Source organism: Hibiscus syriacus, unplaced genomic scaffold (assembly GCF_006381635.1).
Source record: "Hibiscus syriacus cultivar Baekdansim isolate YM2019G1 unplaced genomic scaffold, ASM638163v2 tig00116973_pilon, whole genome shotgun sequence".
Taxonomy (NCBI): domain Eukaryota; kingdom Viridiplantae; phylum Streptophyta; class Magnoliopsida; order Malvales; family Malvaceae; genus Hibiscus; species Hibiscus syriacus.
Genome location: NW_024063497.1, coordinates 270300 through 397361, shown reverse-complemented (window position 1 = coordinate 397361; position 127062 = coordinate 270300). Strand labels below are relative to the sequence as shown.

Sequence of the window (127062 nt, the reverse complement as noted above, 5' to 3'; positions counted from 1 at the left end):
CAGAGAAAGATGAAAACAGACATGTAAAACTTCATATTGCACTATAATATAACTTGTTTTGAATCTTTCAGAGATCGTCCCCTCTCCAGTGAACAATAAGATTTGAGGAAAAAAAGGGAAAATGAATATAAGAGCGAGGTGTCTCACAGGTTAACATATTGGATTTAATCTCCAAATAAAATTAAGTTAATTATGGAGTTGGTCATCAGAATATTAGATTAATATTTTTAAGATACTTACAAATTGGTCACCAAAATTGATTTAAGAAGATTGGGTTAAACATAAATGAATGAACATAAACGAACATAATCGAACGAACATAAACGAACATAACCAAACGAACATAACCGAACATTCACGAACCTAAATGAACGAACGAAACCTATGTTCATGTTTGTTCATTTAATTAAACGAACAAAAAATCTTGTTCATGTTCGTTCATTTAATAAATAAACGCACATAAACGAACTTCCCGTCACACGATTCATGAACGGTTCGTTGAACGTTTAGTTCATTTACAGGCCTATTATTACAAGATATAAAATCCCAATAATTTCCATTTTATAGTCCTTTTTCTCTGCATCTCTCATTGTCCATCTCTTCGAGCCCGCTCTCCGTCGGTTTTTGGGGGTTAAGGTCAGTGTTCTTCTAATTATCTTCCTTTAATAGTAGTTTCATGTTGCTTTGCTGTGAATTCTGATCTGGGTTTTTGATGTGAATGCTGATCCGCTGCTTCTTTCTTATTTTCTTCCCTATGTTTCCTACATTGTCAGTTCCACAAGCTATGTGCGATTTATGAATTTGATGTGAAATTCTGATCTGGGTTTGCGGAACTCGTTATTAGATTTGAATGTGGATTTTTTTCCTAGGAAAATGAATGTGGAGACAGAAATAGGGAAAAGGAGTAATCTCACTTTGATCTGGCAATGCATTCACTTTACCCTTTCAAATTTTGGATTTTAAGCTATTTAGAGTGTAAATTGCTGGGTTAAGATCACCTATTATTTTTCGATTACTTTTAGATGCAGTTTTAATCACTATTGGAAAGAATGATTTTCACCTATAATGAGCAAGTCTTATATATGTGAATGATGATAAAATAGGAAGAAAAAAAAACTCATTTCATCTCTTAAAAGGGTTAAAAATCGTCGGCCAGAATAAGTGATAAAATCAATGGAAGGCCATGTAGAAATTTCTTGTTCAACTTGATACTCCATTTGCTTTGCCGGCTCTTATCCTTATTGGTTTTGATTTGTCTTTTATTTTGATTCATTTTTAACATTTGATTAATACAATGAATTCCGTTTTTAGCAGGTAAAATATGACTGATTCAAAGCCAGTGCAACCGTTGATTCCACCATCGTCTCGGAAGCTACCTGATTTTAAGAAATCGGTTAAGCTAAAATATGTGAAGCTTGGATACCATTACCTGATCACTCATGGAATGTATCTCTTCCTTTCTCCTCTTGTAGTTGTAATCGCCGTGCAGCTCTCGACATTTTCTCTCCGGGATCTTTATGATCTTTGGGAGCATCTTCAATACAATCTCATTTCTGTCATCATCTGCTCGGCTCTACTTGTTTTCTTGTCAACCCTTTACTTTCTAACTCGACCTCGTCCTGTTTACCTTGTCAACTTTGCTTGTTTCAAACCGGATGAATCTCGGAAATGCTCCAAAAAGATCTTCATGGACCGATCTCAATCGGCCGGTACATTCACGGAGGAAAACCTTCAGTTTCAGCGTAAGATCCTTGAAAGATCCGGGCTTGGGGAGTTGACATATCTTCCGGAGGCTGTCCTCAACATTCCACCTAACCCGTCAATGAATGAAGCTAGAAAGGAAGCAGAGACTGTTATGTTTGGTGCTATTGATGAGCTTTTGGCTAAGACCTGTGTAAAACCCAAAGACATTGGAATTTTGATTGTGAACTGCAGCTTGTTTAATCCAACACCATCATTGTCGGCCATGGTTATCAACCATTACAAGCTTCGAGGGAATATTCAAAGCTACAATTTGGGAGGAATGGGCTGTAGTGCAGGTTTGATCTCAATAGATCTTGCGAAGAATCTTCTTCAAGTACATCCGAACTCCTATGCACTGGTTATCAGCATGGAGAACATCACCTTGAACTGGTACTTTGGAAATGATCGCTCGAAGCTTGTTTCCAACTGCTTATTCAGAATGGGAGGGGCAGCAATACTGCTCTCTAACAAACACTCTGACAGAAGAAGATCCAAATACCAATTGGTTCACACTGTTCGTACCCACAAGGGCGCGGATGATAAATGCTTTGGCTGTGTTACCCAAGAAGAAGACTCTATAGGAAAGATTGGTGTTACATTGTCAAAAGATCTCATGGCAGTTGCTGGTGATGCGCTAAAGACCAACATCACCACATTGGGCCCTCTGGTTCTTCCAATGTCTGAGCAGCTGCTTTTCTTTGGTACGTTGGTCGGGAAGAAGCTTTTCAAAATGAAGATTAAGCCATACATACCGGATTTCAAGCTAGCTTTCGAGCATTTCTGCATTCATGCTGGAGGAAGAGCTGTTTTTGGATGAACTGGAGAAAAATTTGCAGTTATCCGAATGGCACATGGAACCATCGAGAATGACTCTTTACCGGTTTGGCAACACCTCAAGCAGTTCTCTTTGGTATGAATTGGCGTATACAGAAGCTAAGGGTAGGATTAAGAAAGGGGACAGAACATGGCAAATAGCATTCGGTTCGGGATTCAAATGTAACAGTGCAGTGTGGAAAGCTTTGAGGACTGTAAATCCAGCAAAGGAGAAAAACCCATGGATGGATGGATGAGATACATGATTTCCCTGTTGATGTTCCAAGGGTGTCTACCATCTAATTTCCAGATTGTCTTGATGCTGTTGTGGGATTATTCATGGTGTAACAAAATTAGAAGATGCTTAGGATATCTTTCAAGACTTCATCATTGATCTAGAGATTGAATTGGAATGAGAAATAACTCAATTTTGTTTGAACTTTAATTCGAATGTAATCACAATTAAGAGACGACATTCTCAATATCTTTTGTTATCTTCGGGTTCTATGCACAGAATGTCGCCAATTTAGTTAGTTCTGAATCGGCATATATGCGCCTTTACTCATCTCTCATGTGCTTGATAATCAGTCTAGAAAGTAGAAATTGATCATTGGACTCATATGAGCAGAGCAAGCAACTGCGAGCATAGATTGCAGAACAAAGGATTCAATCTAAAAAACATGATATGACATCTACATCAATAACCTTAAAACTAGTCCAATATTTTAACTACACAAAAGCAACCGGTTCAGTCTATCTGTAAAACAAAGCCAATATATCGAGTCCAAAAACAAACACAGTCTCAGACCTAAGCTTCAACATTAGCTAAACGAATTAAACACGTTTTTTCAGTTTCAAGATCACAGCAAGTAAATGCAGCTCACATATTGGCTTGGCAAATCTCTGCAAGCAATAAAACATTATAGTCTATTCCTTGGACGACTTGTTGATCAGTGATTTGTGGATATGAGGGATCACACCACCACCGGCAATGGTTCCCTTAATCAGGGTATCAAGTTCCTCATCACCACGGATCGCAAGCTGCAAGTGTCTGGGGGTAATACGTTTCACCTTAAGATCCTTGCTCGCGTTTCCGGCCAACTCCAACACCTCTGCAGTCAAATATTCCAGGATGGCAGCAGAATAAACCGCAGCCGTGGCTCCTACTCTCCCGTGTGCCGTAGTCCTTTGCTTTAGTAGACGATGGATACGACCCACCGGGAACTGCAGGTTTATACATTATACAAAAATTTCAACAAAAGGAGAATAATATAACATCCCCTAGTTACATCACCATACCGATGCTGTGTGCATCCCAGAGTAATGAAATCACAACAGATACACCTGTTACTATATAGCCTTTTAGAGCCTGTTCCATTTTAAACTACTGTAAATTGTTCTTGCCAAACGTGCAAAAGACACATTAATTAACTCCAGGCATGTTGAATATCAGAGAGAGGAGTAATTAAAGACCCAGTAATCAACTCAAATCCCGGCACTAATATACGCCACCCCCTTCAACACAAAAGCTTTAGGAGCTAAAATTGTATCCATGAACAAAAAAGGTAAAAAGAAAAACCCAAAACAAATAAGGTTATGGAAAAAGGAAAACAAACACCTGGAGACCAGCTCGAGAAGAACGAGAGATGGGTTTTTTCTTGTCTTTGTCCTTGCTGGAAGCAAGGGTTTTGCCGGTGGTCAAACCTTTGGCGCCTTTACCAGACATCTTTCCCGCCAAAAACAGAAGTAACCCAAGATAATTAGAGGGAAGAAAACAGAGAGAATTTGTTTGCGGGGAGACGGACACAATGGAAAGCTAAAGGTTAATGTTCGCGGTCACAGGTTCAGGGCTGGGATAACAGAAAGCAATTTATATATTCCAATAAAGATGAACTCGCAAGTCGCAAGGAAGGTGCACACCTTTACTCAAGTAACCCTGTTGTTTCGCAAAAATTATAATATTGACTCATCCTATTTTAGGGATAGAGCAATGTTTAGGGTTTAATTTGACATTTTCTTTATTTCAACTATTTTTGTAGTGATAAAGTAGTGTTTGGGGTCTATGTTTATGAAATTTAATTATTTTTTGTTTAATATTATTTGTATAAATTATTGATATCAGATTTATTAGTAGTTTAATTCAAATTAAATATTACATAAACCTATTATAAAGCTGTTTTTTTATTTGGTTTAGGGCCATAGAAGGGCCACTCCCTCGTTGGTACCTTGTTCTTACATATGTTGGATGAAAATAAGTTATGCCGTGGTTGTAACTTGGACTGAAAATATTGCTCTACGATGAATTCATTTCTTGATAATGCATTACTGCTTACGAGTCTTACTGTTTAGCGACTTTCTCTTGCATGCTCTGGCATTTAGTGATTCTTTCCATAAATGAAATTTGAATAACTGATTGTGCTGTTGCCTTCATACAAACCAATAGGAGATTCTGGTCATTTTAAACTTCGTTTACAGATAATTTTCAGTGAGTTTTTGTTCAGGTTCTTTTGTTGTTAAGATCAAATTTTTATTGGTATTCTAAAGAATCGGCAGGGAATACTAGCAATCATATATAATGGCGGTGTTCTGCTGCCTATAGTTTTACCTGAATTTGACACTGAATGCATTGGAATACAAAACTATAGTTCATCCAAATTCCTTAATTTTATCAGTGTCAGCCGATAAGAGATCGGATCTGCTACAAATTGGTAAGGATGAAGGGTCAATGCTCAAAACCCAAGTAGCAAAGTGTAATAAATTATCAAAGTTTCAAGGCAAGGCAACTACCAAGAAGATACTCATCAGTTCTCTTAAAAGTGTAGAAAGGTTATAAACACATACAAGGGTAAATATGCATTTTGCTTCAAGCTTCAATCTAAACTTAACTTTAACATATAGTTTACTATTTTTTTCTTGTCTAGGGATGGGTATGATGCCAGAATTCAACGAGTTCGGACTTGGTTTATAAGGTCGTTTTTGTTATAAAAAAATTTTGAGTTAGAATTTAAGGTAAAAAATATCTGATTTGATTAAAAAAATATAATTATCTCTTATATATTTAAGGATAATTACAATAATATATTTTTTTAGTTTTTTCAATTATATCTCTATTTTACTTAAAAAAAAATAAAATTATATATACATATATGTCAAGTTGGATATAATTTTTTATTTTAAAAACAGATGAATTTTTTTCTAAACTCGAAGGTTAAATGGAGGAATATAATATTTTTTTACAAATTCTAAATCTAATTACTAAAATAATATAAAAACAAAGATAAGCAACTTAACAGATCGAAAATACTGATTAAGAAACTACCACTCCTTCTACTTGTATCGTATTTCCTCTTCGTTTCCCAGTTTTTCCAGCTCTCCCATGGCGATGTCGGCACTGCTGCCCACTACAGCACTCCATATTTACGTCAGTTCCGAACCCTGAACTTCAAATTTCTCAATGTTCTCTGTTCTTGATTTTGTTTGCTGATTAATGGGTTGTTGTTTGTTTATGTCTTGCGGTTGCAGCGACAACGTGCTTCGGCGACGATCGAACGGAGTTCCCATCGAGCAATTTGTTCGCAGCAGCCGGAGACGGGATATGGGACAATGAAGCATCATGCGGGAGACAATACCGGGCTCGATGCATAAGTGCTTCGCAGCCTGGGATTTGTGTTACCGACCAAACGATCCAGGTCAAGATTGTCGATTATGCTCTAACGGCACTCTCTCCATCTTCAGCTCAATCCACACCATTGTACTTTCCAGGACGGCTTTCGGTGGAATCACCAACAACGCTGTCGACTCCATCAACATTGAATTCCAACAGTCATTTCATCTTCTTCACTAACAAATAATTTACTTAATGTCTTTATATTTCTCAACTCCTAATACTGAATGTTCTTTTGTTTTTGCTTCTGCAATCTCCATGCAGGGTTTGATATGGAAGGGAAAGGAAGATCAAAGATGCACATAGTTTATCTGCTAATCTGTGAAGTCAACGCTGTTTATGCTCTTGGAGTGTTTATACCAACAAAAAAAAGATTGATTATTTGATGATGAGATTCTTTTCATTGGTACATATTCAATGTTTCGTATGCATTTTTTTAATAAAGAAAGGGGGGTTTGTTATCTTATAGTTTTGCTCTTTCGCGTCTGCTTCTGGCCATTTGGAAGCTTCTGCGTTTCAACACGACACTTTTGGCCTACGCTTTTACCTAAAGAGCTTCACGTTGACGTGAACCGATGCTCATCAGATCGGAAGATTTTGGTCTTACAATCTTTGGTGGTGATGAAATGACCATCCAACTCAGTTGGTAGAGCACAAGGTTTTTAACCTTAAGGTCGTGAGATCAAGTCTCATGGAGTATATTTCATAATTCGGAGGTCTCTTACAGAAATTGCTCTCAATCTGGTATTAGGGATAATCTACTATCTTACCTCCCCTTATCCCATACATATGGAAAAAAGGGACAGCTGAAAAATCTTTGGTGGTGATTGATCGCCTACTTAATCGTCACTCTGTGTGTATGATAAGAATCCAATGCCACATCCTTCTTTAAGTTTTTTAATGACTTTCACCATTGCTTTTTTATATATAAGTACAAAAATCATGTGAGAGCAAGTTATCTGTCCTTTTTATTTATTCTTATTTTTACAGAGTCAGAAAACTTGAATAATAAAAATATAATTTTTTAAAAAAATTACAAAATTCATTTTATCATACACAGCGAAAGTCTATTACAGTTTAACAATTCTGAATGTGTATACGTTACCTGCGCATCGATCACATGAGCAATCCTGCAATAAAGCAATTACAGTTTAACAAAAACGTAGCTCACCTTATCTTATTTCTCTTCAAAATTGAACTTAATTCCCTAAATGAATTATAACTGCATGATACAATTATCATTCCTCAGTAAAGGGAATGAGAAGAATACAATATTCAACTTGTTCTAAGCCATAAAAGAAGAATAATTATTGAAGGGTTAAAAATAAGTTCCTTGAGCCAAACTCTCGGCATGTTCACTTGCTCTCAGCATCATATAGATCCGACCTGAAAATGTATTAAGGAAGATAAAGCAGAAAAGGAAAAAAAGAAAAAGAAAAAAAAGCAGAGAACTAGGAGTACAACGAAAAGACGATATCTAAATAAGTGTTTCTAGTGACTAGGACAAACATAAATAGAGAGAACCATCACTACCACAACAACATAGTTTCCAAATTCCAGATTATTAAGTAGAGAAGAACACAAAATCGGGATATACATAAAACATGTTACCACCCACCTACCGATAAACTTTCCATCTCTAGGTGCATGTAAGTATGCAATTTTAACACGAGGCAGAGCGAAGAGGTTGTAGATGAGCAAAATGTGCAGCATACAACTAGCAATATGCAAAATGAGGCCGAGACTAACGTCAGAAACATAGCTCCAGAAAAGTTCAGACAAAATACGCTAGACAACTGTGAGAGTCATTTATCTTTCTTGGATAAACAAACCAATACTATTATCAATGCATGTCTCCTTGATACACAGACCTCACATATTCATATGTAAATGCATTTTACTATGCTTGTTGTTGTTTAAGTGCAAAGGAAAAGAAACATTCCCTCGAAACAAAATTTCATGAAGTATGAGAAGAAAGCGTAATACGACCAAACTTTTTCTTTTTCTTGGAGGACTAAGGTGTTGCAGAAAATGCCTGATATAAATAAGTAGGAACATCCGACCACAATACTAAACGGGAATGTAAAGGCAATGGTTTTGCAAACGTGATCATTATAAAGTTTGCACCTTAAAGTGATATGAAATAGGTTGTACCATGACTTTTAAAAACAAGCTACAAAATTGCATTGCTTTGCAAGGAAGGAAAATTAGTGAAGGCAAATTATTATAGAGTACGAATTTAGTTGACAGCATAAACATAAGGGTATGAATCTTCCCATTTAAAACTCATCCTCTTACATGCACATCTAACCCCTATAGACTCGACCACAAACATGACTCCCTAATATAACCAAAAGCAATCAATTGAAAAGGTCGGATCCAACAAAATATATAGAATCAATGCCTAGAATTAGAGTTCACAGAAACCATTTTCCAGCTACAGTATTTCATAAAATAATGGCACCACATGGTTTTAATTCTTTCCCTTATTTTCCCTCACCAAACATGTCATTCAAATGCATAAAGAATCCAAATAAAACACATCCTTGCTTACATGTACACAATCAAATGAATCAAGCTCTCAAGGCAACACCTGCATCATGCATTGTGCAGACACGTGTGGTAAAAAACAAATGAATGTCTAATTGGAAAATAATTTGCATGTGGAAACCATTGAAAGATATGTCGAAGCCTACCTTTTAAAGTTGGATGATACATGTACCTAGAATTGGGCCAAACGTCCAGATGAAACATTTAGCAATGCATTAACGTTCACGAATGCTACTGTGTTATATGACTTGCATCAATTACATTCAGCCAATACACATGCCATCATAGAACTCAATACTTAGTTAACAATCAAAACCTGATAGACATTAAGTAGACTGTATGTTATATTCGGATCAGATAAAAAGGGAAAAAGAATCCCCAATTTAAATAAAGACAATGAGCACATAAAAGAATATGCAGTAGCACACTGCTCAATCATTTAAGCATGAATGATTCAGATGGAAAAGGAGAACAGAAAATCAACAATCAGGTATAGTAATTAAAACAAGATTGATAGAATAAGGATGCACTAGATAAGAACCATGGACAAAAGCCCCAGCCAACACAATAGTAAACAGCCTGTCTCTTAAAACCGGGTACTTCCTCAAAGAAAGTCGAACTGAAAAAAGGCAAAAAGAATTAAGAACCCATATAAGAATTGTAACAACCCGAATATTTACAAAATAGTATTTAATTGAAATTGGAGGTTAATTGTGAAAATTGGCGAAAATTTGGGGACTAAATTGAAAGATTTTAAAATTTGGAGCTTGTTTTAGAGTTAAAGAAAATTCAGGGACTAAGCCCTGAATTTATCCAAAAAAAAGTTAGATAAGTTTGGGGTTATATGTTATATATATGTGTGGTTTCTGTTTCAAAAACAGAAAATCACACTCTCAAATTCCCTTCCCCCTACGCCGGTTTCCGACTTAGATCCCGACGTTGTCCGAATTCCGATCGTCGTTTTGAAACCACCGTTGTGTTCATCATCGAGCGAGGAACAAACCCTTCAAATTAATTGAAGCGAAACGCTGCCAAACGTCAGGAATTTCCAGTCAAAGTCTCGACGTTTTATTTAGCTCGATCGCCGGGAAAATCTCAAATTCATCACCGATCGTTGCTCCGTTTACGACACCTCCTGCACCATCGTGTTCCTTGTGTCGTTGCGAGTCCGCCGGTGTCAATCTTGTTCGCCGTCGACGGTGGCGCGTGAGGAGGTGGAGTAGTCAAAGATTCGACCGAGTTGAAATCGAGCTCTCCGCCGTTCAAAAATTTGAACCGATCTTTGTAAGTATCTCGAAATCGCTCAAAATAATTTTTAGAAATTTTTCCGTAATTTTTAGACCCCCGGAGGAGGCCTCACGCGCCACACGCGCCGCCGCAGGGAGAGTGAGTGGCTGAAAACTGGTTTGACCGGTTTTGAAACGGTTTTGACCGATTTGACCGGTCCAAACCGGTCTGACCGGTCTGAACCTGTCCGACCTGACCCGCCCGACCCGACCCGACCGTTGACTGTTGACTGTGACCGTTGACCTCCTTTGACCAAAACTTAAAATGACTTTGACCGACCATTAAACGACAGTTAATCTTTTCCGAGTATACCTATTCTGATAGTTTTCGACGTCTCGAATCCGTTTCCGAAGTCTGCTTCGTCAAATTCGAACTCGAAGGCCTCCAAATCGACGGTCAAAGTGGTTGACTTTGATTTTGACCAATAATTTAAATTTTCGAAAAGTCATACTTTATGTTTTTCGACGTCCTGATTCCGATTCCGCAATCCGTTTGGCCAAATTCAAACCCGAAATCCTCCAAATTGATAGTCAAACCCTGAAAATACTTTATATACTTAAGAATTTTAGCTTTGAACAATTAAGTAAGATTTGGGGCTGATAAATTATTATTATTTGAAGGTATAAGAGACTTTTCGGATCGTTCGACAGCTCGACCCAACTCTTCTAGATCAGTTAAACCACGTTTGAAAACTGTAGCAGAGCGTGGTGAAACCAGCAATCAGTAAATCTACTATTTGAACCTATTATCGAGGTATGTTCCCTAATTATTACTGAACTGTTTTATTGGTTTTAATATGAGGTACACTGAGTTCTTTGGTTATTGTTTTATTGATGCACCAATTTAATGTGATGATTTATGGAATTTGTGTCACGGTGCAATTGAACTTTTGGATTGAATTACAATAGTATAGCTCTGATCAAGCTAATAAACAGAATGGGCCTAATGTGACTCTTGGGGCCCCAAGATACATTAGGTTGGCTTCCCTTGCTGTGTGCTTAGGGTAAGCTATATGGACTTGGACTTACGGGCTTAAGGATACAAGCTATAAAGCTTATCCTTAGGTTGTCTTTCTTTTTGCTGTGTGCTTAGAGTAAGTTATATGGAAAAATAGTTTTGGAAATTACTGATGGTGTACAAGAAAAGAGTTTAAACTATGATTTTCAAAAGTTAAACTCTTTTATAAATTTATGAGATTTACTGGACTATGACTTGTTTAATGTACCTATTGTGATTTTAAGGTAATATTGGGACACACTGAGCCTAGCTCACCTTTCGAAAATGTTTTTCCCCCTTTCAGATACTGTTGGTTAGATACATCGGTTCGAGCACTTGGAGGATCAACATATCTCTTGAAGTATATCTGATTGTAATGTTTTATCTTGCTAGTTGACTTTATTTTGGTGACATGGACCTTATTTTAAAGTATTGTATTTTATGATGATGACACTTTTGCTATTACTGTTTGGTTTATCATGATTTTGATTTTGAATACCTGTTTTAAATTAATTTATTACTTATTGGTATTATATTTACAAGTTGGGTTTTGATAGTATAATTTATTGCATGATATTTATAATGTGATTTTACATTGATTGAATAACGGTTTCAGAAAATGTCTTTAAAAATTATGTATGTGATCCACTAGACTTAGTCGAAACGCATAGGCCGGGTCTAGGGGTTATATTTATTGGTATCAGAGCTTTTGATTTTTAACCCTCGGACTGTGTATGAGTCCACATTGAAAACACGGTTTTGAAATATTTTACAAAACAAGTTACAAAGGCCATGTCACAAAGTTATTAAGATTTTAACTGTGTTCGAGACTCCAAGTGCTTATCTAACCCTAAGTTTTATCTTCAGTAGTAAACTTGAGATCCATCAAAAATGAGTGCTAGACGTAGTCGTCGAACTATCCGTGGACGAGTGGCTAGATTTACAGATCCGGTCGATGAGATACGAGTAGATCCCCCACCTCCGATAGGTGATCCTGCTCCTACAACCCCCAACGAATCTGCCTCCTGCCGCTGGTATTGGCATGACTACACCGATCATAGGAGCAACCGATATTGAGTCAGAGTCTACCGGAGTTGCTTTGGATGAGAATTTTGGTAGACAATTTCTGCAGTTGATACAGGGAGCAGTCAGAGCTACTGGTGTTGTATCAGAGGTTCCTATTTCGCAGACTTTGATTGCCAATGGAGTTAGAACTTTTGGGGGACAGATTGGTGGAGCTCCTACTGAAGCTGAGGATTGGCTCCATGATACAGAGAGACGCATGGATCAGTTGGGTTTAGACTCAACTAAGAGATATCAGGGTGCTGTGGCAATGTTAGATGGCAATGCCTACACTTGGTGGGAGTCAGTGACCAGTAGTGTTCCTACCGATCGTTTGACCTGGAATTTCTTTAAGGATCGCTTTCGGAGTCGTTTTCTGGGAGAGCGCTACTTAGCTCAGAGACGTCATCAGTTTCATGACCTGGTTCAGGGAGACATGACTGTTTTTGAGTATGAGATCGAGTTCTTGAAGTTATTGAAGTATGGATTCAGTATGGTACCTACTGAGAGAGATCGATGTCGTAAATTTGCCCTTGGACTCAGATACGAGTTGCGTAGGCAAGTTGTAACCCATCAGGATGAGATATTTGATGTGCTGGTGGGCAGAGCCAAAGATGCTGAAGAGGTGGAGGTTTTAGCTTCTGGTAGAGAGCGTGTTGAACAGGAACGATCTAAGAAATTTTCAGGCCCGATGGAGTCATCAGCACAGTCCGGGAAAAGGACTCGTACTTCAATCCCTCAGAGAAGCAATACACGTTTCAGGCCTGCAGCATCCTCACCGTTAGTTGGCAGTCGAGGCGGTTCCTCGTCGTATTATCATGGGTTCCTCTGTGAGTTTTGTTGTAAACAACACACAGGAGAATGTCGTAAGAAAATGGGTCTTTGCTATCAATGTGGATCTAGTGGTCATTTTCGGAGAGATTGTCCTCAGCTAGCTTCGTTTAAGCAAACCGCTACCCAGACTCCTGTGCGTTCTCAGACTACAGTATAGACCCCAATTAGAGATCGTAGTCAAGGAAAGACTCGAGGATCAGCATCCAGGACAGACAGCAGAGCCCAACCTCAGCAAAATAGAGGGTCAATAGTTTCTGAGGCTAGACAACCAGCTTTGATTTATGCCACTAGACGTCGGGATGACAGAGATGAGCCTGAGGTTATTGCAGGTACATTTACTATTTATTCTATCTCATACTTTGCATTACTGGACAATGGCTCCACTCACTCCTATGTATCGAGCTCGGTATCTCGAAACCTTCAGATTCCGATCGAGAACACTGAAAATAATGTTACGGTTACGAGTCCAGTAGGACAGGCGATATTAGTGAATAAAGTATTTCGGCGTTGTCCTCTGGAGGTTAAGGGAGAAATTTTTCTCGCTGATCTTATGGAGCTTCCTTTAGAGGAGTTTGATCTAATTCTTGGGATGGATTGGTTGACTAAACACAAGGTAAATCTGGATTGCGAGTACAAGAGAGCTACTCTGAAAACTTCTGATGGTCGGACTGTTGTGTTAATTGGTGAACGTCGCGGCTATCTCTCCAATATAGTTTCAGCGATGGAAATTGATCGTATGATCTGGAAGGGATATGAGACTTTCATTGCTTGTATTTTGAACACCAAAGGTGCATTGTTCACGATCGAGGAGATTCGTACAGTTAGCGAGTTTCCTGATGTTTTTCCGGATGAGTTGCCTGGGTTACCTCCTGATAGAGAGGTAGAGTTCGAGATTGAGACTTATCCGGGATCTGCACCTATTTCTATGGCACCTTATCGCATGGCTCCAAAAGAACTTAAGGAGTTGAAGGTCCAATTACAAGAATTATTTGTTCGAGGATTTATTCGGTATAGTACTTCACCATGGGGAGCTCCAGTTCTGTTCGTGAAAAATAAGGATAGGTCGCTAAGATTATGTATTGACTATCGGAAGTTGAACCAGATGACGGTCAAGAATAAATATCCACTACCTAGGATTGATGACTTATTTGATCAGTTGCGAGGAGTTACTGTATTCTCTAAGATTGATCTTCGTTCGGGGTATTATCAATTGAAAGTTAAAGGATCTGATGTTGCAAAGACGGGCATTCGCACTAGATATGGTCATTATGAATTCGTAGTGATGCTTTTTGGTTTGACGAATGCTCCTGCAGCTTTTATGGATTTGATGAATCGGGTGTTCCGACCATATTTGGATCAATTTGTGGTGGTCTTTATTGATGATATTCTGATCTATTCTCGTACTGAGACAGAGCATGATGAGCATTTGAAGATCGTTCTGCGGACTTTGAGAGAGCATCGTATATATGCCAAACTAAGCAAGTGTGAGTTTTGGCTTCAAGAAGTGTCGTTTCTGGGGCATATTATTTCTGCGCGAGGTATTCAGGTCGATCCAAGCAAGATTGAAGCTATTGTGAATTGGAAACGACCCAAGAATATTTCTGAGATTCGCAGTTTATTGGGCTTGGCTGGTTATTATCGACGTTTTGTTGAGGGCTTTTTGATCATTGCTTCTCCTTTGACAAAGTTGTTAAGGAAGAATGTGTCGTTTGACTGGGGTGAGGCACAACAGGAGAGCTTTGAGAAATTAAAGGTGGTATTGACTCAAGCACCAGTATTGATTCAACCAGAGTTCGGGGAGGATTTTACAGTGTATAGTGATGTGTCACACTCAGGACTCGACTGTGTTCTAATGCAGGAAAGTAAGGTGGTGGCTTATGCATCCCGTCAGCTGCGACCGCATGAGTGTAATTATCCTACTCATGATTTGGAGTTAACAGCAGTGATTTTTGCCTTGAAGATTTGGAGACACTATCTTTATGGAGAGAAGTGTTACATTTTCATGGATCATAAGAGTTTAAAGTATCTACTGACCCAGAAGAAGCTTAATTTGAGACAGCGACGCTGGCTAGAGCTTCTAAAGGATTATGATTGTGTGATTGATTATCACCCTGGTAAAGCTAATATTGTAGCGGATGCTTTGAGTCGAAAGGCGGTAACAGAGTTGAGATCTTTAATGGCCAGGATGAATTTATATGACGATGGCACTCTGTTAGCAGAATTACAAGTTAAGCCGACCTTGGTTGATGAGATCAAAGCTAAGCAGCCCATTGATAGCTCCTTGCTTTCCATCTTTGAGCAAGTAGAGCAAGGGACAAGCTCAGATTACGCCCTTGATCAGGATGAAGTTTTATGCTTCAAAGGTCGGTATTGTGTGCCTGATGATGCTAAGTTGAGGCAGACTATCCTTACTGAGGCTCATAATAGTCCATATGCTATGCACCCCGGTGGAGATAAGATGTATCGGAATTTGAGAGAGAGGTATCATTGGGTCGGCATGAAGAAGGACATCTCGAATTTTGTGGCGAGGTGTTTGACTTGTCAGCAAGTTAAGGTAGAACATCAACATCCATCAGGTTTGTTACAACCTATCAAGATTCCTGAATGGAAATGGGAGCGTATTACTATGGATTTTGTTACTGGTTTACCTATGACTCCTTCGAAAAAGGACTCAATTTGGGTGATTGTTGACAGACTTACAAAGTCAGCTCACTTCATTCCTGTACGGGTAAATTATACGTTAGACAAGTTGGCGAGGTTGTATATTTCAGAGATTGTCAGATTGCATGGTGTTCCGTTATCTATCATTTCAGATCGAGATCTGAGATTTACTTCGAGATTTTGGAAGGCGCTACATACGGCTTTGAGTACGAGATTGGATTATAGTACCTCCTTCCACCCATAAATTGATGGTCAATCTGAGAGAGTAATTCAGATTCTGGAGGATATATTACGGGGTTGTGTAATTGATTTTCATGGTAGTTGGGAGAACTTTTTGCCTTTGGCTGAATTCGCTTATAATAACAGTTACCAGACCAACATTCGTATGGCACCCTATGAAGCACTCTATGGGCGTAGGTGTCGCACCCCGATTTTTTGGACTGAGTTGTGTGATAGGAATACTTTGGGACCTGAGTTAGTGCGAGAGACGGAAGACACAGTCAGATTAATCCGTGACCGTCTGAAAGAGGCATTTGATAGGCAGAAATCTTATGCAGATCAAAGGAGGAAGGATATACAGTTTGACGTTGAAGATCAGGTTTTTCTCAAGGTATCTCCATGGAAGAAAGTATTGAGATTTGGACGTAAGGGTAAAATGAGTCCGCGATTTATTGGGTCGTATCGTATTCTGAAGAAAGTTGGACATGTTGCTTATCAGCTTGAGTTGCCTTCCCATCTTAGTCGTATTCATGATGTTTTTCATGTGTCTATGTTAAGGCGATACCGTTCAGATCCAGATCACATCATTCAAGTTGATGAGGTAGAGTTGAGACCTGATTTGTCATATGAGGAGGAGCCCATCCATATCTTAGAAAGAGATGAGCAAGTTCTTCGGAATATGCGTATTCCAATGGTCAAAGTTCAATAGAGTAACCGAGGCCCCTCAGAAGCTACTTGGGAGACATTGGAGTCAATGGAGGCTCAATTTCCTTAACTATTCTTATAAGGTAAATTTCGAGGACGAAATTTCTAGTATAGGGGGAGAATTGTAACAACTCGAATATTTACAAAATAGTATTTAATTGAAATTGGAGGTTAATTGTGAAAATTGGCAAAAATTTGGGGACTAAATTGGAAGATTTTAAAACTTGGAGCTTGTTTTAGAGTTAAAGAAAATTCAGGAACTAAGCCCTGAATTTACCCAAAAAAAGTTAGGTAAGTTTGGGGTTATATATTATATACGTGTGGTTTCTGTTTCAAAAACAGAAAACCACACTCCCAAATTCCCTTCCCCCTACGCCGGTTTTCGACTTAGATCCCGACGCCGTCCGAATTCCGATCGTCGTTTTGAAACCACCGTTGTGTTCATCATCGAGCGAGGAACAAATCATTCAAATTAATTGAAGCGAAACGCTGCCAAACGTCGGGAATTTCCATTCAAAGTCTCGATGTTTTATTTAGCTCGATCACCGGGAAAATCTCAAATTCATCACCGATCGTTGCTCCGTTTACGACACCTCCTGCACCATCGTGTTCCTTGTGTCATTGCGATTCCGCCGATGTCAACCTTGTTCGCCGTCGACGGCGGCGCGTGAGGAGGTGGAGCAGTCAAATATTCACCCGAGTTGAAATCAAGCTTTCCGCCGTTCAAAAATTTGAACCGATCTTTGTAAGTATCTCGAAATCGCTCAAAATAATTTTTAGAAATTTTTCCGTAATTTTTAGACCCCCGGAGGAGGCCTCACGCGCCACACGCGCCGCCGTAGGGAGAGTGAGTGGCTGAAAACCGGTTTGACCGGTCCGAACCGGTCTGACCCGACCCGACCCGTCCTGACCGTTGACCGTGACCGTTGACCTCCTTTGACCAAAACTTAAAATGGCTTTGACCGACCATTAAACGACCGTTAATCTTTTCCGAGTATACCTATTCTGATAGTTTTCGACGTCTCTAATCCGTTTCCGAAGTCCGTTTCATCAAATTCGAACTCGAAGGCCTCCAAATCGACGGTCAAAGTGGTTGACTTTGACCAATAATTTAAATTTTCGAAAAGTCATACTTTATGTTTTTCGACGTCTTGATTCCGATTCCGCAATCCGTTTGGCCAAATTCAAACCCGAAATCCTCCAAATTGATAGTCAAACCCTGAAAATACTTATATACTTAAAAATTTTAGCTTTGAACAATTAAGTAATATTTGGGGCTGATAAATTATTATTATTTGAAGGTATAAGAGACTTTCCGGATCGTTCGACAGCTCGACCCAATTCTTCTAGATCAGTTAAACCACGTTCAAAAACTGTAGCAGAGCGTGATGAAACCAACAATCAGTAAATCTACTATTTGAACCTATTATCGAGGTGTGTTCCCTAATTATTACTGAACTGTTTTATTGGTTTTAATATGAGGTACACTGAGTTCTTTGGTTACTGTTTTATTGATGCACCAATTTAATGTGATGATTTATGGAATTTGTGTTACGGTGCAATTGAACTTTTGGATTGAATTACAATAGTATAGCTTTGATCAAGCTAATAAACAGAATGGGCCTAATGTGACTCTTGGGGCCCCAAGATACATTAGGTTGGCTTCCCTTGCTGTGTGCTTAGGGTAAGCTATATGGACTTGGACTTACGAGCTTAAGGATACAAGCTATAAAGCTTATCCTTAGGTTGTCTTTCTTTTTGCTGTGTGCTTAGAGTAAGCTATATGGAAAAATAGTTTTGGAAATTACTGATGGTGTACAAGAAAAGAGTTTAAACTATGAATTTCAAAAGTTAAACTCTTTTATGAATTTATGAGATTTACTGGACTATGATTTGTTTAATGTACCTATTGTGATTTTAAGGTAATATTGGGACACATTGAGCCTAGCTCACCTTTCGAAAATGTTTTCCCCCTTTCAAATACTGTTGGTTAGATACATCGGTTCGAGCACTTGGAGGATCAACATATCTCTTGAAGTATATCTGATTGTAATGTTTTATCTTGCTAGTTGACTTTATTTTGGTGACATGGACCTTATTTTAAAGTATTGTATTTTATGATGATGACACTTTTGCTATTACTGTTTGGTTTATCATGATTTTGATTTTGAATACCTGTTTTAAATTAATTTTTTACTTATTGGTATTATATTTACAAGTTGGGTTTTGATAGTATAATTTATTTCATGATATTTATAATGTGATTTTACATTGATTGAATAACGGTTTCAGAAAATGTTTTTAAGAATTATGTATGTGATCCACTAGACTTAATCGAAACGCATAGGCCAACTCTAGGGGTTACAAGAATAACATCTGAAAAACGAAACCCAGATATCAAAATCACCCAAAAAGGGAAAAATGATAGAGATTCTTCGACTTACTTAAAGGGAGAACAGGGACATAGACTAAAGGGACTAGGAACTTGAAAGGGGGTCCTTTGTTTTGCCTCCTAAAAACAACTTTCCTGCGAATACGTAGAAAAAGTTTATTGCTAGAATTAAAAAGCAGAAACAGAAAATTGACGACATATAGCCGAAAAAGATGTGGAAAAAAATGGAGAATTGTTTTAAAAGACTTACGGATTAGAGTGGTCGGAAGGGGTGGCCATGGAGGGGTTTGAATAAAATGATTATTTAGAGAGGGATTTGGGATGAGATACGTTCAGCGGGAAGTGAAGATGGCGGGTTTAGCCTTTGATCTGGATCAAATTATTGAGCACCATATATAATATAAATTATCGTCTGTCCTTTTCTTCTTTGGTATCGCCCACCTTTTAAGAGGATGGTTTAGGGATAATAATATAATTGTAAGAAACGTTTAATTTTATCATTTTACTTAAATTAAATTTTGTTATATTGACGAATGTAAAATTAAATATAATTTATGTGTTTATAATAATATAACTTAAATTTTCAAATATGAAGAAAAAATATTTTTAAAAGGTATACCACGTCGATGGTGATTTTCAGAAAACACATATAGTATGATTTATTTCGATTTATGTGTCACTTAAAAGAATTAAAATGGTATATTAGATTATTAAATTAAAAAAAAGGAAAAATGTAAGTGAAATTCGTTTGAAATAAAAAAGAATGTTTTGTATGTGTCAAAAATATGTGTTAACACGAATATAATTAAATAATAATAACAAATTTAAACACTTGAAAAATCAATATCTAATTAATATGGTATTTGATAATACAAATATCACATTAGTAAGATATTAGTTTTTTCCCCACTTTTTTACAGATTTTTTTCCTTTTTGTGATAGAATTTTTTCATTGTTTAAATGTATTTTTTAATTAATTACTGATGTTCGATCTATTAACTGGGTACTGCAAAGGCAAAGATAACCTTTCCAACCCAATTTGCTTCATTCTTACAATGCTAGAGTTCGAACCCTTACATTACTTAAGGAATTTATTGACTCATCCTGTTATACCAACTGGTTGTTAAAATATATTTTTTAAGCATTCATTCATAAAATTATTAAAAATAATATTTATACACATATGTATTATTGCTTGATTTGTTTCGTGTTTGTGTTAACATATGTTTTTATCATGTATGGTGTAAGTTTTTTTGAATTCATTTGTTTTTTATTGTTATATATTATTCGAAACTAAATAAATGTACGCTTTATCGGTTTTGTCTTGCAATAATTGTATTATAGAAGCGAAAAACGTTTCAATCAATCGCATCTTTTAAAAGATTTAAGTGTGGTATGAGTGTACGAATTAATTTATTTAAGTGGTTAAATAAATCATTGATATTTTTAGAGATTATAAGTTCGAACACCAACAATTGCAAAAAATGATTAGACGTTCAATATCAAATGATTAAGAGTATTTAGAACATGTACTACTTTACTAATCATCATCTTTAGCTTATTAAAAAAATATCATATGATTAAAATAAATTTAATCAATCAGGTTTTTTCAGAATTTTAAAAAATAATGCTAATTTGATTAATAAGTAAAGATAAGTATAATTTTGATATTTAATCTTATATAATATATATTTGAATATTTTGATACAATGCTTATTTACCTAGATTCTTCTCCACCTATAAATCCATGATATGAACGCTTAAGCATGATCGATCTTACATTCTCCTATATATTCTACAATAACAATATTAGTAGAATTAAACTTAATGGATAAAACGGTATATTTGAATAAAATAACCTTAGAATTAAACATGGGCTCGTAATGGCATTTTTTTTAAATGCCCAAAATAACATTTACTAAATTACCGTCTACTCCCTCAAACTTTTTTAAAAAGAGACAGCAGCGCGGCATAAAAGAAGTGGACCCCAAGGGATGAAAGATCGGACGGCGACGAGGATTTAGATGATGGGAGATAATGGTGGAGATTAACCTAATCCAACGGCACAGAGAGTTGCGTCAATTTAAAGGCTGGGCCTAAGACTAAAGAGCTTTAAGACTCCCAAAAGCCCCCACTGTTATAAAACTCTTAGCTATCGCCGTCTCCCAATTCATTCGCACTCCGATCCCTCTGCTTTCGCCAAACAAACGCAGGATTTGCAGATTCCTTTCTCTTCCCTTAGTTGCTTAGCAATCGATGGTGAAGCCCTAGATCTCTCTCTCATTCTTTTTATTTTTATCTTTTTGTTGTTCCGATATCTTAACTACAATACAGTGTTTTAGTTTCGAGATAGATCTTGATTTCTTTCGTTATTGATTCGTGGTGCAGGCTTTGGCTAACCAGCAAACTGTTGATTATCCGAGCTTCAAGCTCGTCATCGTTGGCGATGGAGGAACTGGTAATTTCAGTGTCCTTTTTTCGTAGATTCGACTTACTAGAATTTTTTTTCCTACGCAATTAAATGGTTGGAAGTTCGAACTGTCGATGCTAGTAGCTACAGATTTTGAATGAAAAATATATGTTACGTGGATATATAGTGTGATTATACTTTTTCATTTTCAAGGCTTTTGATCGGTATACATTTTAACACTAATAAAATTGTTTACTCTTGAATATATTGATTTTTTCTCAAGCTTTTTGATTTAATTATAAAAGCTTTGTCAAGAGGCATCTAACTTCGTGTGATGGGTGCAGGAAAGACAACCTTTGTCAAGAGGCATCTAACTGGAGAGTTTGAGAAGAAATACGAGCGTAGGTGTTTTAACGAACTTCAGGTTTTTTGGATGTTGGTCTTGTTTGATGTTTGAGCTGTTTGAACAAATTGAGCGGCTTGGTACTGATCTTTATTCGAATGTTTTTATCATTTTGAATGTACAGCAACCATCGGGGTGGAGGTTCACCCATTGGACTTCTTCACTAACTGTGGGAAAATCCGTTTTTACTGCTGGGATACTGCTGGACAAGAGAAGTTCGGTGGTCTCAGAGATGGATACTAGTAAGTGATGTTAATGCTTGCATCCGATTCTGTTAATTGTTGAATTATCATATTAACTTGAAGGTGTGCTTTTTTTAGATGGGGTTTTGGATTGCACTTTTAATTCTCTGTACCATTGGCTTAGATCACAACTTTCATTGCATTGTTGAGTATTTTGTAATTTTTCTTATTATGTGTTCCAGCATCCATGGTCAATGTGCCATTATTATGTTTGACGTTACTGCCCGGTTGACATACAAGAATGTTCCTACATGGCATCGTGATCTTTGCAGGTGTGTTGAGATTCCTCTCCTGTTTATGGTTCATGTGTAGCAGTTTTATGTATTAATGTTGTTTTTGCTAATGCAGGGTGTGTGAGAATATTCCAATTGTTCTCTGTGGAAACAAGGTTGATGTAAAGAACAGGCAGGTCAAGGCAAAGCAAGTCACCTTCCACAGGAAGAAGAACCTGCAGTATTATGAAATTTCTGCCAAGAGCAACTACAATTTTGAGAAGCCCTTCTTGTACCTTGCCAGAAAGCTTGCCGGGTAATAAAGCATTGCTTTGTTACCTAATGTTCAATGCCAATGTCAATGTCGGTTAATATTATGTTGTTTTAATGATTTCAGTGATCCTAATCTTCACTTTGTGGAGTCTCCTGCTCTTGCTCCTCCTGAAGTTCACATTGACTTGGCTGCCCAGCAACAGTATGATAATCTTTGGGAGTCTTGATCATTGTTTTATTATTTGTGTTACTTGGATTATGAGCACATTTATTAACATGTTTTGTTTTTGATTCTAGGCATGAAGCTGAGCTTGCAGCGGCAGCTAGTCAGCCTCTTCCGGATGACGACGACGACGCATTTGAATAGAGGAGATTTCAGTGCCAGAGAGAGCTTTCAACATGTTCTGCCTGCTTTTTCATTATCACCCCATTTGGATTTGTGTTATCATCAAAAAAAATTCAGAGCTTGAGCAGAAATGGGTATGGGTGTTGTCAGCTCGTTGAGGAGAGGAGATTAGTAGTTTTAGAAATTTTTGGATATAATTGTTGTTATTGTGGATCTTTGATCGTTGTTTGTTTCTGACTTTTCTGTTTATTGTTGGTGTTGTGGATTTTGCCGTTGGTAAAATCCTTATGCGAAAGTTCTATATGTTTTGAATATGAAATTCTTGATAAGAATATTACAATTCTCATTTGCTCTGATTTTCTTTGGACGATAAATTGATGAGCGTTGGACCGATCTTATTTGCTCTATTCCTATGTGAGATTGGAATAATAAAAGATTGTGTGGTCGAGCCCTGTGGTGTTGTTCATTTAAACTCATTGTGTAACTGTGTTTGTATTTTTGGCTGATTAGGAATCTCATCTGGCATGTCGAAAGCAGGTTATGGTTTATAAACCATGATGATGATATAACACCTCAAAAATATTTCAATCTAATTTTCCCGAATCCTATGATTTTTACTCATTCTTAATTTTGTGAAAATCATAATAAGCTTAGTAAGATATACATGATCCGAGATTAGGAACTCGTATATATAAATTCTTCAAGTTAGATGAACGATGTGATGAGATACAAATACAGCTTTGAGAAGTCAAAAGCATCGTCCGACACACGAACTCTGCCACCCAACATTACCTTATGTCATCGTCCCTACGGGTGTGGCATGACTCATAAGGCATGCACGTCAGTCTAATCAATGACAGCCGCTCTCTTTTATCCCTTGCTTTCGCCATCATGTTTCCACATTGTGGGTGGGCTCCATTACAACATATTCTCAGTCCCTATACGCTATATATTTGAAATTTAGTCACTATGCGTCAGTTTATTTACGGTTTTATGCAAACGGCTAACAAAGTAGATAGGTTTCTTCTTTAATGTCCTTTGTGCTCTCTTCCTCATATGCATGCAATGTATATATGTAGAACAATTTTGTAATATTTGATGAAATTTTAATTATTTACTGTTAGTATGTTGTTATAATTGTTAATGATAATAATGAAATATATTTGTTAATTTCAATAACCCTAAACCTAAACATTCTTCAAAGGGAGGCATGCATATTCATGGAAAGCCGTGTAACATTAAGGTTTTACCCATGCATGGTGCAAAGATCAAGCTGCCCTTGCCATTTTCTAATAGTAGGGACGAAAATAAAAGGTAAACTACAATAAATTATGTTTAAACGATCGTTTTGATCCCTAAACTTTTAAAATTTATAAAATTATCATTATATTGTTTCAAAAACAATAACTTTGATGTTGTAATAATTGTTTTGGTTCATTGAATAACTATAACTATAAATAATTAATTCATATTTTTCTTATCGAAGAAGATAATTCATTTATTCTCATATCTTCACTAAAAAAAGCTAATTAATTATTAAGATGATGCTATTATGCTTAACGAGTACGGATGAGTAGTGTTAATGATGATCACCATTAAATTAATTTATAAAATGTTAAATTATAAAGTACTAAACGTATAATTATAAATTAGTTAAAATATAAATGTAATTTAATTTAATTAAAATATAATATAATATTTATGAAACATTCGTTTTTAGGGTAAACTATACCATTAGCCACCTAACTATTTACCCCTTTTACTTTAACCACTGATTTTTCAATTTTGTCAATCGAGTCACCTAACTATTTAAATCTCACCAATCAAGCCATCTGCCGTTAAATATTAACGGAGAAGATGACATGGTAGTTAATAAAATTTGTATAATTACACATTTAGTCATCATTACTTACAAATTATATTAATTTGTTCCTAACTTTTATTTAATTCAATAAATTTAATCCTCAATACGATGGTGAAATATGCCACTGTGTGATTGGATTTTTTTTAATATTTTTAATAAAATTTCTATCGAATCAAATGGTATCACGTGTCACCAATTGAATGAATGAAAAATAAATTAAATCAATAACTGCAGTTAGTGGGGTTTAAACTTGGGACTCAAGCCGAAAACTATGTGCCCTAACTACTAAGCTAGACCACTAAATTAGTTTAGTATACATAACATAATCTATATAATTTATAATATATTTAATGGTAACAAATGATCTTATAAGGACCCAAACATGAAATAATTGAATAGTATGAATATATATATATAAACATATATTATAATTGATTAATAAATGATTGTGTTCTATTTATATTTTAAATCACATTTAATGCAAAAATTAAAATAAAAGTAAATTTAATATCCAAGTGTCATTTTACATATTTTAAATTAATAAATTATCCTCATTATTCTAATTTTATTGAACTAAAATGTATCACATCTTATATTTTAAAATATTATAACATCGATCGGATTCTAATCTTATTTAACAACTCTATATTAAAATAGACCAATTCAATAAAATTAAGTTTAAAATTCTCTTCAAATATATAATGAATAAATAATAAAATATAAAATTCTTACTCTAACCGGGATATAAACAAATCAATGCATAAGTTAAAATGTTTACTACGATATGCCCTCAACTATTAGAAAAATTCTAAGTCAACGAAGCTCTTCGTTATATTTCAATTATAATATATTAAAATTATTTTTATTTTATTTTTTCATTAAAATGATTTAAAATATAAATAAAATACATTCACATATTAATTAGTTATAATATTTGTGTGTGTATATATATATATCATATTATCGTATTATTCAATTATTTCATGTTGGTGTTCTTATTAGGTCATATTTCCTTTTTTTTATTGCCATTAACTATATATATATTATGTCGTGATAAGTTTGTCATTTGAATGGTGTAGCCTATTGGTTGGGACATTTGCTTTTCTCCTCATGTCTTGGGTTCAAACCCCACCAGTAGCGGTTATTGATTTAATTTATTTTCTATTCATTCAATTGGTAAAACGTGACATCATTTGATAGTTAGGTGACTCGATTAACAAAATTGAAAAAATGGTTGTTAAAGTAAAAGGATAAATAGTTAGATAGTCAATGATATAGTTTACCATAAAAACTATTTTTTATAAATATTTTATTTTAATTAAATTACATTTAGATTTTTAACTAATTTATAATTATATGTTTAGTACTTTATAATTTAACATTTTATAAATTAATTTAATAATACTCATTGTTAACTGTATTCATCTACGATGGCTTCCTCGCCCATGTAGGGTGCTGGAAAAAAAAATTCCCCATATAGAGCTCTAACCAAATTATTTCTTGAACTGGGGTGTTTGCTACAGTGACCTCATTGGTCGCCAAGTCCTCCATAGGTCGCTAAGTGATTCATAGGTCACCGTGTGCTCCTGGAGACCTATGGAGGTCGTCGTGTGCTCCTGGAGACCTATGGTGGTCACTGCAACAATCACCCTACTTAAACAAATAATTGTTTGACTGCACTATGTGAATTTTTTTTTTTCCATTCCATTATTCAACTACTATTGCCCATCTACGCTCAACGAGCGTTAGAATTTTTCTCATTATTAGTATGATAAACATTCAAAGCCCCATTCTGCCAACTAAAAGTAACCTAATAACCCGCAACGAATATGTTCTTCTCAATCATATCATAGACTCCATCCCCCATGCGCAAGTAGCCATTCCCAGCTCTCTCCAGTTTCACCGCGAAGACACGCTCGGTTTTCACGTCAAAAGCTACGATTTGAGTATAATCTCCGACTGTAGCGAGACTTGCTATATGTCTGGGTGACATGTATGGCTTAATGAATGCATCGACGTCGCACTTATTCAGATGTAGTTGTGATGTAGTTGTCCTCGACGGACATCACTCCCCGAAACTATTTTCTGGAAATTTGGCTCCACGTTGTTACTGCCTCCGCTTGACGATGCTCGAGGCATGATTGTGTTGTGCTTGTGTTCTACATGTTTTATGTGTAGGGTTTTATAGGGTAGGAAAAGTGATGACTGAATCTACTTTGGCAGATTCAATCAATGTTTCTTTCCTTTTTTTTTATGTTTGCTTGTATCATAAAATCTTTGATTTTTTTTCTTTTAGATTGATAACGTAAGTTTCAAGAGTTTCCATATTCTTTTTGCATGTATTCAAAACCCTAAAATTGCATTGATTATTCACAATCTTTCAAGATTTCTTACTTTCGCGTTTGCAATATTCTACTTTTCAAAACTTTTTTTTTCTTTTTAATAGGATGCAAATAATATACAATTCAAAAAAAATAGTGATATTTAATAATGTCTAAATTAGATTGCAAAGCATAATAATAAAATTTACCCCTTACCGTTTCACAGAATAATTACTTTAAGTCTATTTTTTAAATACTTTAACCTTCAACAATTTATTTTTTAATCAAAATAATTTTTTATATGAAAATCATTGGTTGCCTAAGGATCAACATTTATCGGTGATATCATATTGTCACGTGTTTAATTATTGATATAATATATGTCACACCATCGCTTTTGATGATGTAACATATACCACATCATCACTTAATGCAACATAACGTATGTCATGTCATCAATTAAATACATATGAAAATATTATACCAACAACAAACGTTGATTATTAGTTAAAAATTATTTTCATTAGAAAGAGAGCCATTTTAACCAAAACTAAAACGTTGAGGATTAAATTGTTTTAAACAAGTGATACACAATATGACTATTAAGACAAATGTTAGGACGGTTTTTACATTATACCTAAAATAAAAACGGCGAAATCTCCTATATATAAGAAACTAAATATTTATGAAACGAAGAGAGAGAGCTGAGCAAATGGCCTCCAGCCTCCAACATACCGACAAGAGCTTTTGGTGGTACAAGGGTAAGATGATTTTTCTATCGAATTTTAAGAATAAATTTTAGTATTATGTTAAATTAAATCGGGTTAAAGTAAAACAGAATGTGGAAAACCTTGATTATTATATCAATGAAAAAAAAAACTATTCCACAACTATATATTTGAATATCATTTGATATATTTAAATGATCCTACACCTTAAAATATATAACCCTAAATCTTAAATAAAATATGGTAACTTTGTTTTGATCTGAACCCTTATAACTAAAATGGTATTTTTAACGTTCAACTCTTGAATTTATCACTTTCTTTCATATATAAATTAATTTTATCACATATTAAAACTTGATTTATCATATATCCAAAATAATAATAATGAACACCTTGCTTATAGTTTAATCCCAAATGTCCGAAAATGCTTGGTTCATATCTCAGTTTTAATTATTATTATTTTAAGTTTTTTTTTCCTTAATATATGTCAGCGATTTACTTTAATTCAATTAGTATTGTCAAGATCAAATATGTTAACGCTTAATATATTTTGATTTATGTATAGGGATGAATCTGAATATTATAGACATTGCTGCCAAGTTTGCTGTAGGCACATCAACTACTCAGTTCCATCGCATGCATGTTGTGGATAAGCTTGTCAATGCCTCAGGCTTCACTATAAGCATCAATGCAGCTTTATATATATATATATATATATCTCAGTTTTGTGAGTGAACTAAAGCAGCTTTCAGGTGTACCTGTTCCAAAAATACAATTCGCGGCACATAAGAACAACTGTATCAATAAGAATGGTGTCGGAATAGGATCCAACAGAGCCAGTTAATGTAAAGACAAAGCTTGAACAAGCAAGATATGTGGATAGTGCAAGTGAACGGGCCGTGACACAATAACACACCCGAGAAGTATGACATATTAACAACTTATTACTTCCTAATTTTGTACTTCTGAAAACTAATAGGGTAGCTGTTGCCATGAATGCAAAAAATGTATATCACTACATATAGCATCTAAAACATAATATTACAATAGAAGAAAAATGCAAGCACAAGATTGTAAAGACTTCAATAGGTTAGCGTAGTGACCCAAGCAAATAACCTGGAAAAAAGGGGAGAAAGAAACTGAATGAAAGAATAAAATCTAGTGTAAAAGGAAGATGAAAAAGAGACAACAGGACAGCACGACAGAGATGAAACCATCCTCGAGAAGGGGGCCAGAAATTCGGAGGGAAGACAACATAAAACTCTGCACTCATCAGTGCCATTTCAACATCCAAAAATAGAAAGTAGTTTGGCTGGATAATTGGATTTATACCGTCTAGGATTAGTTCCCACATTTTCTTCTAGAATTGAGCTCCTTCAAAACATACGCATACAATCCAAGCAAGTCCAACAAAAATAGACTGGATGATTTCCATTTTAAAGTACCAGTCACGCAGCTAAGATCGTCTAAACAACTACCACGTGTTCTTGCTGTAGGTATGCTAGACGGCCTCCGAGTAACTAAAATAGAAAAATAAGTGATCTCTACATTTCTCACAACAAAGTGTACAAGTAGCAGATTGCACCAATGATCCAAGATTGCTAACCAGGCTATCAAAGAAAATTTCGGCACACGCATACAGAACAGATCAACTTATTCCAAGGCAACTTTAGTCATTTGTTCCTCCATCAGTTTCAAGTATCAGCAGATACAAAAGTTCCCAGAGCTTTGCCAGTTAACTCCAGCTGCAGCAGTTTGTAGCAATCTCCCTCAATTTCAAGATTCTGTTTAAACTGTAACTGCATATCTAGGAGTCTTAATTGGTCAATATCCAAGCAAATTTAACGAATATGCTAAAATCCAAGCAACCAAAATGGATCCAGAAGTAGAAAAAAGAGCCCATATATGTTTCAAAAACAAGCAATGTTCCAGACTAATACTCTTTCTTCATGCTAAGGATACCAGAAGATACCATCTCATATTGCACTTTTTGCAGATCTCTCTTATTTCTTTCCATATAAAAGCAGAATGCATTTGATTCAGCTTGTGGATAATCCTCCCTGGCAAGATGAATAATGAACAGAAATTTCGAATACTAAATACCCTACACATTGTATTGATTGTAATTAGTTTCATTAGGGTAAGACGACATCATTACTAAAACAAGCATGACTTGTATGATGAGAAACACCCTGTAGACAATTTTCACGGTAAAAGGAATAATTCAGCAGCGATGCATATCTCTAAGGAAGCAACAGCCAACGGGAAATGCTATCATGTCACATTCAATTTTCCTTGTGCATGTAACTGAACAGGCAAATCCGGCGCAGTGGCTCACAGAAAAGATCTAGTGCCAATTGTATGTATTTCAAGTAATGAATGGTTTGTTAAAAGTCAAAGATGGGGGGCAGCGTTGGGGCGTTAAAAATCAACAAAGGGATTTTTTATTAAAAATGTAATAGGATTAATTATATTTTAGTCCATGCATACTTTATGATATTTACAAGATTAGTCCCTAAACTTCAATTATAAATACTCTTACCCATTTAGCTTCAAAATCATCACAAATCATTTCTTTTTTCCACTACTAAATAGTTTAGAGAGCTTTCTTGTGAGTTGTGAGTGTTTTGTAAACACCTGTAAATTTTCTCTCTTTAGTAAAAGATTTGCAGCAGTCCGGAGACGTAGGAAAAATTGGTTGAACTCCGTTATCAATTTCGGGTATTATTTTTTCGCTTTTATTTCGCATTCTCACTAATCTGATTATAGGGAAATTACTTGTTTATTTTCCAACAACTGGCATCAGAACTTTTGGTGGTAAATTTTGTCGGTTTTTCTGCAAGGTTACTATTCATTACTATTCACTTGAATAGTGAATTTCGTGAATAGTAAAATTTTGTCGGTGATATGAATTTGTCGACGGAGGTGTTCTAATACACGGTGGTTCGCAGAAATTGTCAGAAACGATCCAAACAAGGCCAGATTCGAGTGGGAGCGATGACTGTAGATGAAGGGAATGTGAAAATTTAGAAGTTCGATGGTGCGGATTTTGGCTTTTGGAAGATGCAAATTGAAGATTTTCTGTACCAGAAAAATCTATATCAACCTCTCTCAGGAAAGCAACCAGAGGGCATGAAAAATGAAGAGTGGCTCTTCTCGACAGACAAGCCCTCGGAGTTATCCGACTGACGTTGTCCCGAAATGTTACTTTCAACATAGCAAAGGAAAAGACCAAGGCGGGTCTTATGGCGGCTCTCTCCAGTATGTATGAGAAGCCATCAGCCTCAAACAAAGTTCACTTGATGAGACGATTATTTAATTTGCGGATGACGGAAGGGGCATCAGTGGCTCAACACCTGAATGAACTCAACACAATCACAACCCAGTTGAGTTCCGTGGAAATTGAATTTGATGATGAAGTTCGAGCTTTAATTATCTTATCATCTCTACCAGACAGTTGAAATGCTACTGTTACAACAGTCAGCAGCTCTTTGGGAAACAACAAATTAAAATTCGACGATATTCGGGATCTGGTATTGAGTGAAGAAATTTGACAGAGAGAATCGGGTGAAGCATCAAGCTCCTCAGCCTCACACACGGAGTCCAGAGGGAAAACTTCAGAAAGAAATTCAAATCGTGGCAGATCGAAATCCAGAACGGGAAAATCAAGAACGGGAAAGAAAGATTTTACATGTTATAATTGTGGCAAGAATGGTCACTTTAAAAGAGATTGATGAGCACTGAAGAAAGATGCTGGCGCACAAGTGATGTCGTGATTCTAAGCTTCAACAGTCCGATTAAATCATGGATCTTGGATTCATGGGCATCTTTCCACTCCACCCCATGCCAAGAAATCATGGAGAACTATGTTAGTGGTGATTTTGGGAAGATTCATCTAGCAGATGATGAAACCTTGAATATCGTCGAAAAATGAGACATCCGATTAAAGTTGTCAAACCAGACCATCTGGAAGCTGAAAGGAGTAAGGCATATTCCTGGCCTCAAAATAAATTTGATTTCTGTAGGACAGCTTGATGGAGAAGGATATAGTACAACATTTTCAGGCTGTGAATGGAAGATTATCAAAGGAGCACTCGTCATTGCTCGTGGTAAGAAGACTGGTACTCTCTATGTAACCTCAAATTTAGAGAATATCATTGCAGTAGCAGATGCTGATGGAAAATCAAACCTATGGCACCAAAGGCTTGGCCATATGAGCGAGAAAGGGATGAAGACACTTTTGTCAAAAAGGGAAGTTATCGGATTTAAAGAGTGTAAATGTCGGACTATGTGAAGATTGCATCTTTGGCAAACAAAAGAAAGTCAGTTTTGCAAAGATTGGCAAGACACTCAAGCCAGAAAAGTTAGAGTTGGTTCATATTGATGTATGAGGACCATCTCCAGTTCCATTTCATGCAGGCTCAATATATTATGTCACCTTCATCGATGATTCTACAAGGAAGGTGTGGGTTTATTTTCTGAAGAAGAAATCAGAAGTTTTTGATACCTTCAGAAAAATGGAAGGTCATGGTGGAAAATGAGACTAGTTTGAAAGTCAAGCGATTGAGGTCTGACAATAGAGGAAAGTACAGAAATAGTTGATTCAAAGATTTCTGCGCAAACAATGAGATCAAGATGGAGACAACCGTTCCGATGACACCGCAACATAATGGCGTAGCAGAGTGCATAAACAGAACTCTGAATGAACGTGCCAGAAGCATGAGGATACATGTCGGCTTGCCCAAATTACTATGGGCTGAAGTTATCAACACTGCAGCTTACCTGATCAACCGTGGGCCCTCAGTTCCCTTGGATGACAGAATACCAGAGGAAGTTTGGAGTAGAAAAGAAATAAACCTTTCACACTTAAGAGTGTTTGGGTTGTATTTCTTATGTACACATAAATTATGCTTAAAGAAGTAAACTTGATGTCAAATCCAACAAATGTGTCTTTATTGGTTATGGTGGTGATGAGTTCGGTTATTGGTTTTGGGACTACAAAAATCGAAAGATCATCAGAAGCAGAGATGTCATTTTCAATGAGAATGTGATGTACAAAGACATTTCAACCATAGAATCAAGTAGCTCCAATACCGAAGCTGAAATAAAGGAATTTGCTGAGTTCGATGAGATTTCTGGAAATGATGTTCAGATAAATCCTGAAGCAGTTCAAGAAGAACCAGGCACACCAGAACTGAGACGCTCATCCAGAATGTCTAAACCAACTCAGCGTTATTCACCTTCTTTGCACTACTTGTTGTTGACTGACAATGGTGAACCAGAGTGCTATGATGAAGCGATGCAGGTGGAGGATTTAGTCAAGTGGGAGTCTTCCATGAAAGATGAGATGGACTCGCTTATGTCAAATCAGACGTGGAAATTAGCTGAATTACCACTAGACAATAAAGCACTACATAACAAATGGATTTACATAATCAAAGAAGAGCACGATGAGAGCAAACACTACAAAACAAGATTGGTTGTCAAAGGTTTTCAACAAAAAGAATGTATTTACTATAATGAAATTCTCTCCCCCAATCGTGAAATTGTCTACAATCAGACTGGTGTTGAAAATTATAGCTGCAGAGAATCTACATCTTGAGCAGTTAGATGTAAAGACAGCTTTCTTTTATGGTGATTTGGAAGAAGAAATCTATATGAGGCAACCAGAAGGTTTTATAGAGGCAGACAAGAAAAACCTGGTATGCAGGTTGAAGAAGAGCTTGTATGGTTTAAAACAAGCTCCTAGATAGTGGTACAAGAAGTTCGATAGCTTCATGGGTAGCAATAGTTTTACCAGATGCCAAGCAGATCATTGTTGCTACATCAAGAAGTTCGACAACAGTTTCGTTATTTTATTGTTGTATGTTGATGGCATGCTCGTTGCAGGCTCAGACATGCAAGAGATTATAAACTTGAAGCAAAAATTGTCGAAGCAGTTTGCTATGAAGGATTTGAGCGCTGCAAAGCAGATTATTGGGATAAGGATTAAGAGAGACACAAAGTCGGGGACTTTGATGTTATCACAGGCTGAGTACATCAACAAAGTACTCTTCAGGTTCAACATGCAAGATGTTAAACCAGTAAGTACACCTTTAGGTGTTCATTTTAGACTCTCTAAAGAACAGTCACCAAAGACGGAGGAAAAACGTGCACACATGGTGAATGTGTCGAAGGTGCCGTATATCTCACCAATTAGAAGTCTGATGTATGTCATGGTTTGTACTAGACCAGCTATTGTTCATGCAGTGGGAGTTGTTAGCAGGTACATGAATAATCCGGATAAGGTACATTGGGAAGCAGTCAAATGGATCCTCAGATATTTGTGGGGTACCACAAACAAAACACTTTGTTTCAAAGGTAGAGATACGATACTGACAGACTATGTAGATGCTGACTTAGCCGAAAATGTTTATATCAGAAGAAGCACTACATGGTATGTCTATACTCTAGGAGGTACTACAGTGAGTTGGGTTTCTCATCTACAGAAGATAGTTACTCTCTCCACAACTGAAGCAGAATATATCACTGTTACGGAAGCCAGCAAGGAGATGGTTTGGCTCCAAAGTTTCTTGGAAGATTTAGGCAAGAAACAAGAAAACAATGTCTTGTATTGCGATAGTCAAAGTGCTATTCATCTAGCGAAGAATCCGTCTTTTCATTCCAGGACGAAGCACATACAATTGCGATATCATTTTATCCGGTCTCTTCTGGAATATGGGATTTTGAAACTTGAAAAGATTAGTGGAGCTCAAAATCCGGCAGATATGTTAACAAAGACGGTGACTACAGATAAATTGAAGTTGTGTTCAACTTCAGTTGGCATGCTAGAGTAACAAGACCAGAAATGGTGCTGCATTGATCGAGGTGTGAAGACAGATTAAAATTAGTTTTCAGGTGGGAAATTGGTAAAGATCTCAGCATGATTACTTTTCACTACAGCAAACAAAGTTAAACATGCATGGCCCAGCAGAATATCACACATAAGCTTATATAAAGGTATAAATGAAAAACTTTTGGAGAATTTCAGATATCAGGTCATCCCATGACAGCCACAAGATTCTGGTCTTACACCCTTCAGGAACACAGATATCTAGGGCTCACATGAGATTTGAAAAAGATTAATCAAACAAGTGACAGACTAATGAAAATTAGTGCCTCAAAATAACTTCCCCATCAAGAACTGCCCCACTGTTGAAAAGCAAGAGAAAGGCGCCAAACCCAGAAATCATCTTCAGAGTTCAGGCATTTGGAAGGAAGGTGTCTAAGCTTCCCTCTTCAGCCCTGGAAAATACAGGAGGAAGCATCAATATTTTCCTCAATCTGAGAATGATTATGCTTTAAACAGAGTATTATACCCTGAGAAAATTCAAAACAAATTGAAAGCTTGACACACATTTCCTTAATATTAATCAAATATCAAGAAAAACACAAAAACAAACACTTGATCAGAGACAACCAGTGGGATTTTATTATACAGTAACCCTTTTTTAATAAACAAGAATCAAAATGTCAACAGAAGATTAGTCATACATCAATAGTGCATCTAAGAGAAGCAAGAAATATACAGAAGAGAACAATCAGAAAAATGCATTCTTGATATCTGCTCAATTGTTGGAAAATTCCTGATATGCTATTTCTCAAAGATTTGTTTTGCTAAAATAAATGTACAAATGAGGGAGGCAAGAAGAGATGGAAGAACTGATACACAATGCTTAGCTCACAAACATTTAATGCTCTGCAGTTTCTGTTGTTACATTCATTTCAAAATATATCACTATATGCTGTATACTTAACGAGGAAAAGTGAGAGCATATTTCATCAAGCTTCATACAATTGAGGGAGCCACCAGTGTAATTATTTGTCGAAGTCTATTTCTAAAGGAAAACCACAGGTACTCCTTGTTATCTTATAGGAATGGTACTATCAGCGGAAATTAAGTTTCTTATCTCCATCAAATGTTCATCATTAGATATATGAAGTGAAAGACGAAGATTTGTCACCAAACTTTCTTGTTCCCAACTTAAAGGCCCTGATGCATGCAAGGCCTCCAAAGTGCAACGATAGGCATGTAACTCTATCTTATGGATCTTGGCAGCCAGTTCTTCTTTCACCGGAAGGAGACAATCTCCTTCCTTATCTCCCCTTGGACAAAAAGATTCAGCATCACTACATTCACCATCAACAACTTCAATAGGACCTGCGGAAACACAATGAGGTAACCTATAGAAATCGTTACTACTCACACTACAACTACCAACAGAGCATGTAACACTATCAGCGTCATTCGTTTCTAAATGCTCAGCAAAATAACATCCAACAGAACCATTTGGTTTTCCCGTGTCTCCATGCACGTCAGACAACCCAGTTCTGTCATTATGAGAAGCATGTACATTATTCTCACCCAACATATCTCTTGGGAAAGCAGCAGCATCTACCTGTTCAAGAATGGATGGATTTGCAACCACCAGTCGGTACAATCTTTCATTTCTCTCAACTGCTCTCAACTTCTGTCCAGCAGTGGCATGAGCTTCAACCTGAGAGTAGCATCCTCTCTTTAGAGATTTTGAGGAAGCCATAACAGAATTTTGGTAATTAACCTTTGTATTAACAGGGCCACATTCATCTTTCACATGCCTGTTTGTCCTTCTAACAGTATTTTGAAACCGGGAGCTAGACTTTTGGTTGTATCTGAGAATGGAATTTTCACCATGTTTCACATCTTCACAACTGCCAGAACCCTGCATGTAGACATAAAAAATATAAATGAATATCTTGGCTTGTGGAACAATAACCTCAACTTTATAGAAAATATAGATAGTACTTAGATCAAGAAGGGTTACTGTCCGAACGAAGCAATGCCATTTAGATTAAACAAATGAGAATATTCAAGCTAACCTCAACTTACAAAAAATGTGAAATGCGGATGGAAATGAACTTAAGATGGACACGAGTATAAAAATTAACCTTGAATAACATATATCCGACTGGAAAAAGTTAATGCTGAAAATAGCTTTGAAAACTTAAAATTTTCAAATGCACGAGGAACATACATTAAGATAGTAAGTACCTTTCCAATCACAACCCATTCATTGTCTTGCCATGATTGTCTCACACGGACGTCAAATTTACTGACCTTAAACTCCAGAGATGATCCAAGCAACCTAACCAAAATGCATTTTTTTTCCAAAATCGCTAAAAACGTTGCCATCTTCCAAGAAAAGTTGTCAAAAACCTCAACAACATCACCAGGAACCCAATTATCTGAAACTGCTGGTGCAGGAGGACAAGGTCTAATGGCTTTCCTAGATACCATCTCCACAATTGCCTTGTTAGTGGCATCGGAAGAGCCTTCATATCTAACTTTGTAGTTGTGGCCATTGCCACTGATTATTTCAGCACAATGCCAGGATCCTGATGGCACCTCTTTTCTGCTCAAGACTTCTACTCTGGACCCTTTCTTGAATCTCATGATCCCTATTAAACTGCAAAAGACGTTGACAAATGAGATGATAAATTCGTAAAACAAATTAAACACTAAATATAGCATACGAATACAGTCAGAATATCCAAGCATCCTCTAGAAAAAAATTATAACAAAGGAACAGTTGAGGGGAAATAAGATCAAAACTTTGAATTAGGATTACAGGAATTAAACTAAAAATAAGATTTAATCATAAAAAGTAACAAATAGAGCATTTTAATCGAAAATAACAATGAAATGATCTAATGCAACCGTTATTCATTCTTGTAAATTAGTTTAAAGTAAATAAACAAAACAAAACAGTCAGGTCCGTTTGGTACGCAAGAAAATGCAAGAAAAAAGAATAAATCAGAAGTTTCAGGAGAACTTTAAAGTGATCTACGAAGTTCAAACTCTTTCTACCTTAAAAAACAAAACTTAAAACAATAAAAAAAAAATAACAAACACACATTTAATCGTCTTTCTCCCTTTCTGTCTATGTATCCACCATTTCTCAGTAGCCAAACAGAAGAAAAAATTAACAACAAATACATAAAAAAAAAAAAAAGACAAGAGAGTCGTAAAGCAACAAAAATTAAACTTGTCCATAATCTAAATAATCAGAACTATACAATAAAAAAAATAAAACAAATACTTAAAATCATCAATTTGATGAAGAGCTTAGCTAACCTTTGATGGAGGATTGAAGGGAGAAGTTCTGATTTTTGTTTCTCGGTGCTTTAAGAAATTAATTTGTTGTTATGAATTTTTGATTTTCTGATTGGGGAGAAATTAGTATATAAGGCGTTTAAAGATTATGTTTTTATTATGTTTTTAATAGAAGGGAGAAGAGGAAAGAATAATGGAAAATTGAGTATAATAAACAAGGAATATTATGGTAAGCTTTCTATGCCAAGTTGCTAACTGCCTAAGAATAGCTTCTTGTGGTTGCGATTATCTGTTTTAATCTTTTTCTGCCCCCTCTCTCTCCTCTCTTTTATTTTCTCATTGGTTTTTTTAAATAATCACATTATTTTACCAAAATCATAAAAAAATTATAAATTAATAACTGTTTAAGATAATTATAAGCACATATCAACATGAGAAAATCAATCTGAAGATTAATTAATAATAAATAAATCTAAAATTTTAAATGAGATAAGTATGACCCAAAAAATTTGAAAAAACATAAATATTAAATAAATTTATAATTTATATATTTTATATTTAGAACCGGTGAATCAGCTTTCATTGAAGTAGTTAATTTTTTATAGAATATTTTTAATTTAATTATATTGTTTGTGTGGGAGCTTTTTGTTTTATTTTATTTTATTTTATTTTATAAAGTCTATTCCTTCAAGAAAGTTTAGATGTTTAGGTATGGAGTAAACCAACCAATTGCGTGAATTGCACTATTGAAATTAGTTAATCATTATATAATATATATGTGTGTAATTTAAAATTAGGTGGAAAATTAGTCTAGATTTTATTTTAATTTAAATCATATTATAACTTGATTTTATTGTGATATATTCCAGTTATTAGTTTGATTTTAATTTATAATAATTAATTACTCAAATTTATATTGTTGTATTTGCAATTGTTATAATTGTATTTGTATTTGCACTTATATTTGTAAATCTATTAATAATTAATAATCAAATAAACGATTAGGAGTTATTCTATTGAATAAAGAAAAATAATAAAAGGAATATAAAAGATAATATACAAAATGAAAGCAGATTAAATCACATTAATCGTTCATTCACCTTAAATTATTAAAATACACAAATTAACCGCTAAATGATGATTTAAGACCTAATAAATAGTTAAAAACTAATTAATCAACTTGTAAAATAATGATAAAATAGGTTAACACCATTATTGACTATGAAGATAAACATCATCAAAGCTACTGTGAAAATACATATAATAATGACGATACATTAATAAATTGACTTTAACTAGAACTCAATCGCGACATATGCTTAGTAATTACGAATATATGTCAATAAAATAGAACCGATCCAATGGATTAAGACAAAAGTATGCCAGCAAGGGCGAATCAAGTGATCTTCTTGGTTAAGGGATGATTGTCATCTTCAAAAGTTTCAATTCAAATACGATATTTTTAAAGGTGTTTGAATTTTTATTATTAAACGATTAAAAATCTAAATAATTAAATAAAAACCAACTAGAAATTTAATGTCAAATCAAACTCTAATAAAAGAGTGGTGTAGGGAACATGATACCCGAACAGATAAAATCTTTCACTATTTTCATACGAATAATAATTTTTAAATTTAAAATAGATAGTTTGAGATAAATTTACACGACAAGATAATAAGTTGTTTTATTAATATCTCGTTGGATCTGACGAAAGAACAATATAAAGAAAAAAGAAATACAACTATTATTTATATTCAAAAAATTTTAATAGTAAAATAATTATTTATGTTTTATTATTAAATTATTTTAAATATGTAAATAAATCTTAGGATCGAACTTTATTAAATAATTTAAAAGAGTTGACCGGATCTGCCCTGTAAACGCTTTTATGTGTGTATACTATATATAAAATATGTACTATTTATAAAATGGCCACATGTTAAAAACAAATCCCACACTGATTAAGATGTTCATATTTGATTTTTATAGTTTAAGGTTTATTTAAAATAATCTAATAATAAAATATAAATAAAATTGTTTTTAGATATTTTATAATTATTTATAATTTATTTTTTTATCAATTATTTTAAATTTAATGTTCATGGTTCAAATCACGATATTATTAATAGAATAAACTAAATTGAAAAAATCGTTCTTATTGATTAAATCAAATGAGTTGTGGTTTTAGATAATTCATCATTTCTAATTTAAGTGAAAAATCATTGTCGGTGATGGATCACCCATTAACCGATGTCAAAGTACTTAGCCTCGATAAGGAGATACAATAGAAACGAATAAGAGTGTGATGGTTTCATTTAATTTGCATCCCTTCTTTTAATCTTATTCGAAAAATTTTATTGTAGTCTTTACCATGTGTGCTGTGTTAGAATCACGATAATTATCTATAAATTAACAAACATAATAAATACAATCAACGTGACAAATTTTAATATGATAGCTTATATAGATTTATCAGAGATTATATTTATTAATCACAACTTTTTAAAAGATTATTTTTTATATATTTGAGATCCTTCTTCCACAACCGTTATTCTTTTGCTCTCTGAGTCCCTAATTGTCGGGATTTAAAAATATTTTAATCCTTCGAAGGTTGTGAGGCGAGAAATGTTAATATATATTTATAATTTTCGTTTAAGGTTAAATTATAAATAATGATAATATAATAAAACGTTGGTTAACTAACAAATAAAAAAATTAAAAATTAGAATAAAATATAAAAAAACACGTTTTTTATTATTTTATTAAAGTTATTGCAGTTCATACGTTGTAACAACCTTGTTCCTATCACTTTCTTCTATTGTTGCTTGCTTTTGAGCCCACGGAATCAACAATGTCTTCCATCCCGTAAGAGGCGGACCCAGGATAAAAATTCAAGGGTTGCACAAAAAACTTTTATAATTTTTTTTAGAAACTACGATATCTATAAATATAATAAAATGTCTAGAAATTACACTCTAAAGTTGACCTTTTTGTGTTTTCATTTTTTGAAAGCGATTGATTACACTTTCAATCTTAACATCTAAAAGTGCTTCTTTTTCTATTGCGTAAATCAGGACATGATTCATAAAATTGTCACTCATTTTGTTGCGCACGTTCGTCTTTAAAAGCTTCATTGCAGAAAAACATCTTTCAACCGTTGCAGTTGCAACCGGCAGAACCAAAACTAACTTTAATAACCTATAGACCAAAGGAAAAGAACAATGTTTCCCTGTTTCCACCATCAAGCGAGAAAGGTTGGCAATTCCATTCAAGTTAGCAAATCTGTCATCATGTAGCAAATAGCGATAGTAGATATCAAGTTGACCAAGAAGATATGTCCTTTCTGAATCACTAAAATCATCTGGGTACATAACTTCAGCAACTTTGATTTATCAAACTTAGAAAATGAATCACAAGGACTCAAAGCAGCCATGTTTTCTAGCAATTTGGTGCTTACCTCACTAAATCGATCCCCGAATTCTTGAATTTGCATATCCAAAACCGTGTTAAAAATCTCAACCTCAAAATGATACTGATTAGAAATCTTGGTCCTATGGTTTCTTAGAGTAACATAATATTCTGACATATCCAAAGTTTCAATGCTATGTTTTTTACATAAAGAATATACTTTCTTTAAAATTGAACCAAACCCGTCATTTCTTAAAGTTTGCAATGATTTCTTTGTTCCTCTTATCAATGAAGCCGCTTCCAAAATATCTTGATCTTTTCTTTGAAGATGTCTTGACAAGGTATCCGTGAGACCTAAAATCTCCAACATCAAGTGTAAATAAAACACATAATCAAGTGTTTTAAAATATGATAAAATATTGTACACTTTATTTCGGTTATATAAAGTTGAGTTGTCCTCTTCAACATATTTAAGCACCTCAATAACTTCAGGAAACAAATTCATCAAACTTATGATTGTTTTATAATGGGAACCCCATCTTGTATCTCTTGCTTGAATTAGAGAAAGCTCTTGATTCAACCCTCTTCCAGCTTCAGTTTCACCAGTACCAATTTCCGTTTGCAATCTCTTTTTGTAGCTCTCTCGTATGATATCCTTTCTTTTGTAGGAAACACAAACCACATTAACCACCAAAGCTAGTTGCTCAAAGAATTCATGAGCACCATCATGATTCTTTGCAACCGCCACGATCACTAATTGAAGTTGGTGAGCAAAACTATGTACATAATATGTTGACTTATTATCTCTTAAGATCAACGCTTTCAAACCGTTAAACTCACCACACATATTACTTGCTCCATCATAACCTTGCCCTCTTACCTATTTCAAATAATAGATAAAAGATTTAATATATAAAAATAAAGATTCAATTAAATAATTAAAATATAAATAAAATAAATATGACATATTACCTGAGCCATGCTTAATTTATTGTCAGTAAATACGGAATCAATGGCAGCTTGAAGAGTCAAAGAAGATGTATCCGTCACGTGAACAACTCCAATAAATCTCTCCTTAACAACTTCTAGTCTATCAACATATCTCAAAACCATAGTCATTTGCTCCTTTTTAGATACATCACTAGACTCGTCAACTAATATGGCAAACACATCCTTACCAATTTCATCACAAATGGACTTTATTATTTCTTTTGAAAAACATTCAACAATATCTTTTTGAATATTTGGAGATGTCAATTTATTGTTCTTCGGAGCCTTTTCTAAGGTAACATTATAAATACTCTCATTGTGTTCTCTAATCAAAGATAATGTTTCAATGAAAATCCCTCTGGAAATGGAGTCATTCGACTCATCATGACCACGAAACAGTAACATATTTTTCAATAAAAATCTACAAGTGGCAGTTGTAGCACGTAATTGAATTTCATAGTTATTCTTCTCATGTTCAGTTTGCTTATGAAGAGCAACACTAATAGATTGATTTTTTTCACTAGATTTTCACACTTTTGTCGTGCTTTGTTGTGTAAACTTTCAACATTACCTACATGAGCATATAACGATTTCTTTTTACTCCAAGTGCTAAATCCTTCCGTCACAAATGCATCTCTCCCACCTTGTTGTCCTACAATATCTCCAAATAAGTAGCAACATAAACAATAAACTTTGTCCTCCTTTATGCTATGCTCTAACCAATCAAATTCATCAAACCATTCAACGACAAAGCGTCTTAGCTTAGGACCTATCTTTTTTTTATGGAAAAGTATGACCCCTTGGTTGACATGGTCCTTTAATCCAATATGCCATTCTTATTTCATCTTTTTGATTTGGATGATAAGATGTAATTTTTGGTCTATCCGCCGGATCCGAAGGAAGATCATTCACATTAATAGTTGTTGGAATGGAAGCCAAGGGAGTAGGTGACACAGTGGTAGTAGGTTGTGGTCTTTGTGGAACTTCATTTGAGCTATTTCTTTTAGAAGATCCTTCACTACTTCCATCAGTACCAACAATTAATTTCCTTTTAAAATAGTTACCAATAGAAACCTACAATTAAATATTTCAATAAATAAAATGATTAATATATTAAAAACTCAACATATAATAATTATAAACTATGACTTACTACTTTACTTTAATATCCTAATTTTAATACATCAAACTAAACAAAACCTAATTTTAATGAATTAATCAGTTTCAAATAACAAAACAATATTATATACTAGTTTACTACCTTTATTGTTAAATATGAATGAAAGAAGACAAAGTGAGAAAGATAATAAAATCATTAATGTAAAGAATAAATTAAGATAAAAGAAAGTACACATACTTGTCTCATTTGTATATTTGGAGAAAAATGTAGAAAGAATAGATAAAAAGGTCCCTTTCCAGGTTGCAAGTTTCAACTTTCACAGCCCCTTCCACAATTCCACTTGATGTCTTCGAGGTTTTCACTCTGCACCTTGCCCTTCAAAAGTTCAAAGTTCAATCGACTACTGTCAGCTTCCCCTTCAAAGTTCAATCGCACCAAGAATGCAACGAGGCAGGCCTTGCCTTTCCAAGATGGGTTGAGTTTCCACAAGACCACAGAGGCACAACCCTTGTTGGCGGTTCACGGTTGCCCTTCTAATCTTCAATTGAGATTTTCAGTTTTCACAGAGGCATAACCCTTCTAATCTTCAATTATTGTATCCCAATTCCCACAAAACTGAAAATAGGTGCTTGATTCATGGGCTTAAGGTTTGTTTTTTGGGCTTGATCATTTTTTTTAATTTTAAATAGGATATTAATTTTTTCCTATAATAAAGAGCAACAGTTACACACAATATTAGGGGTGGCACTTGTATTAATTAAAAAAATTAGAAAAAATTAACACTAAGTAACACAAGATCACAGGTCCATTTTCGTTAGGGGTAGCACTCGTATTAGATAAAAAAAAATTAATATTATTCGGAGAAATTTGAGGGGTTGCCCGAGCTACTCATAGGTCTGCCCCTGCAATTCCACTTGCTGTCTTCGAGGTTTCCACTATGCACATTGCCCTTCAAAAGTTCAAAGTTCAATCGACTACTGTCGGCTTCCCCTTCAAAGTTCAATCGCACGAGGAAGGCAGTGAGGCAGCCCTTACGACCTTGCCTTTCCAAGATGGGTTGAGTTTCCACAAGACCACAGTGGCACAACCCTTGCTGGCAGTTCACGGTTGCCCTTCTAATCTTCAATTGAGGTTTTCAATTTCCACAGAGGCACAACCCTTCTAATCTTCAATTGTCGTATCTCAATTCCCATAAAACTGAAAATAGGTGCTTGATTCATGGGCTTAAGGTTTATTTTTTGGGCTTGATCTTTTTTTTTTAATTTTAAATATGATATTAATTTTTTCATATAATAAAAAGCAACAGTTACGCACAATATTAGGGGTGACACTTGTATTAATTAAAAAAATTAGAAAAAATTAACACTGAGTAACACAAGATCACAGGTCCGTTTTCGTTAGGGGTAGCACTCATATTAGATAAAAAAATCATAAAAAATTAACACTATTCGGAGAAATTTGAGGGGTTGTCCGAGCTACTCATAGGTCTGTCCTTGATCCATGTTCACCTGTCATCCCTATAATCTCTCTCATTCCCTCTTTTTATTTATTTATTTATTTATTTATTATTTCTCTTGAGAGAGTATATTTTCATCTAATAAAAAATTAGCTGACTCTATTCCCATATGTAATGGAGTAAGGGGGAGGTAGGGTAGTAGGTTGCCCCCAACGCTAAGTTGAGAACAGCTTCTGTGAAAGACCTCCGTTATGAATTGCCCTCAGTGGGACTCAATCCCATGACCATAAAATTAAGAGCCTTGTGCTCTACCAACTGAACTAGATGGGCAATTCATATTTTCATCTAATAATACAAATTTATTTTATAATATATATTTCATTTTAGAAGAGTTAAAATATGTACTTCTCATAAAAAATGTGTTTTGTACGATATTCTTTTGATTAAGATATATTATATAAGTTATCTAAATTTTTTATATAAAAGAAGACGCATTCTATAAATCACATGTTTTAAAAAGTATGAATTATATAATATATATTTGTCAAAAAGTATTATTTTCTTAAATATTTTAAGATGTTATAAGTGGCGGAAAATAATAGAGACTGGTGGGAGCTGTGGCCTCCCAAAAAAATTGAAAATATAGTTTAGAACTTTAAATTTTTTTAAATATCTAATTTTTTCTTCTCAAAATTTTAATAAATTCGTATTATATCTCAAAATTTTAAAAAATTTAGTTATATCCTTTTTTTTGGAAAAAAAATGTAAATTAAACCCTTCAAATTTTTTGAAAATTTTAATTTAAACATCTAAATTTTTAAAATTTTAAGTTTCCCAAAATTCTATCTTCAAGTTCTGCCACTAGGTGTTATTTATATAATTAATTTTAAAATGAATATTTTCTCATAAATATGCCTTAATTTTTTTAAATAGTTTAAGATAATTATAAAATAGTATTTATTTAGAAAATATACTTAATTTTTTTATTACAATGATGATACGTGTATTTTAGAGTTAATTGCATCATATGTCTTCAAAGTATGATCCTTATTTTAAATTGGTCCATAAACTTTTAAATGTTCCAAATTTATCATGAGTATCATTTTAAATTAGTCCTTAAACTTTTGAACATTTCAATTTTATCCCCAAAATACGACTTTCATTCTAAATTGGTCTCCAAACTTTTTAAACATTCAAATTTCATCCCAAACTATACGTATGTACTAATCACATCTCTTGGTAATAAAATTAATAGGCCAAGTTATATTATTATATGTTTGAAAAAAATTAGGCTAAATTATGGTTGAAATTAATTACATATTTGGATGGATTTGGGATGAAATTGGAATGTTCAAAAATTTAAGTTACTATTAAAATAGAGAGAGGGGCACGTAGTTTCAAAGAATTAAATTAAGAGAATCAATGATCTATGTCTTACGAACGTCAACCACCTCTTTAATGTCTTCAGTAGTTAGGGGTGAAATTTTCAAAAGTTTAAGGATTAATTTAAAATTAGAGTCATAGTTTGAGAATGAAATTAGAATATTCAAAAGTTTAAGAACTAATTTAAATACAAACTCGTATTAAAGCTTGCATATGATGGTATAGGTTTTTTTTACTCGGTTGTTTTACTTTTAGGGTGATCCATTGCGGCTCGAAAATGCTTCATTAAGGAAGAATGCCAATCTGAATAGTAATGTACCACAGCTGTTGGCGGAGAACGCGAATTTAAAACTTGAAGATAAGGTACTCAAGGTTCAGAATGGTGCTTTATGTGGGAAGATAGTGACAATGACAAGAAGCAAGCAAGAACCATAATCTGAAATACTGTTTAAAGATATGAGGATGGTAAGTGTTCTTTCTTTCGTGCTCAGCATGTTTTTGCTCTTTCTCCGCGGCTACTTCTGGCATACCTTCATGCCAATTAGCTTCTTGGTATCTAGACTACTTGGTCAGATCTTCCTTCACAACTTCTTGTTTCAAACAAGATCTTCAAACCTGTCTTACCTTGTACTCTCTTGAATTTCGTACTTACCTGCAGCTGATGGTTAATTCTGTAAATCTCTGTGTTGTAGTTGTTCGATTTTTATATTTATATGTATATTTTTTAAAAAAGTTTATCTTTTATATTTTTAATTTAAACATTTATTTACAATTCATCCAATAATTTTCAATTAATATAAAATTTAAAAAATAGTTTATAATTAATTCTTACATTTAGATGTATTTATCAAAATCATGATACTTGTGTTGCACGTAATATCGCTGACTTAAATATGAAATTTCATGTAGTGGAGTGAGACTTTGTCTTTGCTTTAATCAAGAAGCAATCTAAATATGATTATTCATATGTAAACTTGACTTAGTTTGCTGACGCAAGAATTTGTAAGTGGTTCATTTTTTACATTATTTTCAATTTTATTTTAATTATTTTTTTGAAATATTCTAATTAAATTATTTGATATACGCATATTAAATTCACACAGTCTTATTTATTTTAATATTACAATTTTAAAATTTAAAAATAAAGTCTAAATTTTATATCAAATAATATTTTAACAAAACATTTGACCGTTTAAAATCTTTTTAAAAAAACACAATGAGCCTTAAAATAATCATACCCTTGTGCTTCAACATTTGGCTAATCCAAAAGAACAAATGAATGCTCAATTTCTTGCTCTCATATCAACATGAACAACAAATGAAAACCAGACAATTAGTAGCACATCGATGAAGTTCTAATGGAGGACAAGACAGCAAGTATAAGAGCAGTTGTGATAATCACGGGCCTCATCGTCGTTATCATCGTTGCTCGTTTATCGTTGAAACTTTCCAGGGCTTTCTTCCTCATTGCAGGGGCGGATATCGCGCTAATCCTTGCAGTATTCGTATGTCTTGTGATCCGAGAGTGTTACAATCGCAGGCGAAAGTTGTTAGAGAAACGATTGGTATCCGAAGGTCGAGAGCTTCGAGTTGAGTACAGTTTTCTCCGAAAAGTTGCCGGAGTTCCAATAAAGTTTAGGCTCAAGGAGCTTGAGGATGCAACAGATAATTTCCGAGCACTGTTAGGCCAAGGTGGATCGGCTTCGGTATTCAAAGGTATACTTAGCGACCGCACTTCAATAGCGGTGAAGCGAATCGATGGAGAGGAGCATGGAGAAAAGGAGTTTAGATCAGAAGTTGCGGCGATTGCGAGTGTACAACATGTAAACCTTGTGCGTCTTGTAGGGTACTGTTGTCTTCCTAGAGGGCCTAGGTACCTTGTATATGAATTCATCCCGAATGGTTCATTGGACCATTGGATATTCCCCGGAAACCGAACGAAAAACCACCCCAGAGGTTGCTTGTCATTCGATTTGAGGTATAGGATTGCCATTGATGTGGCCAAGGCACTTTCTTACATCCATCACGATTGCCGGTCGAAAATATTACACCTTGATCTGAAGCCCGAAAATATACTTCTGGACGAGAACTATAGAGCGATCGTGGCGGATTTCGGTCTTTCAAAGCTAATGGGGAAAGACGAGAGCCGAGTTATTACCACAATCAGGGGTACTAAAGGTTATTTGGCCCCGGAATGGCTCTTGGAGCTCGGTGTTTCGGAGAAATGTGATGTCTATAGCTATGGGATGGTGCTTTTGGAGATGATTGGCGGCCAAAGGAATGTTACTGTGATTGAAAATGGAAGTAATAAATCCCAAAGGAAATGGCAGTATTTTCCTAAGATTGTGAGGGACAAACTTAGGGAAGGGAAAGTAATAGAAGCCGTTGATCGTAGGCTAGTTGGAGTGGGAGCTGTTGATGAGAGGCAAGTTAAAAGAATGGTTAATGTAGCTTTGTGGTGCATACAAGAGAAACCGGGACTAAGGCCTAGCATGGCACATGTGGTCGAGATGCTCAAAGGGCGTGTGCCGGTGGAGGAACCACCCGATACGCAAATGATTGTCGTCGATTTGTTGTCGATAGATGGCGAGGAGTCCGGTCTTCAACTGGGGCCAAAAATTGCTGCAATGGGATTGGATTGCTGCGACATCCCCAGCTCATCTTCATCTTCATTTGCAATGTCTATGTTATCAGGACGGTAGCTCTTTTTCACTTATGCAATGTCCGAAGCAATGTATGTATATATCATAATAGTAAGGATAAAGTATAGTAATGGTCACTGAACTTTTCTGAAGCTTTCATTTAAGTCCCCCAACTTTTAAAACTTGCAATACAATCTCCCAACATTTAGTCCGTTTGCAATATGGTCCCCGACGTTACACTACCGTTAGAAGACACTGATGTGGCAGTGAGATTATCGTTTGCAGCTATGAAAATTAGGGTAAATTATATAAATGGTCACTAAACTTTTCATGCGCTTGCATTTTGGTCCCTCAATTTTATTATAAACCCCAAATTCCAAAATAATTCAATTACATTCTAAACCTCAAATTCTAAAATACTTCAAAATAATATTGAGTTAACCAAGATTTCATGTTAACCAAGATTTATATAATTTTTTTTGATGTTTTGATTAAGTTGTATTCAGTGAAAATTGATTGTTACCGTTCGATTAAGTTCATGTGCAATTGAATGGTAGGGTATGCATGTGTAAATGACGTTTGATGGTATTGGATATTGAGTTCTAATTTCTTATTGTTTTTTCAGATTGTGTTGCATGTGTATTGGGTACTGAGTTTAAATAAAATATTATAAACGTTGATGTTATTTAAATATTGGTTGTTGGGACTTAAATGTGAAACATTTTTTCATGAACTTAAATATATAAATTTTCATAATAGTAACAATCAATTTTCACCTGAACTTGGCATCATTTACACAAGCATACCCCACCATTCAATTGCACAAGAACTCAATCGAACAATAACAATCAATTTTCACTGAATACAACTCATTCAAAACATCAAAAAAATTGTATGAATTTTGGTTAACATGAAATCTTGGTTAACTCGATATTATTTTGATTATTTTAGAATTTAGGGTTTAGAATATAATTGAATTATTTTGGAATGTGGGGTTAAGAATGAAATTGAGGATTACTTTGCAAGTTTTAAAAGTTGGGGGACCTAAATGCAAGTGCCTAAAAAGTTCAGTGACCATTTATATAATTTAACCTAATTTTCATAGCTGCAAACAGTGATCTCAGTGCTACGTCAGCGTCTTCTAACGACAGTGTAATAGGGACCATATTGTAAATAGATTAAATGTTGTGGGAGTGTATTGTAAGTTTTAAAAGTTGAGGGACCTAAATGAAAGCTTCAAAAAAGTTCAATGACCATTATTATACTTTACCCTAATAGTAATGGCGTCAATCGAATCAAATTTATTTAAAATTTAAAATATCATAATAATGATGCTATCAACTTAAAATTTAATCAACAAATTAAAAATAAAGATGTAATAAAAATTAAAAATTTATTTAAGTAATGGATACTTATGTGAAATTATGACATTTCATTTATATAAAAATTAATGTGTTTTTATATTTAAATTTTAATGTTGAGTGATCAAAATAAATATAATTGTAAAGCTGAATGATTAAATGGATAATTGCCCAAAATTGAAAATGGCCTATAATCATTTATCGAGATTTACATTTTTGGAAAAAATAATCCTAAAACGACAAAAATACAAAGTTATCGTTGAAAATTTGACCTTCGGATTGGGACCAAAAGGAGTGATTTTCCCCTTTGTTGGTGTCTGAAGCCTTTGCTATTGGGAGTTTTCAAATCCAATCGACATATTAGCGGAAAAGGTAAAATGCCTACAACGCGAGAATCCCTTTTCCCTTTTTGATCTCTTCTTTTCCCCTGTTTCTGCTTTTTGAATTTTAATTTTTTAATGAAAATTTTGGAGTTTAATTTGCTAATCATTTTGCCAACTTTTGAAGTTTCATTCTTTTCCCAGCTTGGGATTTTCTCATTATTGATACTCTTAGTTTCCCATGAATTTTCATCTAAGGTTTTTGTTTCTTTTTCATTATGTGCGACGAATGCCGTCGTTTATTTGGAGTTCAAACTCCATTTTCATTAAGGGTTTTGAAAGATATGTAATTTGGATTAGATGGAAAAGTTTTCTCTCTGATGAATTGTTTGTAATGTACCAATTTTTGTGCAAGCTTTTATGTAGATTCATGTATCTTATATCAATGCAGTGAAAATTAATCACTTTGCTGAACTGACATTTGATGTGAAATGTTAATATCCATCTCCTTCTAGTGCAATAGGTAGGTTTGGCCGCTGCTTTTAGGTGTGATAATACGAGCTTCACAGGTCCTCTTGGTTCTGCTTAGTTTACTGCTTTGATCCATCTTACTCATAGAGTAATGTCTATAATGCTAGCTCACCAACAAGCTTGTGTAAGTATTTTGATTGCTCTTAAGGCAATTGAATCGACCGGTTCTTCATGGTATGTATGGTGGATTAGTAAATATGTCGAGTGAAGTAGTTTTTTCTACAAATTCAGTAGCCTGTTTTTCCTCGTGTTTAATTTTAACTATTAATACTTGAGCTGTGCGCTGACATATTTCAGGTGGTAGAAGGGGGGCATTTGAATTTGGAAAAACCCATGTGGTTAGGCCCAAAGGTAGGCACCAAGCAACCATAGTTTTGGCTACATGGCCTCGGTGATAACGGTTCAAGGTATTATAAACTTTGCATTGCTTTCAAAGATTCTAATTTCTAGTTTTTGGTTAATAAATTTAAGATTAATTTGTCTATATACTATCAGTAACTTAAATTAGTTTTCTGAGGAAGAAGTATCATGTATATTCTGTTTGCTAGATTTTATGTATGTTGAGTTACAATTTCTAGTTCTTCTCTTCCATCAACAATTGAACGGCCCTTTTAAGGAGAATAATGGTAACTTGCCTATGATTTTGTTAGTTAAAGTTCTTCGACTTCTTCCGCTTGTTATGTTTTGCTTTCTTGTTTGGATGATTGCACTCATTAACTGTAGTCCCTAGAATTTAAGATGTTCTTCACATCTTTGTGTCTTGTTTTTTCATTCTGTTTGGGTGAAGCAAGAAATCATTTTGCCCCACGAGGCCATGATACTATCTCTATGAATTATTATTCGCGGTGAGAAAGTAAACACCTTCAAGATATTATATTTATCTTCCTTTCAATATTTTTGAGGTGTTTCCTTTCTGTTAGTTTAGTAATCTTGCATGTTAATGCGATGGATGTTATAGTTATTTACTGAATACTGGGGGGGATATGTTGCTATATAAACTAAGCAGAAAGCTGATTTTCTCTTTGCAATTTGTGTTCCTGTAGTATAGCACTATTTCTATGATGCTAATCAAGTTGTAGGGAATTAATCATTGCATGCAAAATAGCCTCTTTCATCCATATTTGTTTTATGCATTTGTCTTGAGTTGCTACTTTTTTTGTAAGGCTTGCACAAAACAAGTTAAAGCTGATAATAAATTAATACCTGTTGATTTTTCAGTGGTTTAGTATTCAAAGAGCAAGCCACCTCATGTTTCAATGTTTCGTATCATCCGATATTAATATGCCTTCATCATATCTTTTCACCCTATAAACTATATTATTGCCACTGGGAATTCAAGTTATTCTGTCTCCGAATCTTTATATTCTCTGATCTCAAGTATAAGAAAAAAAAAGTATTTGATGTTTTTTTAATTATATACTCGTCCTCGTTTTTTTGTTTGTCAGCTGGTCCCAGCTCTTGGAGACCCTCCCTCTTCCGAATGTAAGGATGATTGTTGTAGCCAAAGATATTGAGGAGAATATATTCTAACAATTACTTAATAGATTTATTTCTTCTTGATGACATCATAATTTTTCATGCTTGTGATACTATGGTGCAGATTAAATGGATATGCCCAACTGCCCCTACTCGACCAATAACTTTATTTGGTGGCTTTCCATCAACTGCTTGTGAGTATATTATATTCTTAAAATTCTGTATTGATGCAGTCTCTTATGAAGGAAACAAGATGAATTATACCTCACTCTCTTCAACCTTTATCTTTGATGGCGGTCCTTCAAAATATGACATACATATTAGGGTTTGATGTGGGAGACCTTTCAGAAGATGCTCCTGATGATGTAGAGGGTTTGGATGCTGCTGCAGCTCATGCTGCAAATTTGTTATCAGAGCCTGCTGACAGTATGTTTCCTTGCATCTGTTTTATGAGGGTTTATGATGCTATTTTTTCTTCTCTTTTTTCTTTTATTTGGGAGGGGGATTGTTTTCCATTTCTCTTCTGAGTATTTAGGTATTAATGCATTGTAGACATTTGTAGTTTCTTTCATAATGAAAAATCATGAGGAAGGATGTTTTTACCTCATATTTATGTTTCTCTATCTTGACAACCATGGCCCCCTTTTTTTTGAACAAGGCCTTATATTTATTGTCATTCTAATAAATGCCTGTAAACAATGACCACATTGTTAGGATTTATTTACATCTAAGTAAGTTGCTGCTCGATTAGTTTGGCTTACAGCCAATGCAATGTTGCATTGATCTTAGTTTTCGGTTTTAGCAATTAAAATTTTAGTTATGTAATTGTTTTTGACATTGTTCTAATCGTAGCCTTTTCCAATTACAGTTGAACTTGGTATCGGAGGTTTCAGTATGGGTGCAGCAACCTCTTTATACTCCACGACCTGTTTTATTCACGTAAAATATGGAAATGGAAATCCATATCCCGCCAACTTTAGTGCAGTTGTAGGACTTAGCGGATGGCTTCCATGTTCAAATTTGGTTTCCTACATTGCACCTTCTCATATGACCTTAATGCTTCCCCACGATTTGTCTGGTTTATTGTTATAAATTCTTTTCTTTTCTAGGACTTTGAAAAGCAAAATAGGACAGGAGGAAGCTGCTAGACGTGCAGCATCCTTGACCATTTTGCTATGCCATGGAAAAGTTATTTATGGTTGCCTTCTTTATGCAAGTTATGATTGGATTATGTATGGTATTGTCTGTTACAGAAGAGGTGCTGCAAACATTAGTATCGTTTATTTTGATTATGAAGTAGCAATGAGACATAACAAGATGGTATCCAGACAAAGTAATACATTACTCAAGGAATATAACCACCCGAACATTTAGCGTCGACTTCATAATTTCGGAAGCAATTCCATTTTTATAGAGTTATTGATTTAACCAGCCAAAAGTAGTGATATGAAACCTATAATGACTGTTTCATAGGGATCGATGTTGTAAGAGTGATGGTACTAGCACTGTGTTTCATAGTTACATAATTACTGCTGTTAGCTTAATCTTATATAACATGTCTCAAGTTGCAGGAGACGATGTGGTTCCATAAAAATTTGGTGAGAAATCTTCTCAGGTACTAAAACACGACCTTCAAATCATATGACGGGTACAAATTCTGAGATTTTAACAATAGAAACTCCCAGGTTTTGTTTTATATTGAACAATTTATCAACTTGAATTTAGTATGTGAACGAATACGAAGGGAGTTTTTAATGAGACATTCAACTTCTATAAAAAAAAATTTATCAACTTGAACCGAGTACTTGTATAAACGATATAGGCTTGGTCACTATACTATCCCAGAGGAGATGGCAGAGGTCTGCGCTTGGTTAAATTCGAAGCTGGGGTTTGATGGTCAATCAACTTAAGTATGCAATTGAAGAATGTTCTGTTTGATTGGGAGGTGTTTATTTATGGTATAGTGAATAATCTTCCATACCTGGATTGATACCGTCTCTTTCTACTTTGGCATATTGCTTAGTTATTGATAATGGCATCGGCCTTTGCTCGTCAACTTTTGTAGTTTGGAATATTATTGTTTGGAATGGCAATTGATACCATTGTTAAAATCACACCTGAAAATTGATAATTATGAAATGGCATGGTGAAATGCATTGATATAATTACCCACACTAGAATATAAACCTATACCCACCTTAGTTTTGCTCTTTTTCCTATCTTCCGCTGCATAAATAAATGAATTAATTATATCATATGTAACACTAGTTCTTTTTTACACTTTTAAATATTTCAATTCTATCTTTAAAATATAACTTTCATTCTAAACCAAACTTTTTAACATTTCTATATACTTCATAAATGTAGCCACACGTCCCATACTAATATTTTGTAAACACACACACACACACACATACACATATATATATATATATATTACTAATTTTATTCAAAATAAGAAATATCTTAAATTACAATAAAGATTCACAATCATAATCATAAATTAAGCACATAATTGAGTCAATTTCCTATAATAATTAAAATAAAATTAACAACTTAAGATCACATAAAAGACCATACAAGAAAAGATTAAAATCTAACAAGGAAAACTCAAACAAAAATAGATACAAGCAGATCCGATTGCATTGGTAAATGAACCACAAAAATTATTATACATACTGATGGAATAAAAATTATTCATGTAAGTCACACGACCCATACTAATGTTTTGTAAACATATATATATGTATTTTTAATAACATAATCTAACATAAATAAAATTTTGAAACATAAAAAATATTATATATATATGGATGGAATAAAAATTAAATCAAAGAACCTTCTAGTTTTGTTCTAAATAATAATTTTAAAAATGTGATACAACATTAATTATTATTTATACAATATTATATTATTATATAATAGATCATTATTACATAATAGACACATGTTATGTAACAATTCATTAACAAAGGAGATAGTTTGGAATGAAATAGAAACGTTTAAAAATTTGAGAACTAATTTAAAATGAATCATTATTTAAGGATAAAACTAAAATATTCAAATGAAGGTCAAATTTTGAGGACGCGTAACTCTAAATAAATTCAGTGAATAAACACATTACGACTCTACGAAAAGTTCGAATTAGCATTTCCTTGGGTGAATTCACTCAACTCTTCTGTTTCCTCTTCTATTGTTTCTTGAAGAAAATTTTTAAGCAAATGGCAACCAAGAATATGCATATTGCTCTGAACATCATCATACTTTCAGAATGAACAATAACAATTTATATCTCAACAGTTGAAAGGAAAAAAACTTGAAATTATAGTAGACATAGAGATCACGCCGTGCAAGAAAGAAATAATGGTATGCTTACTGAATGAGTTCAGTTCCAAAATACATTCAACTTAGTTTCACTCATTTGATCCTATCCTGCAACTTGGACCAAATATGTTCCATGCTGCGCATACACACTCACTTGCATTTCTCTTCCAGTCCTACCTGAAACACAAAAAATCAGTCAGTTCAGATACATTCTTAGAACTCATCAGCCATATCACGAGGAAAGATTGCAAGTACAAGGTGTAGATTAATGAGTATGGCACTTGCAACGTGCAAACAATAAACATATTATATTAAAGATACAATCACACTAACAGTGTCATTGTTGATTGTCAGGAGACGACCGTCTCCTTACACGGCGCCTCCAAGGACGCCAAGGAAGCGATCCACTATCTGAAGACACATTGTCCTCATCTCTGGTAGATCCACTTTCTCCATCATAGCTTTCGCCCCCGAGTCTGGTAGATCTCCTAATACTCGATTGAGCTCTCGCCCTTGATGCACGAGACCAGCTGCTCCTCCTATGATTAGAACCTGGTCGAAACACTCGAATTAGGAAAAAGACAGTAAGCCAACTTCCATCATCAATCGGAAGAACATTGTCATCATTCCTCTCATCTCCAAATGAAGATTGCAGCGTGCTGAGCAAGTCCCCGAGGTCTCTCTGACGCTCCAACCTTCTCCAATTTCGCTGTCGCTCAGGGTCAGCCTCTGAAGGGCGCACAGAAGGGTGCTCAAGTCTTGCATGCTTCCTTAGGTCTTTATAAGCGCCAGTAAAATTACATGATTCAGACGAACAACTTCTAGATTTGGCATTCATGAAACAACGAGCAGGCTCTACAACAACCCAATCTTTTACCTCGCCACGACACAGAGGACATACTAATTTTGAAAGCACCCGGTTCTCAGACGAGGCATTGAATGGGATTGAGTTCCCTTCCTCAGTTCTTTCTTCCTGCAAATCAGTGGCAGTTGATACTGAATTTTCAGTCATGGTTGGTGACAAATTAGTGGTTACAAGTTGAGCTTCTTCTTGTTGAGGATCTTCTGGTGTTGTTGCTGAGGTGTCCATAAATGACTTGCGAAACTGATCAAAACAGTTTGAATGGCGATAACTTGTATCACACATGTATGGACGACAACCCTTCTCGTGGGAAGAACATATGAGGAGAACTGCATTGTGAGGATGTTCCATACAGACAGGGCACCTGGCATCTTCCCATTCCTTTATGTTTTCCTCAGTTTCTGAAAGGACTTTAGATGAAGATTGGCGACTATAGCTGGAGCTACATGAGAAGGGAGATCTCCTACACCTATCAAAAGACATGGAGCGATCTCTTCTTTCCTTCGGCATGTTACCTTTGATGTACAAAGGCTAAAATGCTAAACGATTACACGTTGAGAAGGCAGAAACTGAACAATTGGAAGCAAAAAACAAAACTGACATAAACATTAGTTTTACATAGATAAGATTCAGTAAAAATGTAAAGGAGCTGAGGCTTAGAACAAAAATAACACAAAAAACAGAGCCCTGCAAAATTATAGATACAATGTAAAATGTAGAAGTAGACTTCACAAATGCATCATAGATTTTCAAGGGGAGAAAGGAAATATATTGCATATTTAAAACCAAATTTGCACAACATCATATAAGCTCTAGCAACAGTAGATAAATGTCACAAAAAACAGTGTCTATGTGCTTATCAGGATTTTTATTTTTCATTGCAACTCTAAAGCTCAGTTCAAAATCTTAAAGTCTGTTTCCCATCTTCATGCTGCTTCGCATCGCACTAATGTCTCAGATTCCTACCTCACATAGCTTCTTCTCTTTGCATAAAAACATACTTCTTACAGACAACTCAAACAAGATAAAACATCCATTAAAAAGAAAAGAAAAGCCAGTGTCTACACAAACCTTAAATGCCAAAAGTACCCTGCATAATATCTTCCCACATACCTAGCAAGTTTAATACAAGATGTAGAGATTATCAATTTTCAATACAGAAGATCAATTCTAATAGCCCAAACATCCCTAACTACAAGCACTGACAATTGAAATTCTCAACTTCACATTTTGTAGAATTAGCTATTCAGTTCAACTAACTTCCTAGTATCAAAATCTTATGCTAAATTCAAGGCATACACACAAGAGATAACAACAAAATTGGAGGGCCGTAATAAACTAACAAATAAAATTTCTTGAAGTTGTAAAGTTTAACAAATTAATAAATCCTAAATACTAAAAATCAAGCATTAAGCACACTATCCCCAGCTAAAGAAAGGGGGTCAACGAACGCAATCGAAACAGAAGATCTTAAGCGATCCAAGTAGAACAGGAAAGGAATCGAGGGTGCAATCAAACCCTTTGAAACTAAAAAAAATGAAAATTAAGAGATTTTTGGAATAAGGTTATTACCAGCAACTGCGACCACAACTTCAAGGATTGGTTTGGAGGTTAAGATCCTTTAATCCAAATCCAATTTTTTTTTCTAATACGAAAAGATTAAATTTGATAAATTAGGGATTTGAAGAAGGAAAGAGGCAGAGGCGGCCTCTCACGAATTTCGGTGTTTTTTAGCTCGAATAGGGAAATGAGCAAGCGCGTTGCCCATCTATATATATAGGATAGGCAGCTGACGTGGACAACCTCTGTACACTATTTTTTTTAAAGTCGGCGCCGTTCAGCATTCACTTATTACTTACTAGCACGCGCTCTTGCCGTATCGTCTGTTTTTATATGTTTAAATTACATCCACATCACTAATATTTGAAAAAAAATACGTCAAATTATCTATTTATTATAATTGAATTACTACTTCATATCTATTGATTTTTAAATTATAGTTAAAATATTATTTTGATTTTGATTTTAAAAAGTTTAATTTTTAAATATTAATATCTTATATCAAATTAATTTTAATTTTAAAAGATCAAATAAATTACAAATATTTTAATTAAGAAATCTAGAAGATTATCTATTAAAAGAATTAAAATTGAGAAATAATGAAAAGATTAAACTTGATTAATCGTTGACTCTTCATTGTTAGTGACGTTGAAGGACATTAGGTATGAGTTCAACACCAAAGCATATTGTATTAATAATGTTATTGTTAGAGTTGTGTGATTTGAATTTTATTTGATTCAATCCAACACCAAAGCATATGACGTTGTATTAAAAATGATTTTTTTTTATAGATGCGTCGTACCCTCCCCTGCTGATATGGCTACCAACACCGACGATATAGCCGGTATCTGTCGGAAAAACAAGCGTTTTACTTTTCTCGTTAATCTTGTAATACAGTTCACCTAATGTCGCCCCAGATTGAACCCATCTAACGCGGATTTTGAAGTCATCATCGATTGATTGAAGATTCGCCAAATCGACTAGAACAAACGGAACCGGAGAAGCATAAGAAAGACTCGAAAATCATGACCGACCGCCACTTCGAGTTCTTATCTGCAAGGCTGCAACCCATGCATTCTGTAACACACCTTTAATATTTTTTATATATAGCATGAATATGAGTTCCTTATGCAATATTATGTGCTAATAATATATATACACACTAATGGTTCGTAAATGGAGAAGGTAGGATGATAAAATATTTTATTTATTGTAGACGATAGTGTTAAAAAATAAAGATGATAACGAGATGGGACGGATCGAATTTAAATGATGAAATGTATATGTAGGACTCTCTTTTTTTTTCCTTGAGTTTTTTTTTATGGAGGTTTGGATATAGAAGGGAATGTTGGATGTTGATACGTATCATGTGCTTTGAATTTCAATTAGGAAAGGTTACATATCGGTGGTTCAAGTGTTACCTAGGTGTTTTGGCTTTGTTGATGAAATTTGATGTTTAAAAGCTAACCTATTTGCATGACACCTGCATCTATGAACTCTTATGTGTTTTAGCATTGTTGCGTAAGCACTTTTTGGTGCTCTGGGTACATTCCACTTTGAGTAATTATATAGCAATTCTTTATGGATACAGGTTCATTTTCTTTCTTTAAATTAATGAAGAGACCGGTCCAAAAGTTGGTGAGCACAAATTTACTAGACTTTGTCAGCATTTGATGACAGAATTCCAAAATTGAGTTGAACCATGTAACTCTCGATCCCCTTGGCCTCTCCAGGGAGAATATTAGTCAATCTTAAAGTTGAAAGTGGTTGTGTAAATGATAAGGGATCGGTGTTAGTGTCTTTTAATCCTTTTTATGTTGTACTTAACTTGGAATTTTTTGGGATTTGCAGCCTTGAAGCCTGATAAGTGGCTAGAATTTAAGTTGCAAGATACCGCAAGAGTTAGTCATAACACTCACTTGTTCAGGTATGTATCTTTTAATCAATTGGTTTTTTTGTTGGATTGAATTAATCAATAATTGTGACGTGGCCATTTGTATGAACCTTTTTTATGAACAAATGTAGATAAATTTACTTTTTACCCTCCATTTGCAATTAAATATCTTTTGGATCTCTCTCATTGAATTTGTATCAGATGGGGAAAAAAACTATTGTATCTTGGATTCTAGACTATAAATTGGGGGGGGATAATCCTTGCTGATTAAGAACATATATATATATATAACTAACACTAAAAATGAACTTGTTCATCCAAATTTAATTTCAGTATCATAACTTAAACTTCTGCATTGTCAAATGCTTCATCAAGCAGTCCGAGAACATGTACCTTTGTTATTAACTTTCTTAAAAAAATGGCAGGTTTTCATTTGATCCCAATGAAAAGTTGGTTTTGGATGTTGCTTCATGCATCCTCACAAGGTATGTTACCTTATGTTTTTAGTGAGAGATTTTGAAATTTGCTTTGATGAAGACGTATTAGATGAGATTTAGAAGTAGTCTGCCTCTACATTCATTATTCCAATGCATTATTGTTGCTGCAGGGCTCCATTGGGACAAGAGGCTGAAGGAAAAACCAAATATGTCATAAGACCGTAAGCCTACTTTTTGAGCTCATTTGGCCATCAACCTGAATTGGTGATTTGTTAGTAATTTAAAGTTTTTAGGTGATTTTACTTGTATTCCATGGTGTAATTGCATTTCTCACGTGATTCAATTTCCTTTTGTTATTGTGGCAAATATCCGTTGCCTATGAGGGGAAAGTTATAAATAAAATCTTGAATTTGACTTGTTTCATGAAGATTGAAAGAGAAGAAAGTTTCCAATAAGTAACATTTATAATCGTCTATAGGAATGCTATATATATATGTGTGTGTGTGTGGAGAAACTCCTCAACAATGTGAAAAACCCCACAAAAGGCGTTCAACCATGTTTTGTCCCCCAAACAAGGAAAGTATAATCTTTCAACATCTCATCTCTCAGCTAATATATATAAATATATATGAACATGAAAATTAATCTTGGTTGAATAAATTGTACCATATTACTCGATCATATTTATGATGGATATAAAAGTTGTTAAATTTAAGTAAATCAAATGGGATTTCTAACCATAAGTTCTAATCAAAATCACCCAAATTTCTGATTGTGTTTTCAGACATGAAAACCTTAAAGTCCACAATGTGAAGCAAATATCAATAACAGGGGAAGCAATACAAGTAAGAAAATGAATATTCAACAATGGTAAGGCGTAATATATAGGACAGAGACTTTTCCCTTTCATTAAGGATCTCTGTATTTTTATCCAATGCATTGCTTCTTTTATTTGGTAATGTGAATGACACCTTCCTTCTTGTCTTATGGAACACTTACCTTCAATTTTGCAGCAATTTCCCCCATTCATGCAAGAAGGAAGGTTCGTTGCATGGCGGATTTCTAAATATTCAATTTTCTGAACGTACAAGATTATAATTTATGTGTAATTGTTTAATAATAAAGATGTTATTATATAAATGCTTCTCACGTATTATTTATAGTTATTGATGACTATCATAATCCAATCACATTGATCTTATATTATCTCACTGAGAAGATTATAGGTACTTTCGGTTTCAAAGTTTCGTCTTGATTAATTCAGACTGATCCGTGCCACACACCTGACTTTAAAAGGTGAGTATTCCTGTAGAATTTTTTACATACACAATGACTTGAACTTAAAATATTATTTAAACAATATCAAATTATTTGTCACTTGACATTGCTTAAACAATATTAAATTATTTATTACTTAAATCAGCCTATACGTGGCATCTCACATTTTGATCAATGATAAGAATATTTTCAGACAAGATTGGAAAATGACCAAATGCTCCTTTGAGGAGTAGGAACGAGGTGACTTGAGTTGTGGAATATGTGAGACCCACTGTTTTTAATTTTGTCTTTGAATCTTTGTCGAATTCTCTGAAAATCTTTGTCCCGAAACTAGGAAAGGGCTTTGTTGATTCTTCAACAACAGGCAAAGGCTGTGATTTGCTATTTAAAGTTTCTTCATTTCTTCTCCCATCAAAACAAACCACCAAAGTATAATCATTTAAGGCCTCATCTTTCTCTCCACCTTTTAATGTTTTAGGTTTGCTTTTTTTCTTCTTCTTTTGGTCTTTTCTTTTATACCTCTATCTCTCACTTGTTGAATAAACTCTTTTGCCTGGTAGGTTGTGCCGTTGAGGGTGGATGGGCCCTGAACTCCACTGATGACATTTTAATGGGACTCTTTCTCCTCTTTCAGTGCTCTCTTTGCCCCCATTTCTTGTTTTTCTTTTCTCCTTTGAGTTCTTGTTGCTAAAAAAGACTAGATTATGGGGTTTTTGTTTTCTCCCTTTTGAGCTTTTGTATATGGGTTTTTTTATTTCACACATGGGTTTTGGGTTTATCTGATAAAAATGTTGGATCTGACTGTGGTTTTTGAGCTTTGACTTCGCTTCGGACTGCAAATTTCCACCTTTTGTTTTTGGTACATCAGAGGATGTCCCCTGTTTTTCTATTGATCTCTGGAAAAAAATGTTAGAAGTGAAATGATGACGAAGGTGGAATCTTTTACTTGTAGTTATGTTTGTTGGGTCGAATAACGATGATTCAGAGATAGGGATTTTGGGTGAATTTGGTGTTTTGCTAGTTGTTGAACCAGGAAAGCATGGACAGAATGATTCAACCTCCATTGGTGAGTTAATTAGCCCACCCTTTTCTGCTTTGGATTCAGCCATATTACATGTTTGAAGAAATGCTATTTAAATGGTATATGATTATGATTTATGACCCTTTAACATCAAACTAGTATATGGGAAAACGTGGAAAAAATTGAACATACCCTGTCGAAAATATACTTGTATCGGTGTCTTCTAACTTATCAAACTACATGGACCTCACATTCTCAGAGGCTTGCAACTTAGCTTTCTCTAGACTATTGTGATTGATTGCGTACCATGCTTTTGTTATCTTATTGAAGGCATGTTGTTTGACTATGGTAGCTTGTGTGTGGATGAAGTGATGAGCATAATGACATTGGAAATACATACAATACATGTTTGTGGAATATGCATCCTTTGTTGCTTTGTCCAATTCCTAGCTTGAGGATGGTAAGTTCTTTAAAATGTGAAACCAAAGAGTTGAGGCATTTTCCGTGCTCGAATAACTGCAATAGATGCCTTAAGGATCCAGTGAAGTTAGCTTAGAAAGTGCACTACTATCCTTAAAGTCGAAATCTATATTCTTTCAACATATTATTTTGTGTTTAGGAGCATTCTATCGAATTCTGTTGCTCTTTTTTTGGGTTCAAGCTTGGGTGCTTGACTGTCTTATATTAGCGGTGTGGATCTTGATGGAAGAGGTTCTGATACGTCCTACTTCAATTCAAGGCCCGTGTTCCTCGAGTATTGGTGGAATGGTCATACCACTTGAAAAAAACAACAGAGTTCAACATCTACTTAAGATGGTAATTGTTTCTTGTATGTTGGCATCTGGGTTTACCCAAAAAAGATGTTATAAATCGAGTGTCAAATATTAATAACCAGATTACGTAGGCTAGAACTGTTTTCTGTTATCATGAATAAAAGGTATCATTGTACGTCTGTGGGCTGTGGCTTAGTATTCATGGCTTTCTCGATACTGTCACTACTCACTAGCCTAGTATATTTTACGGCTTCATGTTACTGTGGTAAGAAAGTATATAGGGGGAAAATGAGAAAATAAAATCCTCATCAATTGTGAATGTTTGTTGGCAGGTTGATACAACGGCTTGTTTATGTAGAGTAGATGCTGGGCTCAAAACTGTTGCTGGAGCAAAAAGATATGTACCTGGTACAAAGTTGTGTCTCCAACCTGATATTAAACCATCCATTCATCTGACAAGGAGCAAGCCGACACGTGGTGATAGGAGTCGTAACCAATCTCCTCTGCTCCCTGGACTCCCCGATGATCTTGCTATTGCTTGCATAATACGTGTCCCGCGAGTTGAGCACAGAAAGCTCCGCCTGGTCTGCAAAAAATGGTATAGACTTTTGTCCGGTAACTTTTTTTATTCTCTCCGAAAGAGCATTGGAATTGCAGAAGAATGTATATATGTTATTAAAAGAGATCGAGACAGAAAGATTTCTTGGCATGCCTTTGATCCTGTATACCAGCTCTGGCAACCACTCCCTCCTGTCCCCAAGGAATATTCTGAAGCCCTTGGCTTTGGATGTGCTGTCCTCAGTGGTTGTCACCTTTATCTGTTGGTGGTAAGGATCCCTTAAAGGGATCTATGCGACGAGTAATATATTACAGTGTCAGGACAAACAAATGGCACCGTGCCCCAGATATGCTTCGTCGAAGACATTTCTTTGGTTCGTGTGTTATAAACAATTGCTTGTATGTTGCTGGTGGAGAGAATGAAGGGGTGCATCGGTCATTGAGGTCTGCTGAAGTATATGATCCCAACAAGAATAGGTGGTCTTATATTTCAGATATGAGCACGGCAATGGTGCCCTTCATTGGGGTTGTATATGAGGGGAAGTGGTTCTTGAAGGGGCTTGGATCTCACCAACAGGTGATGAGTGAGGTCTACCAACCCGAAACCAATAGCTGGTGCCCTGTCTATAACGGAATGATTGCAGGCTGGCGTAACCCATGTACTTCTTTAAACAGTCGTCTTTATACTTTGGAGTGCAAGGATGGTTGTAAGCTAAGGGTTTACGACGAAGTGACTGATTCTTGGAGTAAGCATATCGACAGTAGGATACATTTGGGGAATTCTCAAGCTCTGGAAGCAGCAGCTCTCGTTCCACTTAGCGGGAAACTCTGCATCATTCGGAATAATATGAGCGTATCTTTGGTTGATGTTACGAAATCTGAGGATATGAGGGGAGCTACTGCTGAACATTTATGGGAAACTATAGCAGGGAAGGGTCAGTTCAAGAACTTATTTACAAACCTTTGGTCTAGCCTCGCCAGCCGGAACCGGCTAAAAAGCCACATTGTTCACTGCCAGGTTCTTCAAGCTTGATGACTGTAAATTTGTTTCCGATATAGGGTTGGGTTGAAGATATATTTTAAATGTACTTTTTCCTGCCAAGGCATAATTAGCTTTCGTATATGTTCTTCAACGAAAAGCATTCGTATATACGTCCGCATCTCGATTAAATAGATTGTATTTGCTTCATTTCTTTCACTGCGTATACAACAAAACAATACAACACTACGACCGGAAGGGACCTTCCATTGGCAACTTGGAACCAAGACACTACCAGATTAGACATCTGGTCCTATGTGTTCATCATAACAAATAAGGTTAATAACAAGGTTGATGTGATGATGTGTTTTTGGACTATTGTTTGTAAATAGGAAGCGGTAAATTTATTGAAATTATTTAGAATTATGACTACATTAAAATAATGTATAAGTATTTGAGAATTAAATATAATATCATACCAATTAAAAATAATCACATAAGCATTTTCGTTATCTTTTTAACCGTAGTGATCAAAATATAATAAACACATAACGTTATTGACTGGAATCAAAATTTTTATTAGTTAATTGATCAAATCAGAAATACAATAATAGTTTTGTGACTAAACAAATAGTTTATCCAAACTATAAATGGTAGATAATAAAGGGATTAAATATATATTTGGCACTTGAGTTAGGCATCTTCTTTCAAACTGCTACTTAAAGAATTTTTATTCTCATATTGATACCCAAACTTTAATTTGTTTTTGACACTTTTATTAAGTTTTTACAATTTTTTTTATCATCGTCATTGATATTATACAAAACTATAACCACACCATCTAAAGTTAACATCGATAATAAAAATATTAAAGTTAATTAAAGTTTGGGTATCAACTTGACTATAAAAATTATTGTTAGTACCTAAACTATCAGTTTTGGTTCATTTTAGTACCTAAATTTTTAATTTTCAAAATCATATCTAATGTTTAATTTTTGTTTCATTTTAGTACCCGCCATTAAAAACTTGACACATTTAGTACCTAAACTATCAATTTTGGTCTGTTTTAGTACCTAAACTTTCATTTTTTTTCAAAACTTAATGTTAAATTTTTAACGGAGGTACTAAAATGAAACAAAAACTAAACATTAGTTATGATTTTGAAAAAAAACTGAAAGTTTAGGTACTAAAATAGATCAAAATTGATAAGTTAGGTACTAAACTTGTAGTTTACCCAAATTATTATATATAGATTTTTGAAAAGGTATCTAGTATAATATCAACCTGTAAAAAACTTTTTTTAATACTAATTTAATTAAAAAAATATTTAGTTCAAGTACCAAACATGTATTTAAGCCATAAAGACCATGACGGGTTCTAAAATTAAATAGGACAATTCATCTTTAATTAGCATTTATACGAACCCAAGAAACAGATAAAAACCTAATAAAGAAGAAAAAACAACTGGTAGAAACTGACTTAAATAAAATTATCATTAAATTGTTATAGAGTAATTATTAAATTTTATAATTTTTTATAAAATATGGTCGGATTTTATTAATTTATTATAAAATTATCATTAAATTTATAAATGTTTTACAACTATTATAATTTCGTGTGATTATTTTATAATGATTTAATAAATTTAATGACCAAAAACAATCATTTAATCATAGTCTAGTGACTCCTGGGGTAGTTTACCCTATTGCCTTTCTTTATGGTTAAAAGTCAGTTCCCAACTTCCCATGGAAGTGAAGACCCTAGCCAGTGAGTAGTAGGCACCACCTACAGAATCCACCAACTTTAAAACTCAGCTGAGAAAAGTCACTACTCTCCATATTTCATCCAGTTTTTCAGAGTCAAAGCAGAGATTTTGAGAGTTAGGGTTGGGGTTTTAATTGCAGAAGTCTCAAAATGGAAGAAATCACTCAAGGTGTCAACAACATGAATTTGACCGCCGATTCCAACAAGAAGAACCGGGTTCAAGTCTCCAATACCAAAAAGCCCTTGTTTTTCTACGTCAATCTAGCCAAGGTTTCTCCTCTTCAGTTTTCTAATTATTTCTGTATTTTTTTTACCTTTTTCTGAATTTTGTATCATTTACTGTCTAAATAAGAGGCTGTATTCGAACAGAACCGGTATATTCTTGGTGGGTTTAAGCTTATTTTTTTTCCTTTTGCAACTAAAGATTAATTATCTGTGTTCTTGCATTAAATTACATGGATAGTTGATATCTCTTTTCTTCTTTTTATTGGTAGATGTATATTCAACATCACAATGAAGTGGAGCTATCTGCCCTTGGCATGGGTACTTTTACTCTTTCAGTTCTATATTTCCTACTTTTAATATCCTTTTACTGCACCAGGAACAGATAGGGGAGTTAAGTAATGGTTTTTACTTGCTCTAGTTGTTTGATCTTTAGATTATTGTACTGCACAAGATTTGATTTGGAGCTGCGTGGTTCAGCATTTTACCTACAAATTATAATTATAATTTATAATTGCCCTGAAGGCAATGGTTCTACATATCTTAAATATTCTGGTCACTCTTCGCCTTCGGCTCGGGGCTTACTGGCATTTTTTTTTCAAACCTTTTTATGTGGGGATGTTGTGCAGTGAAGATGCTCTGAAGCATTTATCAACTCTGTTTCTCATGTGCAAAGTGTTTATAACTTTTCTTTTTCCTGTCATCTATTTCTTCATCTAAATATTCATCTATGAAACTTAACATCAGCTTTTGCAGTAACTCATTATTCTTTTTTGTCTTTTCGTATATGCAGCTATTGCAACTGTTGTTACAATTGCTGAAATCCTGAAAAACAATGGTTTGGCTGTCGAGAAGAGTAAGATAGCCTCCACTTTTTCTGAATACATTTTTAAGAAATGTGTAAATATAGGCGTCAAGTTTGGATAATCACGACAATGAACCTATTCATCTATGCAGAGATCACAACCTCAACGGTTGACATGAAGGAGGACTGGAGAGGACGGCCTGTCCAAAAAGCAAAGGTGAGTCAATTTAATAGCCCCCTCCCCCCCCCCCCAACAAAAATGCCTTTATACATTCGTTCTCTCCAAATTAAGTTCAAATCTGAAGTGCTATGGAAAAACTCAGTAATAGATTTTCGTGCGCTAAACTTTCCGTTATTGTTGGTTATTTAACCCTAATGTCATGGTGCAGTTTTTAGCTTTGGGTGTCGATTGATTTGCTTCTATGATCTTTCTCAGATCGAGATATTGTTGGGGAAGACGGAGAACTTTGATGAATTAATGGCAGCTTCTGCTGAAGAAAGGGATGTTGTGGATGGGGAGTGCAGGGTTGAAGTTGTTTGTTATTTGCTGGTGGTCTGTTCTTATAGCCACTGCATGGTTAAGGCGAATTTGGTTTCTTATACATGTTAGGTGTTGAGTTTTATTGGTTGTGGTAGGATGATCATTACTTTTTTATAATGTTTCTTTTCAATATTCAATTTGGTAACTCATTCTTTTGGCTTCTATTTCCGAGGTTGGTATTGTGACATGTCAACTGTGAATCACAAACTAGGGATGGTAACTTGATCTAAATTCCACGGATTTTAAATGATTTAATAGGTTAGATTTTAAAAAGACGGGGTTAGACTTGAAAAAAATATTTGGCCCGGAATAATAGTATAATTACTTTTCTATATAGTTAGGGATAATTATTATAATGACTTGTTTTTTAATATTTTTTCAGTTAGGTTTTTATTTTGTTGAATAAAAAAATTATATTTACGTAGGATTTGGGTTGAATGAATGTTGTTATCCTAAAATTTAGGTCAGATTTTGAGTTTGATGGAACCTCTCCAAGCTTAGATTTGAATTGAACTGAATGGGTATGTTTCTCGAGTTGGTTTGAGTTGATTAAAAATCCTATTTAATTAGTTACCATTCCTAACACAAACCCTACCTTAAATTATAATAATAATAATAATAATAATAATATAAATAATATTGACATATAAAATGCAATTTTAATTGAAAAATATAATTTTTAAATATTTAAATAAAATTATTTATAAAATTGCATTTGAATATATAAACTATAGGTATTAAAATTACATACAAGTATTATCATTATAAATCTAAAATAAATTATAAATAAAAATACTATTAACGGCAGTCGAAATACCCGTTTTGCCCTTTCGACCCCTAGTTCTTTAAAGACTAGGCCCCAGTAGTTCACTTCTAGTCAACCATTGACTCTTTTTTGTTTGTATATAGAGAGATGCATACCCATAACCATACATACATACATACATACACTACCCATACATACGAAACTTCAGCCATGGATGGAAACAAAGATGATGCTTTGAAGTGCTTGAACATCGGGAAAGAAGCGTTAGACACTGGAAATCGAGCCCGTGCACTCAAATTCTTCACTAAAGCGCGTCGCCTCGACCCAACACTTTCCGTCGACGATCTCTTATCAGCAGCAGCCGAAATAGAATCCGTCGATCGGAAGGCACCGGAGTCTTCCGGGTCTTGTCGACCTTGGTCGTCCGATCAACCCTCCATTCGCCAAAGAAATCAATCAACTCGGTCAGCCGCCTCTTCTCCTTCTTCTTCGCCGACAGCTGCCTATACCGAAGAACAAATCAAAATCTTGAAACAAATCAAGGGAAAGAAGGATTATTATGAGATTTTGGGGTTAGAGAAAACGTGTTCTGCCGAAGATGTTCGGAAAGCTTACCGAAAACTGTCTTTGAAAGTCCATCCTGATAAGAACAAAGCTCCCGGCGCCGAGGAAGCCTTTAAGGCGGTGTCGAAAGCGTTTCAGTTCCTAAGCAATGAAGAAAGCAGGAAAAAATACGATCTCATTGGATCAGATGAATCTGTTCATCAAAGGAAAGCTTCAGCATATGGAGGGGGCAATGGATGTAATCCCTTTTACCGTACCGAATTCCATGCGTATGAGATATTTAGGAATTTCTTCGGTGGAATGCCTCCTTCAACTACCCAGTTTCCAAGTTCCAATTATGGAACTCGAAGGGGGAATCACGGCTCTAATGGATCCAATGTTGTGATGCTGATTCAATTGTTACCCTTTCTGTTAATTCTAATATTGAAGTCTTTGCCTTCTTCAAAGCCTGTTTTTTTCACTGTCTAGGTCGTATCCTTATAAGCACAAGTTCAGTGCCGAGAAGGGGTTGAATTTTTATGTCAGGTCGTCGGCATTCGAGCAGGATTATCCGGTTAACAGTCCCGAGCGTTTAAAGATGGAGGAGAATGTGGAGAGCGATTATTATTCTGTTTTGGCGCAGACTTGTAGGGTAGAGCTGCAGCGACAGCAGTGGGGGTTTATGGGGGAGACACCGCATTGTGATTTGCTGCACAAATTTCAGCCGCCAGCTTAATGCCATCCATTGACATCTTTTCCATATTCCTGCGTATTTCTCTTAAGCTATAGTTTTTTTTTAGTTCCAACTTGTTACTTTGTTTAGAATATGTATAAGTGAATTACTTAACAAGTGCTAGAATGTTTATATATAAAAAACATTAATTTCTTAATTCGAACTTCTATACCTTTATCAGTTCGAATTTTCTTTTCAATAATTTGTAGTAATTATAAGGTAAACTAGATAGTATCTATTGAAAAAAATAGTCAATTAACAATACATGCACAATCTACAAACATAATTGTTCGAACTCGAAACTTCTAAAAAATAATACTCCATATATAATTGAGGTTGTTCAATGAATTCTTTTATCAACTCGATTCTATCTTCGTTTCTCGAACACAATTTTGATTATATCAACTTTATGCTAAAGCAATTGTATTTTATAAGATTATCTCTTTTAATTAAAAATAATGGATAAAATACACAAATGGTCTCATGACTACATGATGCTATTTTATTGAGGCTTATAACAATTACAAGTTACAAAATGGTCCATTGACTATAGAGTGTTATTTTATTGAGTCATTTGACTATTAAAAGTTACAAAATGGTCGTCCGACTATTCTTATATTTCAAAATCATATTTTAATGATAACTACTAGCACTATCATTACTTTCAAGCATTGGTTTGACAACAGAATATTTCAGGCACTGACTCAAAGACATAATGTAAACATAAAGCATATCCATAAAATACAACTCAAATGTTTATGAGATTTGATTTTATTTTATCTCAATTAACATGTTAACGTTCAACTCAGACAACCAATTAATATTTGAATATTTACACTAGTAAAGTTATTGCCGAGTGTGGTTTATGTATTTACACTAGTCAAAGTTATTGCTAAGTGCGGTATATGTATTTACGATCGATGCGCTTGTGGTTGTTGTATATGATGTTCTTTGCTACAACTTTACTGTGTTAAATCATTCATATCACTGTTGTAATATTTAGCTGTGTTTAGTGTTCGACTAATCATCTTTGGGAGTTTCTGTAGTTTTATTGCTTCAAATCAATGATGTCCTCACTAGGTATGAATTCGGTCAGGGACATTATAAAATTTCATGCTAAGGGTGTGATTATAAAATTTTAGAAGGTGCCAAATAAGATCATTAATAGAAAATACAAATAAAATACCTAAACTATGCTGGAATTTAAAATTTCCCGTCCATCCCTGAATTCGGGGCATATGATTCTACTGTACTTTTACTTGAGCTCGGAAATATTCCGGTTATACATCTTGATTACTCAATGTAAAGTTCATAATGGAATCAAAATCATAGCTACAACACCTTGATTCACTCCCTAGATTTTGATCACAATAGCAATGTTGTTCTGCAGAATGTCCCCTACGTAGTTGTTCCTTCAAAGCAAGCTCTTGGACGAGCACGCGGGGTCACAAGACCTGTAATATCGTGTTCTGTCACAACAAATGAAGGAAGCCAATTGAAATCCCAAATACAACAACTCAAGGTACTTTGCCTTCTAGTACAACATGTTACCGTACAAAATTAACAATGTTTTGCACCTGTTGAGGCTGAATCTACTCCTGCATCTTATGTTGTCTTCATTTGTGGAATGCAGGATGCTATTGAGAAACTCCTTATCTAGAATCTTGTGAAGTCTCGTTTTCGGTGTGATGGGCCTCTTGGATCGTGGTGGTCCTTTAGAGGCTTTGACTGATGAAGTTGTGCCTCATGAATCTTACCTTAAATCTTTGTTGCGCCTTTATGTTTTATTATGAGATGAGGAAAAGGACAATCTTACCTGGGGGAGCTTAGTATGAATGGTGCTATTACTTAATGTAACATGTTTCAACAGTTTAAACTTTAAAAGTTAGTATTTATTTTGTCTGTTTCATCTTTAAAAATCAAAATAATTATATTTGTAAAGTTTATTGATGAGGGCTTTATATTTGAATTTTATATAATCTCAATCAGTTTTATAATTTGCAAATATTTATATATACATATGTTTTTTATTAGACACTTGTAGGGATAGTTACGGATTGGGTTTCTTATTAACTTGATTCTAACCGTAATAGTATACCCTTTCGTCCGATACTTGGCATCAACTCAATCTGACTTGATTTTTTGAGAAAAAATTTGTTTTTAACTTGAAATAAATAAAATGTTCTATATTTTTATTTGATAAATTTAGAGATAGTTCAATATATATATATAGTTACTGTGAAAATCATCCCTAAATACATAGCGAGAAACAATAGAAAATGGTTGTCCCTTGTTCCCATATGTAATGGGATAAGGGGGAGGTAAGATAGTAGGTTGCCCCCAACACCAGGTTGAGAGCAGCTTCCGTAGAAGACCTCCAAATTTTGAAATGCCCTCCGTGGGACTCGATCCCACAACCTCAAGGTTAAGAACCTTGTGCTTTACCAACTGAGCTGGATAGTCATCTCATAGCGAGAAACAATAGAATATTATCTAAAGTTGGACTGAATCGAATATTTCCACCATAAATTTAATTTGATCCAACTTTATCATTTATCCCACTCTATGCTCCATTCCCTTATCATCCTTCTAAAAACATTTCCTTTTTTCATTGGACTTTATAACAATAAACCTTTTGTTTTGTGTCTCTCACATTAGGGGTAGGATTTTGCAATTATGGAAAGCAAACAGGTTTTTGGGTGAAAAGAATTTCACGAACAAAGAAGGTAGCAGTAGCACCATAGACGCTGTTGTGATTGTTTTCTAATGTTATGGCTTAATTTCTTGTTTTATATATTGATCACGGAACATGTTGAATTCAGGTGGGCGTGCCGGAGTGGTTATCTGGCATGACTAGAAATCATGTGGGCTTTGCCCGCTCACGTATTAGCAAGTTTTTGTCAGCTTAGCTAAAGATAAACCACCTATCTACCAGTAGCTAGACTTCATTGCCGACAACACGAATAGGTTTATTCCAAGGCCCTTTGCACTTTGCAAAATTAAATAACATAATGTTGTTCATAAAACTCCACCTTCTTCCTTCATCTTCTTTGGGTTACATAAGTCTCGACCGGAATGAATGTAGGGATCCTAATCTCCAGACAATCAACAACATTGAAATGAACAATTAATTGTTGAAGGGAGATTTTATGTGGGACTTGGATCTGGAATTCCTTCGGGCAGTCGAGTATTTTCGTGAACTTAGGAAACAGACGCTCTATCCACTGAGCTACAGGCGCTCAAAGTTAACTGGTTATATGTATTCTGTTTAAGTCCATATAATGTTACAGGAGGGGGAAAGACGCTTACAGTTTCAAACAAAAGAAACTAAAGTTTGAACCTAAATCAGCATTCATGCATATGATATTGAACGACAGAAACTTTGGTATTAGAAGGGGGAAAAAATTCCAGGAATACGAGTAAATGTTGAGAAATATGTTTACAAGTTCAGTCCACAACAATTCCAGATTTGATAACACAAACCAGAACAACAAAGTAGTTATATTTGGAATACTATGACAATATTAATCGAAGAATATCCCCTGAATATTTGAACGATTTCTCAGTTTCTTCCAAGCAATGGTTCTTCTCCTCTCGAGTCCAGCTCTTGAGTAACATAGAATAGGTATTAGTCTTACAGAAACATAATGGAAATGGTGTTTACAAGTGAGTTAAGCAATCATACAATGAATATTACCTCAGCAACTTTATTCAGCTTGTCCCTCACATTTTGTAACAGTTGGGAAAGGTCACCATCCCATTTGTAAAATTCCAACTCTTTTTTGTCAAGTATCTTCTCAGCCACCTGATAGACAGAGTGGGGTTAAATGAGCTTGAGTGCTCTATCTCGTAAGTCAAGTTAATATTCATTTAAGTGAGGACATTTTATGGAGCGGGCCGTAGGGACCATAGATATCGAGGGAAGTGTATGCATTCACCATGTTACAAACTAAGTATGGCTATGGATATCCACTAGATAGAAGCTGGTGAAATGCATGAACTGACCCAAATTGGGAACCGAAAGGGATGGGGAGAAGAAGAGAGACGGAGCAAAACGACCTGTGCTTTAATTCTAGACAGTGTAGATAAGGATAGAGAAATTTACTTTTCGATACACATTTGGAGATAATATTGTGTTTACCTTTATCCCAATCATCCAGCCACCAGCCGAGTGGGCAAAATAAATGTTGTAGAAATGGCATATGAATGCTTGTGGATTCTTCTCAGATAATTCCTTAAGATACTCGGAATACGTAACACCGGGAGAAGATGGTTCTGGAATGGCATAGCCTTGATCTTTGAACCACTGTAAATCCATCTCCAACTTCTCAGACCTTTCTGATTCAGTATTTCTAAACTCACCATCTGAAGAAGACCAGGCTTATCACTTCCCCTTTTTTCTAGCAGTACCGTAAACCATAAAATACCACACTCAAGAAGCACATACAATACAAGCATAAACATATGATATGGGCAAAGCTACGGACTGGGTGGTGCATTACAAACCATCCAAAACTTCGGGTTTAACATGAAGTTAGCACCACTGTTACTTTTAAAGGAGTTCATTTAAAGAATTAAACAGCTACAATTCAATCATCTATGTTAATGGTAAAGTGATTCGGATTTCATGTGAAAGGCTATTAGAATATACCTTCATCGAACCATTAGACCAAACAACAGAAGCCCCTAAACGAAGAAAGAAAGAATTCTTGGGATAAATCTGCATTCTCAATTTGTTTCACTTCTTTCTCTCCTTCGTTGGCTTGGTCTCTAGTATGCAATTTCATAGCCACGATCCTCATCTCCTCCAAAAACCCTTTAGCCTCTCCGGGGTACCTCTTCCTGTGCTTCTCCGCCGTCGTGGCCGATACGACGACAGGGCTTTGGAATATGGGAAATCCTTGAGGATGAAACTGGAAGAGAAATTGGAAGATGTAGGAGATTTAAGGTTGGGTCTTTTGAGGAAGGAGTGGGACTGGGAAATTGGGGTCAGAGACGCCATTGGAACTCAGATTTTTTCTTCTTTTTCTTGCTAAGTTTTAGATGGGGTTGTTGTTGTAAAGAATAAGAGGCTAGCGTTAGCGGTTCAAATAGTCTTGTCTTGAAGCTAAAGTACTAATATGAATGGTTAAGTATTCAGCGTTCGTATCTCTAAATGATTAGGTATTAATTGATTTAATAAAATAGTGTTGAATGATTCAGTACAAGAATACATTCTGAATTATTCAGAATTATTATCAAACAATATGTCACATTCAGAATTATTTCATACAAAATCTATAAATCATTAAACATCATTTCGAAGTAATAAAAAACCCTAAATAAAAAAATTTTAAAGAGTGAAAAGAAAGTATGGCTGCTCAAAATAATTGCGACTGAAATGGGCAACGGTATGGGTTGCTTCTCCATATTATTGGGCCCATAATGGATGGAATATCCGATTAGATATGAATTAAACAAACAAAATATTAATATAATTATTTAATATCTAATTTATCAATATATTAATCTATATTTATATATTATAGAGATACGTTACAAAATAATTATTCTATTTATAATATCAAAACTCAAATTTTTATTCATCCAAAGAATGCAGACTAGCTGCAACAACCATAACCCATCAATCCATTACATCAAACCCCAATTTATACACAACTATCTATTTACTGCATCTAGCCTATTCATGCGACATCCATACATTTTAATACTTACAGCTTCTTTAATTCTACTTACAATGGTATCGATCGAGTGAGTCTTACCTCTAAATAGCCTGTGGTTACGCTCCTCCCAGATGAAATAAATGAACCCAGACCAGGCCAGCTTAAGGATATGAACCAATAGAGACTTCCCTTTAAGGTTCAGCAGCAACCAGCAGACAAGGTTATTCCAGCATAAAGGCCCCAGATTAAGTGCACAAGCATGCAAGATGGCATGCCAAACTCCCACAGCATAGGCACAATCAGAAAAAATGTGATCACGAGACTCAAAACCAGATCTGCACAAACCACAACCACTATCAACAGCTATACCAAACCTTGCAAGCCTGTCTTTAGTTGACAATCTGTCTAACATTGCCATCCAAGATATCATTGAAAATTTTGGAATATGGCCAGGAAACCATACAAGCCGATGCCAACTAACCTTCTCACCTCTATAGCGAATATTATCCCAAATCCACCGAGCATTAACTTGAGACCATCTACTAATAAAACAGAACAGACTGCTAGCTTCACTCCTCAGCTTAAACATTTTAGCTAAGATCCAGCTAAAGTGAGCCCTGTAATCAGCATGCCAGAAATCCACTAATCTAAAGCAATAAGAGTTCACCCAAGCAATCCAAAGGGAACCTTCCCCCGCCAAAATCTTCTTAATCAGCAGTAAGCAACATGCTTTGCTCCAATCTGTCAAGCTCCTTAAACCCAAGCCTCCCTCAGATTTTAATAAGCATATATGTTTCCAGCTCACCCGAGCCCCTCTAGCTGAGGAATCACTCTCTTTCCAAAAGAACCTCATGCACAATTTCTCAACATCCCTTATGACTCCCTTAGGCAAGATAAGATGTCTACTCCAATAGCTAAAAATACTAAATAGAACAGATTTAATGAGCTGCAATCTACCCCCAAAGCTCAGCCTCTTATTGGCCCATTTACTCAATTTTTCCTTAATTTTAGTTACCAAAGTAGTACAATCTTTACTAGTAAGCTTCCTGGTAACCAAGGGTACACCAAGGTACCTAACAGGGAGATTACCAACTCTAAAGCCTGTTCCAGCCTTGATTTACCCAAGGGCAAGGTCAGATACACCACAAGCATAAAGCTCAGTTTTCATAGCATTGAGTCTAAGGCCAGAAAGCTTGTAGAAAGTCTCTAATGTACTAAGAACGCCCATCACAGAATCAAAAGATCTATGGCAAAAAACCAGCAAGTCATCAGCAAAGCAAAGGTGTGTGAGGGAGATCATCTTGCACTTAGGGTGGTATTTAAAGACACCTCTTTTGGCAGCAACATCCAGTAAAGAGGAGAAGACATTCATAACCAGTACAAAAAGATAAGGGGATAGAGGATCCCCTTGTCTAACTCCTCTAGCACCCTTAAAGAATCCCACTAAACTACCATTTAAAGAGACAAAAAACTGAGGAGTAGTGACACGAGCTTTTATCCAACCACAAAACTGCCCAGGTATGCCCATAGCCTCAAGCACAGTCATTAGGAACTCCCAATTTACAGAATCAAATGCTTTCTGTAAGTTAATCTTTATGGCACATCTAGGGGAGAGACTTTTCCTAGAATAGCCTTTAACTATCTCCTGGGCTAGCAAGGTATTGTCAACAATATTCCTACCTTTAACAAAAGCAGATTGACTAGGGGAAATCATACTAGGAAAGATAAGAGCCAACCTAGTAGTGATAATCCTAGTAATTGTTTTGTATACCACAGAGCAGCAAGAAATTGGCCTAAAATCCTTTGCCATGCAAGCATTCAAAGACTTAGGGACTAATATAATAGAGGTAGCATTGAAAGCTGGCAGCAGAGATGAAGAGTGGAAGAAATACCTTACTGCAGCTAAAAAATCATTTCCAACCACATCCCAAGCTGCTTTAAAGAACCAAGAGGAGAAACCATCAGGTCCAGGGCTCTTGCCATTACCTTGCCTAAACAAAGTCTCTTTTATTTCCTTGTCATCCACCTCCTTGATGAGCATATCACCAGCACCTTCTGGCAGAGAGTAGTTCAATAAGTCCTTGAGCCACTCCATAGGAAAATTTTCTACCATTGGATCAGTAGTCCCAATAAGGTTAGTGAAGAAGTTCACTAACTCATTCGCTATATCATCAAATGAATCCAGATACTGACCACTTCCAGACAATAAAACCTTGATAGTATTCCTCTTCTTGTTAGACTCAACCTTTTGATGGAAAAATTTAGTGTTAAGATCCCCCTCTCTTAACCAGTGCACCTTTGCAATTTGCCTATAAAATTCAGACTCAGCAATCTCCAAATAAACTAGCTCAGCATGAATATTTCTCTCTTCCTCAATACTTCTTTGATCAGTGCAGCTGAGATTAAGCAGTTGAATCCTCTCCAGTTCTGCTCTTTTATTAAGCACCCTACTGGAAATGTCAGAGAAATGCTCCTTATTTAGCTCCTTCAATCTAGGCTTAAGTCTTTTCAATTTAGAAAACAACCTTTGCATAGGATTGCCCGCGCACTGCTCCAACCAAGAAAGCTTAAAAACTCCCATAAAACCAACATTTGAAGTCCAGCAGTTAAAAAACTTGAAAGGCTTAGGCCTCCTAGCCAAAGCATCCTTCTGTGTCCAGATCATACCAAGGCAATGATCTGAAGCACCCTGTGCCTTGAATTCAGCAAAAGAATCGGGATGAGCAGTTAGTCATTCAGGATTAACCAAAATCCTGTCAAGCTTGCGAGCAAGAAAACCCTCATCTTGCCTATTAGACCAAGTGAAAGTGGGACCAAGGAAAGGATGGTCCAACAGGTCCAAATCTCCTAAATAGTCTTGAAAATCTTCCATATCAGAGGAGCTGTGCACACCCAAGGACTCAAAATCAGAGCTCTCATCCACACTAAGAACAACATTAAAATCCCCTCCAACCACCCAGGGGGAAGAACCAACTAAGCTTTCCAAACTCCTCAAATGATCCCATAAACCTCTCCTGCCAATCCCACTATTACTGCCATAAACAACAGTAATCAGTGTCCTACAACCATTAATATTGCCAGCAATGGAGAGAGACTGATCACTAGCACTCAAAATAGAGAAGGACCACTGTTTCCTCCATAGAATCCAAATTCTGCCCCCCTCCGCAAAATCAGAATTACCTGCCAAATACCAATCATCAGCGTAAGCTGAGTAAAACTTCATAGAATTAATTCTTCTAATACGGGTTTCCAAGAGACAAACGACATCAACTCCCAAATCCACTAGCCTTTTAAACACCTTATGTTGCTTAAGAGGGTTATTAATCCCTCTTACATTCCAAAAACTCACTATCATCAGTTTGCAGCAGGACCTACACCACTTCCAGTCCCCACATTACCACTAATTTTTGCTTTATCCACAAGATCCCTCTTTTTAGACTTGATTTTGTTAAGCAAAGCAGCAATTCCTAAGGAGGCCACCCGAGCCTTCCTCGGACCATCAAGCACACCTCCCTCAGCTAGCGATTCAAATTTACTAGAAGAACCAGTATTACCTTTCTTCCTCCCTCTAGCCTTCTTATTTGAAGCCATAGAATCTTTTAAAGTAGGGAAATCCCCCACAGAACATGTATCCTCCTGTAATACCTTAAGAGCCACTTCCTCAACTAAGGAGGAGCGAAGAGTGTGATCAAGGCCAACAGAACCAGCCACCACACATTCTCCCTCATATGCAATTTTTGGATCCTCCTTGCACACTACAGAAGCAGACTCCACCTTATTAGAATCATCCACCCCAATACTGCCATCAACAACTACAAGGTGAGAAATAGCAGGCAACTCTTGTAAGGCTGAAACATTGGTTTCCATAACATTACCAACCAACAACTCATGGTTTGAAACGCCAGCACCAAGAGCAGAGCTAACATTACCTGAGGAGCCCAAAGGCAAATCGGAAAGCACAGGAGATGAACTCTGAATAACAATTGAATCCATCTTTCCCTTATCACAGAGCTCGGAGGAGCTGATGCCCTTTTCCCTCCAAACTTTAACCTCGTGCTTCACCTTCTGAGACACAACACACCTATTTGCCAAGTGCCCAAAAGTTCTACAACAGGAGCAAGATTTTGGTAACCACGGAACAAAGACCTTTATAGTAGCCAAGGATCCATTCTTAAGGGCAACATTTACCTCTTCAGGAATCCCGGACCCCGCATTGATCTCCACACACACCTTCGCATATTCCAGTCTCTCCCTAGAAACAGTAATGGAATCCATATACAGTGGATTCCCTAAAGCACTGGAAATGTAACTGAGACCTTTCCTAGAGTATAATTCCAACGGGACGTTATAAAGATGGAACCAAACAGGCATAACAGAGGGATCAAAATCAAGTTTTTGCATACAAGGTTCCCATTTCCTCAGCACCAGAGGTTTATTCTGGACATGCCAAGGTCCATTCTCAAGCACCCAGTCCCTAACATAAACGTTCATGAATGAGAAAACATAAAGATTCGAACCAGCTAAGCTTACCTTTACTGGCGAAGATTTCCCCCAGAGCGAGTTAATAATCCATTGCATCGATTCAAAATTTGGAGCAGCACCAATAAATTGGCCAACAATCGCAGAGTTCCATTCGGCAATACCCTCCTCAAACACCGTCAAAGGCGGTTTAACAGTAGTGGTACCATCCAGGACCTCAGGGGGAAAGAAATCCAGGGACTACTCCTCCGTCCCCACAAAAAGCTTCCTCCAATCTAGTTTAAGAGCCTTCGAATCCATGCAAAAATCAAAATAAAACCAGCAACAACGCAAAAAAGAAAGAGCCCAACGAGAAATTAGAATCGAAGGAGGAGATTGGAGAACACATTAGGCCAGCTAACGTGCGCCTCGAGAGCTTCCATGTTCGCTATAAAGTTCCCATTTCTTTTTCTTCCCTTTCTTGTAATCATAATTTCTTATCTCGTAATTGATCTTAATACTCATAATTTTATATCTATATGTACCTTTACTTAAAGGTGTACATCTTGGAATATCATAGGGATAAAATTTAAGATAACAAAAGTTGAACTAATTACAGTCTACAGCAAACTAAAGAAGAGGAGCAAAGTCATAGAGTTATCCTAATACTGACATTTGGCAGCTTGTTCAAGAACATAGATCTTGTTCCATGTGTCGTCCAGTCCAGTTATTTGCAGGGGAGGCAATGAGAAAACGCTAACGGTGGAGCTTCCACTCCGAATTTCCTTCAACACCCGCAATGCTGATACAGTGCTTTTCATGTATAGGCTCTCCGTGTGCTGTATCTCCTTGGGCATTCTCACCAAATCTTCAGTCCTAGATGTCGAACTCACTGCTTCGGTTGAAGGTTTTTCATTCTTGGGGAAGAGATGCTCAAGAATCGCCTCACATTCCTTAACCAGCTTGTACACTAAGTCGGTCGTGTAGAACGGCTGTTGCAATATCCTTTGAATGAAAGGCAACCGGATTAAAGCACCAGTTCTTTTTTCATACTTCTTCAATATTTTCACCATTCCTGTTCACACCACCATTCAGTGTTAACAGAGACGGGTCACACAATAAAAGGAGTTAAATCATTTAATTTTAATGTTAATAGACTTTAGAAGAATTTAATCCAAATTTAAATGACACTAGGTTTAATTCGATAAATATTTAAATTTATAATGATTAAAATTACCATTAGATTGAAAAATTGATGGGCAAAAGACTCTCTCATACCCTGAATAACTCAATCTCTGAGTGTTAATGATATATTCCAATCAATAAATAATTTATATAAACAAATTTTAAAGGGTAAAAGGCTCTCTCATGTATAAAAATTTAACGTGGAGATTTTTTTTTAAAAAAAATACACGTATAAAAGAAGAAGATTCATTTATGTTGAAAAAATACAAGAAAATTTGCATGTGATTTAAGATTGAATCAATTTACATCTAAATCTTAATCCAAAATATCTATTTATTGGGATGAATTTTTAATTTAAAAAGAACTTTACAAATCTACTCAAAATAAGTCTTCTATTTTTCATTAACACATAAAGAGAAAAAAATTGCATGGATTGAATTCTCCTCCCCCACAGAGCCCCATTTTAATCTTTATTTTAAGTGAGTTTTCTAACCATAAAGAACCCGGTCAAAAAGAATTTAGATCACACTACTTTAACCCATTGGATATTTAAAAGTAATATATATAATGGCCGCTGCATATGCCCAAGGAAATGCTCTTGAACAAATTGAAAGGTGGCCATTTAAGAGTAGAATATTTAACTTTGAAGAATCAAAGAATGTATGTGGATAAGTTGTTAACGGCAGAATGATAGTGTTGATGCCAGAAGGAACACGCAAAAATCAATAGATAGAACGAATAAAGTAATTCCAGATAAATGGACCTTAAATTCTTTAGCAATTACAGGTTCTTCTGCATGGATTGCAAGTTGGAATAATATCTAATAATTTTATGCGATTATGATTTATGATAGCTTAATCACAATTACGATGCAAAAAATGATTCAAACAAGCAATAAATACATGATTAAATGATTATGCAGCCAGCTACAATAGTGGTATCAACTATGTAAAGCGTTAAAAGAAAGCAAGTGGCAATCAATATCTTTGAGTAAACAAACAAAAGAGTTGATTAAATAAAAAAGAAAGTTGAAATACCTGTGTAGTTAAGGGCACTATAATTCTCCAACAAAACCATCTCGCCATGGAAGTCCACTATCTCCTTCCTAATCTTTATCATTTCTTCATTGGAATCATTTGCCTTTGTCACACTGTCTTGTAATTCCTGCAACCCAACCCAAAATAATTTGATATATTGATTTAAAGTATACGACAGCGTTCCAGTTCCTGTTAGTTAATTTCACATCATGTTTGTTTACGGGGAAAACTGGAGAAATAAACTAGAAACAAGAAGTAAATCCCCCTCCCCCGGTTATAAAAACATATCGAAATCAAATCAGCGTTAGAATTACCTTCAATCTAATGATATATTCTTCCTCTTTCTCCATGAAAAAAGCGTTGAATTTCTCGAGCTCCTCTTCCAAAAGCTCAATGAAATCGGACTCCTCCTTCGACATACCGTAGCCTTCGCCGACTTTATCTCCGGTACCGACAATATCGACATAATTTTTATCCAATCTAAGCCGTTTATTTGGCCTCTCATTGGACTTAGGCTCAATAAGCTTCAGTTTCTTCTTAAGCTCCTTATAAGAAAGGAACTTGTCCCGCCAGTCAGGCAACGTCTCCTCGATTTGGTTGCTGAGGCTCTTTCCAAATTTCATGGCAATAAATCTAAGCTTTCAATCTTAAAATTAGTGATTGGATGGTAAGAAAATGAAAGAGAGAGTGAGGGAAAATGAGAGAAACGGGAGGGAAGGAGGAGTTGGAGGAGGTAAAATGTGGGGAATATAACGGAAAGGGGAAGAATATTCGGAGGGAGAGGCCGAGAATATCCGTCGGGTTTTTTCAAAATCAAATTATATTATGGGTTTTATTCCTTTGGAAAAGGAGAGATGTATTTTCTTTATTTGTTAGATTATTTTTTAAAGTAGTTGCATATTCATTATACATGTAATAATTATATAATAAATATTAATTTAACAATTTAATAATAATTGTAATAAACATTTTTATTAAAAAAAATTGCTTGTTTAGGGGACAAAATATTTAGGGAGATACATGAATAATTTTTATAGTTATTTACGGTTATATCTTCTGTCAATATGTAAATATCATTAATGCATCAGGATATACATTATGAAAGAATTAAGAGGTGAGAAAAAATAATATCAGGATAATTTTTTTTAAATTAATCACTAATATTTATTGACCGACTAATCTAGATCAGGTACTACAGAGACGAGGGAGACAATCTCAACCCAATTTGCTCTATTCAAAAACGTCATGATTCAAACCACTGACGTTGCTTAAGGAACTTAGTGTCTCATCCTACTAAACCAATTTATTGTTGATAATATCCGGAAAATTTTAAATATAAGAAGATATAACCACTTTGAGGGGAATTCTAAATATACGAAAAGCAAAGATATTTAACGAAAAATTCTTTCAAAAAAGAAAAATATAATACTATATATTTATATCTAAAAAAAATCGTAATGAGAAAGTTGAAAACAAAAGTTTTGCAAAGACTGAATGATAATCCATAATGAGAACTCAAAATAAAAATAATCGGTATTAAGTAATTCAGGACCAACATCTCAATTAATTTTTTAGTAAAATTAAATTTTAAAAAAATCACTGTTACATGTTGAGTGAGTTGGATTTTCGATCGACTCAACTCCCATGTCTCAAATCTGACCCTAATACATATCGAATATAAATACTCATTGCAGGCCAGACATTTGGACCCAATTACCTCTATTTTTAAACGCAGGATTCGAACCCAATGCTGCTCAGGTTGGAAGCAAAGTTTACTTTAAAACTTCCCGGCCCACCACAAGTCTCGTCTTTCTTCACACGTCACCGCCGCTAGACAAGCCTCTCACCACCGCTCTCTGGTTTTTTCAAGTTTCGGGCAGATCAAGAAACTAGATTAGGTAATTTCTGAAACCCAAACTTAATTTGAAGATTGGTTTCTACTTGAGCCATGGGATTTTGAGTTATTGCTCGGTTTGTGTTACCTGCTCTCTGCATCACTCTGTTACATTTTTGTTTGATTTATCTTGTCAAGGGTTCTTCATTTTTGTTTGATTTGTGAAAAAGTAACTCATAGTATACTTTTATGCTAATCTCCACTTCATTGATTCATTTCTTACTTATAGTTATTCCTTTGTGATTATGCTATTGTTATATATGATTTGGCTTGTTTGATGATATTTGGATTAGGCAGTGTTAAGTATGAAGGTGCGAGCATCTGTGAAGAAGATGTGCGAGTTCTGCAGAACCGTTAAGCGCCGCGGACGTGTATATGTACTATGCACTTCCAACCCTAAACACAAGCAACGACAAGGCATTTCCACATTTGCTTCTGAAGGCACGGTGCCTCCCACGTATGTCTCTCTCTCTTGTACGGTTGCTTTATCTTTTGTTTGTTTTTGTTAGCTTATTTCCGGTATGAATTTATCGGCAGCTTAGTTTGGACTCGTTAATGGCAACTATTCTGTAGATACGCATAATTTACTTGTTTTTGGAAATTTAGGCTAATATATTACCTATAGTTTGTTATGATTTTTTTCTTTAAATATGATTTCATAATCCTTAATTAAGTATCGGTACATGCTTGTGCAAGGGAATGTTTTTACTACAAAATTCTTCTTCTAATCTTTTGCGCTCTGAGCGGCATGCATTTCCTTGACCATCCTGTCCTAAATATTCCCCGAGTACTGTGCTAAGTACATATTATTTCCTTGTTTTAAGCACACCTAAGGGAACTGATGCTTTTTTTTTTGAAGAAGGTAGGGTTCACTACCTTTATCTTTACACTGGTTAGTTGATTTAAAGCCCTTTAGCTTCTCGTTAAGTCGACTGTGGGGTGTTGACATTCTAAGAAGACAACAGAGAAAAAAAGTTCTGCCTTTCTTAATTCTTTTACATTTAGAGAGGTTTCAAGTGTCATCTTTAATCATACTGAATCTTTGATTGTACCAGAGATTATTGATGCTTAGAGAATTGGTAGCATTATGATTTGGGCTAATAAGGACCTGTTTCTCTAACTGATATTTTCCTGTCATGCTTACTCTTTTAAAGCACAAAATTTTTGCAGTAATCTTTACTGCATATAGATTTAGCTCCTTGCACTAGTTTGCCTATCATGGTGACTGATTTTATACTTTTACACATTATTGACTGCAATAAAAACTCATCAAACTTTTTTGAAATCTTTAGGGTTAATTGCAACTTCTAGACGGTTATCATCTTTAGTTTTCTGTCCCCATGACCTGCTTTCATGTCATAAAATTATAAGTTGTTGAAGTCTTTGATTTGAGTTCTACAATCTCTTCATTTCTTTATTCTCATTTAAAGATTTAGGAACTTTTCATACTTCTATACTTTGTTTCCTTTCCTTCTGTCACACTAGTTTGTATTATTGATGTACAATGTGCGTGATGATACACTTTCATACTTCTATGCCTTGGTTCCTTTCCTAGTCTGCACACGTGTTTGTTTAGTGAGTCGTCGTTGGAAGAGTGCATACTTTGAATTAAGCAATGCTTTCGTGATTTGGTAATGTGCTTGTTGAACCTTTTCCAGGATGGCAGAGACGAATGTGAAGCATCCAATTGTGCCAGGTTACAGCATGCGGCCGGGACTAGCTTCCCTTCTTCCTAAAACGCAAGCACAGTCTTCGTTGATTATTGGGTGGAGGGCTAATCTGGCATCTCTCATATTCAAACGAGGTAATTAGGGGTACCACAAGAAGCGAATATATTACAGTTGTCGAGTTGATCTTCGATCGATGCAGCCAGTCAGAGCTATGAATTCTTTTTTTTCAATTGAAATTATATTAATGAATGGTGATGATACATTTGGAGCCGTGTTTGGTATTTTGTTGCGCCAGTATGCAATGTTGCATTCCTAAAATAGCTGTTGGAACACAGATAAATGTTGAAAGGGCAGGGCCCTTGGACTCTTTTGATGCGTCAGCATGCATTTATGGGCACACCCCAATAAGAACAAAGAGCTGCCTCATATTATTGAAAGTATAAAAAGGGTATTTAAACAATTTCTTAACTGATAAAATATATTTTTTAAATCTTTGTAATAGTATGTTATTATTTATTTTAAATTTAGATTGATTGCATAGGTGTGTCTTCAACAGGTTCATTTGACCATAATGCATTCATGTGTTTTTTTTAGTCATCAGTATGTTTGAGAAATGCGATTTGCCAACATCTTTATACCTAGTAAAGTGGAAGAGTAATTAAGATAAACAATATGCATGTCCACAGATGCATGCCCCCAAAATTGTATTCAAATTCAATGCATTTTTATTTCTTTTACTTCAACTGCAGGGCCATTCATGCATCTCTCTCCATCCTTTGATTTCTGTCCAAAATCAACTGTTCACATAGGTTGGCCGATTGGATTAGCAGTGTTGGAATTTGGGCTTGTAACATATACCCACGGTGAAGATCATTAAATCATATTGAAATAATTTTTTAGTTAATAAATTTATTGAGGTTACAAAATTATCATTGTATAATATAAAAGAATGATAAATTTTAGGAGTGTTTTGTATTAGCTTAATAATTATAATGACTATTTTGTAATAATTTGGTAGAATTTAATGATTATTTTGTAATAATGTGATAACATTTAATGAGTATTTTATAATATTTGAAAAGTTAATAGGCAAAAAGATCGTTTGAATATAATACATGAACCCCTAGTATACTTTACCCAATAAATTAACAGACGCGTCAGCCGTCATCCATATCACCAACTGCCGCCGTGTTTATCCATCTATATGCTCATAGAAAAAAACGAGGAAAATTGAGTACTGCCGTTGCCTTTTTGTACTTTGTAAGTCCATAAAAAGAAAACTTTTCCTTTTTTTTAAAAAAACTTATATAATGTTTATGATTATATATAGAATTGAATCAAATTAAATTTATAAATAAAATATATTTTTAGTATTATTTATTTAATTTACGAAATTTAAATGAAATTTTATTTAAATATAATACTTTATTACTTAATTTGCAAAACATAATTGATTATTTATATTTTAATTAAATGATTTTGACTTATTTCAAGAAATGTCTTTAAAATTGACATTCCGGCCATAGGTTGGACCGACATAGAGATGATATTAAATTAAAGGAAAAGGGTATTCAAATTCAATGTACATACTTTTCATTTTGTCTAAGACATGAGAACCCAAAAGCACTAGCATTTTTCTCTGAATGGCCCCCCTCTTCAACCATTTGCTTCTTAATTTTGTATATTATTATTCTTCTATCATTCTTGGGTGAGTTCAATGTTCGACAATTTGGACCGTCGATTAAATTCAGCTCAAAGACTGGGCCTAAATTCATTGATCGATGTTGTCCAATTTTGTGGCAGCTTAAGCAGAACTTCAACATTGTTACTGATTTTGTAATATCATTATCATAAAATTATTTTCTCTTCTCAAAAAATATTTTATAATAAAATATATATCATCACTGTTTTTAAATCTACAACTTTTCTCCTCTTCAATGTAGAATTAATATCTTAGTCTCTTTTCGATAATGACACATTAATAAGTTGAATAATAAATTATAAAAAAAAATGACAGTGAAAATATGGATAAAAAAATTATTACGTAATAGTTTGTTTTTATGTGAACATATAGATCCGTGTATGATGTATGTATGTGTAGAATACAGTTAATTCATGAGACATGGGCTTCAATTTTGTCAAGTGGTTGATGAACAATAGTTTTTGATAAATCATTTTTTTGATTAATTCAATTAGCCATTGTTAAATTCACCTGGTCTCCTCGACCGGCCTCAATTAGTGCCTAAAAACAGGATTAAATAAAATAATTCCTTAATCTTCTCATAAAATTCTTAGTTTATTCTTAAGATAAAAACTACACACCTTAGTCACTAGGATTCTGAGTTTGTATTGATTTTAACATTAAACTTCAAAATAATTTAATATATACATTAAAGTTTGGTTTTAAGTTCAATTTAAACATTGGGCCATAATTTTGAAACGACGCGATGATGTGAATCATGTGGTAGCTTTGATGTTAAAGTAGAAGTTATTTTGTTTATTTATTCTACACCATCTTCGTCAAAAATTTTCATTTATTTTCAGTTGTCGTAAAAATCACTATTCTTCGATGTTTTCGCGATCAATTTAAACATTGATAAACTCATCTAATCGTCATCTACCACTTTATCCTTTCAGATCACTTTATTCGTTTAGTTTTTTTTTAAACTTCTTCAGAACTCATGAAATTATATATATAAATCTAACATTTTTAAGGGTTTTGGTGGCTTTCTCTTATATGAAGGGTCTAGAATTGTTTGTTTGAAAGACAAACAACATGCTTCGAAAACTAGTATCATTAAACGATCGTTATAGGAGACCATAGCACTAAAGTACTAAATCTTTAGATTGTTTTTCATCAATTTTGATTTGGTTTAGTGAAAAATCATTTTGAGCGTAAGAAAAAAGAATGAAATATGAATGTTTTGATAGTAACCTTGTCATGAATGATGATCGGTGATACGAAATAGTCGACTAACAAAGACGGTCAAAAGAGGTAATACTTTTCTATTAAAAAAACAGGAAAAAAACGATCACCTCGTTAAAATGTTAACGATTTAACAACTCAATGTCTTAGATCCAAAACCAAAATTCTGTATTTATATTAAAATGTTTTAAAATTCAATGGACGGTGTAGTTTAACCTACCAAGTTGAATCAAAGTCCAAACGCCAGTAGGTAAATGGTAATAATAAAATTTACTTGATAAGAATGATTAGCTTTTATCCAAGGCATAATCAAATCGTAGAGAGCAGCCCCATTATTAGTCATAAGTGTATACAATAATTAAAGATAATAAAATCACCCACTTGTCCAACTTGTTCATTAATTCTTTTCCTTCTTTCTATTTTAATCAGCTTTGAAAGTAATCATTTTGGTAATTTCCCATTAATCCAACCAATTAATAAGTGTATCCTTCAGAAGAAGAAAAAAAGTTGATTAGTTTAGGGTAAATTTAAACCACACATAATATACCAACCTAATCTTCAATGAGTTAACTGTACAGAGTTCCCCAAACTATATTCTCATTTTAAATTGGTTCTTAAACACTAAAATATTTTATATCAGTCTTCAAATTATAGTCTTATTCTAAACTAATCCATAAACTCGTGAGCTCTATTATTTTTTAAGTTCTTGAAAATTGAACGTGCGTCGTTCTGAAATAATTTAATACATCTTTAAAGACGGGAGAATGAAGAGTAATGATTTTAGCAAGAGCAGCCGGACGACAATTTGTTTTTGAAGGTTCAATGAATTTTTTAGATCACAGGCTCAACTATCATAAATTTCAAAATAAATTATTTTTAATCGTTAGAGTTAATAACTCGTTAATGAAATGATCAAAATAAAATGATACTAATAACTTGATGGTTGATATAAAACATTTTAAAATTTAAACACTAATTTAGATGGTCATAATTTAGAAGGGAAAACCCTAGAATCTTGCATGTTTCTCTTGCATAGTAGGCCTAAAAATAATTACTTATACACCGTCCAAAATGATCAAAATAAAATGATACTAATAACTTGATGGTTGATATAAAACATTTTAAAATTTAAACACTAATTTAGATGGTCATAATTTAGAAACCAATATAAAATATTTTAAATTTAAAGATTAATTTAAAATATATACCATGATTCAAAGAACTCCTATTTTATTATTTCATCAATCAATATGCTAAGGGAAAACCCTAGAATCTTGCATGTTTCTCTTGCATAGTAGGCCTAAAAATAATTACTTATACACCGTCCAAAATTCAATTTAATGTTAATTAAGAGGCAACATTGGGGATTTCTTTATTTCAAAGGCAAGAAAAGTTGAATAAACTTTACAAGAAAATCGTAAGAGTACTAAGCTAGATTTCGTGATTGGGTCATTTTGTTAATTTTTAGTTAGTTAATACATCTATTTATTAATTAAAATAAGTTATTTTTATTTATTTTTAATTTAATGGCGAAAGTGAAAATAAAAATTCAATAACTGATATAGATGAAAAAAAAATTAGGATTGATGTGAGTGAAATAGTGAAATTAAGGAATTAAACAAAACTTTGTCCTTTAAAATATTTTAGATTATATAAAATTTAATATATTATAATGTATGGTTGGCCGAGAAAAGAAAAGTTCCCAGGGAAGATGCATTGCATGTAGCAAGGGTTGTCAGTTAATGAATCTGAAACAAAAAAACATAAAATTAAAATAATAAAAAATTGGAAATTTCTTCACACTGACACCTTCTTCTTTCAACCAAATAAATACCACTTGTGTCCTGTTTTTTTCCCTTCAGCTAAACACAAAAACTTCTCTTTCAATCTTCTTCTTCGTCTTATTCCTTTTTGCCCTACTTTAGCGGGGTTTAAGAATTCATTCTTCTGATACAATTCAAGCTTTCAAGGGCTAACTTGGTCTGCGTTTTTCTAGCGTTTTCTCTTGCTGGGTGTTGCGTTTTGGGGTTGGAGGCTTCTTATTTGGGATTCAACCATGCCTGCTCTTGTTAATTACGCCGGTAAGCTTCTTATTATTCGTATTTATGGCTTTTAATTTCTAGATATGGAGATCACTTTTTGGTACCCAAGGTTCGTTTTAAGCCATGGTGTGGTTTGTTTTAGCTGGTTTTAGCTTTGAACAAGAAAAATTGAAGATAAAGGATGTAGGAATCATTCGTTATGTGAATATGTGTTGTGAATTGTGAGGATTGTAATTTGGATCCTTGAGTGTTTGAATCAAAGATGGACGCTTTTAAATTTTGTAAAAATAACGGAATTTTACCAATTCTGTATGATTGATTGTTCTTGAGATGGAAAAAAAAAGATTTGTTGTGAGAATATGTCTGATTTCTGCTTACACTGTTTGGAAATATACTTCGGGTTGTTTTAGCTTATTGGAGTTCTTGTTTATTGGAATTTCAGGTGATGATGATTTCTGTGTTGGGGGTTCCTTTTATACAAAGGGTAGATCATGCTCAATCAGTTCCCAAGTGGATATCTATTGCCCTTCTCGTAAAAGAGCTCGTATGCCACCCCTTTTCTCTTTGGGGAAACTGAGTTTGAGCGAATAATCAACCATCAATCAATGTCCTGCCTGATGAATGTCTTTTTGAGATCTTCAAACGCCTTTCTGGGGGCAAAGAAAGGAGCTCATGCGCTTGTGTTTCAAAGCACTGGCTTATGCTTTTGACCGGTATTCGAAAGAGCGAGTATGAGTCGTCGAAGGTGGTCAAGGAGAATATTGTTTCAGTTTCTGATGATGTTGAGATGATCTCATCTGATGAAGATGATGGGTATCTTACAAGATCCTTGGAAGGGAAGAAAGCAACTGACATGAGGCTTGCTGCAGTCGCTGTTGGAACAAGCGGTCATGGTGGTCTCGGAAAGCTTTCAATTAGGGGAAGTACCTCTTCATGTGGAGTAACTAATTTCGGGCTATCTGCCATTGCCCATGGTTGCCCTTCTCTGAAGGCGCTTTCTTTGTGGAATGTCCCGCGTGTTGGAGACGAAGGTTTGTCTGAAATAGCTAATGAATGCCATTTGTTGGAGAAGCTTGACCTTTGCCAGTGCCCTTCAATTACAAACAAGGGTTTGACTGCAATTGCAGAAAACTGCCCTAATTTGACCACTTTGAGCATCGAATCTTGCCCAAAGATTGGTAATGAGGGCCTCCAAGCTATCGGAAAGCTTTGCCTCAAGCTGCAGTCCATTTCAATCAAGGATTGCCCGCTTGTTGGGGATAACGGAGTTTCAAGTCTGTTTTTATCAGCACATTCTATCCTTTCAAAGGTGAAGCTTCAGGGGTTGAACATCACAGATTTTTCTCTTGCTGTGATCGGGCATTATGGAAAGTCCGTGACAAATCTAATGCTTGGTGGTCTACGAAATGTGAGTGAGAAGGGATTTTGGGTCATGGGGAATGCTAAGGGTCTGCAAAAGTTGGTCTCTTTGATGATTACTTCCTGCTGGGGGGTGACAGATGTGAGTCTTGAAGCCATGGGAAAGGGATGCCCGAACCTTAAGCAGATGAGCCTTCGCCGGTGTTGCTTTGTTTCTGATCATGGATTGGCGGCTTTTGCCAAGTTTGCAGGTTCTCTTGAGGGCCTGCAATTGGAGGAATGCAACATGGTCACACAATTTGGGATTATTGGTGCCCTCTCAAACTGTGGATTGAAATCTCTGGTCCTAGTGAAGTGCATGGGAATTAAGGATGTGTCCTTGGAAGCTCCTTTGTCCTCCCCTTGCAGTTCCCTTAAATCCTTGTCGGTAAAGAATTGCACAGGCTTCGGGCCTTCCAGTCTGGCTATGCTGGGAAAATTGTGCCCTCAGCTTCAGCATGTAGATTTGAGTGGGCTTTATGGCATCACGGATGCTGGTCTTCTACCTCTTCTTGAGTCTTGCGAGGCAGGACTTGTGAAGGTGAATCTGAGCGACTGCTTCAATTTGACCGATGAAGTAGTTTTGGCCTTGACCAGGCTACATGGCGGTACCCTCGAGTTGCTCAATCTCGATGGTTGCAGGAGGATTACTGATGCAAGTTTGGTAGCAGTTGCGGACAGTTGCGTCTTCCTTGGTGATCTGGATGTGTCAAGGTGTACAATCACCGATGCTGGTGTTGCCGCGTTGTCCCGTGCAGAGCAACTAAATTTGCAAGTAGTTTCTTTCTCGGGTTGTTCCGGAGTGTCGAACAAAAGCATCCCTTTCCTGAAAAGATTAGGCAAGACCCTCTTGGGGTTGAATCTCCAGCACTGCAATTCAATCAGTACTCGGACTGTTGAGCTCCTTGTAGAGAGCTTGTGGAGATGTGACATCCTTTTCTAGTATTATCATTCAGCACAGGTTTTTTGGTCCAACAAACTGGTGATACTGGTCACTCTATGGCTTGGTGTTTTCCTGGGTACCTCGGCTTGTTTTTCGGATGGCTTGTCCATCCGATTTTTTGCAGGCTTTCTCGACACAGGAAAGTCTAGTGTAACTGTCGAGCCCCGGAGGCGTTTTTGTTGCCGTGGTTATCTGGAGAATTCTATGTTTGGGTGACTGTATGTCTGTTTGCTTTGTGCAGTTGTATGTTTTGGTGGCTTCAGATTGATGGGTTTTCTTTGGCTGTGGGCAATGAGTAAATCTCATCTGCCATAACAACCTTCATTTTTGGTGGTGGTATTTTTTTTCCAGGAAGCCCTAGTCTGGTAGGCTTTTCCTTTTACATGAACTGCAACTACTCTGTTATTTATCAATAAAGTTTCATATTTGTATCTTATTTGGGTCTGTGATTTTAGAGATGTGCTAGTTTCCAGACTCGGCCCAAATGAAAGAGAATATTAGTTTCGAGTGTTTAATTGAATACAGAAAAGATAAGGGCTTAAATAATGCGCTTAAAAGAACCGATTGGCTTTAAAAAGATTCGAAATACATGGGTCATTTCCATTGGTAAGGGGAAAGAAAGAGGACAAAACCTATACATTATCGTGAATGTAATCTACTTTGAAATTCAGTGATTTTACTTGTCTCTGTATATAAGTGCATTTGGGATTGAGTGTGTTGGCCTATCCATTGCAATCTCGGTGCTTTGTGAGGAGGCTCCTGATTGCTGGTTTATTCAACGCACCGTGCATCCACCAGACTGAGTATAGGCATTGAAGCACTGCATTGAGTAATTTAGGACCTTAGGTTTTGTATTTGGAAAGTCATGGACACGGGGATACAGGATAATGCATATGGACGTCTATTATAATTCTTTTATTACTAGTGGATGTTCATTATTTGAAGTCTTTAAACATATAAAATAAAGCCAAGGTTAGCGTCGACCATGTTTGCGGCGCCAACCAAGGATTGTGAGATCTATATACGTTATCAGGAACTAAAGAATATAAGATAAATGAGGGGAAACAAGAACAAATTTGCTTTCATTACACTTGTACAATAATCAAATTGTGGACAAACATCAATATTTGGTACTTTAATTATTGTTGCAAGTAACGACAGTATTTGCGAAAAGTAAAGGAAAATGGCACTACAAGTAGTATCAATGTGCCCTACCACTCACCATTTTTTTTTCTTATTGGAGGATTCTAACAGGTTACCCAAGGAGGTTGATTATGAAATCATTTCCATTTTCCTACTTCTCTAATATTTTATATGAATTTAATACTGGTTAAGTGTTTACACTACTATTTTTATATTAACAAAAGGTTACTGTCTCGATACAAAATTTTTAATTGTTAAATTAAATTTATTAATTAATTTTAATTTTCAAGTTTAAATATTTTTTAAGATATTTTTATCATATATAAAACACTAAAGTTTTGTGACATGATATTTTTAATTTCTTTTATAATATTTTAAAAGAATTAAAATATCATGTAATAATATCGTGATGTGACATATAACATCTATTTATACATGTTAATATATATGTCCAAATATAGACCAACATTTTCGAAAAAGTATTTTACAAATTCATCATAGTCTAACTTAACACAAATTATATCAATAAACTCAATAATTTATTTTTTAAAATATCGATTGTTTATAAAATTATGAAATCATATAAATTGTTTTCGACAGTTTTAGATTTGTAATTAATTTTTGAAGGTTGTGTGTTTAAATATAATTTTAAAAATTTATGACAATAACTTAGATATTGTATAAAAATAAAACTAATTAGTCAACAGAGTTAGTTTTAGTGGTAAGTAGTTTAATTTTGTTTAAGTAAGTTCTCGAGTTCGAGTCCTTATATATATAAAAAATCATTGTTGATGTAGACTCACAAACCAAAATTAAATGTGAGACGTGAGTCGATCTGGAGGCAAAGCCTTGAAATAGGGAGGGTAACCCAAAAGAAAAAAATAATTAATTATACACCAATAATATTTGATGATATAATTGGTCATTCCAAGCCTGAAAGAGCTGCATGAGGTTTAAATCAAACTGTGAAGATGGCGAGGAATCTCAATCACACAAACTTGGTTTCAATGAACTCTCACGTCTCTCTCCAAATGTTTTGGCTACTTCCATGATGGTTCAACCAATACAAGAAAAATATCTTGTTACATCTCTTCATAATCTTTGGTGCTTGTTAAAATACTAATTTTATTAAAATGACGTCCATACAGGGATAGGTATGGACCCGAATCCGACAGATTCCGACTTGATCGGGTTGAATTTTTAAAAAAATTCATGTTTGGATCTGGTCGAGTTCGTCAGATTTTTTACAGATTGTTTTTGGGTCAAGTTGGATTCGGATTTAGGATGAAAAATACTAAACCCGACTCGATCCATATAATTTTACCTATATATTTAGAGATAATTGCAATAATATATCTATATATATATTTTTCAATTAAATCTATATTTTTATTGAATAAAATAATATTTTTTAATAAATATATTATTTCAGATCGATTTAAATGGAGTGCTCATAAATTTTGGGTCAGGTCGGGTTGATAAAAAATCCGACCCGACCCATACAAATCCATACGTCCATATTCAATTATTAATCAAAATATTATTATTTTATTAATTTTTTTAAAAAAAAAGTTAAAAAATTAAATATAATTTTGCATGTTCAATACTCAAATCTCATAAAGATATAATTAACTAAACATGTTTTAATTGGTGTAGGATTATGAAAAAATGCAACTAAAAAATTTGTGTTCACCTATCTCACAATAGAACTCGACTTTTGTTGTTTACCCTAGTTTATTTTAGAGATTATCATTAGTTAGATTAGATTTTTCGTCAATTCAAAATTGATTCAAGTATAATATATTTAATCCATTATTTGATTTAAAAAAATATTTAACTTTATTTATAAGCCTTAAACTTACACATGATCTAAGCCAATACAAATATATAAAAAATGATCGCAAGCGACAGTTTTAATATACGGTTAGAAATGTACTACTGATTTTGTTATTAATTTTTTAACAAAATCGATAAAAAATTACAAGAAATATTATTATTTCTACCAATTTTATTATTATTGGGCGCTTTGCTGGTTTTGGTAATATATTAGGTAAAACACTACATAAAATATTATTTTTTTATTGAGTTTTTCTGTCGCGTTTACCAATATATGTAAATAATAATAACAATAAAATTGATAAAAATAATAATTTTTTAAATAATTTTTTATCGATTTTATTAAAAATAATAATAAATTCGACACCATATTTTTTGAATCGTATATTAATACGGTGGCACCGTAAAACTTCCCACAAATATATATACGAAGAACGAAATAACATTAGTAATAAAATCTCTCAAGTACTAATAATGATTGAAAAGGTAAAACTTTGAAAAGAAAATAAAAAATAAAAAATCCGAGGAATAATTGGAGAATGAAAGGACGAGGTTACCCTTAGAAAGGCAATTGATTAGGGTAAAGACAGAAGGGCTTGGTTGGGGACCCGTAAAAATCAGTGAGTGGAGAATTTGGTCCGTCCACTGAAGACTCACTCAACCAATGAATAGACCAGGCCGCCAGCCCAGAGACGTGACGCTCTTGAACTTGACGGCGACGCCTACCATAACCATAACTCACCACCGTTGAGCCCCAGTCTCATGGGCTCCACTCTGTCTGCCGTATCATTTCATTCGATTTGTGCACTTCGGTTCCCAACTGGGTCAACGCCTGCCACTCATGATGCATCTGTGGCACTCTCGTAATTCTACCACAACAGTCAGGGTCTTTTTGGCGTGGGGGTTGGGAAACCAAAAAAAAAATCTCTTTCCCTTTCTCTTTCCCTTTCCTATGGAAAATGCTGCTGGCTTTTTGTTTTTCACGTGCAGAGATTGAAGCATAACCGTTGGAGTGCTGCAAGTAACGATCCAACGGTGATCGGAGTCCCATGATCACGTGATGATAGTCGTTATGTGGGTCCACGGTTGCTGAATGGAAATGTCAACCGTGTACTTGTATTCTTCTCCAGTTCATGAGGAGAAAATGGCCGCCATGTTATTTTCTGCCGACTTTAGGACCTGTTTGGATGTTTTTAAACAATCTCAAACCTCGCCATGACGTAAATTATCTAAATTAATCACGTACATTATCTCACTTCTAATTATTTAATTTAAATACATCTCATAATACCTCAACACAAAAGATTAAAGCTATATAAAATTCAGATTAAGATAAAAAAAAATTGCAAATTATTTTAATTACAAATCTATCATCTTATGTCCTCATAACTCAGCATGTATTATCTTTAACTAACCTCGAATCATTACACTTAACTATTATGTGACATGCCTTAACAGAACAAACATCCTTTTATCTCTATTTTTATAGTCATATTTATAATATTATGAGTATTTTTAGGTATTGCTCCAACTTTCCTAAAACTAAAACTTTAGTATAAGTTAGAACTTTCCTAACAATTTAAAAAAATGGCCTTAGTTCTTAGCCACCTTTTTAACACAGAGACATATATTTCGACGTAATCTATTTTGTTGACAATTCGGCTGAACAAAAACTTATGAATTTGTTAAATTAATAACAATTCATTAAATAAAAATTAACTTTATCTAATTAATGTTTCATACTATAATCAATTTAATGAATCGAACCATGGAGCGTATTCGCATAGACCCTATAATTTCTCGCAAACCAAACGGATCTTTAATAAGTAATAACCCAGCTGAGCAAATCCCACGTGCACAACCATGTATCGGATCCAACGGTTCAGATCTCCTCCGTCCATCTGCTTAGTCCGCCTATAAAAACCTTTTACCGCCTCTTCTCATTCCCAACTTATTCCCTTATAAACGCTGCAACTGCAGCAGAGCAGCGAAGCCAAAGCATTTGATCCCTCATATTTGGCTTGTTTTCGAGAATCGACCCTTTAAATTTTCGAGATATTTCAATTTAGTCCAAAAATGCTTTTAAGGAGCGCTTCGTCACCGATGCTCAATTCATGGGCTCCGCACTCTAAGGAGCCATCGCCGCCGCCGGAGCACGAGTTTCCTTACCATATTTCCCGAACCCGAACCGTTTCGTTCACTGTTTCCTGTTCCGTTGGATCGAACGACGATTTGACTCGGAAGATGAAGAGGGCAGTATCGGAGACGGATCTGAGGGACCTGGTAGTTCCGATGATGAAAGCCGGTAATAAAGGTTGTGGAATTTTGAACGGGATTTGTGTTGAGGAAGAAGAGGAGGTGGAGAAAGAGGAAGCTGGATTTGAGTGGTTGAGAGCGGCGTCTCTTGGGGTTGAGGAAGAATGTGCGATAGGCAGCGGCGGAGGAAAGATCTGTGGTGGCGGTAGAGGAGGCAGCGGTGGTGGATCCGACGGTGGTGATAACGAATGGGGTTATTGGGATCCGAATAACGGGAATGACATCACCGATTCTTATTATCAGAAAATGATCCAAGCTAATCCTGGGAATTCTCTTCTCCTCGGCAATTACGCTAGATTCTTGAAAGAGGTAATTCACTTATTTCTTCCCAAGAAAATTTGATGAAAATGAATTTTGGGTATCTGAGTTTGATCTAATATATGAAATCCAAAACAGGTTTGTGGGGATTTGGTGAAAGCCGAGGAATATTATGGGAGAGCAATCTTGGCAAATCCAAATGATGGGAATGTTCTGTCTTCTTATGCCGATTTAATCTGGCAAACTCACAAAGATGCCCCGAGAGCTGAAACTTACTTTGATCGAGCTGTTAAAGCTTCCCCTGATGACTGGTAAATACCCTCGGAACCAAATTCTAAAGTATGGGTTCTATTACATATCATTAATAACACAACGATTAACATAAATCTATATCCTCTTTTTGGTGAAATTTGCAGTTTTGTGCTAGCATCATATGCACGATTTCTATGGGATGCCGAGGAAGAAGACGAGGAAGATGATAATAAAGTTGGCAAAAATTTGAGTTATGGGTCTGATCAAAGCTTTTTCCCCGGAGTTCATCCAACGCCGCCTCCTTTGGCTGCTGCTTCTTAAGCCTCTTTGTGTGGAATAACTTGTACTTATCTTTTCTGACCTTTGTTAATTCTGGTGATCTTTGGAGGTTTTATTTAATTAGGTTTTTCATTACCATTGTAGAAAAGAGTGAGATTAGTAGTTAATTGAGAGCTGTGTTTTGCTTTTTTCCATTCTTGAATCCGTATCATGTAAAATAAAGATAAGGAAAATGAACGTTTCATTAAAATATTTCTCCTCGTCTCTCTCTCTTTTTACAAGCCATGCTATGATTCTTTGTTAAAAAATCCCCAGGTCGGTGATGATTTTCTGTAATTAATACAAATAATAAGTATGAATGCTTGTGAAGGAATTAATTCCAGGTCTTTGTACCTCTGGAATTGATTCCTTTGACCAAGATTAAAAGACAATCCACCGAGTTTTCTCATCATTTTGTATATATGGTATTAGCTAATGAAGATAAACATCAAGCTTTGGTCATAGATTTTGCTGAGCAGATCTTGATGCTGATTAGATTCATTGAAGTTTCTTTTGGGTGTCTTTAGAGGCTATGAAGAGTAGTTTTCAGGTTTCTTCATTATTCGGCTCCATAAAAACAGCAGAGTTGCCGACTAGGAACACGACCAACACGATTGCAGATAATTCTGCTTCGGGGCCAAGGACCATGAGCACGCTTGTCAGGTATCTATTTGTGAGGCCAAGCATAAATTTAAGAACTACATAATACCAATTAGGGGTGTAAACTAGCCGAGTCGAGTTCGAGTATTGTTGAGCTCGACTCGACTCGAAAACTCTAAAATTGATTTCGTCGAAAACTCGCGAGTTTAAAATTTTCAAGCTCGACTCGAACTCGAAATCCTGAATTGAAGCTCGTGAGCAGCTCGAAAAGGCTCGAAATGAAGAAATTTTTTTTTTAAACTTAACTCGATTAAAGTCTCAAACTCGAACCTGAACTTTAAATACATGAAAATCTTAATGTATTCTCTTTAAAAAAATCAATACATAAATATTAATATTTTAATAATTTTTTTTTAAAATATAATCTTATATATTATATTTTTCGAGCTGCTCATGAGCTTTTCGAGTCGAGTATCACGTAGCTCGTTTCGGCTCGTTAAGAATTCGAGTCGAGCTAGAGTCGAGTCCATTCGATCCGAATATTTATCGAGCATTGATCGAGTCGATCTCGAGTAGCTCACTATCTGTGTCGTCTCATTTACAGCCCTAATACCAATCACGTAACAAGTTTCGATTCTTGATTGGCAGCTATGAATCCTGGGAAGAGAGATCGGATAATATATCATGAGAATTCCAAAAGCTGTCTTTTAATTAATGAGTAGCAACAATAATAATCTCATATCAATACCAATTCTGGTATTTACATTAAGGTAAATCATCTCAAATCTAACTAAGTTTTAGATTTTATGATTGATTTACTTTTAGTATTGAATTTTGATTTCAAATTCAATTAAACTATTGAGAACAAATGATATGATAGTTTAGTGTTCCATAGCTTTATTTCATGCCATCATTATCATTAAAATTAGTTTTTTATTCATTGTTAGTCGTCGTTAAAAATTGTTGTTTTCAAATATCTTTATGGTCATTCTTGATATCAATGAATTTATTTCATTATACTCCACAACTTTATCGGTTATTTTCAAAATCATTTTAAAACTTATAAAATTATCATTTTTGGAAGGTTTAGAGATTTTCTCAAATTTAAGAGATTTGAGGTGTATGTTCGAAAATCTGAACGTTGGTAAGAAATTTTTTGAAATGATCAATAACTCTAAAATCAATCTTATTAAACGATCGTCCAAGTAGATTGAAGTACTAAAATATTAAACTTTCAAATAAAATTTTTCATTAACTTTGAATGAATTTTGTAAAAAAAATTAATTCAGAAAAAAGAAAAAATATATAAATATTTTAATATCAATTTTATAAAAAAAAAATAATGATTTATAACATATAGCTATCGATAATAATGACAATAAGAGGTTTTATATAAAACAATGCAGTCATCCCAACCGAAACCCAATCTATAGCTTGATTGTGTTGTTTCAAAGATGGTGTGCGGGGGTGGTGGGCTAAAGTGATCACAATCGACTCTATTGTGGCGTTGTTGGTAGAGTAATTTAAAGTAAGTCTTAGAACCGGATTTCGTTGAGAGAAAATTAGGAATAATCGTCCACAGTCCACCAAATTTCCTCTCCCACCACTTTTCTCGACAACCGTCCCAAATCCATACATATATAATCCAAAATTCGGGTCAACCATTTTTTGAATACACAGAGAGAGAAGAAGAATGAAAGGAGAGCAACCAGCATTGTTTCGGCTAATCTTCATCCTCACCCATTCAATAACCCCAATCCTCATTTACCCGAGTCATGACCCTTCTCCTTCACCCGGCCATCCCTTATACACACTGCCATCACCCTCATTTTATCGAGCCTTACCACCGAAACTACCTCAAACATTGAGCATAAAAAGCATTCCTACACCCACCTCACATTCCTTCACCATCCCTCAGCCCCTCTCTAACTTGAAAGTTCACCATTATAGCACGTTACCATTCTCCTAAGTTAACCCAAACCATGACCTTCACTAATCATCATATTCACCATCTTTCCATAACCCATGACACTGCCCAACATTCAACTTGACCAAACAACCCTAAATTACTAACCCACGAATCACTCTAAACTCAACTAAGATCAAATCAAACTCGATTATAAAATGATTATTAAATTTTATTAAACTGTAACAAAATAATCTTTAAATTTATCAAACTTTAACTAGGGTCGTAAAAAGCTTATCCGACCTGCAAAACTGACTGAAACCGATTTGAGTCAAAACTGTTTGTGACCCGTGTGGAGATGATTCAAAAATGATTCGAGTTCGAACTAACGTTGACCTGAACCCAAGTTAGACCTGGAAATTGTGAATCAGAACCTGACTTGCACCCGATCTGAGAACGACCTGAACCCGAATTGAACATATATTATGATAATTGAACCTAACCTGCATCCGACTGATATGAACTCGAACCTGAGATTAACCTGATAAATAACTGGTATTACCCGACCTGTTATCAACCTGACCTGTTATGAACCTGACATGTAATTGACTAAACCTGTAAATGATCTGAATTTTTTATTGAACTGATATGATATTTACCAGACTTGATATTTATCTGAATTATTAGTAATAGCTTACAATTGATGTAATTATGAGATTTTAAATTTATGATAATCTTGTGATAATTAAATTAATATGATTAATTTTTGAAATTTAAAATAAATTGTTAGTGATGATAATTAAATTAATAAATTTACTTTCTATATTAATTATAATCCTTATATTATAAATTTTAATTATAATCATTAAATTAATTTTATTATATAATTTAGTTATTGAACATTATTTTATTAGATTATATAAAATTAATTAAGATATTTATACGTTTATTTTTATATTTTTTATGTAAAAATTGATTAATATTATAAATATAATTTAACTTAAAATTTTAATATATATATATATATATATATATACTAAAACTAATAATTTATAAATGAATAAATAAAATTTTATTACACTTTAATACACTAAAATTACAATAAAATCAACTAAACAATTATGTTAAAATTTATGCTATTGTTTATGGGTTCGAATAACGACGTCGGCAAGGTGTGTGTTTTATTAACATGTTAAGAGTGTTTTATTAACATGTTAAGAAAATTCTAAACAAATACTATACGTGGTTGAAATAAAAGTGGAAGTTAATTTTAGTGACTAAAATAATGTTCTTTTGCAATTTGTTAGTTAAAATGGAAAGTTTTAAAAGCTTAGTGATTATGATCACTAAAAGTAGTTTACCATTAAAAAAAACCAATAGGCTTTCGTACATTCCGGCGCCAAATTCCCCAAAATTAACAAATTTAAGCGATTTAAACCAAAAAAAAAATTAGCTCACCATATTCCCATATGTAATGAGGTAAGGGGAGGTAGGGTAGTAGGTTACCCCCAACGTCAGATTGAGAGCAACTTTCGTGAAAGACCTCCGTTATGAATTGTCCTCAGTGGGACTCGATCCCACGACCACAAGGTTAAGAGTATTGTGCTCTACCAACTGAGCTAGACAGACAAAACTTAAACCAAAACAAAAAATATAAGAAAAAATATTTGGCGCCTTAATTCATTTTACCTCTAATTTTCCAAATATTTGGTGCCTTAATAGACTTGCAAATCTCTAGTATTATCAACATTTTTATATCAATCAAAAGCAAAATCAATTACATTCTCTTCTCTTCCACCGTTCCAAAAATATGAGGACAGACGACATGTCGACATGGATAATGATGAGGATCTAGAGCAATCTTGACGTTAAACTTTATCAATGTTTTTATAATATTTTTATATAAAAATATTGATTAAAATGTTAAATTTTTATTTACTAACTTTTAAGAAGAATGTGGTTCAATTTAATATTAATTTTAGCTTTACATTTTATAATTTTTTCAATTTGATTTCGGAGTGTGGACTAATTTGATTTGATTAAATTAAAACTATTAATGCATGAATGTTAATGTTATAACTTATTAATGTATGTATGATGTAAGATGTATGAATTGATATATATGTATAATGTATGCAAAATTCATTAATGTATAATGTATGTATGTATTTATAATTAATTAATGTATAATGTATAATGATATGTATGAATTGATATGTATGTAAAGTGTAACATCCCAAAAACCGGGTTAGTGACTAAAATGAAAGTTTTTGAAATTTGGTTATCAATTTGGGAAAATTGAAAAGTTCAAGGACTTAAATATGAATATCTTAGTATTGGATTAAATGGTAATTATGGAAAGATTGAAAGGCTATTATGGTCTTTTTCTCTTAAAAGATATTTCCCCCCTTACTAAGAGATAAACACGTGAGTTTTTGGGGAGAGTTATCTGGAAGCTATTTTCTTCTTGCTTTCTTTTTCCCGTAAGCTTCATTGCAAAGGTGAGTTGAATTATAATTGTTGATTTCTTTAATTTCTAAGTTGGTTTTGATTCTTTGGGTGTTATATAAACTTAAGGAAAGCTTATATAAGCTTAAAACATCAAGAAGAAAGAATTAGAAAGGAAGTTGTAATAAGGGTGTAAAAATAAATTGTTTGTATGAAAAGGGTTTTGAAGTTCTATTGATAAATTTGACTTGTCATAAGAGGGATTAAGAAGTTTAAAGGATTATAAATGAGTTTAGAACACATTGAAAGTTTAGTGAAATTCTTTAATTCAAGAGTTATAGTGAGATATTGAAGATAATGAAGTGTTATAGTTTTAATATAGGGTTTAAGTATGTATAGTTAAGTTTAAAGGCATGAGGAGAGGCGAACAAGCAGAGTTTGGGGTAAATTGTTGAAATTTTTGGGTTTAAGGAACTATATTCTGGGTAGTAGTATCGATACTGGTTGAGTTAGTATCGATACTATAAGGTAATTAATGAGAAAATCATGCGTGGGAAAAAGAGTAATAAATCTTCATGAAGTATCGATACTAAAGAAAGAGTATCGCTACCAGGGGTATCGGTACCAATAAGGAGGTATCAGTACCAATAAGGAGGTATCAGTACCATTCTTGCAAGAAAATTACAGAATAGAAATTGGGTATCAATATTGTGGAAGGGTATCGATACTACAAGCATAGAAGTATCGATACTGTGCTAGTAGTACCGATACTACTTAAGTTGGAAAGTGGAAATTTGTGTTTTATTTTGTTTGCTTTGGTATGAATCTTTTCAAGTAATTCAAATCCCGATATTCATTGGATTGTATATTTATGTAGATATCGATCGAAAGCAAAGTTCGGATAGGCCGTCAGAATAAGATTCGAGAGAGAACAAGAGATTGGTATTGGCAAGTGAACCAAAGGTGAGTACATGATATTCAGTGTAAGTTATGTTAGGGAATTGAGACTTGCGATGAGTTTGATTCTGATATTAGAATATATGAGTACAATGATACAAGCATGTAATGATATGATGTTCATGTGTATATAAGTACATGTATATGTCTAGAGTTTAAGTGCTTTTTATAGGGGATCTAGGTGAATGCATGTATGTATGATAAATTAGGTAATTATGAGCATGTTATAATAGATTGTATGACTATATGATCATAAGAGATAAGACATATGACAAGAGATATGTGAAAGTAATCTATGTGATTATATGTTATATGAATACAAGAACATGTGAAATGAGACTCCATGAAAGTATTACATGATATATGTGATAAGAAGCCATAAGTTTATATGCTTATGTGATATGAATATGTGAATGTGTGATAAACATAAATAATAATGCCCATGTTATGTGTTATGAGAGCTAGGGGTATAGTTGGCATGCCAAGAGTCGAGGGTTCTACGTGGTCCTTCGGGACATATATGTAATCATTTGGAACATATATGCGGTACTTCGATACACTTATTTGATCCATTGGAATATGTATGTGGTCCTTAAGGAGTGGTATTTCGGGACATATGTGTTATATGTGGTCCTTCGGGACAAATCCTATGTGCCCCTAGTGGGAATTATACGAGTTGTGGTGACAACATATGTATCACCCCCAACCCTGATCTGAGTCCGAGGTGTCACATCAACTTTTAAACCTTTACTTGTTCAAAATAATGAAAAATCCACGTTAAAAAAAACTTCATATTATTTCAAAATAAAAGTTTTCACACTTATCAGAGCATATACAATTCAAATCGTTTATATTACATGCCAACTACATCTAAAAGAATAAAATACATATCAAACATTCTTTTCTGATCTGAACTTTGTAAGGAAGATACTGACCTATCTTGCTCCTCTCAGCTTCTATATTCACTTTCTGTAACCTGCTTGTGAAACACTCACATGCTAAGTCTATGACCTAGTGAGACAATAAACATATAATGTAAACTATACTTGTAATAATGCCGTAACAATCACTGCTATCATATCATGTCACTCATATCCTTATTCATGTAACAAATACCTAGAACACCTATACAAATATATCATTACATGTAAGAACATACACATATATACTCATCACTCATCATTTCCATCATTAGCCTTATTTCACTATCAATATTATTATCATTTATATCACTTAAACATATCTTCTTATGCCTATAATTTTAACCAACATATGACTCATTCATTCATACAATCCAAATATAATCATATAAAACATGTAATATAATTCATAACACAAAAGCATATAAGTCACATGTAATATGGTTATTGTTATCTCTTTATTAGCCCATGTACACATGTGAGAACTATAGATATGTGAGTCTATAGAGGTTGTGCACTAATGCTGTCACCACAGCTCGTATAAATGCACCGAAGTGCTACGTAGAATTGCACCGTAGTGCTGTGTAGAAATGCACCAAAGTGCCATATAAGGTTATCCCTAAGGACCACGTAGAAAATTCCTTAAGAATCATATACATATGCCAAGGATCAAGTATGTGTCTCAAAAGACCTCACACATGTTCCAAAGAATACATATATGTCCCGAAGGACCGCGTAGACCCTCGACTCTTGGCATACCAACTATACCCCTAGCTCTCATGACACATAACATGGGCATTAGCATTTATGTCATTTCACATATTTATATATACACATAGTTCACTTACGCGTAGAACATTTTCATATGATTCACATTTACATGTCACATAACTTATATACTTTCTCACGTAGTCACATAGATCCATGTCATATAACATATATTCAAAATACATATAATCACGTAGATCATATCATATAGCTTAGATCATTTCTCATATAATCATGTAAACATACATATCATATCTTGTTCACATATGATCATATTTACTTCATATAGCACATAGAAACACCTAGAACACTTTCACATAGCTTATATCAATTTTCAGAGTCCTTTCATATTACTTGATAACATATATCATATATGTATATAATAACTTATATCATATCATCTACCTTATGCTCCATTTTTTTGTATTCCCTTAGATTACATAAATTATGTCGTGTTTCTAAACATATATCATTTAATAGTATTTTATTTATGTATTAATTTAATCTATTTACTTAATTCAATTTAATATATTTATTATAACCTTTTCATATAGCTCCATAAATCTTTAGCATATAACTTATCTTACATATTCGTATCATCCCTTTATATTCAAGTTTCCTAATTGATATACTATTCCCATTTAATTCTATAATTCAATCTTATTTAGTTCCCTTCACTCTCAGTAAATCAAAAAGCTCTATTATACTAATTCTCATAATGGATCATACCACTATGTACTTGTCCAACTCATGTTTCTATTATGCATATAACTATTACACATGTTTACCTAGTTCTTATCACTTCTCATGAACTCACTTTCGTCATATTTTCCTATTATTACATATTTTATCTCATAACCATGTATTCACATAGTCTTATATTTTATTATCATATGACTTATATTTGTTCTTCTATGACTCTTCGTAGACATCTATTTCCATTTCCATATATCACTTGACTTATCTTCTATATTCCTATAATTTCATAACTTATTTTATATTCTCTCATTAACACTTAATAATGTTTTTACATAAACCACATATCACATACAAAAACATATCAATTCATATAATCAAACATACATACACTTCATGTTGTTAACATACTTATAATCAAGACTTAATGAGCTATTACTATAGGAAATAGACTTATCACAAGTCCAATTTCCATATAATCTTATAAAATAAGATGCACTCACCTTGGCCTCACTAAGTTCCAATCCCCTTTTATGATTTCCTCTCTTTCAATCGAATCTTAACTCGATAATCGTTCTAGAACTTGTTCATGTTTCGATATCTACATAATCATACATTTATACATATCAGTATCCCATTGATATACTCTAATCTATCATTTCTTAGACCAAAAGAAATGTCTATTTCAATTTCCCCTTAAAGTGCATCGATACATTCTACAGTGCATCGATGCATTCTTTAACATGTGCATCGATACACTAATCACCTTCGATGTTTTCATTTAAAGGGGGTGCATCGATGCACTAATTGCATTCGATGTTTCTTCTTTAAAAAGTGCATCGATACACATTGAATGTGCATCGATGCACCTTGCCCAGAATTTGCATTTTAAGCCCGAAAACCATCAACTTTTCACTCAATTCTTCTATTTTAAGCCTCTATCATGTCATTAAACTCAACTACCATTACTTAAACCAACTTATATCCATATAAACCATCTTTATCTTCCATATCTCATCATGATTCTTAAAATTGAAGAATCTTACTAAACTTTCAACTTTGTTATTAATCATTTCTAACTTCATAAATCTCTTATTCTTATTGATGGCAAGTCAAATTCAACTTTCAATTCTTATTATAAACTCTATTTCAATATTTCACTCAAGAATTCCAAATCTTTAATCTTCCATAACTCCTTTATCTTTTGATTTTAAGATAACCTAAGCTTTCTTTAAGCTTAGTTATCATCTAATGATCATAACCCAACCTTAAATTTAACCAGAAATTATTTAAATAGAAGACTCACCTTTTGTTCAAGCCTTCACGTATGAAGAATGAAGAAGAGAAGAGAACTCTGGAACCTTTTGATTTCTTCTCCCTTCCACCCACGTGTATATATAACCATATTTAATTATTTTCCTTGTAAATGACCCTTTTTTTCCCTTCAATGCATCTAATAATTACTAACAACTTTTATGATTTATTTTCAAATAAATCATTGAACTAATCCATGGTTATACTCTAGTCACCAAATTCTTAAACTTTACAATTTGATCACTAACCCGGTATTGAAGATGTTATAACATATGTGCACAACCTCTATGTACTCACATATCTTTAGTTTTCAAAAGTATACATGGGCTAATAAAGACATAAAACAAATACACTATATATAATATGTATATGCGTGACAGGTTAGGTAAAAAAGGGATTACAAAATTCGTGTATATTGCTTGATTAATGTATAATTTGATAATTACTAATGTTATGTATAACAGTTTATAATCTTAAGTAATAGTGATAAGATTGATAATAAAGAAAATGAGTATAAAAGAATTGGCATATAATTTTGTATGATATTATTGTATTTAAGGTACATGCATTGTTAGGTAGTGAAAGTTTCCATTATTCATTTATATGTCTCACTAAATTTGTGACTTAACGTGTTAGTGTTTCACACGTATGATTCGAGAAGTTCCAAAGAGAAGATAGGCAGTGGAGACAGCGTAATCTCTGCAAAGATCAGATCATAAGGTTTAATAGTAGGCTTTCTGTTGTATTATAGTGTTGGCATGTATTTAAACGAGTAAATGGTAAAAGCTCTGAATAGTTGTAAAAGTTTTTGAGTTAATATATGTAACTTATTTAGTATGTTTAAATTTTTCATGTATTTTAAATAAGTACATGATTTGAAAGAGTAATGTGACTTCTTGAACTCGTATTCGGATCGAATACGGGTTGGGGGTATTACATAAAGTGTATGTATGTATGTATAATGTATGCATGTATGTATGTACATATGATAAACATACATATATGTCTACATGTATGTAATGAAGCATGTAAATATATATATATATATATATAAAGTATATAGTATAAGTATAAAGTATATAATCATATACTTATATATAATTATATATATATAATAATAATAATAAGTATATACTTATTTATAATGTATGCATTATTATAATGTACATTATATATACATGCGTCATATTATCATAACATTCGTCATATATATATATATATATATATATATATATATATATATTATAATTATTTCAATTTTTCCTCAACTTTTAAAATGAATGTTTTTATTCCATTTTCATATTTGTTCAATTTAATACTTTAAATTATATTTTTATCAAAATTAACCTATAATTATTTATATTTTTGTAATTTATTATAAATCATATACAATTACAAATTACAATTCGACGTTCTTACATTCATGAAACATTGAAAGGCGAAAAATAATTAACTCAAAACTAACCCGACCTGAAGTCAATCTATATCTGGTAAGATCCGACCTAAATTTTATTTGTTAATGATGTGACCCGATCTAAATGAGATTCGACAGAAATCCATCTGAACTTGAATTAACCTAGCATTTAACTGTTTCAGACATAAATCGTTTTGACTTGAAGTGACATCGATCCGAACTAAATATGATATCAAATCAACCTGAAAATGACTCAAACTGACTTGACCTAAACTCGACTTGATCCGAATTGAACCATAATTTGACCCAACTCAACTTGTATTCGATTTGACCTGACCTAACAGGATCCGACTGAAACCTGAACGGTTACATGATTTTAAAACCGTACTTTAACAACTATTTTATTTTTTCTCAATGATCATTTTGTAACAGTTAGATATAACTATAATTTTATAACTATTAAAAATCAATGATAAACAATTATTTGAACATAATTCAATATCCTATGATGTACTACTTTACCTTAAAATTTATGTTTATCTCCTCTCAATGTATAATGCATTTACAATTTTTTATGTGTGCTAAAATGTTACACATTAGTAATTTTAGTAATATAAACAAAACAGATTTAGGCTGATGGATATTTGAATTCACGTACCTCATCCACGAATTTGAATAATGAATAATTGAGGAATAATATCTACATCCACTCTAACTCTATGCTAAGAATAGTAATTAAAATATTCAACTCCAGATATGATCCAGCCCCACCGCATCCACATCTGTAATAGAAAAACCAGATATTCACAAATCTCCAAATCTATACTATTCATTGCCACCCCCTACCTCGAGTATTACCTGAAGTCACTATACTGCACTTTGAATGATGGTCATGATGTAAATCTAATATCTGCAAAATAATCTACAAGAGCTATTTCAAATAGAATGAATGGAGAGCATTTACACACTGTACCAAGCCTAAGAGACTTAATTCACCATACCAAATTGTTCGGCAGCTAAGGAAAAACCCTAATCGATCACGGATTATAAGAGTTATCGGAAAAAAACTCCACATCTTTACAAAATATATTCAATAAGTCAATCCTTAAACCACATTAATTATGACAATTTGGTAAAAGATCGACATAAGTGTGCTGCAAACATGAATGGAGAAGACAACATCATAAGCCATAATGTAGAGTTCTTCATACCTTGATCGTCGAATAATTCTGTCTTAGACGTCCTTATTTAGGCAAAATGCAGTCAAGTGCTTTGTATATGAAAATCCACCTTAAAAGTGAAAAACCATCGTCATTCTTTAGTACTCCAGTGCAATAGGCTCCTGTACAGTGACCGGTAGTTCTCGCTCTTCAAACACTGGTTCAGGGTCAATGTTGAGCTTACTTTTGCCCGAATCAGCTGTAGGAACTGCCTCCTGCTGTTGGATCGGAGATGTTTTTTCATTTGTCACATCAGATAATGTCGGATTTTCCTCACTTGATGCTTTAAATGAAGCAATCTTCCCCGCAGTAGTTGCTTTTGATGCAGTTGCCTTTTCCTGACCGGATGTCTTAGATGCTTTTTCCTCATTTTTTGCACTGGATAAACTAGTCTTTTGAGAAGGTAGCTTGTGAAGGGATTTACGCAGTGGCTTCTTAGCAAGGACAGGGGAAATTACTTTGGTAGAGATGCTCTGAGATGCTTTCTCATCTAGACTTAGCCAACCTGATTGGTGACCGCTATTGTTGGTATCATCGGAGTCCAAAGGAAATGAGCTTTTTTTCCGACCAAGCTTCGGAGATTTTGGTCTTGTTGTTGGTATCTGCATCCAGGCAATAGGAATGTATCAAATTTATGCTCTCAGGTTCACTCGGAGGGGACTTCACTAATTATCCAATACCAATTTAATTGTTAATTGGTTTGAGTTGTTACAAATTAAATGTATCCGCTACGGCTAACGACAGTTAACAGAGGTATGACTTTCAACTCAAGCATTTTGCAGAATAGAAATGGCTCCTGTAGGAAGGTGAGTAGAGACACTTGCAAATGCCTGAATAACAAAGGCATAAAAGGTAGATAGGAGGCAATCCTAATGATAAAAGCTTAAAAGCTAACCTCGACACCTATATGTATTGTTTGGCATTTCACTCCTGTCATCCTCCCACACCCAAATGAGAGAATAAATAAATAATATTAATACGAATGTCGTTTGCATTTCTAGCTTTTTATGCATCAAAACATTAGACAAACCTTCTTTAATTCCACCTTAGGAGGTAAAGGTTCCTGATAAAAGCTTGGCATTGGAGTTGCTTTAAAGTTCAAAGTCTTCCTAAACATCTTAATCTCAGCTTCTTGAGTTTCCTATCAGAAATTTAAAAGTTGTTAAGATAAGAAAGAAACTATTCTGGGCCTTAAGTCATCATATTCACAAAATAACACCTTAGACTTTGCTTGCAAGTTGCTCTTTTCTACTTCCCTTGCATGAATCTTTTCCTCAAGTTGAGTGTAGAACTGCGCAACACAATAGAAATTTAGAAGTTAAATAAAAGAGCTGCCAGAATAGACGATGTAATCTTGAGAATATTAAATAAAGAAACAACCTCTTTCCTTTTCTCAGCCCGTTCATCACACCTGAAACTGAAACCATTATTTGGAAGAGTCCCAAACTTACGAGGTTTGGCATCAGCTTCCGTGGGGCTTCTATGTAGCAATTAAGGATAAACAGAAATATATCATTTAAAAACAGAAGCTTCAAGACAAGAGCAGGGAAGTTCAAATTGCAGACCATTTCAACTCATAGTCCCAGACAAGAAGTAAGAATGAAACAAACGGTAAAGGATACAATGACTCTGTGTCTCCTTCAGCTTTAAGAATAGGCCCTTTCTTCAGAGGCTTTAGCTTGGGTTCCTCCCTATAATACACAACAGAACAGTTGATAAATGGAAGGAGAAAGTAGCCTTCATCATCTCGAAAATAAATTCTAATGTCAGGGGCTCTAAGTTAGTTAATAAAATCAATAACATGGGCAGAAGTCTGCATGATAAAAGAGAACTTCTAACATAAGCATAAGCAGTACGTACGTAGTTTCTTCAGAGAAGGGTGCACCAGATTTCTGAGAATGCTGTCAGAAACATAGAGAGGGGAACAATGATCAGAAAGGCAGTAATAGTTACAAAATAAAAAGGAAAACGTACTGAAAAAAAAATGAGTAATACTATCAGCTCCAACCTTGGATGCAATGCCTTGTTTTTCATTAACTGATCTACTTCGAAGAGGTTGTTTCGGATGTGAATTTGAAGCAAGAGAACCACCATTCAAAGCTGTTGAAGTTGCCTTTTCACTTTTGCCATCTTTACTTTTCTTCACTAAAGCTGAAGAAACATATTTGGAACCAGAGGGCTTCTCATTCTTGGTCTTGCCTTGAACCTTCTGAGGCTTGGTTTGCTTCACTTTATCTTTAACTTCTCCTTCCTATGAAGATAGACACACTCATAAAAAATGAAATTCAGACTAATGGAAATTAATAAAAGGATTTACAGCTGTCAGTGAATAAAATCATCAAAAAATTTAAAATATATCCACTTTATCCTCATCTTTAATGAAAGTACTATCATCTGGTTCTGTTCATTGATAGTTTATACACTGTTACTGCCTCAAATATAAGCCCTTAATAAAAGCACCCAAACAGAATGTAAGACCTACTACCTTAGAATCAATCGATCCGTTGCTGTCCATAAAGTCATTCACTTCTTCTCTTCCTTTTCCAGCTTTTCCATTATCATCCAGTTCATTCTGCAAACAAGTCTCCGAGGTTTTCTCAACATTCCCATTCACTTCTAAAAGACAAATACCACTGTCGTCCTCAGACAACTGAAGTTGCCTATCGACACCCTTTTGAAGAGCAATCTCATCAAGCGCATTGACAGGCAAGATATCTTCCGAATCCATCACACACTGAACAAAACAAACAAGTTTAAGGCCAACTACGAAACAATGAAAAGCAATTTAACACTTTTGCTGATATAAATTTTCTCAAATTATCTCCGACTATCCACATTCATCTCTTACAAGTTACAACCTCAAAAGGATATAAATAACAGGTCAATTTGCAAAAATATTAATCGCATCTAGCATCTATGATATTCATTTCTGCCATAAATTTATGCAGGAAAAAGGAACAAGCAACGCTAAATTGGATCTTATACTAGCGTACCAAGTACCAACAATAAAAAAAAAATCTAACTGCCAACGTCAGGTGTAGCTCAATTAAAAAACGCAATCAAATCAGCCAAAAAACGAGTTGAAACAGATGATTTAAGTAGGGCAAATCCCCAATGAGACAGAGATCATCAGCATCACTAAACAATTAGCACATTTCCTTTCACATTGATCTACTGCTACCGAAACTCAAACACGAAATCCTCAATCTTACTCAGCAACCAAACAAACAACAATTTAAGGGAGGGAAATAAAAAGCAGTTTCACTTATTTGCTTCCTTACCTCGTGAAGCGTGCGACAAATCAAAACTTCATGAAGCTTAGAAGAAGATAAATTAGAGCGATTAGTTAAGGAAATCTAAAGGATCTGAGAAGGAAGAAAGTGAAGCGAACAGTGAAGATTAAAGACTAAAAAAGAAGCTTTGAAAAAAAAATAGAAAATAAATGGGGAAATGATTTTTTATTGTTTGTTTGGCTGGAATCTAATATTTGAAGGGTGAAAGGTATTATATAGTAGCGCGGCTTTCAAATCTATTTCTTAGTCTATATCCATTTTCCCGATAAATTACCTTTTAATTTTTTTTTGTTAAATACCGTTTAGACTATAATTTTTAATTTAACACCTTTTGTAATAAGGCGGGCCTCCTGCAACATGTTTTATATTGATTTGACGTCACGTGGGGTAAAACACGCCCCTTGAAACGCGCCTTATGCTGATATGGATACACGTCGGTTAAAGCGCGGCCCCTGAGGATGTCTTATGCCACGTAGAGTATAGCCGCGCCTTTGCTTTATTACCCACTTACCCCCGTCAGTTCACACCTCATTCCCTCCCTATAAATACATTCATTCTCAATCACTTTCATCACACCAGATCCTCTCAATTTCTCTCAAATACTCTTATATTCTCTTATAGCTCTTTAAGGTATATTTTATTATATTTAGTATTTTGTTAGTAATTTATTTAATTATTTAAAATTTAAAATATTTTTTAATTTATTTTTTTGTAGATATAAAATGGAATGAGGTCTATTTAGTTTGGATAAAAATTATATATCTCGACATTTTGTTGATATGGTAACATTTTAACATTTTAATTTAATTTAAATTATTAGTAATAATTTATTTATTTATTTAATGCATGATTATTAGTTTATAATTTATTTTTTGTAATTATTTATATTTTAGGAGAATGACCGTATATTAGATCCTTTTATTAGGAACCTTAAGTTAGCGATACCTACTCGTGTCTGACCGTATTTAATAGAGGTTGAATTCGATCACATAGGTAGATATGAAGGTCATTGTAAGATAGAATCAGACCTTATTTTTGTCTTAGTAGAGCGGTGGAGGCCGGAGACCCACACATTCTATATTTCGTGCGGAGAATGAATGATTACGCTTGAGGATGTTTCTATGTACTTGGGGCTTCCGGTGGATGGAGATGTGATATCAGGGATGGCGCACGGTGACTGGACTACTTTGTGCCGGAATTATCTAGGACGTGTCCCGCAAAATTTTAACGGTAGTTGGATACCGTTAAATTGGTTAGATGCCAATTTTCGGGAGTTGAGCGAGGATGCCTCTGATGATGAAGTTAAAATGTATGCACAGACATGCATACTGCAGCTGATAGGAGGGTTGCTGATGCAGGACAAATCGCGCAACCAAGTTCACTGTATGTGGTTACGACATCTTAGCGACTTTTATCTGGCCGGATCATTAAGTTGGGGCTCGACAGTTTTGACTTTCCTGTATAGGGAGATGTGTCGAGCAACTGACTACAGGAAAAATGCTATCGGTGGATGTCTCCTTCTGTTGCAGTCTTGAACATGGTATCGATTACCCTTTTTATGTCCCGTTGTGAAGAACCCGTCGTATTTCCGCTACTATTGAGGTAATTATAAAACTGATTTCGTATATTAATCATTTTATACAGTGTATAATAAAAAAAATTCATTGAATAGGTGGTCTACTGACAGAAAAAATCATCAGGAGCTACCTTATGATTTAGAAATAATGAGGGTGCTAATCGATCAGAAGGCTGGCACACAGTTATGCATTTTAATGTTTAAAAATCGATTTTGTATTATAGTTATATAATTAGATTATTATTTTGATAAAAACTATATATATTTGTTTTAGTTTGAATGGGTTCTATATTCTCATGATAATGTGAGGATGTGCATCCCACCTGAGTTGAGGGACCCATCAAATGTTTGAATGGCGGTGATCCCTTTGATCTGTTATGCGATTGTCGAGTGACACTCCACTGATCGCATCTTCGGCAATTTGGTTTTGTACAACCAATTCCGGAAGCACCTCGCAATATGGATGAGTTGCATAGCACAGATCGACGCGGCAAGTCGGATATAAATTGACTGGTGAAGTATCATGAGTGGGCCGTATTGTGGGATGATCGACATCAGCGCCTTCCCCGTATAGAGCCCATTTATGATGACCTCTTGATGGTTGCATCCGATTATTATGAGTGGTTCAACAATAACGATAAACTGTTTCTGCTTTTTGAGGATACACGAAGGCGGAGCTTTTAGCGACATCGACTGAGACGTGCACCGTCACAATCTCATCATCCCTCGACACGTAGACGGAGAGCAGGTGCTTCCGGTTCGTCCTCAGTTGCACCAACAGGGCCTTTACAACAACCACCGTCTGTAGTGACCTACTCCCCTCAGCCATATATGATGCCTCTGCCGCCCTTCCCTTACCAGATGTCGTCGTCTCCACCGTCTCCTGGTTTATGACCCCGTCGCCGCAGCCACAGAGTTATATGACCCCTCATGGAGGATATTATGGGTCTATGTTTGTAGATCTGACTTGGGGCTCACATGCTAGTTATTTGGCAGGTGCAACCTTATCACCGATGGCCGCAGCACAGACACCTCATGTACAGTTTTCTTACTCATCGATGTCTGGGTTTTATGAGTTTTCCCAGTTCTCGCAGGCCGGTGGGATAGTCAGTCATACACCTCCAGGGTCCTTATTCTATGGAGGTGTTACATCATCATCAGTTCCTCATCAACAAAATGTCTCTGCTCATAACGACGACAACGACGATGATGATGGTGATGATGATGACAGCGACGAGTCAGAACCAGTTATATACAAAAATCCTCCTCGAGACAGTCAACCACCGCCCTGCGAAACACATTCACATCGCAGACATCTTGAATAACTGCCAATAGTAAAACTTGCTTGTATTTTCCATACAAGAAAGTCCCGTCGATCTGGACCACAAGGTTGCAGTATTTGACAGCATTAACGCACTGTGGGTAAGTCCAAAAAACCCTGTAGAATTGGCATCGATCGTGAAGAACTCGATCATTATGGTATGCATGAGAGCTTTCGAAGTCCACAATTGTCCCAAGATTCAACATTCGTACCAACATAAAGCAATTTGGAAGTTCATTGTAAGATGCATCTCATTCGCCATGAAGTTTGGCAATGGCATTTTGTTTTGCCAACCAAGTTTTTTATAGGAGACAGTGTACTCATATTGTGATTGTATAGTAGAAATCAACATTGCAATAGCTATATGGGAGCTTGCTTTTACCATGGGCATGATGGCTTGGCAGATCACTTCAGTGTCCAAGTTGGGATGATCTTGATTGATCCCTCAAGCACAACATGTGTGAGGACCATTGTATACCGTTAGTTCTCATCTATTGTTTTTCCTATTCGATACACGAATCATCTAATTCCTTCCGTTTTCGCGTCGGGCATAGTGATATACATATTTTTCTGTCGTGGAGCGGTCGACTCTAGATTGAACAGAATTACGGATATTGCAATTTTTTATAACCATGATCGCTTCTTCTTTGCTTGAAAACTCCATGCCTAAAGATAACTCACCATTATTTATTGATGAGTAATATCTATAGTCACCGAGATGAGGCATATCCGTAAATTCTGGCCCGTACATTGTACCATAATCAACTTCATACATGTGTGCTGGATGGTCAGTTTGTGCCACATTTGAGGGAACTTCATCTACATCATCATCATCATTGGAGTTGAATTGCGGTGATTCTGGGTGAATGAATAGTCTAGTCTCAGCACTTTGCTCACGAACCATCTAATTCCTATTCGATACACGAATCATCTAATTCCTTCCGTTTTCGCGTCGGGCATAGTGATATACATATTTTTCTGTCGTGGAGCGATCGACTCTGGATTGAACAGAATTACGGATATTGTAATTTTTTATAACCATGATCGCTTCTTCTTTGCTTGAAAACTCCATGCCTAAAGATAACTCATCATTATTTATTGATGAGTAATATCTATAGTCACCGAGATGAGGCATATCCGTAAATTCTGGCCCGTACATTGTACCATAATCAGCTTCATACATGTGTGCTGGAGGGTCAGTTTGTGCCACATTTGAGGGAACTTCATCTACATCATCATCATCATCGGAGTTGAATTGCGGTGATTCTGGGTGAATGAATAGTCCAGTCTAAGCACCTGGTTCACGAATCAGTTCTTCTGGCGGAGATGATGGTTCCTCCATGCTCTCCACATTTAGGTCCAAGAACCTACTATTTGCATGTATTCCCCTTGAACTAGAAGGCATATCGACATTGAGATCGAAAAAGCTTGCAGTCAAATGCCTCCCCCTAGAGCTTGAAGTCATCGTGTCAAATGGAAACTGCACAGACTGTTGCGTCGAGGGCATCTCCATATTAAGGTCAAAGAAATTGGCAGATGAATGTCTTCCCCTTGAACTGGACGTGATGTTGTCATACAGATTGTTCGTGGACCCACCTCGGTACATATCGTAAGGAGTTGCTAATGAATGTCTCCCCATTGAAGTTGATGGGACGACACCCTGATGCAGATTTCCCATTATGGCTTTAAAATCATTACACATTACTGTAGTCGGGCTGTAAACTTGATCAGCTTGTTCAGCTAGCCCATAGTGGGAGCTTAATGACAGACCCTGGACAACACACACCTCAACAAACTTTGCATACATCTCTGTAACGACATCTGAATAATTATTTTGAGAATCAACTATCATTTCAACATCATCATTGTTCGATAGTTCGAACGTTGTATACCATAATGTCAACAATGATGTTGGAAATTTGTACTGAATCAACGACAATCTTCTAGTACTTCCAACATGAACCTTTCTTGAAATCTTCGTTATCAACTCATCAAGAATTGTGTTTCTCTTAAAGGATATTTTAACATAATGATTTGATACGAAAACAATACCGATTTCATTTTCCTGAATTTCTCCATCGTAATAAACAATAGCTGAAATTTGTGTCATTCTTAGAGTTTAAAAGTGAGACAATCTTATATCTGTAAAAAATAAACCTGAAACGAGCCTGATTAAATAAATAATATATGAATTGAAATATAAGGAAATAATTTTTTTACACAATAACGTAAATAATTTAAATAATATAATTTTATATTATTACCTTACCGGCAAAAATATTTCAATGTATGCTCCCATTTTTCAATTTTACAAACACAAAAATTTATTAAAAACAATTAGTATAATATTTTTTTCAAATAATCATATATAATTATAAAAAAAATATTATAACAAAATTACCTTATAACGAAAAATCGAACAAACTTCTTAATCAAATATAAGAGGATTGGCGGGTGTTATACTGGTTGAGAAGATTGTTGTATTAGTTTTTCGGTTGAGAGGAAGTTGTGAAAGAGTTTACGGGGGAGAGGAGTATTTATAGCTAAGAAGAGATAGTGTAATTATACAATGTGTGACCTCTGCACCGCGCCTTGCATTATACATGTGATAATTGGAAGGCGCGGGCCCTGAACCGTGCTATACCCTAATTGTCATAAAGAGCGCCCCAGGAGCTGCACTTTAGCCAGCGTGTATCCATGTCAGCATAATGCGCGTTTCAGGGGGCACACCATACCCCCATGTGGCGCCAAATCAATGTAAAATGTATTGTAGGGCCACACCTTACTGCAAAGGGTGTTAAATCAAAAAAAATATAATCTGAATGATGTCTGACAGAAAAATAAACATTTAAAGAGTGATTTATTGGGAAAATCGCCTCACTTTCTTTCAACATAAAATGATTGGTTTTTGCCCCCTCATCAAATACGGCTACGAATATACAGTTTTCTAGCACCAATAAAAAACAATGCAGTTTTAGTACGTTATTTTCCTTTCGCCTTTTAACCGTAATTATTGGTTAGAGTTAGGAATGAGCATTTGATTAAATTGAGTTAAATTAAATTATTTGATTTTTTATTTAAATTTAATTATAAATATTTTAAAATATTATAGCATTATTTGATTATAATTTAAATGATTTTTTATAATCATATATAATATACATATATATTTCTTCATATGTGACATTTATAACTTAAAATTTAGAGACTTGACTCGAACATAAAAATAAATATATTAATATAAATTTTTTTGAATTATTCAAATTATTTGATTTTCATTTCAATTATTTATTAGATGAAATATATTATATATCAATCAATTATTAATAATATTTATAACTGAATCATTTAATTTTAAAAAATTACAGACAACGCATTCAATTAATTTATTATTATAAACGTATCATTTTTTTATTATAGCTTCATCACTCTATTATCAGTTGCAACAATAAAGTCACTTAATATATTAATTATTAAAATAAAGTCATTCAATTTATCGATTATTATCATCAAGTTACTCATTTGTAATAAAAGGTTAATGTTCGTTATATACCTAATAATAAAGTAACATATCTGTAACAATTAAATAATCGGATGACCCATTTATAAGTTTTTAAAATTTAATGACTTATTTATAATCTTATTAATAACCGAGTGTTGTGGTGTAGTTTATCCTTCTTTATTTTTATGGTAATTTGTAAGATAAATCTTCTTCCAAAATTTAATCTTCATTCACGCATACTATTTTAGGTAAAGGTTATTTTACGTGGAAGCAAAGGGCTCAACAAAACTAAGAAAACGATTATCTTTACCTACTAATTGAAAATTTTTAATGTTAGAAGATTTAAATAAAACTTGAGTCGTATTAAGAAAACATATAAAATAATAATAATTTTTTTTATAAATATGATGATAATTTTATAACAGTTCTATAGATTTTTATGATCATTTTATAACAGGAAATTTAATAGTCATCTTATAATATTTAAAAGTTCGTTGATTAAAAAATCATTTTAGTATAAGTTAAGGACTATTGGTGTACTTTATCCCTATTTTAAATATATTAAAATCAAACCTAGGAGTTGCTTTGCTTAAAAAACATCACCCAGAAGATAAGGTATAAGACAGAATGCTTTTAAAGCCAAGTTGGGGCATAAAGACTTTATGGTTTAGTTTTTCTTGTCAACCTTGAAAATAATTAGTTATATAAAATTCTCATTCGAAATAATTACAATATTTACCTTACTTTTCTACTTATCAATTTCAATCACCATTGACAACTACCAAGGTAGGTAAACACATTCAACTAATATATATATATATATATCATGTTAGTAATAAGATGAATTTCAATTATAATCTGAATGAAATCTAATAAGTTATGTTGAGAGATATATCTTAATTATTCGGTTAAAATCTTCGACGATCAACAGGGTATTATTTTTTTGGATGTCTATATGCGATTTTATCTTGAGATTTATGTCTCGACTTTTAAAAGTGTTCCGAGAATTTCTTGTTGATGCAGAACACAATCCTTAAATCGTTTGAAGAGTCGTAAAAGAATCAAATTACTTAACTAAAAACTAAAATAATATCGTTTTAGATTATTCAAACTTTGCAAATTCAAACCGGTCTCGAACTTGAAATCTGAAAGAAAAAAAAATGATTACATGCTCATCCAATCAAAGAGACAAAACACTAATAGAATGTTGCTCTTCCGAAACAGTTACATGCTCTTCCACCTTGCTCCACAATTCACTAGTTTGATATAAGAATTCTTAAAATCTTCAAAGAACATGTCCTGATTTTTTGCGTATTTTGCGATCCACCTGTGGCGATCGAATAAGCTTTCCTCCGTTAGTCGTTTGTCGAGTACAATAATGAAAGATTTCAAATGCATGCAAGTGTCCATTCTCAAATGTTCTTAAACAGAGACAGGATAACTGTTAAATGACAATTTAAGCGGATTTTCGAGCACCAACCTTAAGCATTCATCATCCTCTACAATGGCATGGTCTGAAGGAAGGCCAATCATGGTTGACATACCAGCTACATGAGAACACTCGGTACATAAATAACACATACGCTTACGAGTGCAAACATAAATGAGTCGAGTTTAATTATGTACCTGAAGAATTCCATGGCTTCTCCAGAAGAATTTTGAAGTAGGAGTTATCGAAAGCAACCGGACTTCCAAAACCTTTACCGCCAATGGTGTGAGCACCAGATAGAGCAACTAGTTCTTGTGTCCTGCAAGAAAAAACAGTGCTTCAAAATTCAAGTGAAGCAAAATCGCTGCCTCAAAAAGGATGTTTGCAAGCAAAAACGCACGAGAAGCCTTTTTGCCGAAAACACTGCTTCAAGCCAGCGGCATCCAGAGATTCTTGGGGAAGCTTCCCTTCAGGATCTGGCTCACTGCATCCAATTTTTGCCATCAGCCAGGATCGGTAAAATCCGGTGGTAAACTGTTATTTTACATCGAAAAAGATGCAAAAGCATAGTGTGCTATATAGTATGACAGTAAAAGATTATCAGGTAATAATAACTATACACTCTATATGATCAAAGCTAGGTGCTCACCCGGAATCTAGTCGGCCTAATGTAACCGGAATTTTCGGACCTCCACAAACCGAAACGGCTTCAGCTCCACCGACAGCAATCATGTCTGCCCATGATACTAATAATAGAAGAGAAAAATCAACAACATCTTAGCATCTCGACAATCATTCATTTCCATCAAAATCTAATCACCTAAGATTGCAGAAAGAAGAAAACCTGATCGTATCGAATCGATCTCTTTCTTGGCTTTCTCTAGAACCTAAAACAACAATGCATCCATTGAAGTGTTACAAATTAAAAGAGGAAAGGCAAAAACCAAAAGTACATATGGCATAAATACATTAGTCTGCATTACAAAGAGGCAGGTATAGATAATGCCTTCACAGACTTCTTGAGACCTGCATTCTCGGGCCTTTCGAGTTCATAAACTACAGAACCGTTCATACCACCTGCCGAGAACAATTAAAAAGAACGGTAGATGACATTAAAACGAGCTTAAATCCTTCGATTTTTCTATTATTATGTGATGTGGGAGCTATTTACCTGTATTTTCATTCATTTCAAAGGTTCCAGCATCATGGAATACTAAACGAAGAACACCGGCAGCCTTTCCCTTAGTTACTACTTTACTTATCTCTTCCTTTATACGCAGATACTCGCTTTGACCTGACCTTCACTCATCAATAAAGAAAAAGAATAATTATGGATTTCATCCCTCCACGAAAATTGAAAATTTAATCCGATTCAATAATACTTTTAAACATTGCCGGTTAAATTGCGGACTTGAAAATCAGTAATTCAACGATATATATAGAAGGAATTAGTAAAAATCAACGATTCAGCAATTTATACACAAGAAATTAGCAAAAACCAGCATTTCAATTTCACTTGTTTACCAACAATTAGAGTAACTTCTCAGTTTCATAAAGCATGAGGACCAATCCTACCAAATTAAAGCAGAGGGTCTAACTTCTCTGATTTCGATATTGTTAGTCCCTCTACTTTAATTTGTCTTCACTTGGTCTCATATTTTGTGAAAACGAAAATTTAATCCAATTCGATGATGCTCTTGAACATTATGGTTAAATTGCAGACTGCAAAATCAGTAATTCAACTACATATATATATATATATATATGTGTGCGCGCGCGCGCGCGCATATCAATTTCACTTGTTCACAATTATACCTAAAGAACATCGTTCACAACTGAAAATCTAACGCTAAAACAAAAAATCGCAATAACAAATACGAACTTACTTATTAATTGCAGTACATAGAAGTTAGAACTTACTCAACTGCCTTAGCGCCAACACAGTCTACAAATTCATGCAGAGGAAGAAGAAACGGCAGTGTTGCAGTGAAAGCCAACCCTCTCCTCCTACTGAAACTATAATGGCAACTTTCTCCTGTAATTCAAAATTAAAAAAAATAGTGAAAAAGTTACAACTTTATATACCATTTTCTTTCTTCCTTTCAAATTGCAGTACCTGAAATGTTGTGGATGGTCGTGGAAGAACAAGCAGCGACTTTGAATGGTTTGGCGCGTGATTCGACCGTTAAGAGAGACCACCGTTGCGAAAAGGAGGGAAATTTGGATCTGAATTTTGGTGAAGATAAAGCTAAGGTCGAAGAAAATGAAGAACTTAAGGTTGCTGATGAGCTCATCATCCTCTGAAGATTTTCAAAGTGGGTGGTTCACATATGTTTCTCTCTCTTGCGGAGAAAAGGTTCGATTTTTCCACGGGAAGAGTGTGATTGTATGCGGTTCTGTTTACCATTTGTTAAACAAAGTCAAAATAGTGGTCAACTAATCAATCATGAAAAATTATGGGTTTTGATCCAATATTTTGACCCAAATTGTTAATATCGTAAAATATTTTCTTTAAAGAGAAAATGATCAAAAATACATTATAATATATGATTTTAACCAATTTTTTTTGAATTTGTTAAAATGACCAACTAAATCACAATGCGATCGATAATTCGCAACGCGATCTCTGGTATCGCAAATCAGTTTCCAGATTCGCAACGAGATTTACATATTCGCATTGCGATAGTCGAAGTTCGCGTTGTGATTTTCCAAATTCGTTGCGATAGTCGAAGTTCGCGTTGCGATTTATTCCAAATTCGTTAACGACAGGTGGTATTGTATTTGTTTCTTAAGAATTTTCTCTAAAAAGATAGTATTCGCGCGGACGTGTCGAAGACACGTATGACCACGACCCGACCCGACCCGACCCGAGACGAGACGGACGGCGGCGACGGCGCGCGAGAATCCCCCTTGTTCTCTATCACTCAACAAGGAAGTGGGAAAGCCAAGCCTTAAATACCATTCCCAATAGTATTTCCAATACTATGTGGGATTGAGCATTACCAACACTTGTTTCCAATACAATGTGATTATTTAAGAAACAATTAACAATCATGCACCTTAAAATAACTGAATCAGCAACCAATTGCATTAGTATTATACGATTAAATATGTCATAATTAAAAGTCAATCTACAATCAATCGCGATTATTGCAATTTTAAGCAAAACATTCAAAAATAATATCACTATTTAAGGCTCAATCCCACATAGTATTGGGAACAAGTGTTGGTAATGCTCAATCTCACATAGTATTGGAAACACTATTGAGAATTGTATTTAAGGCTTGGCTTTCCCACTTCCTTGTTGAGTGATAGAGAACAAGGGGGACTTTCGCGCGCCGCCGCCGTCTCGTCTCGTCTCGGGTCGTGGTCGTGGTAATACGTGTCTTCGACACGTTCGGGTGAATACTATATTTTTAGAGAAAATTCTTAAGAAACAAATGCAATACCACCAGTCGTTGCGATTTTGGACTATCGCAATGAATTTGGAATAAATCGCAATGCGAACTTCGACTATCGCAATGAACTTGGAATAAATCGTAACGTGAACTTCAACTATCGCAACGAATTTAGAATAAATCACAACGCGAACTTTGACTATCGCAACGAACTTGGAATAAATCGCAACGCGAACTTGGACTATCGCAACGAATTTAGAATAAATCGCAACGCGAACTTCGACTATCACAACGAATTTGGAAAATCGCAACGCGAACTTGGACTTTCGCAATGCGAATATGTAAATCGCAATGCGA

General features: G+C 34.6%; 13 protein-coding genes and 6 pseudogenes across 15 annotated transcripts; 11 read left to right on the top strand and 8 right to left on the bottom strand.

Moving 5' to 3' along the window:
• Window positions 1–560: 560 nt before the first annotated feature.
• LOC120192247 (3-ketoacyl-CoA synthase 11-like) lies at window positions 561–3003 on the top strand. The gene is given in 5 exon segments (XM_039195050.1): window positions 561–636; window positions 1315–2551; window positions 2553–2794; window positions 2796–2927; window positions 2970–3003. Coding segments are annotated over 3 exon segments (1536 nt in total). The 5' UTR covers window positions 561–636; window positions 1315–1321; the 3' UTR covers window positions 2860–2927; window positions 2970–3003.
• Window positions 3004–3314: 311 nt separating this feature from the next.
• On the bottom strand, window positions 3315–4415 carry LOC120192248 (probable histone H2A variant 3). The gene is made up of 2 exons (XM_039195051.1): window positions 4175–4415; window positions 3315–3780 (listed from the first exon to the last, which is right to left on the bottom strand). The coding sequence occupies exons 1-2, from the start codon at window positions 4280–4282 to the stop codon at window positions 3484–3486; spliced, it is 405 nt and encodes a 134-aa protein (XP_039050982.1). The 5' UTR covers window positions 4283–4415; the 3' UTR covers window positions 3315–3483.
• Window positions 4416–5479: 1064 nt separating this feature from the next.
• On the top strand, window positions 5480–6415 carry LOC120192223 (annotated as a pseudogene).
• Window positions 6416–21030: 14615 nt separating this feature from the next.
• On the top strand, window positions 21031–23168 carry LOC120192203 (GTP-binding nuclear protein Ran1B-like). The gene is made up of 8 exons (XM_039195026.1): window positions 21031–21185; window positions 21315–21384; window positions 21681–21737; window positions 21864–21981; window positions 22164–22253; window positions 22330–22509; window positions 22591–22668; window positions 22764–23168. The coding sequence occupies exons 1-8, from the start codon at window positions 21183–21185 to the stop codon at window positions 22831–22833; spliced, it is 666 nt and encodes a 221-aa protein (XP_039050957.1). The 5' UTR covers window positions 21031–21182; the 3' UTR covers window positions 22834–23168.
• A 12168-nt stretch (window positions 23169–35336) lies between these two features.
• Window positions 35337–38080, bottom strand: LOC120192209. Of its 2 annotated transcripts, none has more exons than XM_039195031.1 (4): window positions 37879–38080; window positions 36796–37210; window positions 35594–36466; window positions 35337–35550 (listed from the first exon to the last, which is right to left on the bottom strand). In XM_039195031.1, exons 2-3 carry the CDS (start codon window positions 37195–37197, stop codon window positions 35630–35632), a joined length of 1239 nt encoding a protein of 412 aa, XP_039050962.1. In that variant the 5' UTR covers window positions 37198–37210; window positions 37879–38080; the 3' UTR covers window positions 35337–35550; window positions 35594–35629. The 2 variants fall into 2 exon arrangements, with proteins under 2 accessions (XP_039050962.1, XP_039050964.1); XM_039195033.1 differs by lacking the exon at window positions 37879–38080 and adding an exon at window positions 37659–37815.
• Window positions 38081–41125: 3045 nt separating this feature from the next.
• Window positions 41126–42660, bottom strand: LOC120192222 (zinc finger MYM-type protein 1-like). Its single transcript, XM_039195038.1, has 2 exons — window positions 42238–42660; window positions 41126–42145 (listed from the first exon to the last, which is right to left on the bottom strand). The coding sequence occupies exons 1-2, from the start codon at window positions 42658–42660 to the stop codon at window positions 41126–41128; spliced, it is 1443 nt and encodes a 480-aa protein (XP_039050969.1).
• Window positions 42661–47485: 4825 nt separating this feature from the next.
• On the top strand, window positions 47486–48916 carry LOC120192229 (probable receptor-like protein kinase At5g20050). Its single transcript, XM_039195039.1, has one exon. The coding sequence runs from the start codon at window positions 47573–47575 to the stop codon at window positions 48914–48916; it is 1344 nt and encodes a 447-aa protein (XP_039050970.1). The 5' UTR covers window positions 47486–47572.
• Window positions 48917–51159: 2243 nt separating this feature from the next.
• On the top strand, window positions 51160–54202 carry LOC120192221 (annotated as a pseudogene).
• A 1568-nt stretch (window positions 54203–55770) lies between these two features.
• LOC120192256 lies at window positions 55771–57382 on the bottom strand. 2 transcript variants are annotated; one of them, XR_005522765.1, is made up of 2 exons: window positions 56154–57382; window positions 55771–56045 (listed from the first exon to the last, which is right to left on the bottom strand). XR_005522765.1 is itself a non-coding variant. In XM_039195056.1 (2 exons), the coding sequence occupies exon 1, from the start codon at window positions 57238–57240 to the stop codon at window positions 56206–56208; it is 1035 nt and encodes a 344-aa protein (XP_039050987.1). In that variant the 5' UTR covers window positions 57241–57382; the 3' UTR covers window positions 55771–56045; window positions 56202–56205. The 2 variants fall into 2 exon arrangements, 1 of the variants encoding a protein (XP_039050987.1); XM_039195056.1 differs by having other exon boundaries at window positions 56202–57382.
• Window positions 57383–62750: 5368 nt separating this feature from the next.
• LOC120192241 lies at window positions 62751–65342 on the top strand (annotated as a pseudogene).
• A 1662-nt stretch (window positions 65343–67004) lies between these two features.
• LOC120192200 (uncharacterized protein At2g34160-like) lies at window positions 67005–68705 on the top strand. Its single transcript, XM_039195023.1, has 5 exons — window positions 67005–67264; window positions 67489–67537; window positions 68010–68072; window positions 68174–68238; window positions 68458–68705. Exons 1-5 carry the CDS (start codon window positions 67145–67147, stop codon window positions 68629–68631), a joined length of 471 nt encoding a protein of 156 aa, XP_039050954.1. The 5' UTR covers window positions 67005–67144; the 3' UTR covers window positions 68632–68705.
• Window positions 68706–69521: 816 nt separating this feature from the next.
• On the top strand, window positions 69522–70633 carry LOC120192235 (annotated as a pseudogene).
• A 3359-nt stretch (window positions 70634–73992) lies between these two features.
• LOC120192246 lies at window positions 73993–75675 on the bottom strand (annotated as a pseudogene).
• A 1606-nt stretch (window positions 75676–77281) lies between these two features.
• Window positions 77282–86934, top strand: LOC120192205. Its single transcript, XM_039195028.1, has 3 exons — window positions 77282–77286; window positions 85135–85298; window positions 86500–86934. Exons 2-3 carry the CDS (start codon window positions 85147–85149, stop codon window positions 86651–86653), a joined length of 306 nt encoding a protein of 101 aa, XP_039050959.1. The 5' UTR covers window positions 77282–77286; window positions 85135–85146; the 3' UTR covers window positions 86654–86934.
• On the bottom strand, window positions 81373–83690 carry LOC120192204 (SPX domain-containing protein 1-like). Its single transcript, XM_039195027.1, has 3 exons — window positions 83262–83690; window positions 82948–83074; window positions 81373–81800 (listed from the first exon to the last, which is right to left on the bottom strand). Exons 1-3 carry the CDS (start codon window positions 83568–83570, stop codon window positions 81388–81390), a joined length of 849 nt encoding a protein of 282 aa, XP_039050958.1. The 5' UTR covers window positions 83571–83690; the 3' UTR covers window positions 81373–81387.
• A 4353-nt stretch (window positions 86935–91287) lies between the features above and the next one.
• LOC120192250 lies at window positions 91288–94256 on the top strand (annotated as a pseudogene).
• A 4484-nt stretch (window positions 94257–98740) lies between these two features.
• Window positions 98741–100098, top strand: LOC120192201. The gene is made up of 3 exons (XM_039195024.1): window positions 98741–99424; window positions 99512–99684; window positions 99790–100098. Exons 1-3 carry the CDS (start codon window positions 98876–98878, stop codon window positions 99944–99946), a joined length of 879 nt encoding a protein of 292 aa, XP_039050955.1. The 5' UTR covers window positions 98741–98875; the 3' UTR covers window positions 99947–100098.
• Window positions 100099–112042: 11944 nt separating this feature from the next.
• Window positions 112043–115629, bottom strand: LOC120192194 (protein WVD2-like 6). The gene is made up of 9 exons (XM_039195019.1): window positions 115468–115629; window positions 114672–114920; window positions 114195–114437; window positions 114047–114087; window positions 113809–113877; window positions 113567–113666; window positions 113406–113477; window positions 113217–113327; window positions 112043–112788 (listed from the first exon to the last, which is right to left on the bottom strand). Exons 2-9 carry the CDS (start codon window positions 114912–114914, stop codon window positions 112285–112287), a joined length of 1383 nt encoding a protein of 460 aa, XP_039050950.1. The 5' UTR covers window positions 114915–114920; window positions 115468–115629; the 3' UTR covers window positions 112043–112284.
• A 7378-nt stretch (window positions 115630–123007) lies between these two features.
• LOC120192198 (putative L-ascorbate peroxidase 6) lies at window positions 123008–125683 on the bottom strand. The gene is made up of 10 exons (XM_039195021.1): window positions 125424–125683; window positions 125228–125342; window positions 124479–124606; window positions 124314–124384; window positions 124152–124194; window positions 123957–124053; window positions 123708–123791; window positions 123505–123626; window positions 123359–123425; window positions 123008–123205 (listed from the first exon to the last, which is right to left on the bottom strand). The coding sequence occupies exons 1-10, from the start codon at window positions 125602–125604 to the stop codon at window positions 123103–123105; spliced, it is 1011 nt and encodes a 336-aa protein (XP_039050952.1). The 5' UTR covers window positions 125605–125683; the 3' UTR covers window positions 123008–123102.
• Between the last annotated feature and the right edge of the window lie 1379 nt (window positions 125684–127062).

Coding starts and splice junctions, on each gene's coding strand:
- LOC120192248 (XM_039195051.1), bottom strand. CDS start 4,282: ATGTCTGGTAAAGGCGCCAAAGGTTTGACCACCGGCAAAACCCTTGCT. Junction 3,781..4,174: donor CTTCTCGAGCTGGTCTCCAG/GTGTTTGTTTTC, acceptor ATAAACCTGCAG/TTCCCGGTGGGTCGTATCCA.
- LOC120192203 (XM_039195026.1), top strand. Junction 21,738..21,863: donor GTTTGAGAAGAAATACGAGC/GTAGGTGTTTTA, acceptor TTGAATGTACAG/CAACCATCGGGGTGGAGGTT. Junction 22,669..22,763: donor GACTTGGCTGCCCAGCAACA/GTATGATAATCT, acceptor TTTTGATTCTAG/GCATGAAGCTGAGCTTGCAG.
- LOC120192209 (XM_039195031.1), bottom strand. CDS start 37,197: ATGAGATTCAAGAAAGGGTCCAGAGTAGAAGTCTTGAGCAGAAAAGAG. Junction 36,467..36,795: donor AATGGGTTGTGATTGGAAAG/GTACTTACTATC, acceptor GTCTACATGCAG/GGTTCTGGCAGTTGTGAAGA.
- LOC120192222 (XM_039195038.1), bottom strand. CDS start 42,660: ATGTTACTGTTTCGTGGTCATGATGAGTCGAATGACTCCATTTCCAGA. Junction 42,146..42,237: donor ATAAATTAAGCATGGCTCAG/GTAATATGTCAT, acceptor TATTTGAAATAG/GTAAGAGGGCAAGGTTATGA.
- LOC120192229 (XM_039195039.1), top strand. CDS start 47,573: ATGGAGGACAAGACAGCAAGTATAAGAGCAGTTGTGATAATCACGGGC.
- LOC120192256 (XM_039195056.1), bottom strand. CDS start 57,240: ATGCCGAAGGAAAGAAGAGATCGCTCCATGTCTTTTGATAGGTGTAGG.
- LOC120192200 (XM_039195023.1), top strand. CDS start 67,145: ATGGAAGAAATCACTCAAGGTGTCAACAACATGAATTTGACCGCCGAT. Junction 67,538..68,009: donor GCTATCTGCCCTTGGCATGG/GTACTTTTACTC, acceptor TCGTATATGCAG/CTATTGCAACTGTTGTTACA. Junction 68,239..68,457: donor GGCCTGTCCAAAAAGCAAAG/GTGAGTCAATTT, acceptor GATCTTTCTCAG/ATCGAGATATTGTTGGGGAA.
- LOC120192204 (XM_039195027.1), bottom strand. CDS start 83,570: ATGAAATTTGGAAAGAGCCTCAGCAACCAAATCGAGGAGACGTTGCCT. Junction 83,075..83,261: donor AATATATCATTAGATTGAAG/GTAATTCTAACG, acceptor GTTGGGTTGCAG/GAATTACAAGACAGTGTGAC. Junction 81,801..82,947: donor TAGTGCCCTTAACTACACAG/GTATTTCAACTT, acceptor TGGTGTGAACAG/GAATGGTGAAAATATTGAAG.
- LOC120192205 (XM_039195028.1), top strand. CDS start 85,147: ATGAAGGTGCGAGCATCTGTGAAGAAGATGTGCGAGTTCTGCAGAACC. Junction 85,299..86,499: donor GAAGGCACGGTGCCTCCCAC/GTATGTCTCTCT, acceptor AACCTTTTCCAG/GATGGCAGAGACGAATGTGA.
- LOC120192201 (XM_039195024.1), top strand. CDS start 98,876: ATGCTTTTAAGGAGCGCTTCGTCACCGATGCTCAATTCATGGGCTCCG. Junction 99,425..99,511: donor ACGCTAGATTCTTGAAAGAG/GTAATTCACTTA, acceptor AATCCAAAACAG/GTTTGTGGGGATTTGGTGAA. Junction 99,685..99,789: donor AAAGCTTCCCCTGATGACTG/GTAAATACCCTC, acceptor TGAAATTTGCAG/TTTTGTGCTAGCATCATATG.
- LOC120192194 (XM_039195019.1), bottom strand. CDS start 114,914: ATGGATTCGGAAGATATCTTGCCTGTCAATGCGCTTGATGAGATTGCT. Junction 113,878..114,046: donor CCCTTCTCTGAAGAAACTAC/GTACGTACTGCT, acceptor TGTGTATTATAG/GGAGGAACCCAAGCTAAAGC. Junction 113,328..113,405: donor ACTTGCAAGCAAAGTCTAAG/GTGTTATTTTGT, acceptor AATTTCTGATAG/GAAACTCAAGAAGCTGAGAT.
- LOC120192198 (XM_039195021.1), bottom strand. CDS start 125,604: ATGATGAGCTCATCAGCAACCTTAAGTTCTTCATTTTCTTCGACCTTA. Junction 124,385..124,478: donor TGAAATGAATGAAAATACAG/GTAAATAGCTCC, acceptor TGTTCTCGGCAG/GTGGTATGAACGGTTCTGTA. Junction 124,195..124,313: donor GTCTCAAGAAGTCTGTGAAG/GCATTATCTATA, acceptor TTGTTGTTTTAG/GTTCTAGAGAAAGCCAAGAA.